The 140,998-nt window shown below is 39.6% G+C and overlaps 12 protein-coding genes, 3 long non-coding RNA genes and 1 pseudogene across 41 annotated transcripts in view; 6 read left to right on the forward strand and 10 right to left on the reverse strand.

The window, feature by feature from the left end:
• Positions 1-7,040: 7,040 nt before the first annotated feature.
• On the forward strand, positions 7,041-14,450 carry mfap2 (microfibril associated protein 2). Its single transcript, XM_048181848.1, has 9 exons — positions 7,041-7,154; positions 8,262-8,303; positions 8,395-8,445; positions 8,523-8,552; positions 8,649-8,705; positions 8,802-8,843; positions 12,816-12,903; positions 12,980-13,053; positions 13,127-14,450. Exons 2-9 carry the CDS (start codon positions 8,267-8,269, stop codon positions 13,228-13,230), a joined length of 483 nt encoding a protein of 160 aa, XP_048037805.1. The 5' UTR covers positions 7,041-7,154; positions 8,262-8,266; the 3' UTR covers positions 13,231-14,450.
• Positions 14,451-15,892: 1,442 nt separating this feature from the next.
• Positions 15,893-42,196, reverse strand: LOC125263017 (rootletin-like). 11 transcript variants are annotated; one of them, XM_048181854.1, is made up of 36 exons: positions 42,133-42,196; positions 40,257-40,383; positions 39,723-39,865; positions 36,895-37,086; positions 36,752-36,811; positions 36,020-36,108; positions 35,776-35,941; positions 35,602-35,708; positions 35,294-35,521; positions 33,866-33,956; positions 33,597-33,683; positions 33,157-33,518; positions 32,903-33,085; positions 32,690-32,834; positions 32,452-32,598; positions 32,142-32,372; positions 31,866-32,059; positions 30,594-30,721; positions 29,506-29,675; positions 29,250-29,429; positions 29,047-29,181; positions 28,751-28,894; positions 28,431-28,669; positions 28,176-28,335; positions 27,923-28,090; positions 27,415-27,850; positions 27,172-27,338; positions 24,514-24,634; positions 24,201-24,364; positions 23,913-24,128; positions 23,463-23,687; positions 23,236-23,385; positions 22,216-22,416; positions 22,013-22,144; positions 16,491-16,532; positions 15,893-16,316 (listed from the first exon to the last, which is right to left on the reverse strand). In XM_048181854.1, the coding sequence occupies exons 1-36, from the start codon at positions 42,187-42,189 to the stop codon at positions 16,077-16,079; spliced, it is 6,027 nt and encodes a 2,008-aa protein (XP_048037811.1). In that variant the 5' UTR covers positions 42,190-42,196; the 3' UTR covers positions 15,893-16,076. The 11 variants fall into 11 exon arrangements, with proteins under 11 accessions (XP_048037811.1, XP_048037815.1, XP_048037807.1 ...); XM_048181858.1 differs by lacking the exon at positions 42,133-42,196 and adding an exon at positions 40,660-41,762 and having other exon boundaries at positions 39,723-39,862; XM_048181850.1 differs by having other exon boundaries at positions 15,893-16,532; positions 39,723-39,862.
• On the forward strand, positions 18,312-19,694 carry LOC125263021. The gene is made up of 2 exons (XR_007183675.1): positions 18,312-18,382; positions 19,613-19,694. It is a non-coding gene; the product is annotated as an uncharacterized LOC125263021 (long non-coding RNA).
• A 129-nt stretch (positions 42,197-42,325) lies between the features above and the next one.
• On the reverse strand, positions 42,326-48,278 carry necap2 (NECAP endocytosis associated 2). The gene is made up of 8 exons (XM_048181861.1): positions 48,116-48,278; positions 47,378-47,478; positions 47,203-47,307; positions 47,038-47,119; positions 46,856-46,964; positions 43,376-43,520; positions 43,214-43,301; positions 42,326-43,142 (listed from the first exon to the last, which is right to left on the reverse strand). The coding sequence occupies exons 1-8, from the start codon at positions 48,214-48,216 to the stop codon at positions 43,103-43,105; spliced, it is 771 nt and encodes a 256-aa protein (XP_048037818.1). The 5' UTR covers positions 48,217-48,278; the 3' UTR covers positions 42,326-43,102.
• Positions 48,279-49,223: 945 nt separating this feature from the next.
• On the reverse strand, positions 49,224-54,015 carry tmem240b (transmembrane protein 240b). 3 transcript variants are annotated; one of them, XM_048181864.1, is made up of 4 exons: positions 53,023-54,015; positions 52,831-52,937; positions 50,473-50,678; positions 49,224-50,397 (listed from the first exon to the last, which is right to left on the reverse strand). In XM_048181864.1, exons 2-4 carry the CDS (start codon positions 52,923-52,925, stop codon positions 50,225-50,227), a joined length of 474 nt encoding a protein of 157 aa, XP_048037821.1. In that variant the 5' UTR covers positions 52,926-52,937; positions 53,023-54,015; the 3' UTR covers positions 49,224-50,224. The 3 variants fall into 3 exon arrangements, with proteins under 3 accessions (XP_048037821.1, XP_048037820.1, XP_048037819.1); XM_048181863.1 differs by having other exon boundaries at positions 52,831-52,953; positions 53,106-54,014; XM_048181862.1 differs by having other exon boundaries at positions 53,106-54,008.
• A 1,849-nt stretch (positions 54,016-55,864) lies between these two features.
• ssu72 (SSU72 homolog, RNA polymerase II CTD phosphatase) lies at positions 55,865-62,746 on the reverse strand. The gene is made up of 5 exons (XM_048181870.1): positions 62,540-62,746; positions 60,986-61,129; positions 58,217-58,356; positions 58,021-58,139; positions 55,865-56,647 (listed from the first exon to the last, which is right to left on the reverse strand). Exons 1-5 carry the CDS (start codon positions 62,617-62,619, stop codon positions 56,546-56,548), a joined length of 585 nt encoding a protein of 194 aa, XP_048037827.1. The 5' UTR covers positions 62,620-62,746; the 3' UTR covers positions 55,865-56,545.
• A 142-nt stretch (positions 62,747-62,888) lies between these two features.
• fndc10 (fibronectin type III domain containing 10) lies at positions 62,889-68,183 on the reverse strand. Of its 3 annotated transcripts, none has more exons than XM_048181869.1 (2): positions 68,049-68,183; positions 62,889-66,368 (listed from the first exon to the last, which is right to left on the reverse strand). In XM_048181869.1, exon 2 carries the CDS (start codon positions 66,272-66,274, stop codon positions 65,513-65,515), a length of 762 nt encoding a protein of 253 aa, XP_048037826.1. In that variant the 5' UTR covers positions 66,275-66,368; positions 68,049-68,183; the 3' UTR covers positions 62,889-65,512. The 3 variants fall into 3 exon arrangements, with proteins under 3 accessions (XP_048037826.1, XP_048037825.1, XP_048037823.1); XM_048181868.1 differs by lacking the exon at positions 68,049-68,183 and adding an exon at positions 67,062-67,312; XM_048181866.1 differs by lacking the exon at positions 68,049-68,183 and adding an exon at positions 66,564-67,018.
• Positions 68,184-68,320: 137 nt separating this feature from the next.
• On the forward strand, positions 68,321-71,834 carry LOC125263022 (olfactory receptor class A-like protein 4). The gene is given in 4 exon segments (XM_048181865.1): positions 68,321-68,880; positions 70,467-70,532; positions 70,534-70,929; positions 70,931-71,834. Coding segments are annotated over 4 exon segments (1,176 nt in total). The 5' UTR covers positions 68,321-68,670; the 3' UTR covers positions 71,435-71,834.
• Positions 71,835-73,375: 1,541 nt separating this feature from the next.
• On the reverse strand, positions 73,376-76,503 carry LOC125263027 (olfactory receptor class A-like protein 4). 2 transcript variants are annotated; one of them, XM_048181879.1, is made up of 4 exons: positions 75,150-76,503; positions 74,340-74,603; positions 74,014-74,268; positions 73,376-73,781 (listed from the first exon to the last, which is right to left on the reverse strand). In XM_048181879.1, exons 1-4 carry the CDS (start codon positions 75,405-75,407, stop codon positions 73,554-73,556), a joined length of 1,005 nt encoding a protein of 334 aa, XP_048037836.1. In that variant the 5' UTR covers positions 75,408-76,503; the 3' UTR covers positions 73,376-73,553. The 2 variants fall into 2 exon arrangements, with proteins under 2 accessions (XP_048037836.1, XP_048037835.1); XM_048181878.1 differs by having other exon boundaries at positions 75,078-76,503.
• Positions 76,504-76,521: 18 nt separating this feature from the next.
• LOC125263028 lies at positions 76,522-79,082 on the forward strand. Its single transcript, XR_007183676.1, has 4 exons — positions 76,522-76,822; positions 77,979-78,025; positions 78,114-78,212; positions 78,437-79,082. It is a non-coding gene; the product is annotated as an uncharacterized LOC125263028 (long non-coding RNA).
• Positions 79,083-81,345: 2,263 nt separating this feature from the next.
• On the reverse strand, positions 81,346-86,721 carry LOC125263026 (cyclin-L1-like). Of its 6 annotated transcripts, none has more exons than XM_048181873.1 (11): positions 86,446-86,720; positions 85,894-85,968; positions 85,712-85,821; positions 85,350-85,470; positions 84,175-84,239; positions 83,998-84,097; positions 82,356-82,611; positions 82,196-82,286; positions 82,057-82,116; positions 81,842-81,974; positions 81,346-81,480 (listed from the first exon to the last, which is right to left on the reverse strand). In XM_048181873.1, the coding sequence occupies exons 1-10, from the start codon at positions 86,668-86,670 to the stop codon at positions 81,851-81,853; spliced, it is 1,227 nt and encodes a 408-aa protein (XP_048037830.1). In that variant the 5' UTR covers positions 86,671-86,720; the 3' UTR covers positions 81,346-81,480; positions 81,842-81,850. The 6 variants fall into 6 exon arrangements, with proteins under 6 accessions (XP_048037830.1, XP_048037829.1, XP_048037834.1 ...); XM_048181872.1 differs by having other exon boundaries at positions 81,357-81,483; XM_048181877.1 differs by lacking the exon at positions 81,346-81,480 and having other exon boundaries at positions 81,712-81,974; positions 82,057-82,113; positions 82,196-82,274; positions 86,446-86,721.
• Positions 86,722-88,892: 2,171 nt separating this feature from the next.
• Positions 88,893-98,335, reverse strand: LOC125263025 (annotated as a pseudogene).
• A 6,277-nt stretch (positions 98,336-104,612) lies between these two features.
• Positions 104,613-107,879, reverse strand: LOC125263029 (transmembrane protein 88B). Of its 2 annotated transcripts, none has more exons than XM_048181881.1 (3): positions 107,775-107,879; positions 105,406-105,685; positions 104,613-105,324 (listed from the first exon to the last, which is right to left on the reverse strand). In XM_048181881.1, exons 2-3 carry the CDS (start codon positions 105,682-105,684, stop codon positions 105,097-105,099), a joined length of 507 nt encoding a protein of 168 aa, XP_048037838.1. In that variant the 5' UTR covers position 105,685; positions 107,775-107,879; the 3' UTR covers positions 104,613-105,096. The 2 variants fall into 2 exon arrangements, with proteins under 2 accessions (XP_048037838.1, XP_048037837.1); XM_048181880.1 differs by lacking the exon at positions 107,775-107,879 and adding an exon at positions 107,293-107,510.
• LOC125263032 lies at positions 107,846-110,114 on the forward strand. The gene is made up of 3 exons (XR_007183677.1): positions 107,846-107,937; positions 109,324-109,409; positions 109,820-110,114. It is a non-coding gene; the product is annotated as an uncharacterized LOC125263032 (long non-coding RNA).
• A 2,826-nt stretch (positions 110,115-112,940) lies between these two features.
• On the reverse strand, positions 112,941-128,664 carry nbl1 (NBL1, DAN family BMP antagonist). 5 transcript variants are annotated; one of them, XM_048181884.1, is made up of 5 exons: positions 128,585-128,600; positions 119,889-119,972; positions 118,816-119,016; positions 118,512-118,623; positions 112,941-113,429 (listed from the first exon to the last, which is right to left on the reverse strand). In XM_048181884.1, exons 2-5 carry the CDS (start codon positions 119,933-119,935, stop codon positions 113,211-113,213), a joined length of 579 nt encoding a protein of 192 aa, XP_048037841.1. In that variant the 5' UTR covers positions 119,936-119,972; positions 128,585-128,600; the 3' UTR covers positions 112,941-113,210. The 5 variants fall into 5 exon arrangements, with proteins under 5 accessions (XP_048037841.1, XP_048037839.1, XP_048037840.1 ...); XM_048181882.1 differs by lacking the exon at positions 128,585-128,600 and adding an exon at positions 120,076-120,165 and having other exon boundaries at positions 119,889-119,969; XM_048181883.1 differs by lacking the exon at positions 128,585-128,600 and adding an exon at positions 120,076-120,099.
• A 706-nt stretch (positions 128,665-129,370) lies between these two features.
• Positions 129,371-140,998, forward strand: part of capzb (capping actin protein of muscle Z-line subunit beta) — a 17,299-nt gene continuing 5,671 nt past the window's right edge. Inside the window, exons 1-8 of one of the 2 annotated variants that reach the window (XM_048181888.1) lie at positions 129,371-129,547; positions 135,334-135,423; positions 137,322-137,443; positions 139,257-139,370; positions 139,446-139,587; positions 139,667-139,783; positions 139,864-139,929; positions 140,032-140,108. In XM_048181888.1, the coding sequence (XP_048037845.1) occupies positions 129,545-129,547; positions 135,334-135,423; positions 137,322-137,443; positions 139,257-139,370; positions 139,446-139,587; positions 139,667-139,783; positions 139,864-139,929; positions 140,032-140,108 (731 nt within the window). In that variant the 5' untranslated portion in view covers positions 129,371-129,544. The remainder of the gene's footprint in view (positions 129,548-135,333; positions 135,424-137,321; positions 137,444-139,256; positions 139,371-139,445; positions 139,588-139,666; positions 139,784-139,863; positions 139,930-140,031; positions 140,109-140,998) is intronic. The other variant, XM_048181889.1, reaches the window with a different exon arrangement.

Raw genomic sequence — 140,998 nt, forward strand, 5'->3', positions numbered from 1 at the left:
CCCACATTAAACACGTCTCTTGTAGACAGATACAGACCTGTTTCTCTCCTACCATTCATAGCAAAAACACTTGAACGAGTTGTTTTCAACCAGGTGTCATCTTTCCCCTCACAGAGCAACCAACTGGACGTCAATCAATCTGGTTTCAAGAGTGGCCACTCGACTGAGACTGCACTGCTGTCGGTCACTGAATCCTTGCGGATTGCAAAGGCTGATTCCAAATCATCAGTTCTCATTCCGCTCGATCTATCTGCTGCCTTTGACACTGTGAATCATCAGATCCTTCTGTCCTCCCTCTCATCACTGGGCATCACAGGTACTCCACTTCTCTGGTTTGAATCCTATCTCTCAGGAAGGTCTTTCAGGGTTGCCTGGAGAGGGGAGGTATCCTAAGCTCATCAGCTGACCACAGGTGTTCCTCAGGGTTCAGTGCTTGGACCCCTCCTCTTCTCCATTTACACTACATCACTTGGTCCCATCATTCAGGCACATGGTTTCTCCTACCATTGCTATGCTGATGACACACAACTCTTCCTTTCATTCCAACCAGATGATCCCACAGTAGCTGCACGAATCTCAAGCTGTCTGGCGGACATCTCGGCATGGATGAAAGAACTTCATGAGTTTGTGTGTCCATATAATCTTAGTGTAAGTGGTAAACAGATTTGGCTTGCTGTCTGCTATAGAGGGGCTCGGAAAGAATATCCTTCTCGAGCTCCGATTGCCCCTGTATAACAGGCAAAATTAGTACAAAAGGAGGAGAAGGGGAGGAGGAGGAATGCCAAAAGAACTAACAACAGGAAGAGGTAAGATGCTGGTTTTATACCTTGGTATTAATTGGAAGATTAGATGGGTGTACTCCTCCCGAAATTACATTTATTAACTTCACATCATCTGCAGCTCAACCTGGCAAAGACTGAGCTTCTCGCCTTCCCTGCCAATCCGACTCTAAGTCACGCCTCTCTTCATCTCTCTGCACTGGCTCCCACTTGCTGCTCGCATCAAAATCAAGGCGTTGATGCTTGCTTACAGATCCACCACAGGCTCAGCACCCTCCTACTTCCACTCACTCTTACGAGTCTACACTCCTACCAGAAGCCTGCGCTCATTAAAGGAGCGAAGGCTTGTGGTACCATCACAGAGAGGCACGAAATCACTCTCCAGAACATGTTCACTGTCCCTTGCTGGTGGAATGATCTTCCTGCCTTCATCCGGAGTGCAGAATCCCTGGCAATATTCAAAAGACAGCTGAAAACTCATCTCTTTCGTCATCCTCATACTAAAAAAAAATCCTATACCTATCCTTTCACTTCCTTTAATCCCTCTCTGTTGTAACTTATGATAATCTGAGCACTGCCTATAACTTTTATTGTGAGCACTTCTTGTGTCTATTTGCCTCGTCATGACGACTCACTTGTTGTATTCCTCCCTTGTAAGTCACTCTGGATAAAAGCGTCTGCCAAATGAATAAATGTAAATGTAAATGTAAATGAAACACTGGGAAGCATATGCTCGGTGCTGCAGGCAGCTCAGGAGCGAAGCGCTGACCAGGCTGCTTGAGAACCTGAGAGACGCACCATCATTGGTTCATTTACATACATCTCCATGAACTAATGGCCATGCAGTTTCACAGCGTGATTGAAAAAGGCTTCAGAAATTGGTGAAAAAGGAGTTTTCCCTGTAGCGTCTTGCCTTATAATAATAAGGCAAATGATGTAGTACGAGTATAATATCGAAAGAGAAAATTTTTTAACTTACCAATGACAGCGAGATAGAAACGAACACTTATATCCTTGGTCTGTACTTCATATTCTCCGCTATGATTCATTGTAATGTTTGTGATGGTCAGAGATCCAGTTTGATTGTCCAGCTTCAGTCTGTCTCTGAATCTCCCATCAAGAATATCATCATATACAGCGATTCTGTTGTCCTGTTTATTGATTTTAGCTATTAAAGTGTTTTTATAATCTCCAGTCCACCACTGAATCCGATCATCATCCTTCATTTCAGTAAGAGTAGAGTCGAGAGTGACTGAATCTCCCTCCTTCACTGACACTGAATCAAACACACACATGGAGAACAAACAGAAACAGGTTCAACACAGATTAAGACACTCACTTACAAAAGGAAATGGTTTTAAACTTAAATTTGAAATTTCATCATTAAACAACAGAATCAAAATTTAGTTTGGATTATTAATTGAATCTTTCTGCTGATTAAAATATAAAACCCGTGAAAATTATATTGAACTCACCAATGACAGTGAGATGGAAATTATCACTCTTATAGTAGGTCTGTAGTTTATAAACTCCAGCGTGTTTCATTGTGATGTTTGTGATGGTCAGAGATCCAGTTTGATTGTCCAGCTTCAGTCTGTCTCTGAATCTCCCATCAAGAACATCATCATATACAGCGATTCTGTTGACCCGTTTATTGATTTCTGCTATTAAAGTGTTTTCATCATTTCCAAACCACCACTTCATCCAAACATTATTCTTCATTTCAGTAGGATCAGAGTTTAGAGTGACTGAATCTCCCTCAAACACTCTCCTCTCTTCACCAAACACTCCTGAAGAACAGAGTTTTTCACAGATTAAAGCTTTAAAATCACTTGATGTTGGTTTGATGAAGCTTCACTGAAATACTTTGAATCATTTAAATGTGACGTGAATAATATTCTGCAGCAGCACAAAGACAAAAGATGATGAATGAAAAGAGAAATAGATTTATATATGGATCAATAACTAAAAAAGACACTTTAATGTTTAATGTCACACTAAAACTAATGCTGTTGAGTATCTGAGCTTCATATTTATATTATTTTATTGAATCAATCCATAATAACTGAGTTTAGAGCTGAATTCAGACTTGATCTGACAGTAAAATCACAGTTCAGTTATTTCTATATGAGACGAACTGTAACGTGTTTGTTCTGTTTAGGTTTAGTTTTCTCTCTGTTTCCATTTGCCTGTGTTCTCTATCATTAGTTCATTAATCCCAGACCTGTTTCTGTTCTTCCAATGATCTCCCTGTTATTTAAAGCCTGAGTTCTGTTCAGTTCATCGTCCGGTATTGTCTACGTTACGTGGTTGTGTTTCTCCTCATGATTCTCCTGTGTATTGTGTGGATTATTAGATTAAAGACTGTTCTTTGAGTTATTTCCTGAGTCCTGCGCTTCACTACAGCCACCGTCGCTGACACTAACAGTGAATGTTAATCTTCTCTAACTAATTTAACCAGTAATTTATCACATGGTACCAGAACAGAAACAACTGAAGCCATAAAAACACATTTAAAACTCACCATCCAGACGCCACAAACAGAGCAAAACTAACTTGAGGAACATTTTCTTCATCGGTTCACTGAAAAGCCCACGATAGTGACTCTTAAAATGTCTGAAAACCCTCAGATTGATCTGAAACACACTGAACTGTGATATTTATCTGGTTGTGTGTGAATCCTCCCCCATCCTCAGTTAGTTTCCGCTCACACATCCGTCTCCTTTACCATCACGAAAATCAACAAGCTTTTGCAGATCTTACATTTTCAAATGAATTCTGGGCCTGAATGAAAACTAATAGCAGAAGAGTGAAATATTGGACTAGATATCTGAATCTACTGGTGTGTTATTTAGTGCTGTGAGCTGTCAATCATATTTGACCTCTGACCTGCGACTCTTATTTGACTGTTGATGGATTCACTTTATTTCAGTGTAAAGATGTTTTGTGTGGAGTGGAAGATTGTGATCTTCTTATTAGCAGGAGAGAAAATGAAGAAACGCCTCAGCCTCAAACTGCTGACATGCGAATCAACCACAAACATCCAGCAGAAGCTGTTTAACCACTGATAGATCAAACCAGACACACTGATGCTTGAACAGATCAAATAAAAGAGAAAAAACATCACAGCGTTCATTTGACGCAAAAGCCAGTAAATCACATGTATAATGTTTGTGTTGTTACAACAAAATCCATGAGTGAACATTAATGCAAACATACAGTTACCTGTAAATGTAATCGTTCATTTAGAGAAATATCATTTGGTTACCAGAAAGTTTTGGTCTTGGGGAAAATTGATGAGAAATGAGTTCATAATCAGATGTTTTGCTTTTGATTGTAGACTTTGGTATTTTGGTGAATTTGAGCAAAATAACTCTTAAAACTCTAGATGAAAAACATGTGAGTTTATCTTGGTCTTTTCATCTGGAGAAACTGAGAAATGTAGATTTGCTACTAAAGTGTAGAAGTGATCTTTGATAGCAATCTTTCTTCTGAAAACCACATTTCTGGCACTTGTAAAACAGTAACTTTATTCCATCTTAAAAATGTCTCTAAATTATGACATGTTAAAAGTTAAAAAAGTTTGTTAATGCGTTCATTATCTCAAGGCTGGATTATTGTAATGCTTTACTGGGCGGTTGACCCGCAGGCCTAATAAACAAACTCCAGCAGCTTGAGTTCTTACCACGCAGCGCCAGTTACATTTTTTCCGTAAGTTGAATAGGGAAGGCGTAGGACACACAGCGCAAGCTTTTTGAAGAATACGAAAGTGCGGTTTTAGCGGAGGCACTTAGAAGGCGAACGTTTGTTTATATAAAGCATATACATTTACATTTTTTTCGAAAATGAGCGATGGTTTGTCTAGATAAGACCCTTATTCCTCGTCTGGTATCGTTTAAGATGAAAGACCACAAGGCTTTTCTGAGTGAATCTGTTTTAAAGATATCCAGGTTCATTAAGGAGTTAAAAAGCAGTGGTTCTTCATTGAGCCAGAGTCTTTGTACACCAGTGAATTCTCCAGAAAACCTAAAAAGTGACCACGCTCTTAACGCTGACCTGTAAAAATTAAATTAAATTCACATTTTCACAATATATATCGTTTCAAAGCAGCTTTACAGAGAATGCATGTCAACATCACAATTTAAAGAATGCAGTTAGTAAATAATATAATAATTTAGGCAATTAATTTACAATCACTGTCAGCAGTTTAACTGAAGGTAGAAGCAATGAGCTCCTGGAAAAATGAATTACATATTAACAATAATTAGGATATATAGACATTTGGGAATGTGCATGTTGATCCAGATCTGAAGTCCTCGCAGGAGTTGGCGCCGTCTCTTCACAGGTGTTGGTCATCTGAGGTGTTCTTAAGAGGCTGGATCCAAACTGAAGCTGATGGACGGGTGTCCCGAGGTAAAACAGAAAAGCAAATGGAGAATAATTAGCGTAGCTGCTGTTCATAACATTAAGCAAAGATAGTCATGTGCAATTGATCTGATATGAGATGCATTATGTGAACGCTTGGCTAAAGAGATGCGTCTTTAATCTAGATTTAAACTGGGTGAGCGAGTCTGAGCCCCGAACATTATCAGGAAGGCTATTCCAGAGTTTCGGAGCCAAATGTGAAAACGCTCTCCCTCCTTTAGTGGACTTAGATATCCTAGGTACAACCAGAAGACAGCCCGTTGACAACACCTTTGCTGGTGCATTCTTTGAGCACTTCAAAATAATCAGGTCCTGATTTAGTCCAACATTTTTTATTTTTTTTAATTCAGAAGACAGTCCGTCTATCCCTGGTGCTCTTCCTGAAGATTGACCCTTCACAGCAGCAGTAACCTCTTCAAACTGAAGATCAGCCTCTAAAAGTTTGTGTGCTTTTGAAGTCTCCGATCACCTGCAGCAAACCGACAGGATCATGGAGTTTCTGGTTTGCCGGACTGTAAATATCTTAAATCAAACCGCTTTTGTGATGTAAATACTTGTGAGACTTTGAGGCTGGCAGCTCTTTCAGTAGAATAAACATTCAGATTTTAGTTTTTCTAAGAAAATGTTTGTTTGTTTATTTATCCATGTCTTTTTAGATAACTGGTATCAATCTCAGACAAAATAAATTGCCAGATCTATGGAAACCCTACTTAGAGGTTGTTCCACATTATTAAGCAAGTCACAGTTCTCATGCAATATGTGGAGGAAGAAAGATCTTTCTGAAGATGAAAAGCATGAAATGGTGCAATGTTGTGCAAAAGGCATGAAAACAACTAATATTGTGTGAAACTGAATGGAGATTATCAAATTATCATAAGATTTGTGAGTGATTTAGAGCACAGCAGAACTCGGTCAGATAAAGGCTTATTGAGGAAAGTTATAGACATTTATATAATATATAATTATAGACATTTAAATATTGTCTTGCGTACTGAAAATGAATCAGTTTATTCAGCCTTTATATATTGTTTTAAAAATCATTTCTTAGTCTAAACCTAAAATACTGACAAACTATATGAGCTAACAAATTGTAGTTTTTATCTGACCTTTGATAGATTTTATTTATTTTTTTTATCTCATCTCTTGCTTTTAACTCAAAATCAATTTGCTTTTAATAATAAATCAAATACGCTGCTGAACAATAACCAATATCTAATATTGTTTCCCTATATTTTCTGACAATTTTATGACTGGTTTATATATTACAAACATTTGTGCATTAAGTCCTCATGGGTTTTATACAATGTAAAAAAAGATCACAGAATAAGGCAGAAAATATCAAAAGTCTGGAAACATTACATTTGTACAATTTACATAAGTGTCTTCTGCTCACCAAGGCTGGATTTATTTAATAAAAAAATGCAGTAAAAACAGTAATATTGTGAAATATTATTCCAATGTAAATCAGCTGTTTTCTATGTGAATATATAGTAAAGTGTAATTTATTCCTGTGATCAAAGCTGAATTTTCAGCATCATTACTCCAGTCTTCAGTGTCACATGATCCTTCAGAAATCATTCTGATATGATGATTTGACGCTCAAGAAATTCTCAAAATAAATCAAAGATCTGGGACACATTATAATTTCGAATTGTATGTGAATTGGGACGCCGCAAATGATTTAAACATGAGCTAACAATCAAAAATAGTTATATGTGAGTTGTATAATGTATATTAGTTTTATGAAGATATATTAGCGTATTATTCACGGCTTTGGATGAGGAAGGATGGAGTTTCGCATTCCTGTCAGCGGTGATCGGCGGGACTCGGGGAGGGAGGAGTCGTGGGCGGAGCTGCGCGCGGTGGGCGGGGCCGGAGGCGGGGCGACGCTGAAACTTCAGACACGCCGAGACTTGAGCATCACTCGAGGAATAAAGGACTGAATTAAAGGTGAGCACATTCGTTCTTAAATATCGTTTTTAGTATATTACATTTAAACATCTGACCTCAGAGAGAGTGTTTTCTATAACTGCGCTTGTCATTTGAGTCATAGTTTAACGTGTGTGAAAATGAAGCTTGTGTACAGAACAGAGTTTACGGTCCTTCATGATCAATACGAGTTAATGAGTGCAGTTATTATCTGAAAGACACGATTTAATAGATAATTTGAGTGTTTAAAGTTTTGAGATGGAGACTGTTGGGGGAGGAAGGGCCGGATTACAGCCAGGGGCGAATGACAAAACAGCCAACATAAACACACACACACACACGCACACAGAGAGAGAGAAAGAGAGAAAGAGAGACATGAAGAGTTTTTAAAAGAGAGCAAGAGTATTTTAAAGAAAAATGGAGACTGTTATGTTTTAATGAAAGAGATGCGAGTTATTGAAGAGAGCAGAACACATGAGTGTGTGTGTGTGTGTGTGTGTGTGTTGGGGGAGGGTCTAAAGGGGGTTTAATGACTCCCAGATGTGAGCTTCAGCATATGCTACAACACACACATGCTGAGGAATGTCTGCACACACACACACACACACACACACACACACACACACACAGACTGTATTTACATTGAGAGTGTGTGTGTGTTCTGCTAAACAGATCAATATCTGTGAGACGATTCATGGTTTGATATTACAAGCTGAAAAAATATGACTTTAATGGGAATGTCTGTCTCTCTCTCCGTCTGTCTCTCTCATTCCATCAGAGTGTCTTTCCTTCTTCGTGACGACCTCATCTCACCGGGGGGTCAGAAGAAATGAGAGAGAGAGAGAGAGGGAGAGAGAGAGGGGAGAAGAAGGGAAATTAATGGTACAGAAAATGGCTTCTAGGAAAAGAGCCGAGAGACAGACAGGAATGTTTGCGGCAGCATGAGGGTCGTTTCTGAGAAAAGGAGAAAAGCAGAAGAAAGACACGAGCACATTCTTCTCTGGGGCCGCAGGAGGACAGACGGACAGACAGATAGAAAGATAGACCGATAGACTGTCATGTAATGGTGAAAATGATCAGGAGTAAATAAACTACAATCATTTTCTGTCTGTGGGTTTGTTTCTACAGACACTATGAAACTCTGTTACCTGCTTCTGCTGTCAGTGCCAGGTGAGACACACACACACACACACACACACACACACACTCACACACACACACTCACACGCACTCTTTGACCTCTGATGGGTTTGTTCTGCAGGTCTGGTTCTGGCTCAGGATCAGAACTATGATGATTATTCAGACATCTTTGGTGAGTCCATCATGGATTCTGACTCTGTTAATGATGCACAAACACTAAACATGGATTATTGTGTTTGATCTCAACAGGTGCTGGCAACAGTTATGATCCATACTTCTGTAAGTGTCCCTCAGAGAGATCCATAGATCATCCTTGAGAAGAAATATCTCTCATATCTGAGCTCATGAAGCTGAAGCTGTTGTTTTTCTCATCAGATCCAGCCGTTTCTCAGCAGGTTTTACAAGCTCAGACGGCAGGACCAGGACAGACCGGTGCGACTCTGCTTCCTTCTCGGACTTTACGGTGTAGTTTTTAATGGTGCTTTATAATTAAAATATGAGACTAATATAAAAGTGTTTTTATTCCAGCGGTGGATTTCCAGACGGAGCCGACTGAACCTGGACCGCTGGGTAAGAGCGCATCACGGGTCAAACTAACCCGCAGTGTTACTATTCATATACTATTAAATAATTTTTTTGTATATACAAAAATATATACAATTTAATACTAAAAATTGCTTTTATTTGTATATTTCAGTTTGCATTTTAACTTTCAAGTTTTAGTCATTTTTTTTTATGTATGGAAGCTAGGGCTGGGCGATATATCGCATGAGATTGTCACGCGCATTTCGTCAGTAAAGCCGGTTCCCTGATTACCGCTAAATCGCCATCACCTGCTTTCAAATGGAGCGGCATTTAATAGACAGAGCCGTAGGTCACTGAAAAGCCACGCAATATCGCGTTTATATCGCAGATGAATCGCCTTCGATAATGAACGCGATATTGCGTAGCTTGTCAGTGATCTACGGCTCTGTCTATTAAATGCCGTTCCATTTGAAAGCAGGTGATGGCGATTTAGCGGTAATCAGGGAACCGGCTTTACTGACGAAATGCGCGTGACAATCTCATGCGATATATCGCCCAGCCCTAATGGAAGCTTGTTTCTGCCACGGAATAAAAAATAGTTTTCTTACTTTATTTCTCGCAATTTTTTTCAGCAAAGTTTTTCTCTCAGTTGCAAGTTTCTTGCAATTCTGACTTTTTTCTTCTTAGTTGCAAGTTTCCCGCAATTCTGACGTTTTTCTCTCAGTTGCAAGTTTCTCGCAATTCTGACGTTTTTCTCAGTTGCAAGTTTCACGCAATTCGGACTTTTTTACTCAGTTGCAAGTTTCACGCAATTCTGACTTTTTTCTTCTTAGTTGCAAGTTTCCCGCAATTCTGACGTTTTTCTCTCAGTTGCAAGTTTCTCGCAATTCTGACTTTTTTACTCAGTTGCAAGTTTCACGCAATTCTGACATTTTTCTCTCAGTTGCAAGTTTCTCGCAATTCTGACATTTTTCTCTCAGTTGCAAGTTTCTCGCAATTCTTACATTTTTCTCTCAGTTGCAAGTTTCTCACAATTCTGACGTTTTTCTCCGTTGTGAGTTTCTCGCAAGTTTTTCTCTCAGTTGCAAGTTTCTCACAATTCTGACGTTTTTCTCCATTGTGAGTTTCTCGCAAGTTTTTCTCTCAGTTGCAAGTTTCTCACAATTCTGACTTTTTTCTTCTTAGTTGCAAGTTTCTCGCAATTCTGACATTTTTCTCTCAGTTGCGAGTTTCTCACAAGTTTTTCGCTCAGTTGCAAGTTTCTCGCAATTCTGACTTTTTTCTTTTCATTGGCAAGTTTCTCGCAATTCTGACATTTTTCTCTCAGTTGCAAGTTTCTCGCAATTCTGACTTTTTTACTCAGTTGCAAGTTTCACGCAATTCTGACTTTTTTCTTTTCATTGGCAAGTTTCTCGAAATTCTGACATTTTTCTCTCAGTTGCGAGTTTCTCACAAGTTTTTCTCTCAGTTGCAAGTTTCACGCAATTCTGACTTTTTTCTTTTCATTGGCAAGTTTCTCGCAATTCTGACATTTTTCTCTCAGTTGAAAATTTCTCGCAATTCTGACATTTTTCTCTCAGTTGCGAGTTTCTCACAAGTTTTTCTCTCAGTTGCAGGTTTCTCGCAATTCTGACGTTTTTCTCAGTTGCAAGTTTCTCGCAATTCTGACTTTTTTACTCAGTTGCAAGTTTCACACAATTCTGACTTTTTTCTTTTCATTGGCAAGTTTCCCGCAATTCTGACATTTTTCTCTCAGTTGCAAGTTTCTCACAATTCTGACGTTTTTCTCAGTTGCGAGTTTCTCACAAGTTTTGCTCTCAGTTGCAAGTTTCTCGCAATTCTCTTTTCTCAGTTGCAAGTTTCACGCAATTCTGACGTTTTTCTTTCCATTTTCAAGTTTCTCGCTATTCTGACGTTTTTCTCAGTTGCAAGTTTCTCGCAAGTTTTTCGCTCAGTTGCAAGTTTCTCGCAATTCTGACTTTTTTACTCAGTTGCAAGTTTCACGCAATTCTGACGTTTTTCTTTCCATTTGCAAGTTTCTCGCTATTCTGACGTTTTTCTCAGTTGCAAGTTTCTCGCAAGTTTTTCTCTCAGTTGCAAGTTTCTCGCAATTCTGACGTTTTTCTCAGTTGCAAGTTTCTCGCAAGTTTTTCGCTCAGTTGCAAGTTTCTCGCAATTCTGACTTTTTTACTCAGTTGCAAGTTTCACGCAATTCTGACTTTTTTCTTTTCATTGGCAAGTTTCTCGCAATTCTGACATTTTTCTCTCAGTTGCGAGTTTCTCACAAGTTTTTCTCTCAGTTGCAAGTTTCTCGCAATTCTGACTTTTTTACTCAGTTGCAAGTTTCACGCAATTCTGACTTTTTTCTTTTCATTGGCAAGTTTCTCGCAATTCTGACATTTTTCTCTCAGTTGCAAGTTTCTCGCAATTCTGACATTTTTCTCTCAGTTGCGAGTTTCTCACAAGTTTTTCTCTCAGTTGCAGGTTTCTCGCAATTCTGACTTTTTTCTTCTTAGTTGCAAGTTTCCCGCAATTCTGACGTTTTTCTCTCAGTTGCACGTTTCTCACAATTCTGACGTTTTTCTCAGTTGCAAGTTTCTCGCAATTCTGACTTTTTTACTCAGTTGCAAGTTTCACGCAATTCTGACTTTTTTCTTTTCATTGGCAAGTTTCCCGCAATTCTGACATTTTTCTCTCAGTTGCAAGTTTCTCACAATTCTGACGTTTTTCTCAGTTGCAAGTTTCACGCAATTCTGACTTTTTTCTTCTTAGTTGCAAGTTTCCCGCAATTCTGACGTTTTTCTTCTTAGTTGCAAGTTTCCCGCAATTCTGACGTTTTTCTCTCAGTTGCAAGTTTCTCACAATTCTGACTTTTTTACTCAGTTGCAAGTTTCACGCAATTCTGACTTTTTTCTTCTTAGTTGCAAGTTTCCCGCAATTCTGACGTTTTTCTCTCAGTTGCAAGTTTCTCGCAATTCTGACGTTTTTCTCAGTTGCAAGTTTCTCGCAATGCTCTTTTCTCAGTTGCAAGTTTCACGCAATTCTGACGTTTTTCTTTCCATTTGCAAGTTTCTCGCTATTCTGACGTTTTTCTCAGTTGCAAGTTTCTCGCAAGTTTTTCTCTCAGTTGCAAGTTTCTCGCAATTCTGTCTTTTTTCTTTTCATTTGCAAGTTTCTCGCAATTCTGACGTTTTTCTCTCAGTTGCAAGTTTCTCGCAATTCTCTCTTTTCTCAGTTGCAAGTTTCTTGCAATTCTGTCTTTTTCTCTCAGTTGCAAGTTTCTCGCAATTCTGACTTTTTTCTTTTCATTTGCAAGTTTCTCGCAATTCTGACATTCTTACTCCCTGAATACAGTAAGAAACGATGGTAACTTTAACCACATTTAACAGTACATTAGCAACATGCTAACGAAACATTTAGAAAGACAATTTACAAATATCACTAATAATATCATGATATCATGGATCATGTCAGTTATTATTGCTCCATCTGCCATTTTTCGCTGTTGTTCTTGCTTGCTTATCTAGTCTGATGATTCAGCTGTGCACAGATCCAGACGTTAATACTGGCTGCCCTTGTCTAATGCCTTGAACATGGGCTGGCATATGCAAATATTGGGGGCGTACATATTAATGATCCCGACTGTTACGTAACAGTCGGTGTTATGTTGAGATTCGCCTGTTCTTCTGAGGTCTTTTAAACAAATGAGATTTATATAAGAAGGAGGAAACAATGGAGTTTGAGACTCACTGTATGTCATTTCCATGTACTGAACTCTTGTTATTCAACTATGCCGAGATAAATTCAATTTTTGATTCTAGGGCACCTTTAAGCCATTATTATTAATTTTTTATATTTCTATTCAGCTTCATTTTGATTAGTTTTAGTAATTTTAGTGCTTATTTTATTTCAGTTAGTTGCCATGGCAGCATTTCTGATTTTCATGAGCAGCACATAAGCAGAAAGTGACAAATAAGACTCGTGGACCTCATTGATGTGTTTGTTGTGTGTTTGCAGACTGTCGTGAGGAACAGTATCCTTGCACTCGTCTCTATTCTGTCCATCAGCCGTGTAAACAGTGTCTCAACAGCATCTGCTTCTACAGGTCAGCAGACACACACTCAAAACACACACACACACACACACACACACACTCAGTCTCTTTGTGCTTTGTTTCTCAGTCTGCGGAGGGTTTACGTGATAAATAAGGAGATCTGCGTGAGGACGGTGTGTGCCCATGAGGAGCTGCTGAGAGGTGAGTGTGTGTTTGTCGTCTTGCTGCACTCGTTCAGTGAACGCAGACTAACTCGTTATCTGTCTCTCTGCAGCGGATCTGTGTCGCGATCAGTTCTCACGCTGCGGTGTAGTTGCACTCAGTGGCCAGTGTGGGGCGATGGGCGGCAGCTGCGCTAAGAGCTGCGGATCCTGTTAAACACACACACACACTAGCCCTGGTACTGCCTATCAGATGCTTTAGGACAAAAATATCTTCTACGCAACTATGCAAACACAATGTGCTAGTGCGCAGCGCCGTTATACATACATAACTATAAACATCTCGATAGTTTAACTAACTTACCCAGATTGTTCTCAGACTGTCACTCCTTGATTGAGCTGAAAAAGAAAAGTGACCATAGAAGAAGACATTTTGTGCTAACGTCCACTATTGCACCCCTTGTGGCAACACATACTTGCGATCTGACCCATTACAGGATGCAACGTTTTTTTTGTGTACTTGCGTAGAGTGTTTCAGACCTAAATCCATCAGACACTTTCCTCTTCTCATATATTCTCCAGCAGCATCTGATGTTTTCTGGACTCATGTAAACTGATATTTACTGTAATAATCTGAATATTTGACCTGTATGTCACCACTGGTGCTGTTGTATCTGTTACACTGGTGCAGGAGGAACAGAGATGTCACGTTTTTTGTATTATTACTGTTTGTCGTCCAGTGCTGTTGTTGTTTACTTGTTTATTTTGTCTTGGGGTGAGTTATACTGAACCCAGACTCAAACCCTCACACCTGATCTCAGGTCAGAGGTCAAAGCCTGTAAGCACTGACCCAGCTAACAGGGAACATTCTCAGAACTTTAGCTAACGTTCTGGCAAGATCTCTCAAAGTTATGAAAAAAAATATATATATATATATTCCAGTAATGTTAATAGAATGTTTGTTCAAAGTTATCTGGTCATTTATAATGTTCTTAAAACATTAACACAAAAACACTATTTATACATATCATTCTTGGAACTTTTTTTCTTCTGAAACATGTTATTTGGATGCTCATTTCATTTTTTTTGTTTTTTTTGTTTTGTTTTTAATGTTACTAGTTTCAGAACGTTCAGAGAACATTGAAAAGTAACGTTCCCACAATGTTTACAAAATGATAAAATGGAATGTTCCTTTAACGTTCACATAACCAAGAAAAAACGTTTAAAAAACTGGATGTTTTGATAATTCAGAAGTGTTTCTATAACTTAATGGGAACGTTAGCATAACGTTTATAGAACATTTTAGTTAGCTGGGGATCGCTACTGAACGTAGACAACTCAGTCTGGGTTCAGCTTTAATATACTCACCATTTACTGTAACATTAGCTGTTCCAAACAAAGTTTTGCAATTTTATTAATAAACATTTTTGTACTGTACATTTAAATAGCATGAGTTTACGTGAAACGTTTTTAAAGAATAGGCTGAAGACATTTCAAGTCATTTTAATGTGTATAAAAACCATTCTAGCAACACAAAAAGGCATTTCACACATAAAAGACTGAGAAGAGTAAACTAAAAAAAATGCCATTTTTCTTAAATGTATTATTATTGAAATTATAGCCGTAGTATCTCACCTCAGTAATTCGCGCCATTCCTGTCAGAGTCCGTTAAAACTCTGTGCGCGCTGCCGATGTCAAGCACGTGACCTAAATCTAACGGACTTTTGACGCGTATAATTTACATTTTCAGAGAATCGCGAATTCTTGGCTTGACAAATTAATCTCAGTGTGAAACTGGACACTCCTAAAATCAACACGACAACTTTCCAGATCAACATTAATCCCGTAAGTAAAATGTATAGGATTCAGAGGCGATTTAATTGAAGGTTTAGTAGATTACATCTGACCTGTCAACAATCAGGTGAGGTAAACATATAGCAATATAAAACTGAATTACAAATGATAAACATGTTCGCGTTACAAAAAATCGGTTCTCAGAGATAACTTCACTGAGTCACATTCACATAAACTATAAATATTACTGTAAAATATTCAAGTATTTGTGTCGGGCGTGTGTCAGTGTTCAGGGAAAGTTTCATTCACTCATTAGACAGTTTTATATTCATACTAAAAATAGTATGCAGTTTTCTGGACATATTCATAAAAAAATGTCCAGAAAACCTTTCTTTTGCATTACAGTAGAGAATAAAATGTGCTTAATAGTCATTATAATAGTGTCGCAATGTAACAAATCTTGGTCCAAAAAATAAGCTTTGTTTTCTTTAAGCAAAATACAATTTTTATAATTTTGGTTTTGGGGTAAATATTACTATTCATTAAATATTAGATTCACCCTTTCAGTATTCTGTAAAAAAAAAAAAAAAAAAAAACTCAATATGGCTAAAGGCCGGTTCACACCAAGAACAATAACTATGAACATAATTAATGTTGTTGCCATCAGCATTCTGAGATTCCAACGATATAGTTCCTCTGTGCCGTTATCATTATAGTTGTGTGAACCCAGCTATTCTTTCACATTTAGAATGATTTTTTTAACTATATCTTTATCGTTATAGTGTATGTCCTTGGTGTGAACAGGCTTTAAAAAGGTCATATATCATTAAAGGATTAGTTCACTTCAGAATTAAAATTTCCTGATAATTTATTCACCCCTATGCGCATCACAGAGCAGTGCAAGACGAGCATTTGTGGTTAAAAAGTATATAATTTTTATTTTTTGTAGTAAATGTCCGATGGTTTCTCTAGATAAGACTCTTATTCCTCGTCTGGGATCATGTAGAGCTCTTTGAAGCTGCACTGAAACTGACATTTGGACCTTCAACCCGTTGAACCCCAGTGAAGTCCACTATATGGAGAAAAATCCTGGAATGTTTTCCTTCATTTCATTTCCACTGAAGAAAGAAAGACATGAACATCTTGGATGACATGGAGGAGAGTAAATTATCAGGAAATTTTAATTGTGAAGTGAACTAATCCTTTAAGGAACAGCCATTAAACCACAGAAAACACTGTTAATGAGTCACAGTCAATCATAGTGTTGGATCAGCTCGGCAGCGACGGCGTTCTGCGGCGTATCTCGTGCTGCAGCTGCTCCTTCAGCGTGGACACCTGCTCCTCCAGACCCTTGACGCGCTGCCGGTGAGCTCTCTCGCGCGCGGCCAACGTTCGCTCGGCCTCTCTCTGACTGACGCGCAGTCTCTCGGCCTCCCGCTGGGCGTCCTCACGCAGACGGGCCGACTGCTCACTGGCGCTGTGACTCTGCTCCAGCTCGGCCAGCTGAGCCTGAAACATGCAACACGCATGAAACACAACACACACTTCACACAGTCCAAAACTACTACCAATGAACACCCACTGTAACCATAGCAACAGCAGAAACCATAGCAACCCCCAACACCATGTCAACTGTGTTTCTACAAAGCGCAAAACACACAAACATGACCGGTTCTTACTCACCAGACACAGCGCAATCTTCGGTTTCACGCCGCACAACTCTTCCTTACAAGCACAGCGATGAAAACATCACACACACACAGTTATCACACACACACACACATACATACTACAACATAGTTATCGCTATAGTTATCGTCGGTGGTCTGGATGCTAATATAGTTATCGTTATAGTTATCGTCTGTTGGTGTGGATGCTAATATAGTTATCGTTATAGTTATCATCGTTGGTGTGGATGCTAATATAGTTATCATTATAGTTATCGTGCGTTGGTGTGGACGCTAATATAGTTATCGTTATAGTTATCGTTGTAGGTGTGGATGCTAATATAGTTATCATTAATAGTTATCGTCATTGGTGTGGACGCTAATATAGTTATCGTTATAGTTATCGTTGGTGTGGATGCTAATATAGTTATCGTTATAGTTATCGTACGTTGGTGTGGATGCTAATATAGTTATCGTTATAGTTATCGTTGTACGTGTGGATGCTAATATAGTTATCGTTATAGTTATCGTGCGTTGGTGTGGATGCTAATATAGTTATCGTTATAGTTATCGTTGTACGTGTGGATGCTAATATAGTTATCGTTATAGTTATCGTGCGTTGGTGTGGATGCTAATATAGTTATCGTTATAGTTATCGTCCGTTGGTGTGGATGCTAATATAGTTATCGTTATAGTTATCGTCCGTTGGTGTGGATGCTAATATAGTTATCGTTATAGTTATCGTCCGTTGGTGTGGATGCTAATATAGTTATCGTTATAGTTATCGTTGTACGTGTGGATGCTAATATAGTTATCGTTATAGTTATCGTTGTACGTGTGGATGCTAATATAGTTATCATTACAGTTATCGTGCGTTGGTGTGGATGCTAATATAGTTATCGTTATAGTTATCGTTGTACGTGTGGATGCTAATATAGTTATCGTTATAGTTATCGTGCGTTGGTGTGGATACTAATATAATTATCGTCCACTGGTGTGGACGCTAATATAGTTATCGTTATAGTTATCGTTGTTGGTGTGGATGCTAATATAGTTATCATTAATAGTTATCGTCATTGGTGTGGATGCTAATATAGTTATCCTTATAGTTATCGTGCGTTGGTGTGGACGTTAATATAGTTATCGTTATCGTTGTAGGTGTGGATGCTAATATAGTTATCATTAATAGTTATCGTCATTGGTGTGGATGCTAACATAGTTATCGTTATAGTTATCGTGCGTGGGTGTGGATGCTAATATAGTTATCATTAATAGTTATCGTCATTGGTGTGGATGCTAATATAGTTATCGTTATAGTTATCGTGCGTTGGTGTGGATGCTAATATAATTATCGTCCATTGGTGTGGACGCTAATATAGTTATCGTTATAGTTATCGTTGTTGGTGTGGATGCTAATATAGTTATCATTAATAGTTATCGTCATTGGTATGGATGCTAATATAGTTATCATTATAGTTATCGTGCGTTGGTGTGGACGTTAATATAGTTATCGTTATCGTTGTAGGTGTGGATGCTAATATAGTTATCATTAATAGTTATCGTCATTGGTGTGGATGCTAACATAGTTATCGTTATAGTTATCGTGCGTTGGTGTGGATGCTAATCATTAATAGTTATCGTCATTGGTGTGGATGCTAATATAGTTATCGTTATAGTTATCGTGCGTTGGTGTGGATGCTAATATAATTATCGTCCATTGGTGTGGACGCTAATATAGTTATCGTTATAGTTATCGTGCGTTGTGTGGATGCTAATATAATTATCGTCCATTGGTGTGGACGCTAATATAGTTATCGTTATAGTTATCGTTGTTGGTGTGGATGCTAATATAATTATCGTTATAGTTATCGTGCGTTGGTGTGGATGCTAATATAGTTATCGTCATTGGTGTGGACTAGGGATGGGAATTGATAAGAATTTAACGATTCCGATTCCATTATCGATGTTGCTTATGGATCCGATTCCTTAACGATTCTCTTATCGATTCTCATTGGGTGAGGTAATAAGTACAAATTTGTTTGTTTGTATTAACTCGCTTTAATATCTGATCAGAAGACACAGAACAGAGTATACGCACATTATGTGTAGCAACCTCAGAACAAACCTAAAATTAGGTGAGCTACTTCTTCAAGTAAATTCCAGGGACATATAGCCTTGTTTCTCAACCAGTATTCACATTCACAGTATATCACATTCATTGGTCCAGACAAAAATAAATAAATAAATAAAACTGCCATTTATGTGCCATAAAAACTAAAACACAGACTGAAAACAGTCAAAGAAGAGCTTGTGCCTTTTGGAATATTAACAGTGCTCATTTGGATAGTAAATATAGCTCATCCGTATAGTAAAAGTTTACACAATGAAATAGTGCTCACATTAACATTAACACATTACCTTCGGCATTAATAACAGATGGCGTCCTGTTAGCTCCGCTGGTGCTTAACTCGCTGGTGGTGTCGTTGTGTAGTAGTGTATCAAACACGCGACAGTCCTGCAAATGAATTGCATGCTGTGTGGCCAAATGTTTCTGCATATTGGAGGTAGTTCCCCCCTTTGACGAAATGTAACTTTTACAAGTGTTGCAAGTGACTGTATTGTCGTCTTTTCGCGTAAAATGTAACCAAACTTTAGATCGCTTCTGCCTCGATGCCATGTTTGCTGCGTTCTAAACCAAAACAACGCAGCGTGTGTGTGACGTCATGACACGTTAGCAACGAGAGGAACCGATAAGCGGAATTGTTAAGCCGGCATGCTAACGGTTCAAAGGAATCGATTCACTTGGCACCGGTTCTTAAGAAGAACGATTCCCATCCCTAGTGTGGACGCTAATATAGTTATCATTATAGTTATCGTTGTAGGTGTGGATGCTAATATAGTTATCGTTGTTGGTGTGGACGCTAATATAGTTATCGTTATAGTTATCGTTGTAGGTGTGAATGCTAATATAGTTATCGTTATAGTTATTGTCCGCTGGTGTGGATGCTAATATAGTTATCGTCATTGGTGTGGACGCTAATATAGTTATTATTATAGTTATCGTAGGTGTGGATGCTAATATAGTTATCGTCGTTGGTGTGGACGCTAATATAGTTATCATTATAGTTATCGTTGTAGGTGTGGATGCTAATATAGTTATCGTTGTTGGTGTGGACGCTAATATAGTTATCCTTATAGTTATCGTTGTAGGTGTGAATGCTAATATAGTTATCGTTATAGTTATCATGCATTGGTGTGGACGCTATTATAGTTATCATTAATAGTTATCGTCATTGGTGTGGATGCTAATATAGTTATCGTTATAGTTATCGTGCGTTGGTGTGGATGCTAATATAGTTATCGTTATAGTTATCGTGCGTTGGTGTGGATGCTAATATAATTATCGTCCATTGGTGTGGACGCTAATATAGTTATCGTTATAGTTATCGTTGTTGGTGTGGATGCTAATATAATTATCGTTATAGTTATTGTGCGTTGGTGTGGACGCTAATATAGTTATCGTTATAGTCATCGTTGTTGGTCTGGATGCTAACATAGTTATCATTATAGTTATCGTGCGTTGGTGTGGACACTAATATAGTTATCGTTATAGTTATCATTGTTGGTGTGGACACTAATATAGTTATCGTTATAGTTGTTGTTGGTGTGGATGCTAATATAGTTATCGTCATTGGTGTGGACGCTAATATAGTTATCATTATAGTTATCGTTGTAGGTGTGGATGCTAATATAGTTATCGTCATTGGTGTGGACGCTAATATAGTTATCATTATAGTTATCGTTGTAGGTGTGGATGCTAATATAGTTATCATTAATAGTTATCGTCATTGGTGTGGATGCTAATATAGTTATCGTTATAGTTATCGTGCGTTGGTGTGGATGCTAATATAATTATCGTCCATTGGTGTGGACGTTAATATAGTTATCGTTATAGTTATCGTTGTTGGTGTGGATGCTAATATAATTATCGTTATAGTTATCGTGCGTTGGTGTGGACGCTAATATAGTTATCGTTATAGTCATCGTTGTTGGTCTGGATGCTAACATAGTTATCATTATAGTTATCGTGCGTTGGTGTGGACACTAATATAGTTATCGTTATAGTTATCATTGTTGGTGTGGACACTAATATAGTTATCGTTATAGTTATTGTTGGTGTGGATGCTAATATAGTTATCGTCCATTGGTGTGGACGCTAATATAGTTATCATTATAGTTATTGTTGTAGGTGTGGATGCTAATATAGTTATCGTCATTGGTGTGGATGCTAATATAGTTATCGTTGTTGGTGTGGACGCTAACATAGTTATCATTATAGTTATCGTTGTTGGTGTGGATGCTAATATAGTTATCGTCGTTGGTGTGGACGCTAATATAGTTATCATTATAGTTATCGTTGTAGGTGTGGATGCTAAAATAGTTATCGTTGTTGGTGTGGACGCTAATATAGTTATCGTTATAGTTATCGTTGTAGGTGTGAATGCTAATATAGTTATCGTTATAGTTATTGTCATTGGTGTGGATGCTAACATAGTTATCATTATAGTTATCGTTGTTGGTGTGGACGCTAACATAGTTATCATTATAGTTATCGTTGTTGGTGTGGATGCTAATATAGTTATCGTCGTTGGTGTGGACGCTAATATAGTTATCATTATAGTTATCGTTGTTGGTGTGGATGCTAATATAGTTATCGTCGTTGGTGTGGACGCTAACATAGTTATCATTATAGTTATCGTTGTTGGTGTGGATGCTAATATAGTTATCGTCGTTGGTGTGGACGCTAATATAGTTATCATTATAGTTATCGTTGTTGGTGTGGATGCTAATATAGTTATCGTCGTTGGTGTGGACGCTAATATAGTTATCATTATAGTTATCGTTGTTGGTGTGGATGCTAATATAGTTATCGTGCGTTGGTGTGGACGCTAACATAGTTATCATTATAGTTATCGTTGTTGGTGTGGATGCTAATATAGTTATCGTCGTTGGTGTGGACGCTAATATAGTTATCATTATAGTTATCGTTGTAGGTGTGGATGCTAAAATAGTTATCGTTGTTGGTGTGGACGCTAATATAGTTATCGTCATAGTTATCGTGCGCTGGTGTGGACGCTATTATAGCTATCGTTATAGTTATCGTGCGCTGGTGTGGACGCTATTATAGCTATCGTTATAGTTATCGTGCGCTGGTGTGGACGCTATTATAGCTATCGTTATAGTTATCATGCGTATAGTTACATTTATCATGGCAATGTGTGGTTTTACCAGTGGTTATCATGATCTACAAATGTATGATAGGGAAGACTAATGGTTCATTTTAATTATTTACATTTGAGGTTGTTTCCATTTTTACAGATGTTACTGCTTTTTTTAATGAAACTGAAGCTATTGTCAAAAGTGCACTTCTGAGAGACAAAACACATAATATTATAAATATGAACAATTACTGATCTGCTGCTGGCACATCAGATCTTATGATGTTAGTCTGGAGCCCTGGTTGTTGTAGAAGTGTACCTGCAGCAGCACGATCTGTCTCTGCGCGTCCTGCAGCTCCTGTTCGACGGTGTTGAGCGAACGATCCAGGCGGCCTTTTTCCGCACACAGACGCATGCTGCTCTCCTCCGTCTTCAGCTTCTGACGCTCCACCTGAGGAATCAAAACAGACCGTCAACAGAAGCTCGTTGCGTCCAATCCTGCCGTCGTCACTCCCGTCTCACCTTATCCAGCGTGTTTCTCAGCGCGGCCTTGTCTTTCTCCAGCCGGACGGCCTGTCTCTCTGCATCTCTCTTCTCGGTCTCCAATAGGGCCACGGCTCGCTGCAGGCTGCGCAGACGCTCCTCTGCAGACGCTCGCTCTGTCTGCGCAGACTGCAAACTGCGCTGGGCCTCGGTCAGACTGTCGGCCCTCTGTCGCAGAGCCTGCGTGAGCATGTTTTCACACGTCTCTTTAAAGGAATCGTCTCAGACCACTTCAAAAAGAGAACTCTTTACGTTCACACTGGCACTGCTATTAAAAGTGAAGTCAGATCTCTTTAGTCCAGGGCAGTTTGGTCTGAGACCAATTTTAATTCACACTGAAGTTGTCAAACCGATGTAACTACTTAACGAGTTCAGAATTTCATATGAGTTTGTACAATTTGATGCAGATGAAAACGCACGATTTTTAGGAATAACTAAGCATGAAGGTCTAACCCTCAGTGGGGCGTAAGATCGAACGAAAATGAATGAGATTGTTTGAAGTCATACGAATAGCAAGGTTAAATACTTTAAATACTTTACTAAATGTTTGCCATTGGAATGTGTTGGTAGTTTTTTGAATATTATAATTATATATATATATATTTTTAAGTTTTTTTTTGTTGATGTTTTTGCTTTTATTATGATAGGACAGTAAGCAAACAGGAAGCAAAGTGGGAGAGAGAGGGGGACAGGGTCGGGAAACTTGTGTCGCCGAAGCTCAACAGTGCTATATGCCAGCGTGCATAAACTGTAGCTTTATTATAATAACACAACATGAGGCTGTTCTCATTGGACATTAGTCAGTTAAGTTGCACTTTATGAGGCTGTTAAGTTCAAATAAAATATGTTCAAGTCAAGTTAAAATACATTAGGGTTACCTAAATTTTTTACATTCTATGTTATATTTTTAACATAAAAATAAGTTGTGTTTGGTACATTGACATTAAAAGCTACATTTCCGCGAAGTGACATGACCCAAGTGTGAAGACGCTCACTCACCTCCTGTGTGTTGTGCAGCTCTGTCTCCATCTCAGATCTGCGCAGCTGACTCTGGCTCAATTCCGACTGCAGCGTCTGCACGCGCTCCGTGAGGGTGGCGATGTTTCGCTTCCCGTCCGACGAGGACGCTCTGAGTCCGTCCACGCGCTCCTGAAAGACACAAGACATCACACAATCATTTCTGCTGAACTCTCTCTCTCTCGGGACATCGATCTCTCTGCGCTTACCTGCAGCTGTCTGCGCTCGCTCTCAGCCTGTCCCAGCGTCTTCTGCAGCGCAGCGAGACGCCCTTGGGTGGCGCTGTGGGCGGCGGTGACTTCCTGCAGGCTCTGGGAGAGAGCGAGCGCTCGCTCTTTCTGAACGCTCTCTCCGTCCTGAGCTTTAGACAGCAATGCCGTCAGTCTGTCCACCTCCCGCTGAAGAGACGAGATGCGAGATTCGCCCTCTGCCACCTGAGACGCGCATCAGAGCGTTAGCGATCATCAACTATCAGCGGTACAGTCAGGTTTATTTGTAAAACAATTATGTTTAACATTATCCATGATGCTGTGCAGAAAATTCCACCATCAAAGAGCTTTTTAGCGCCGCCCACTTCCCTTAGTCACCAGCGCTACTAACGCACTGTATTGTGGAGGAGAGACACTAAGAGTGAGATGGGGCTGATGGGAGTTTGGTACCTGTTTGACGGCGCTCTCGTGACGGTCGTGAGCCGTCTGGATCTCCATCTCTCTCTCGGCCAGACTCAGTCTCAGTCTCTGCAGCTCTCCCTCGAGACTCCGCCTCCCCAGCTCCACCCGTGTGCCCCGCCCCTCGGCCGCCTCCAGAGCCTCACGCAGCCGCCGACGCTCCGCCTCCAAACGCGCCTCGCCAGCGCGCAGCTTACTGCACTGCTCCTGCAGGGGGCGACTGGAGTTACAGCCAGTCCACATTATTTTAGATCAATTAAGACGTGAGCAGCCTCTGACCTCCACGCGCTTGCGCTCAGCCTCGGCGTTCAGTGAAAGTCTCTCCAGCTCTTTGATTCGCTCGTTTAACGCTCGTCGCTCTCTCTCTCCTCTCCGCAGGGACTCATCCTGCTGATGCAGCAGAGCTTGAGCCGACAACAGTTTTCCATCCACAGCACGCTTATCTACACACACAATCAACACACCACTCCAGAAATGAGCTGAATGAATCTGACCAATCGTGAACAAAAACTCAAAACAAGTTTATTTTAAAGTTCGGGTGTCTGTCATCATTACAATGAGCTTTATATGAAAGCAGTTATATGTGCATTACCCTCCTGGCACTCCTGTAGTGTGGTGTGTAGCTGAATGAGGCGCTGGTGGGCGGAGTCTCTCTCTGTGGTCATTTCCTCTAATTCTCTCTGCATTGACCCCAGTTGACCCCGAGCCTCGTCCTACACAAACATGAATCACATGGGACAGTCATAGTTATCGTTCGTGTGTGTGACTGATGCACCTGTAGTGTGTAATAGTTCTAGTGATCGTAATAGTACTAGTTATCGTAATAGTACTAGTTATCGTAACAGTTCTAGTTATTGTAATAGTTCTAGTTATCGTAACAGTTCTAGTTATTGTAATAGTACTAGTGATCGTAACAGTTCTAGTGATCGTAATAGTACTAGTGATCGTAATAGTACTAGTGATCGTAACAGTTCTAGTTATTGTAATAGTCCTAGTGATCATAACAGTCCTAGTGGTCGTAACAGTCCTAGTGATCGTAATAGTTCTAGTTATCGTAATAGTACTAGTGATCGTAATAGTACTAGTGATCGTAACAGTTCTAGTGATCGTAATAGTACTAGTTATCGTAATAGTACTAGTGATCGTAACAGTCCTAGTTATCGTAACAGTTCTAGTTATCGTAACAGTTCTAGTTATTGTAATAGTCCTAGTGATCATAACAGTCCTAGTGATCGTAACAGTCCTAGTGATCGTAATAGTTCTAGTTATCGTAATAGTACTAGTGATCGTAACAGTTCTAGTGATCGTAATAGTACTAGTTATCGTAATAGTACTAGTGATCGTAACAGTCCTAGTTATCGTAACAGTTCTAGTTATCGTAACAGTTCTAGTTATCGTAACAGTCCTAGTTATCGTAACAGTCCTAGTTATCGTAACAGTAATAGTTCTAGTGATCGTAATAGTACTAGTTATCGTAATAGTACTAGTGATCGTAACAGTCCTAGTTATCGTAACAGTTCTAGTTATCGTAATAGTTCTAGTGACAGTAACAGTCCTAGTTATCGTAACAGTTCTAGTTATCGTAACAGTTCTAGTTATCGTAACAGTTCTAGTTATCGTAATAGTTCTAGTGACAGTAACAGTTCTAGTTATCGTAACAGTCCTGTTATCGTAACAGTCCTGGTTATCGTAACAGTTCTGGTTATCGTAACAGTTCTGGTTATCGTGACAGTAACAGTTCTAGTTATCGTAACAGTCCTGTTATCATAACAGTCCTGGTTATCGTAACAGTCCTGGTTATAGTAACAGTTCTAGTTATCGTAACAGTCCTAGTTATCGTAACAGTCCTAGTTATCGTAAAAGTAACAGTCCTAGTTATCGTAACAGTTCTAGTGATCGTAACAGTCCTAGTTATCGTAATAGTACTAGTGATCGTAATAGTACTAGTTATCGTAACAGCCCTGGTTATCGTAACAGTTCTAGTGATCGTAACAGTCCTGTTATCGTAACAGTTCTAGCTATCGTAACAGCCCTGGTTATCGTAACAGAATCTAGTTATCGTAACAGTCCTAGTTATCGCAACAGTTCTAGTGATCGTAACAGTTCTAGTTATCGTAACACTCCTAGTTATCGTAAAAGTAACAGTTTTAGTGATCATAACAATCCTAGTTATCGTAACAGTTCTAGTGATCGTAACAGTCCTGTTATCGTAACAGTTCTAGTTATCGTAACAGTTCTAGTGATCGTAACAGTTCTAGTTATCGTAACACTCCTAGTTATCGTAAAAGTAACAGTTTTAGTGATCATAACAATCCTAGTTATCGTAACAGTTCTAGTTATCGTAACAGTTCTAGTGATCGTAACAGTCCTGTTATCGTAACAGTTCTAGCTATCGTAACAGCCCTGGTTATCGTAACAGTTCTAGTTATCGTAATAGTTCTAGTTATCGCAACAGTTCTAGTGATCGTAACAGTAACAGTTCTAGTTATCGTAACAGTCCTGTTATCGTAACAGTCCTGTTATCGTAACAGTCCTGTTATCGTAACAGTTCTAGCTATCGTAACAGCCCTGGTTATCGTAACAGTTCTAGTTATCGTAATAGTTCTAGTGATCGTAACAGTAACAGTTCTAGTTATCGTAACAGTCCTGTTATCGTAACAGTCCTGTTATCGTAACAGTTCTAGTTATCGTAACAGTTCTAGTGATCGTAACAGTTCTAGTTATCGTAACACTCCTAGTTATCGTAAAAGTAACAGTTTTAGTGATCATAACAATCCTAGTTATCGTAACAGTTCTAGTTATCGTAACACTCCTAGTTATCGTAAAAGTAACAGTTTTAGTGATCATAACAATCCTAGTTATCGTAACAGTTCTAGCTATCGTAACAGCCCTGGTTATCGTAACAGTTCTAGTTATCGTAATAGTTCTAGTTATCACAACAGTTCTAGTGATCGTAACAGTAACAGTTCTAGTTATCGTAACAGTCCTGTTATCGTAACAGTCCTGTTATCGTAACAGTTCTAGCTATCGTAACAGCCCTGGTTATCGTAACAGTTCTAGTTATCGTAACAGTTCTAGTGATCGTAACAGTAACAGTTCTAGTTATCGTAACAGTCCTAGTTATCGTAAAAGTAACAGTTCTAGTGATCGTAACACTCCTAGTTATCGTAATAGTTCTAGTTATCGTAACAGTCCTAGTTATCGTTTGTGTGTGCGACTAAAATATCTGTAGTGTGTGTAGTTGCATTACTCGGCCTCTCTGAGCCTCTCGCAGTTCCTGCAGGAAGTCTCTGAGGCCGCTGCGCAGGGTTTCCGGGTCCAGCTCAGGCAGGGCGACGGGCAGCGGGGCGTCTGTCCTCTCTGGAGACAGCGGCCGCAGCACGATGGTGTTATCTGGCGTGACGTTACCTGCCACATCTGACAGAGAGCAGAGAAAGGATTGAGATAAAGCAGAACTCAAATTCCACAACTTTCTTAAAAAAAAAAAACTAACCTTTGGGTGGCGATAGCGAGCAGTGCAGCGGAGACACGCTCCTATGGCGAGACATCATCCCAGAGGTCAGAGAGGAAGGGGAGGAGCCTACTGGGCTCCGCCCCCTGCTGCTGCTCCGCCCACTGGCCCCAATGCCCAGTGTACGTGTGAGCGCCGACTGCAGGCTGCACAGCCTGAACTCCAGATCCCTGCGCCCCGCCTCCGCACGTGATAACTCTGCCTCCGTCGCAGCCAGACGGCCCTGTGCCTCACTCAGCTCCAGCTGCAACTGCGCAGACGCATCAGAGGTCGACTGAGCACGAACGGAGAGGTTACGCGCCTCGTCTTGAAGCTTCTTCTCACAGCCTCGAGCTTCCTGTAGCTGAGACGTCAACTCTCGCTCACGACTGCGCCAACACAACTCGCTCTCGCTCAGACGCCTCTGTAGAGAAGCCAGCTAGAGACAGACAGAGTGAGTGAGACATCTTTTCAATTTAATTCAAATCTGTGTAATCGTATGAGATCTCACCTCTTTCTGAAGAGAGGTTCTGCTAGTTTCCGTGTCGGCGAGTCTCTGTTTGAGCGAGATCAGTTCTCTCGCTCGCTCCTCATCCTTCTGGTCCTCCGCAGACAGACGCGTCTGCAGTTCAGCCGTCTGCTTGGCCTTCTGCTCACACTCGGCGTCTAGAACTTTCACCTGACGGCACAGAGAGTCACGCACACGTCACACCACAGCTCTTCATCCTCACTCTCTCAACACTCGCGTTCAGCCTCAGTCTGACCTGTCTGCGCAGCTCCTGCAGCTCCCTACGCGCATCCAGTCTGGATCTCTCCACCTCGCGCAGACAGCTGCGCAGATCTGACACCTCCTTCTGAGCAGACGCCAGACTCTCCTCCAGCAGAGACGCTTTCTGCTGCTCCTCCTCACACGCGCGCTTCACGCTGAACACAAAGCACAGTACAGTCCCTCCAATCAGCACTGCAGAAAGAACCTCATCTGATTGCTAATTTGCATACTTAAAGTCTTCGTCCGTCACCTGATTCTCTCACTCTCTGCCGCTTTCAGGGCTTCCCTCAGCTGCGCGTTGGATTGGCTGAGAGCGTCCCTCTCCTTGATGACATCACTGAGAGAGCGCCGTAGCTCCGCCCCATCTCGCCTATGCCCCTCCCCTGCCTCCCGTATCTGACACAAACGCTTGTCCATCTCCAGAAGATCTCTCCTGGCGCTGTCCCGGCTCTCCTCGCTGGACGACAGCAGCGCGCGACACTCCTCCAACTACAGGGGAGGGAGGACATCATTTAATCGCAATAACTCACGTTACTGCCACGTTTTGCAATTCAGGTTTCAAACACAAACCTCTCTGAGCGCTGTGTCTGCTCGCGTCTGCTGGTCAGCGCAGTTCTCCTGCAGTCTGCGCAGCTCACGGCCGTGTGCACTGGCTGCGTCCTGCAGTTGACTGCGCAGTTCCTGCAGTTCAGCGTTTAGAGATGCGACTGCAGCCTAAGAACAAGATAACACTCTCATTTATTAGAGAGCGAAAACTACAACACTTTCATTATAAATCAACAACACATTCACCATGTTTCCATCCATTTGTGCCCAATTTTGGATGGAAACACAGCTAATGTTGTAAAACAGCGTTAAGTTCTGACCCGCTCCTGGTCTCTGAGGAGCGCCGTCTCTCGGCTCAGTCTCTCCAGCTCCAGTGCTGCAGTGCTCAGCTCCGCCTGTAGGGCGCTCACCTTCTCCGACAGAAGCGCCTTCTCGGCCTCCTTCATGGACAGCGCCTGCACGCGACATTAGACAGTTACGACAGAAGCGACAGACGCACGTCAGCTTCCCGTGCGAGTCTCACCTGCTGTTTGTCCGTCTCCGCCTGTAACAGACTCTGGTCTCTGTCGCGCTGCAGGGAACGAAGCTCTTCCTGAAGTTCATCTCGCTCTTTCTCAAGCCGGGTCATCTGCTCCTCCAGGTGTCCGCGGACCCGCCGCAGCGCCCCCTCCTGTTCGGCCTCCAGACTGCAGCGCAGCGCCTCCTACAGGATTCACAGGCTCAGTCAGTATTACCTGTGTCACATGATCTCATAAACAATGATTTCTGATTGGTCAAACCTTCTGATTGGTCAGTCTCTCCAGCTCCTCCTGGTGGTCGGACAGGGCCGTGCGCAGAGCTCGCTGTGCTTCATGTTGAGCGGCCGCGAGCGCGTCTCTCAGCGCATCTTTCTCTTTCTCACTCTGAGACAGAACTGTCTCTCTCTCCGCGCGCAAACGCTTCAGCTCCGCTAAACACACAGACAAACTAAACGTCACAATGAGGCCTATTTTAAATAAAAACAAATGAAAAGGCAGCTCCCCTTACACCGCGTTCCAAATTATTATGCAATTGACATATCAGTAAGATTTCAGTAAAATAAACATTCAGATTTTAGTTTTTCTAAGAAAATGTTTGTTTGTTCGTTTATTTATCCATGTCTTTTTAGATAACTGGTATCAATCTCAGACAAAATAATTTGCCAGGTCTATGGAAAAGAGGTTGTTCCACATTATTAAGCAAGTCACAGTTCTCATGCAATATGGGGAGGAAGAAAGATCTTTCTGAAGATGAAAAGCATGAAATGGTGCAATGTTGTGCAAAAGGCATGAAAACAACTAATATTGTGTGAAAACTGAATGGAGATACACAGAGCACAGCAGAACTCGGTCAGATAAAGACTTATTAATGAAAGTTCCTGTCAAAAAAAGGTGTAAAGCGTCATTTTTTTAAAAAAACGGGTTAGTTTTTTTGGTTTGACGCGCCGCGTTAAAAACTGGCAGACCAATGAGAGTGCCGCTTTTGTTCACGTGCAAGGAGCTGCTGAAGTTACAGTAAAACACAACTTATATATATATATATATATATATATATGCCATTTTATATCTGCATTTTTATCTTCTTTAACTTTTTATTAATATCATAAATATGTTTATTTGCACTACCGTTAAGCACAAGCGCCACATACTGTCATGTCAGGGAGTGAATTTGCACGTTCACTCTGCGCATCGCCAGTGAAAATCGCTTGGGTATGAACACAAAAAACATCTCGAAAAACGCTGGCGATAAACGTGTGCGATATTCGTCCCGGTGTGTACAGGCCTTAACATTCATGTACCTGATACTTCCTTAAATGCGTCTTTCTTTCTCATGAACTGATCTCGTGTACCTGTTGTGCTGTCGGTACGTAATCTCAGGTTCTGGTTCTCCGAGTCCAGCTGTTCACGGCGAGACTCGATTTGATTTATCTGCTGCTGCAGCTCGTAAAGACTCGTCTCCAGAGCCTCCCTCTCCGACCTGCACACACACAGTCAACAATGAAACACACATGCATGTATTAACATTAATATTGTGACTAGACATGTGCCGACATTCGGTAATGCGATATATCACGATAATGAATATGCACAATATTGTTATCTTGGGCACTTCAAAATACCGTTAATAATAATTTATTACCAATTATTAAAATTTTTATAATGCATTTAAGAATACTTTCCCCATCAACCGTATAAAATGCACAACACCGCTGTATTCTGCGTCAAAGGGACACGCGCTCAGATGTAAACGAGAAGCACATATGATGGAACGAGTGAAGGAGACGCGCGTTCACTCTCTGACAGCAGAGGGCGCTGATGGAACAGCAGAAATGCAGCGGTTACCCCGGAAACCCCGCAAACAAACCAACTGCGCTAGTGAAGTTTTTAAAATGCTTCAAACAGACATTTTTTTTTAAAATCTCAATGTTGTTCATCACAGCACCAAATACTGAATACTTAAAGACTTAAAAGGCTATTTATTTTCAGACTTAAACATTTTTATATTTTAATCTGGACTACAGCATGCCCTAATGATTAGAAATGTTCTGATTATTTGTTATTGTTCAGTAAAACTGAGACATACAGCTTCATTAGTTAACATGTTAATTCATTATTACCAAACTGACAATAAAAAAAACTTATAAAGCATTAATTATTCTTAGTTATTGTTTAACAACATTACTAAAATCAACAGAACTTATTTAATGGAGCTGAGATCAAACTAATGATCAGTTGTGTTTCTTAACTAACATTAACAAAAAATAATACTTTCTGTAACAAATGTAGCTGTTGCTCAATCTGAGTTCATGCATTAAATAATGAAACCTTACTGTAAAGTGTTTCCTGTTGTTCTTTATAGCCTAATTCTTTTGCAGTTTTATCTGTTTCAAAATTTTACTCTACATATTTTTGTTTATTGTATTATTATATTTAAACATTCAGATTTATTTTTGTTATTACACAAAGAGTTCTTAAACCTGCTATACTATGACAACATTTTTTTTGCAACTCATTTCAATATCGTGATAATACCGTATACCGTGATAAAAGCTTCAGCAATTAACTGCAACATGAAAATTTGATGCCATCACATGCCTAATCGTAAATGTCTTCGGTCTCACCTGAAGGTGGCGATCTCCTCAGTCAGGGCGGCGTTCTCTCTCTCTGACGCCGTCAGCTGAACCAGAAGCCCCGCCCTCTCTCGCACTAGCTCCGCCCTCCCACGCCCCACCTCCTCCAGAGCGGCGCTCTGCCTGTCGCCTTCACCGCGGATAGAACCAAGCTCCGCCTCCAGAACGCCCATCTCACCAATCAGCTGTTTGATTGACAGCAGCACATCAGAAACTGTTTATGAGGAACTGAGAGACAGACGGCGAGAGAGAGAGAGAGAGAGTCACCTGTGTAATTCTGTCTTGCAGTTTGACTCTGTCTGCCTGCAGTGACTGAAGCTCCGCCTCCAGCCCCGCCCTGGCCAGCTCAGACTCCTGCAGTGATTGGTGGAGAGCGAGACGGACAGAGTCCAGCTCCAGCCGGTCCTGCTCAGAGCGGACGAGCTCGTCTCTGATGGTCAGCTTCTCTTGTTGCGCTTCTCTTCGCTGAGACAGCAGCGCATTCTTTTCCTCCTCCAGCTGTCAATCATTCAATCAATCAATATGATTGGTCCATTGAAGAAACATTTCACAAGTGAGTAATTGTGTGTTTCTGTACCTGAACGATGAGGCTGTTGAGGTCAGATTTGTCCTGCGCGAGACTCTCGTTGATGGCGCTCATCTTAGCGAGAGAATCTCGGAGTGACGACTCCTCCGAGTGAAGCTTCGTGACCGTTAGCGAGAGTTCGGCGCGACTGCTCTCGCTCTGCACATCAAAATACAAATATCTCATTACTAGTTTGTTTTTAATTGACTCAAACTCAGATTATAGTGCATGTGAAAGAACGCAGTCTGACCCGGCCGAGTGCGTCGCTCAGCTGTCGGTTCTCGGCCTCCATCAGCTGTCGGTCTGTCGCCCCCTGCTGGAGAGACTCTCTCAGCGCCGCCAGTTCGGCTCGCAGCGCAGAGGCACGACACTCGGACTCGTCCCACAGCTGCTGACTGACACACACACACACGTCAAGAACACGTCACACACTCGTGGCTCATTTGGGACGCGTCACACTCACATTCTGTCCGTCTCTGCTCGTGCTCGTTCTCTCTCCAGCGCGGCGGCGTCTCTCTCCTCTCGCTCGTGCTCTCGCTCTCTCTGCGCAGACGACGCAGACAGCTGCAGCCTCTCGCACTCCAGCTGCAGCAGCTGCGCCTGCGTCTGCGCCGCCTGCGCCGCTTTACCCGCGCCGTCCTTCTCACTGAACGAGAGAGGCAGGCAGGTCTGATCACTGATCACATGATCACTGAGTTTGATTGACAGGTGTCTTACCTGCTCAGCGCGTCTCTCTCCTGTCGCAGTCGGTCTCTCTCTCTCACAGCGGTCTCTCTCTCTCTCTGAGCCTCGTCTCTCTCTCCCTGCAGCGTCTGCGCACGGAGCTCCGCCTCCCGCCGGCTCGACTCCGCCTCCGTCTGCTGCCTGCGCAGCTGCTGGACCGACGCCTGCGCGGACTGCAGACGCTCACGCAGCTCCTGCAGCTGGATCTGTCTGTTGTTCAGAGTGGAGCGCAGTGCAGACAGACAGCTGTCAGGGATGATGGGTAGTGATGATGAGGATGATGATGAAGAGCGCAGCAGTGGCAGCAGAGACTCTTCAGTGTTTCCGTCCACACCGTCACTGTCAGAGAACACCAGCTACACACACACACACACACACACACATCAGTGAAGCAGTGACTCGTGTGAGTGTGTGTGAGAGTGTGTGTGTCATACCTGTGTGATGTCTCTGAGTGTGTTCTGCAGCGCTGCGGTGTGTGTCCTGAGTGAATGAACTTCAGTTTCCTCAAGGCTCCTCTGATCCTGATAACACACACACACACGTCACATGATTAGTGTTTGTGAGCTTCATCACATCTGACCTGTGATTGGTCGCTTTCACCTGTTGTGGGTGGTTCCTCACGAGAAGATGAGATGATAATGTGGTCCAGCTCATGTCCAGACGAAAAACTCAACAGCTGTATGACAGAGGCGTATGTGCATACCTGCAGTTTCCTGTTGAGTGCTGTGACTTCCTGTTCTCTGTCCTCCACACGCGCTTTGAGACGCTCCAGCTCTCTCACTGCATCCACCAGCCTGACACACACACACACACACACGTTTTAATCTTTATTTACTGAATGATCTTAAACAAGCTCCTATAATTACACACTTCAGTCACTGACTAGTAGGGCTGGATATTGACACAATTTTCACGATTCAATTCGATATCGATTATTTTGGATGTAGTGTTTCAGTTTCAGTTCATGACAAATTTTCTAGAGAATAAAAATCTCCACTAATGCTGTAAACGACACATGAGAGTCAGCTGATACTACTGTAATAATACTGAAGGTTAAATTAACTTATTTATATACAAACACTTAAATTACACTCAATGATGTTTTTATTATAAATAAAGTTTAGAATTACATAATCATATTTCTACTCCAATTCTTTTTTTTTTTTAAATATAAACATTTAAATCGCGGCTGATTTATTCAAACATGCATTAAATATTGAAGAACATTAAAGATTATAATGAATATGTAACAGTGCATAGCTATATTTATCTTTCTAGAGCACTTTTCTAGCTGACTAATGAGTTTATGGTCACTGAATGTGTTTTTCTGAGGTAAATGTGACGTCACGTGACATTGAAGCTGTTTTATTGACGTCTTTCCGAGGTTGAAGCAGTGATTGAGCGATTACACGAGACATGATACGGATTTCAGTAAGTTGTACTGTATATTTTAACATACCTTCAGATGTTCATGTTTATTTCGCTGTAACTGGTATTAAAGCGGAGGAGAGGATGATCACATGCTTCTCTTTAACTGAGGCGCTAAAGCGATCTGTCACGCCACATTAAACAGCGCCAAAACGCTATTTATTTTCTGAATCTCATAATAAGAGATTCATTTGAAATCTGAGACTTTGCTTCATATCAAAAGTAACAAAGATTACTGTGATTTATTGGATGGGAGGAGCTACATATTCTGCTCATTCATCAACTGAAAACAGACTAGACTAATCGATTCTTGGGATTTAAGAACTGATATCGGTTCGTAAAAATGAGAATCGGTTAAAATCGAGAAATCTATATTTTTTACCCATCTAACTAGTGATGGCTGACTAGTCCAATACTGAGTTTACACATTCTTCTATTGGTGGTCATTAAAAGTGCATAAATTAAGATCTTAATCTGCCTCATTATCCCTTTAGACAACTAATTAATTCATTAAACATGTATTAATTTAGTCCAGGAGTTCTCCAGATCCACTTTCCTGCAGAGTTCAGCTCCATCCTTGATCAAACTCACCAATCATGAAGACCTTGATCGGCTCGTTCAGGAGTGTTTGATTAGGGTTGGAGCTGAACTCTGAAAGTGGATCACGAGGGCCAGAGTTAGACGTAAACATGGAGTAACGGACCGTGTGTTGAGCTCGGCCCTCTCCGAGTCACTCTTGGCCTGTAGCGTCATCATCTCCGTCACCGTATCTCTCAACTGCTGCTCCAGCTGCAGCCGCTGGCCCGTCTCTCTCTCCAGCAGCTGCGCAGACCCATCCTCACGGCTGCGCAGAGTCGCGCAGGCGCTCACACACTGCAGCTGCACGCTCTGCGCCGCACACGCCAGCTCGTTACGCGCCTCGGACAGATCCCTGACGGACAGACAGAAAGAGCGTCAGTGTTGAATGCGCTTCGGCTGCGGGTGTGTCCGGCTGCAGTGATGCGGTCTGACCTCTCGGTGGCGCTCTTCAGCTCGCAGACGTGCCTGCGGAAGCCCACCACCTGCCTCCAGAGCGCCAGCAGACGGCTGTGCTCGCTGCTGAAGTAGCTGTGGAAAGACTGAACGAACGCATCGTGTTAAACTCTGGACCATCATGGGTTACAGTGATGTGGCGGCCACACCCACCTCCTCCTCTCTCCTCCAATCAGACTCCCTCTGCTCCAGCTCCTCCCTCGCTTTGGTCCAATCAGCAGTGAGTCTGCGGATGTCCTGGCTGAGCGCTTCATTGGCCAGTCCGGCCTGTTCCAGCTGCTCTCGCAGCATAGCGTTGACCGCCGACAGACCGCTGCTCCTGCGCACACGCAAACACGTTAAGCACACGCTCGCGGCTGCAGGCTAACAGTGCAGATCAGGTGAGTGAGTGCGAGACCTCTGCTGTTCCTCCTCCAGGCGGATGAGGGCGCTCTCCAGCTCGCTGCTGGGCTCGTCGTCGTCGCGCCGGTGGCCGTTACTGCCGCCCTACAACAACGAGAACCATGAGCTACTGCATAACGGTCGGTTCACACAAAAACGTCAGATGCTTCTAACTTTAGCGGTGCGTGTGTAGAACGCAACGGTTAAAGACGTCCGTCTAGAGCGTTTTCATTGAAAAACACTGGAAAAGTAGTGCAGTGGAATTGAAAACACGTTCGGTGTGAACCGGCGCCAAAAACTGACATTGTGAGTTTTCATTCTGTGATATATATTGTGACATGAAAAAATTCAGGAATTTTTGTACTGTAAATAAAAAAAAAAATCATAATAATTATAACTAAACAAAAAAGTTTGTCGACACAAACTTTGAAGTTGGCTTGGGAAAGCCTGACCAGAAAGTTTGAAGTAGTTTTAAAAGCTTAAAGTTTGAAAGTTTTCAGTTTGCAATAGTTTTAGTCTAATGGGCTTTTGGCAGTTTGTGGCTCATTTATACATTTAAAACAAAGTTGTTGCGTTTCCAAATCCACGTTATGAGCGAATCACGAGTTCACTCCGAAACACGAAGAGCTTTTAGACTATTAAATCGCTGTTTTTTGATAATCGCTTTCGATTGTATTCCGATTTCTCGTTCAGCTCATGTACAGTGAGGCATTATGGGATGTATTGAAGCAGGTGTTGTTGAACTGACGTTAGATTTCTCCAGCAGCATCTGCTCCAGATCTCCACACTTCTTCTTATACTGCAGGACCTGCACACACATCAGAAAACCAGTGCTTTTACAGAGGACAAAGGTGTGTTTTAATGATTTAAACCCAGAGTTGAGTGTCGTACCTTGGCCTGTAGTTTCTGTACGAGCTGCGCTTGTCTCTGCTGCCCCTCCTGATACGCCGTGAGCTTGCGCTTATACGCCGCCTGCTCCTCGTCCAGCCGTCTGCGCAGATCCACGTTCTGCTGCGCCAGACTGCGAGAGTCAGGAGAGTCCCGCCCGTCCTCGGCCGTCTCCAGCCGCAGCGCCTGCTCCAGCTGCGCACACAACACCGTCATCATCACGAGCACTGCAGCTCCTGAGCAACCACACACAAGACCCTAGCAACCACACAGATGACCCTAGCAACCACCTAAAAGACCTAGAAACTACACAGAACACCCTAGCAACCACACATAACACCTTAGAAACCACCCTAGCAACTAGGGCTGGACGATTAATCGAAAAGTAATCGAAACCGAAATTCAGAACCTCTAACTGACATAATTTTCCCATGTCGGTTATTTCGGTTTTTTAATCCTGTTAATACTTCCCCCTTAAAAACATTACCGCGTGTGTAGCCACATGACTCCGCCCCATCCAAATCTGTAAGAAATGTTACGAACCATAGATAAAATAACTGCTGATAGTGAGCTATGATGTCAGATCACTCTTTCAATAGGAAAAAAATATCCCACCTTTAATAGTCAATCATATTTACAGTACAAATCTTGTCAGTAAACTATGAGGGCAAAACAAAAACAAAAAACAAAAAATCGTTCATTAATCGTATTCAATGTAAAATGTTCAATTAATTGAGGTTTTGATTGTAGGCCATAATCATCCAGCCCTACTAGCAACCATCAAAAAGACCCTAGAAACCACACAGAAGACCCTAGCAACCACACATAACACCTTAGCAACCACACAGAAAACCCCAGCAACCACCTAAAAGACCCTGGAAACCATGCAGAACACCCTAGCAGCCACTAAAAAGACCCTGGAAACCACACAGAAGACCCTAGCAACCACTAAAAAGACCATAGGAACCACAAAGAATACCCTAGCAACCACCTAAAAGACCCTAGAAACCACACAGAAGACCCTAACAACCACCTAAAAGACCCTAGAAACCTCACAGAAGACCCTAGCAACTACATATAACACCTTAGCAACCACACAGAAGACCCTAGCAACTACTAAAAAGACCCTAAGAACCACCTAAAAGACCCTAGAAACCACACACAAGACCCTAGCAACCACACAGATGACCCTAGCAACCTAACCTAAAAGACCCAAGAGATCACACAGAAGACCCTAGCAACCACCTAAAAGACCCTAGAAACCACACAGAAGACCCTAGCAACTACACACAAGTCCCGAGCAACCACACACAAGACCCTAGGAACCACACAGATGACCCTAGCAACCTAACCTAACCTAAAAGACCCTAGAGACCACACAGAAGACCCTAGCAACCACACACAAGACACTAGCAACCACACAGATGACCTTAGCAACCTAACCTAACGTAACCTAAAAGACCAAAGAGACCACACAGAAGACCCTAGCAACCATCTAAAAGACCCTAGCAACTACACATAACCCCTTAGCAACCACTTAAAAGACCCTAGAAACCACACAGAAGACCCTAGCAGCTACACATAACCTCTTAGCAACCACACAGAAGACCCTAGCAACCATCTAAAAGACCCTAGAAACCACACAGAAGACCCTAGCAACCACATATGACACCTTAGAAACCACACAGAAGACCCTAGCAACCATCTAAAAGACCCTAGAAACCACACAGAAGACCCTAGCAACCACCTAAAAGATCCTAGCAACCATCTAAAAGACCCTAGCAACCACACATAACACCTTAGCAACCACACAGAAAACCCTAGCAACCACCTAAAAGACCCTGGAAACCATGCAGAAGACCTTAGCAACCACTAAAAAGACCCTAGGAATCACAAAGAATACCCTAGCAACCACCTAAAAGACCCTAGAAACCACACAGAAGACCCTAGCAACCACCTAAAAGACCCTAGAAACCTCAGAGAAGACCCTAGCAACTACACATAACACCTTAGCAACCACACAGAAGACCCTAGCAACTACTAAAAAAGACCCTAAGAACCACAAAGAAGACCCTAGCAACCACAAAGAAGACCATCGGATCCACTCATAACTCCTTAGCAACCACACAGAAGACCCTAGCAACCATCTACAACACCCTAGCCACTAGTGCTGCATGATTTGGGGGGAAATGTAATTATGATTTTAAATATAAAATAATAAAGTGTTTTACACGCAGCGCTTTAGACTATTAAATCACAGCCTTTTGAGAATTAATTTCAATTGTATTCCGATTCGATTTTATGCTGGCATATAAAAGAACGCAGTGCCGCGCTTCACTCTGAAGCATACCGCGCGTATATTTATTTAAATAAATTTGATAGCTGCGCTAAAGAACGCTCACATTTACCCTTATTTGGCGAATTCTCACAGGTTTCAACGGGAATCCCAGCGATCAGGAATATATCGTGTGAGGGGCGAAAAATTTTGGTAGATCACCCTAGCAACTCCCTGGCAACCTACACCACAGGTAAACACAGCTCACGTTCAAGCTGTCTGAATAAATCACATTCGTCCTGATGGGCCCCAAAATCACAGAGCCTGTTTACAGTCGCCATGGCAACATACCACTCCACTTCATTCCACTCCCCGTAACCACGGAGACGGGTCAACCTCGTTGAGACGCAGACAAAAGACAGAGCGTGTGTGTTCTCACCACACACACACAGTGTAAAACACAGTAAATATGGCACTGCCTATGATTCATCACACTGGAGAACCAAGATCTCGACCATAAGATGATCTTCGATGTGTGTTAGTGTGCGTTTCTCACTCTCTCGCTGATGGCGCTGTATTTGATGGCCAGTTCATCTCGTTCTGCTCGACTGTGAGCCAGAAGATCCTCCACACGACTCAGTTCTGCCTGCAGAACCCGGTTCTCCTCCTGGACCGACAGACCCGACGACATGCCTCCTGCTGACAGACAGACAGAACAGCCTTTAATCTGTTGAGCTCAATCACAGCTAACAGAGAATGTTCTCAGAACGTTCTGGCAAGGTCCTCTCAAAGTTATGAACACACGTTCTTCCAGTAACGTTAATAGAACGTTCATTCAGAGTTATCTGGTCTTTAAAGTTCTCAAAACGTTATTTATGCATCGTTTATTAAATGTTACTAGTTTCAGAACGTCCAGAGAACATTCAAATGTAACGTTCCCATAATGTTTGAAGAATGATAAAACGGAATGTTCCCTTAACGTTCGCGTAACACTTAAAAACTGCATGTTTAGAATGTTAATTCAGAAATAACGTTATCATAACGTAATGGGAACGTTCTCAGAACGCTAGAGCTGTGGCGAGAATCTCACCGCTGTCGCTCAGGTTTCTGGAGACGATCTCGCGCACGCGGGCCGGTAAACTGGACGCGGGTTCATCTGGAGAAGATCCTCGAACCGTCAGCCGCTTTTCTTCAGACAGAACGCTCTCCTCCAACCTCTGAAACACACAAACGCTATTATGCCACAGTGTGTGTGTGTGTGTGTGTCAGCAGCAGATGGTCTCAGTGGTGACCTGTTGTATATTTAGATCAGATCAGAACACACACCTGCGGCGTCACCGGAACCAACCAGCAAACACATTCACTTACATTTATTAATTTATTATTATGTAATTTATATTATCCAAAGCGACTCACAAATATGGAATATAATAAGCGACTCTTCCGATCAATCGATAATAATTAATAAAGTTAAAAAAGTAAATGAACAACACCTGAATCACCGCCTCAAGTTTGGACTCGTTCGGGTTTTCAGAACCGCTCATGATGAAGTGATCAGATTCATTATCGGACACAAATCAATATTCGAATAGAATAAACCGTTTAAAATCAGAGAATCGCGCCGTTAGAGCGGGAAAAAAGAATCACGTGAACTCTCAGTCAGCGATGCGTTTACGCGCAGAAATCCACTTCATAAACGAATCCGGATGATAATCCAGTTATTCCGACCCTTCCCGAACAGACCCGCGAACACACTGAGGAAAGAGAGACAGAATGAAAGACATGAGAGAGGAGGAGGAGGAGGAGGAGGAGGAGGAGAGAGAGAGACAGCAGGAGGCTTTAATGGGATTGAGGAGATTATACATGCAGGTGCTCGAGCGGATTCAAAAGAGAAACTGAAACAGCGACAATAAACTAATAAAATACACACAATAAACAACTAACTAATAAAACAAAGAGAATAAACGCTGCAGAAATACCAATAACATTTATCATTCCACTCCAACAATATTAAAAAACATCACTATTGAGTAGACCTACTTTATTATGACTTTATTGTTATTATAATTTGTGACGTTTAATAATGTACTGCAATTTAACATGCTTAGTATGCACTAACTACCCCATCACCATGACAACAGCCCATCAACACACACGTCATCAGCAGAAATCCAGTCAGACGTTGATTATTACTGAGGGCCTACTTAATAGGTTTATATATTTAATATACAAGGTGTTAATTATTCTATTTAATAGTTTAAATTGTATTTTTAATATGTTTTAAATACAAAGCGAGATGTGAAAACGCCCCCCTGAGGCGGGTTTAGGAACTACAGCATTTAAATCTCTAACAGGAACTACAAACTTCTTTCACATTCACTGCGCGACATCAAAAATACACACTGCTTTTATAATCAGCAGGTCTTTATATTCTAATCCACCATTTTGAGTGTTTATTTATGTGTGAATGAGCTTCACGATCGATCGATTAAAAATAAACTCAAACCGCCCGGATGCGTAAAGAGGCGCAGTACGTGTACAGTTATTAAATGATTAAACACACGATATTAATTCACTCATGATAAGTGATCGATCACATTGGTTAATATTTCACTCATTCATCCGAAAACGCGTTCAGCACCAATCACGCCCGAACGCGGAGGAAATCACGCGGGATCTTACCGGCAAAACTGCTTCAAATCCGCATTAAATCCGCTTTAAACTCCGAATGAAAGTGTTTGTGTGGTAATGTGTGTGTGTTTATGTGTGTGATGCTCAGTCTGGACTCTTTCCGGGGTCACACTCACTTCCCGCGCATATAAAAGACCCCAAATCACGGCACGAAAGGCGGAATAATCGGGGTTTTACATACAGAAAAGGATGAACACACCGAACGAGAGCGACTGTATACAGATATATCTATTCATATTCATTCATATTTAATAGTGACTGATGTACAAACTCACCTGGCTCTCATTCACACTCCTGAAACTACAACAAAACACAACTATGGAAACCATCATGTTTATTTAGCTATGTAAATGAGCACAAGTTTGATAGTTAATACTATAACTGATCATTTTTACGCTTATTTTGAATTATTCACTTGAATGAAGCAGTACATTCAGTATATCTGCAACAAAATAAGTTGACACTGCATATCAGGAAACGGTTTATTCATATATAAACCATCATTTGTACATTCTACAGGTGTTTCATAAAGGCACTTGAAGGAAAGATTCAGACTTTAATAATTACTGACAATAAAACTGTAGTCACCAGGAAATAAAGCAAATAAAGTCTGGGGTTAGTTAAAAATATATATACTGTGAATAATCATCTGCGTATAAACACATAAAATCAGCTCTTCAAATCCTGATCCGAGTGAAAATAGCAATTTGAGTCAGACAGATCACATGACGCACAGATAAAACACATGAGGGACTCGAGACTAACAGAAATTAAAGAAAATCTCACCGACTCCACAGACCACATCAAAGAGATTTAAAGCTGAAGTGTGTCATTCGTTTGGATCTTCAAATACTTAGTCTGATGTCGAGGAAGTCACTACTTCATGAACTTCCTGCAAACACTGTGACTTCTCTTTATTGTTTTGTTCTGTCAACGTCTGGCTCAGCCAATGGTGTGAGTTTGGGGCGGGGCTACCTGTTTGACGACCAATGGGGGCGAGTAATCGAAAACAGTCATTGTGGCACACTTCAGCTTTAACATCAACAGGTAAACGAGACGACATTCATCACATTAACTGAAGCCGTGTGAGAGTAACTAACGAGAAACGTGTTTCAAACTCGACAGCAGCTGGAATGCAGCAAATATCAGCGACCGCAGGCCGATTGCATAGAAAACATCCGTGGAAAAACAGCGTCCGTGTGTCGTCGCATTCTCACGTTCCCTTTCCAGAAGCACCGCGGGACGCTAGAACTGCACCCACTCCGAGCGCGTGTCCTGCGTGGACCTGTGGAGCACATCAGAGAGTGAGACGCCTGCGGACGGACGGTCAGAGCGACGGACAGACGTCATACTGACCCAGAGCCTGCCGCGGTGAAATCACCCCACAGGTCCTGAGAGGGCGGAGCCGCGGCGGGGACGGAGTCTCCAATGTCCAACAGCGTCCCTAAAGGGGAAGAGCCTTGTATTAGCCACACCCACCAATGACTATTATAAACACGGCGGATGCGAGCGCCTCACCTGTGCTGGGCGGAGCGACGGGTGTCATCTGCTGCACGACGGGTGGAGGAACGAGACCGCCGGCTCTCACACCGGGAGGAGGAGGAAGCAATCCGCCGGCTGCACGAGACTTCGCCGGCCCGCTGGGGTCTTTCTTCTTGATGTTCTGAGAGAGAGAGACAGAAATCACCACCTGTCTGTCTGACAGAGGCGGCCCGTTTCGAAGAAACAGCTGGAGGCTCCACCCCCCCCAAGGAGAAAAAAAGACAACTGCGACTCAAATTTATTTATTTACTATCATTTATTTATTTACTCTTAAAGGTGCCATCGAACGATTTTTACAAGATGTAATATAAGTCTAAGGTGTCCCCTGAATGTGTCTGTGAAGTTTCAGCTCAAAATACCCCATAGATTTTTTTAAATTAATTTTTTTAACTGCCTATTTTGGGGCATCATTAACTATGCACCGATTCAGGCTGCGTCCCCTTTAAATCTCACACTCCCTGCCCCCCCTGAGCTCTCGACTCTATCATTGCATAAACAAAGTTCACACAGCTAATATAACCCTCAAATGGATCTTTACAAGATGTCCGTCATGCATGCTGCATCCATGCGTCGGATCATGTGAGTATAGTATTTATTTGGATGTTTACATTTGATTCTGAATGAGTTTGATAGTGCTCCGTGGCTAAAGCTAACATTACACACTGTTGGAGAGATTTATAAAGAATGAAGTTGTGTTTATGAATTATACAGACTGCAAGTGTTTAAAAATGAAAATAGCGACGGCTCTTGTCTCCGTGAATACAGTAAGAAACGATGGTAACTTTAACCACATTTAACAGTACATTAGCAACATGCTAACGAAACATTTAGAAAGACAATTTACAAATATCACTAAAAATATCATGATATCATGGATCATGTCAGATATTATTGCTCCATCTGCCATTTTTCGCTGTTGTTCTTGCTTGCTTACCTAGTCTGATGATTCAGCTGTGCACAGATCCAGACGTTAATACTGGCTGCCCTTGTCTAATGCCTTGAACATGAACTGGCATATGCAAATATTGGGGGCGTACATATTAATGATCCCGACTGTTACGTAACATTCAGTGTTATGTTGAGATTCACCTGTTCTTCGGAGGTCTTTTAAACAAATGAGATTTATATAAGGAGGAGGAAACAATGGAGTTTGAGACTCACTGTATGTCATTTCCATGTACTGAACTCTTGTTATTCAACTATGCTGAAGTAAATTAAATTTTTTATTCTAGGGCACCTTTAAGGCCCGTTCACACCAATAAACCGTGGCAAATCACTGATGAATGGAGCTTTCACACTGAACGCGCAGCGATGGATCGCCTTCGGCTAATTCACGCCTGCACACTAGGTGGCGTTGACCGGTTCTTTGCCGAGCGACACACTGCACGAAAAAAACAACCTCGCTTTTTGATTGTTCGCGCCCGTTGTGACTAGCTCATGTGAATACATGCATGTGTGTTAGCAAAGTGTGCTAGGCGTTTCTTGTTGTTTTTCTAGCTACGGCATGATCAATCAAACATCAAAGCGGGCTGAAGTGAAAGAAAATGCAGCAACCGGTAAGAATTTTAAACAGCACAACATTTTTCACAGCATCATGTTTTTCTGAGCCTCTTTGCCGGACAAACTACAGCAGCTACATAGAATAGATGCTAGCCTTTTTAAGTGAATTCCCGCCTCGTGGAAGCATAATACGGACATGCCATTATACACGCATTAACAGTATTTTTTGTATTTCTTCAACAATTTTTTGAATGTTGCCACAGACACAAGGTAGCATATCTACATTGTGGGGAATATAATATAGTTGTCACAATTATGTTTAGTTGGTTTTGTCATGCACAGACTTTTAGAATGTTTTTCTTGTTTAATTTCCCAATTCTCATTTGTTTCTATAGTAACTGTCATTAGTTCATGTGTTTGATTAATTAGTATTATTTGTATTTACTACTTAACTTGTGCCTTTGCCTTCATTTTCTGTTCAGTGTTACTCGTGATTATGTTATAGTGTGTTACTCTGCCTGTTTTGTGGATTATCTTGGCAGAATTTATTAAACTTTGTATTGGATTTATATTCATCTGAGTTTCCTTTTGTCTGCCTGACTTGCGTGACTATAATATAATAAAATATAAGTGTTAAAATACATAGTTAGGAAAGTCACAAAGATGAGGAAACATTCAAGGACATACTTTAATGATGAACGCATAGAAAGCTAAATATTTGCTCGCTTTTTAGAAGAATTCTGTAATATTACTGTAATAATAATAAACACAGTAACAAAATATTTACAGTGATTAAATTTGCAGAAAGCATACTGTGGAATAAAACACAGCCAGCAAGTTACCGTACATTTTACAGTGTTCTTTTTACAGTGTAGTCGATTTATAAATGTATTCTATCTACCACTAATTATACACATTATTCTATTTAATTTTAGGGGCTGTTTTTACGACACCGTTTTCAACTAAAAACTTTTTATGCATTCATTTACACGACAACAGCGTTTTGGTGGCCTGAAAATGAAAACTTACATGAAAAGGCGCGTAATTTTTCTTTACAAAGTGACATCGCTAACTACTTGCTTGGCATGCGTAATACAGCGTTTTTAGTCATTTTCGCAAATCCGTGTGAACGGGGATCGTTTTGATAATGTTGTCATCTGTACAAAGAAAAAACTTTGCCATTTTTAGTACATTGTTGTCGTGTAAACGTACCCTTAAATATGAAGCTAAAACCACCAGTAGGTGGCGGCAAATCACTGCCTTAACGAGTAACTGAATCATTCAGTCAAACGATTCATTTAAAACGGCTCATTTATTCAGTGACAAAGCAAGTGACGAGTGATTCGTTGAGTCTCTAGGCTTGTGCGAGATGCATCGGCGCGGCGCAGACCGATCGGCGCATGACGTCAAAGTACCGCGAGAGCGATTTAAAAGCATAAGGAGTCGTCTGCTCTCCAAACGCTCTTGCGCGACTTTGATGTCATGAGCCGATCGGTCTGCGCCGTGCCGACGCATCTCGCACAAGCTTATTCGTTAGTCCGATCCGTTCAAAGCGCAGATCAGTAACGAAACATCGCGGTGTTGCTCGGAGACGTCACAATGGCTCTACTGTGTATTTGTTTAGAACTAAAATAAAGCAAAGCGAAATATTCTCTAAAATGTAAGTCACTGAATATTAACTTCTTGTTTACTGAACTGTTGTATAAAACCGATATCACATTTGCAATCATGCTGATATTCGGGAAAACCGCACTCTTGCTCGTGTGATACTGCGTAACTATCTAAAGCCAAAAGCAAGGACATTTTTGCCCCATTTCTTGAATTTTGGAGGCATTTTTTCTCCAAGCCCCCATTCATTTCTGACCCTGGTGTGTGAGCGGGGCTGTTTCGAGCACAAACTTCAAGTGAAACATGGCAAAGGTGGATCAGAATGTTATGATCTCGACAGCTGCTCACCCCGATGTTGATCTTGATGGTCTGACCCTCTTTGAAGCCCAAGTCCAGCTTCGGCGCCGAATCCTGAGTGGCTTCCTGTCGGGCGAATTCACTTTCCTGTTTCACCCACCTGTGACATGAGCGAGAGAGACCGTCAGAGGTTGTTGCGCGCTGCAGGTCAAAGGTCAGACTGAACGACTCACTTGAAATGATCCTGTAGCGCCACATTGAAATCGAACGAGTCGCCGCGGTCAGCGAAACCGATGCCGATGAACGCGTGACGGCCTGAAAGAACGACAATCACAAAACATATTCATTTCTCATCACATGGAAACTGTATCATCATGTAGACGTTTTCACACACGGACCGTTTCCGTCTTCGATCCTGATGACGAAGTATCGGCTGGAGTCGGTGACGGCCTCCACTGCGCTGCCCGGATACTGATCCACCGGAGCCTGAGCGAACAGCTCACCTGACAAAACACACACATGTTCACATGACCTGATCACACGTGTGTGTGTGTGTGTGTGTGTGTCGCTCACCTGTGTTTTTGTCCTCTAGTTTAATGAAGGCTGCAGTTCCTTTGGCTGTGATTTTCATGCGTCCGGTCCACGCCGGCTCGTCCAGCTTCCAGTCCGCCGCCCTGAGACACAATTAAAGTCACCATGAAATCAACATTAATACTGCAGCGTTTATTATTAATCATCTTCATCGTTTTAAATTCACGTTCCTCGTAATCTTGAATCAGAATAACATCTCTTCTCTTCTCTGATGACGAGGGCGGGGCAACCTGTCACTCACATGAGATCCTCCAATAGCAAACCACAACCATCCAATCAATTCCTTAAAATACAAAATCAAGCCCCGCCCTACATTTGTTCTTGTTTGAGAAGCGATTCGCTCGGATATACGACACAAAGACCAGCGCAACTTCACTTTCATGACGACTTTAAGCACATCGATAAACACACAAACTATATAATAACTCATCTGCACACAAACAGTATTTGATACAGTACTAAATATTCATGTTTCGCTCATTAATATTCATTTGTTATTCATCAGCCCTGTCTTCAACTCTTGAGGAGTTTCTGTTGTTGACAGCAGATGATCTGAATCATTATCGACCTGATCATGTGATCGACGAATAATAGAATCAAATAATCAAACATCAGATTGACAATGCGTGAGTTTATTGAGGAAGGAACTCAGTATCATGTGATCAGTGTTGTGAGTTTAACTCGTGATTAAACTCTAAAGCTGACTGATGCAGATCTCACCGGTATCCGCGGTTGGAGCTTCTGGGCGGAATTCGGTAAACATGAACCTCTGACTTCACACACACCACCGACTCATACTGTGCGCTAGTGTCCGCCATCATCACTGGAACACCACCGACAACACGTCACGGCACTTCCGCTTCCGCCTGCAGGCGGCACAAAATAAAAGACAGTTCCCGCCCCCTCACTCAACAACATCCGTGTCAAACTGTAATATTATGCTTCATATTTCGTGTCGTGAGGTGACAGAATAACAAACACGTCATCATAAGAGCTGATTAAGTAGAAATGTGCGGAATAATAATCGGTGTTTTTCAAAGGGCTTTTGTCTTTTTGTTCATTTCTGGAATGACTGTTAATGGACTGGTGTGGGATACAATTTGGACATTTTAAATAAAATTTCACAAAAAAAAAAACTAAAACAATAAACTAAAGCTAAACAATCTTTAAATATTATCCCAGCATTAGCATCTAACATAAACAGGTTTGACTGTTATATTGATTTATCTTGTGTTATTGTAGATACATTCTCTTATTTTGAGGTTTTTGGTCAAATTTCTGGTCATTTATTCACATCATGACCAGTTTTGACATATATATATATATATATATTTGTGTGTGTTTATATGTACACACATTACGTCGGTATTAAATCAAACATCTCAACTTAAAACTTGAAATATCAACTTGATTAATTTTATACTTTTATATTTAAAGTTAAGTTGTTGTGCTCAGTGGTGAAATTTGGTGACATTTATTATCATTTAATATTAAATTCAAGTAACAAAATTAAGCAAAAATGTAATTTAATAATAAAGAAACAAAATGAACATTACCATTTTCTCATTTTAAGAAAGACAACAAAGATGCACTGCAAAACATCAAAAACAAAAAACAACAACAAAAAAAAACTTTTCTTATTTAGTATTTTTGTCTTTATTCCAGTCAAAATATCTAAAAATTCTTAAATCCAGATTCTTAACATCTTGTTTCTTGTTTTTTGAAATCTTGTTTCTGTCACAGAAACCATTGGCAGATGATTTTGCTTGTTGTAAACATGATTCATGTTATACTTTTATATTTAAAGTTAAGTTGTTGGGCTCAGTGGTGAAATTGGGTGACATTTATTATCATTTAATATTTAATATTAAATTCAAGTAACAAAATTAAGCAAAAATTTAATTTAATAAACAAAATGAACATTACTATTGTCTCATTGCAAGAAAGACAAAGATGCACTGGGAAAAAAACTTTGCTTATATAGTATTTTTGTCTTTTTTTTCAGTCTAAATATCCAAAAATTATAAAATCCAGAGTCTTTTACTAGATATGTAAAATGTTTTATCTTGTTTTATCTGCCAATGGGATAAGAAAAACATCTTGTTTCATTGATTATTACATCTTGATTATTTCTCCCATCCCATTGGCAGATCATTTTGCTTGTTTTAAGCAAAAACTCACTTCGTTTTTATTTTTTTCCCCCCTGAAAACAAGAAAAAAAAATATCTCATGAAAAACCAGTGTGTCAGTAAACCTTAAGCTTCTGTCCAGTCCGACGCCTCACATCCAAGCTCCTCCGTGAGATACGAGACCGGTGTGACACGCAGGCGACGCTCAATATAGTAAAAGCATCTGGATTTAAGAATTTTTAGATATTTCGACTGGAAACAAGACAAAAATACTAAATAAAAAAAGCATTTTTTGCAGTGTGCTGAAGATACGAGAGCATCGAGACTACAAACACAAACTGACACTGATATTTTCATGAGTAAAAAACATGTTGAGGGCTGAAACAGATTTGTGCTCCATCAAACGAGTCACTTTAATGTCACACAAACACTAAATACAGCAGCAGATCGACTCAGAGACTCAGAAGATCTCTGGCCTTCAAACGTCAGCTAAACATCAAACGCCTCCCGTTTTTCTACAGATTACCCAGCATGCCCTGTTTCTAAAACAGACACTGTTACCTGATACACAAAAATTGGTCTAAAAAATGCAAACCCCCCCCGGTGATGTGAAGACCCCTACAAAACGAACACTCACAAAACCTGTGAAAAACACACAGCAAGCAGAAAAACACCGAGGAACATCTGGACGCAAAGTTCGTCAGAGTCTGCGTGGACTCGGGTGGCCGTTGTGGTACAGCTTCTGCTTGACGTGGACCACGTTATTCCCGGCGTCCTCCGGCGTCCGGCGCGGCTGCAGGCGTCTGCGCAGCTCCCTCAGGTTACACACGCGGGACACCCAGCGCCACGAGCGCCACAGCTCGCCGTCCGCACCTGAAACGACACGCAGAACCTCAGTCAGCGCGCAGCGGCGAACCGCACGCGCCTCTGACCGGAGCGAGCTCTCACCGTAGGCTCTGCTGGACCTCCAGAAGCGCAGCGCGCAGTGAAGCGCCCCGTCCAGCCACAGCAGGATCCAGCTGATGCAGAAGCCCATCAGGAGACCCAGGACCAGGTCCAGCTCCTGTTTGCTCACGCTGCTCCCCGTCGCGGAGCCGCCGATGGAGCCGGCCGAGACCGAGCCCTCGTACGGGATCACGTACTCCACGTGATGCCTGTGGGACGGAGGAGAACACGCTTTCAGTAAACCTTCGCAATCATGACGATGTTTCTCCTAAAAAACAGACTCAAACGAGTAAAAAAAAAAACATGGTACACTCTTAAAAATAAAAAGAACCATTTTTGCTCTCCAAAGAACCTTTCAGTGATCATTTCTTAGAAGAACCATTTATGTTCAATGAAAAAACATTTATCAATGTTGCCGTCAATTTACTTTTCCACTGTAAATGACAAGATGACTGTTTCTGTTTCACTTCCATTCAACAACATTTTACTGTAGAATACATGAAATGTCTCCATATATAGAGAACTCACTGTTAGCCAATTAACAGGTTTTTAGTGCAGTTGCTGAAACGGGACGAGGACAGTAAATCTGAGTACAGTTTGAGAAGAAACATCTGAGAAGACTCTCATTCTTTTCACTGCAGATCCACCCCAGTACAGTCACGTCAATGTCACGCTTCGCCGTACGCCAAATATTATCTCATTCTTGAGGTGAAACGCGAGCTGGACGTGTTTTCGCGAGGCGGACAGGTTACGTCCAGTAGGTCAGGTGTCTGACGCTCAACAAGCTCTTTCTCCATCACCTGTTCCTGCCGTCTTTCCCTCCACACTCGTTAGGGCTCAGGTATCCTCACCGCTGACTAACCTACGCCACTGGAAAACTACAGACTGGGGTTCCTCAGGGTTTCCCCACCTCACAAACATACGTTTGGCTAACGTTCCCATTAAGTTATGAAAACGTTATTTCTGAATGTTCTCTGAACTAAAATGTTGGTTATGTGAACGTTAAGGGAACATTCGGAAACAAGTAGTAACATTTAAAAAAACGTTAGATGAACATCAAACTAAAACGTTTCAGTTAAAAACGTTTTATGAACGATGTATAAATAATGTTTTTGTGAGAAAATTAATAACGACCAGATAACTTTGAACGAACGTTCTATTAAAATGCTTGTTTGTAGAACTTCACCAATTAACATCTTGCCTAGAATCAATCGTTAGTTAGCTTCACCTTCCCTCATTAGGGTTAGTTTACACGGTAACAATGTACTAAAAATTTACGTTTTTCCTTTGTGTTTTTCACATACAGATGACAACCTTGTCAAAACGATCCCTTTCAACAATGATCAGCGAAAACGTTTAAAAACGCTGTATTCTGCTGCCAGGCCAGTAGATGGCGATCAAGAAGAACGCTATAGACTGAACATGTAATACGTACGCGCATGACGTCACCGTTTTCACAAATTCACGCTGTAGTAGTTTACACGGAGACACTAACGGCGTCGTTTTTGCGTTTTCAGGCCCCCAAAACACCGTTGTCGTTTAAATGAACGGCCAAAACACAACGAAAGAGATATTGAACTGTAGCATCTGTGCTGTTACGGAAAATTGACCCAAGCATAAAGGTGCAGTCACGTATGATATTTCAGATTAATTTTGCGAGTTTATCAGTCAATAGCGTAGCGATGTATGAAGCGCCGCTCTCAAGTCAATTTAAGCAGTTTTCACGTGGTGAATTCATATAAATGCATATAATAAGCTATATGGGTATTTCAAATTAATATCATTCGTATATATATCGAGAATAATCATTAACTGAGAGTTTGGGGAGACCTGATTTCGAGGGAGGACCCGATTTGTCACGACACAAGCTGCATATTTTTAGACGCTGAAGACAGACGTCACTACCTGAACCGCACTGTGATTGGCTGCCGATCGCGTTTTTCCCTTCATATTTGCATAAAGTCGAGAACTGCCCAACGTTTTGACGCTCTCGAGCGCTTTCTCCAGTCCGCTGTCAATCCCACAATGCACTGCGCAAGCGTGAAGCTCAACTTCCATAGAAATTAATTGAAAACGCTCGCTCCGGACACGAACCGTAACGGATTTCTGCTGTAAATGTGACCGCATCGCATCGTATTTACTATGAATAAAACCAAAAAAACATGGTTATTGTAGTTATTCGTGTAGGTTTTGCGTGGTTATACAAATGGTAATCAATACACAAAACATTACTATAAGTTAATTAGTAAACCAGAAATCTGACATTTAATATTTTAATAATAGCGGGCTAAAGCTGTTCCCTTCATTTGTACCTGGCTATTAATGTGTCTAGAAAGTGAATAAAAATAAAGCGTATCTTACCTGCCGCAGGTGCAGTGACACACGCGCTCGGGTCCGCGCATGCGCGGTAGGATGAAGTTGTGAAATCGGTCCAGCAGCGCGTTCATGTCGGACATACACACGATGGCCTGGAAAACACCAAAACTACTGCCATTTCCCAGCGATTAGCGATTAAAAATGCATTTCAACATGTTTCTCCACAGAAAACCACACAATTATCAATAAAGTTGAGCTGCAGTCATTGTGAGAGAGAGTTATGTAATTCCTCAGCAGAATCTTCACACAGATCTTCTTACCAGCACCAGAACCGCTCCAGCCACCATAAACATCATCTTCATCCACACATCATCTTCATCACAGTCCAGAGATCGTCTTCATCCACACAGTACATAAACATCATCTTCATCACAGTCCACAAACAACACAGATTGAGATATTATTTGACCATCATCTACATCAAATCCTGCTCAGATCTTCATCAGAGTGCGCGGATCCTCATCTTCCTCGCAGGTTCGCGCGGATGGAGGTGTTTAGCGGAGCATCAGATGTCTCACCTGCGGCTCGGATGCGTTTCTACAACATGTCCGCGAACGCGCGAGTGTCGCGGCGCGTCGGCAGAAGCTTCGGGCGCTTCAGCGGGTGTTTATTTCCACCCACAATAGCAGAAAACAGAAAGAGCGCGGAGAATCGCGTCCAGATCTGATCTGTAAGTGATCTGCTGGAGTTTGACTGTATCAGATCTCAGATCAGTCCATTAGCTTAATGAGGAACTCCTGCGTCACGCTCATCTGGAATATCAGACCCGCGCGGGACACGTACAGAAATACCATGGTAATACCATGTTTTACACTGCGGCTTTTTTAATGTATTCGAACATTTCACGCCAACGACTATACTATATTAGCGCCAACGCGCGATATTATTCGTTATAAGCGCGCGCTGAAGTTTTGACGTAAATGCTCGCGCTCTTTAAAGTCGGATGGATTCTGATTGGCTGTTAATTCTTTTATCGCTAATCAGCTGAAATTACCCTGAAATTAATAACACATCTCTGATATTAGCGCAATTATTCAAACTTTATCGTTTTTGGTGTTCGCGGGCCTTTACTATCATAATATTCCGTACCCATTAAAATCCACCTCAGCATTTATGCGCCATTCCTGGTTCAAAGTCGATTGTTTTGTTTTTGTTTTTTTCTCCACAAAATTGTATAATATCCAAGATTCACATTTCTAGTAATTGTGCAGTTAATTCTCATATTGTACACTGTAAAAAATGAATGTGATTTTAACAGTAAAATATTGTAAAAATATTTTGAATAAATTGTAAATAGGTTAGCAGTAAGTTCCCGTATTATATACAGGGAAAAACTGTTTCACATTTCCCTGTGTGACACTCCACATTTGAAAGTATTTTGTTTAAATAATCATGTTTCTTAATAGTTTTTGTTATCAGTCATGTACATTAGGGTTTTATGTTACATCTTCTGTTGTTTAGTGAATGTTTATTGCATTATTTAAGTGTTGTGGGTTACCATGATGGTGTTTTGCGTTTGCGTGAATTACTTTTTGCACTTTCTTTAGATTAGTATATACTCCAGCTTGTGGAAAACTGCTTGTGATGAACTCTGATTCTTCATGTGGCTTCCTCTTTTACATATTATGATGCTTGTCAGTATATGTTAAAGGTACAAAACATATTTTAATAGAAATGTGCATTGTTGACTTTATTGGTTTACATTCAAATTTTCTTAAATTACAGATTTATACTGTAAAATTTACAGTTTGTTCTGTAAATGTTTACACAGTTTTTCTGTATTTTTTACAAAATTATTCTGGCAACCACAGCCACCAAAATTATTTTGTAAAAACTACTGAATTTTTTTTAGTGTATTTTCAGAAAGTTTTTGAATATTTTTCCTCTCCCCAAACGTGTCACTACCGAAACACAATAATAAACAATTTATTAAGAAGGGTCACACTGATCTATTGAGATTTTGTTCTCATCTTCCTTGTAAATATATATTTTTTTGTTATTTTAAAAAAATCTTTTCACAGGTAAATCAATAACAATTACAATTTTAACAATATTTCAAGTGTAATTTATGAGATTTGTTGTATTTTGAATCCAATCTTTCTTTGTAAAAGTCATAAAGTTTATCAAACTGATTTCAAAGTGAAGGATTCATTAGTTTGAATAAACACTGAATCAAACACTATAATAACATCTTAGCTGATCATTCAATATACTTTATTTCTGACAAATCATCCCATGTTTCGGTAGTGACAGTAATGTGTTGGTAGTGACCACATCACATGACACGATTTAACTCACATACTAAAACATATTAAAATACTAATGATTTGCATAACTGTACTAAAATTTAGTTTATTTCCCCTAAATAAATGATTATGTGTTCCCTTTTGTTACTTCCGAAACAACAAACTAAATTTTATGGAATAACAGCCAGAAAAGTTTAATTGCAGAAAAGGTGTTTGTTAGTGACGTTCCTTAAAGCTCCACACAGATTTTCAGGCTTTTGAACTCATTTAACTCAGAATGATGATGATCTGCTGTGAAAGAGAGGCTGTGAGAGGAGGAACACAGGAATATTTCCTGAAGTGTGTTAAAATCAGACTCAGACAATGACTCAAACACACACTGTTCCGGTAGTGACGTGAACATGAGGGACACTTTTTTTTTTTTACATAAAGTTTCATGATTTAAAAATAAAAAGTAAATATTTTTTCAAAACAACTATGGAAAAAATTGCGAAAATTATTTCAATATCATTTTCATAAGTTGAAATGTAGGGGTCAGGGTTCGGGACAGACTCCTCCCAATTGAAATTACCCAATAAATGATGATTTTATATTTATTAATCTTACTGATATTTGAAATATTATTGTATGATTAAACAGATAATAGAAGGATCTTAGTAAACATCTAACATTTGAATAATTAAATGCTTTTTAATGTGTTTTTGGTTGTGGGACAGCAGTTTGCACCAATTCTGTAAAACAGCCCATATACAATAAAAAACAAACACGTTCACTGAGATTCATCGACGCTTTATTCATTCATTCATTCATATATAGCGCAATATTTACAAGAATAATTTCAGGCACTCTGGGCTGCTTCAGGTACAATTACAGAATCATCCTTTCATTTGCAAAATTAAAGGAAAAAAAAAAAAAAAGATCAATGGGTATCAAATCCCATGTTTAAATAACGGTGAAAGAAATTCATGAGAAACTCAAAAGATATCATCCCATCTGCCCATCTGAGTTATTAAACATTACATCCTCTAAATAAAACATCTTTTTAAACGTGATCAGATACGGTCGGGCTGCAACACACCCTTTAAATGCAAGAAAACCCTTATTATTATGATTAACTCTGAGGGTTTTGTCACTAATGGGTTTGTTGGCAGCGCTGCAGGTCAAGAACCGAACGCTCGTGTCTAGAACCTTCTCTCCGTTCAGTTCAGCATTCGGTGTCCGTGAACACGTCAAAACATCACGACCGCGAGTCGAGTCTGCGCGGAGCTGCAGGGCGGTCGCGCTGCTGAGGTTTGTGTTGACAGTAAACAGAATGAGAGAGAGAGTCACGTGACCGCCGGCGCCAGAGTTACAGTCCTGACCGAGCTCTGTGCGCGTCACGTCACGTGAGAGTTTCTGCATGTAAATGAGGGCGCTGCCATGGCAACCAGCCTGACGGCGGCGTTCAGCGCGGGTCAGTAGAAGCAGACGGTGTGAAGGAACGGTCTGTGGCTTTTGTCCTCAAACTCCTGCAGAAGTTCATCGATCTCGTTCTCCATGTCGTCAGTGTGCTGAATCTGAGAGAGAGACGGACGGATCAAAACACACACAAACGCCAGCAAAAATGAAAGAAAAATGAAGCCAGATCAGCGTGTTCTTGGATTATGAAACGAACGATTTGACAAGCAAACATGAAACGCGAGCAGAACGAATTCATCGTAAATTGATGTTAAAACCATTTTTATGTGAACTGAATGTGATCATCTACACAAGAGTTTTATGAAACGCGAGCAGAACGAATGCGTAAAATGTTCGTAAACCGTTCTGACGTAAATTTTCGTATTTATGAAAATGTTCCTATCATAGCAACCGAAGCGTCTCAAAAAGCTGCGCCTCAAGCGCCACCAGCTGGACGTTTTCAGAAGAACACCAGGCATTTTTTTTTTTTTTTTTCAGCTGGCTAAAAACACTTTGGTTTAATAAATTAATTTATTAGTTTAGTAAATTAACGATAATTAAATATATTTATTGTTAGGCAGATATGGCTTATTAGTCTCTTCTGCATTTATGCAACATACTGGCATCAAACCTTACATATGTTGTAAATTATATGCGGGGATTGTGAACGAGTGCCCTATTTACGAATGATTGGAATTCACATTTAACGATCAAATCTGATGTTTACGAAGCGTTTGTGAATCAGCGAAGGTCCGTTTTGTGCGCAAACTACTCCGAATTTACTCACATTTATGAAAGTTTCATGAATGAGGCCCTTAATGTAAGAAAATTACACAAATGTTCATGAAACTCGTATTCTTACAGAAATGTTGTGCTAATTGTGTATGAATTAACATCAGCAATTTTATCGACAATTTACACATTTCATACTGTAATATGCTATTAGTTTTTAATATTTTGGATCAGTTTTTATATAATATTTTGTTTTATTTTAATTAAATTTGTAGTAATTGTGTTGTTTTATTAGTTTTTTCAGTTCTACATCAAGTTAAAATCAATGAAAATGAGAAGTTGCCTTGGCAACTAGCTGAAATAAAAAGTTTCATTTCAGTTAAAGTTAATTTTATTTCAAATGACGAAAACGTTTTTTTTCTTTTAAGTTTACTTAACTATAATAAATCCAAATTTCATGAACAATCATCAAACCATTCATGCAAGAAAGGTTTTATGAAAGTACATGAAATTGTAAAAAGAAAAAAAAAAAGTTTTTTTTCCATGAAAACCGAGCAGAAGGAATTTGTAGAAGGATTTCATTAAGCATTAAGTGAACGAAGCGCACGCGTTTAAAGGCCGCTCACACCTACAACCACTATAACTATATTAACATCCACACCAGCGGACGACAGCGTTCAGTGTTGACCGGCTCTTTAAAGCAGGAAGGACTGTGATTGGCTGTGGACGGTCAGGTGTGAACGGCCTGAGCTCTACTCACACACTGGCACAGTTCACAGATGAGGAAGGCTCCCAGCGTGGCCTCCTCGTGGTTGTCCTGAATGTCCACGTTGATGACGTGCACCGGCTGAAAGGTCTCCTGCTCGCGCGAGTTCAGGTCTGAAAGAGACGCACGGGTTATTCAGGAGCTCACGATGCTGACGTAACTCAACAGATGTGTTCAGACGTCTCCTCACCCTCCAGCACCTGGTCGTACACGCGCTCCTCGCAGGTGATGACCAGGTCAAACTGGTCTTTGCAGCTCTGGAAGCGCTCGGGCCGCGTCTTAATGCGCTTGTTGCGGTCTAACATGTGTAAGATGCCATTCTGTGTGTATCTGAGGAGGAGCAGCGGTCAAGGAAGACAACATACATCAAACTGCCACGATTACAAAGGGTTAAACAGTGGAAACTCGTGCACTAGCGCCATCTGCTGGCCAACCTGTGGAAATCACTTCTGCATGTCAGAGTCCAGACACACTATGCCACTATTTGATCCATTTCATTGCTGAATAAAACAATGTGAGAGACAAAAAGTAAATAAGCATTCATGGGGCGATCACAAACACCAAATAAACCTGCCGTCGTTCATGTTAACTAAAAATAAAAGTTTCTCTTTGCTCTGCTGAAAATGAGACGGGTAAAGATTAAATTATGATGATGTATTTTAAACATCAAATGCTTCAGATTTGAGAAAGAGTTGATTTTCCACTGCAGTTTCAGGAACATTCGTATTTATGCAAGTATGGTTTATTAAAACAAAAACAAACTCACTCATTTTATCATTCATCAGGTGAAAAGTCTAAACAAAAAATGTTGTTTATGTCTAGTTAAAAATATCAACAAACCCTTAAACGTACTCTTAAAGCAACAGTGCGTGAGATATGAAGTCTTGTCTTCTTGAACACTAGTGTGTTTTGACAGACTTTCCCACTTTCAAAATACACCCGTCCAAAGTAAAACGCTTTGCTTCCTCAAATAAAATCTCAAGTTATAGATCTTTTTACTGTAAATTAAAACAAAAATACTAGGATAACAGAATCACTGACGTCTGGAGCACAAACACTAGTAATAAAGATAATAAACTAGACGCTTAAAAATAAGTGTCCTAAACAATTATTTTGTCCGGAGAACTGTGCCTGCATCATCTACAGTGCCGAAATATACTTTATAAGACAGCAAAAGACCAAATAAGATTGAGTTTGTAGTTGTCGGATGCTTACGGCCATGGTTCACATGAATCCTGTGCTTCAGTTTGAGTTGTTCTGGCTAAACCAGTGGACTAGAGATCATCAAACGGCTTACATTCACACGAGCGAATAAATCTGCGTGATCCGCTTTCACGTGAAGCCAATGAATCAGAGTTCTGGAAAAGACCGCTCTGTTTTCATCAAAACATGACAAAACACTGAGTAGAGTGAAACTTACTGGCCATGACACTGTATTACACATCTGTGTTTGACAGATTCTTTCCCTCGTGTTCACAATTAAGGTCATCGAAAGGGGATAGTTCATCAAAAATGAAAAATAAAAGTCACTACTTGCTCACCCTCATGTTGCTCCAAACCTGCATGAGTCTTTCTTCAGTGGAACACAAAAGGAGATATTTTGAAGAACCAAATATTGGACCCCAGTGATGTTCTTCTCTATTAATGTTCCACAGAAGGTTTGGGACGACATGAGGGCGAGTGAATGATAATTTGTGGATGAACTGTACCTTTACCGTCCCTTCAAACGGTAGGAGCGCAGAGGTCATGGGTTCGATTCCCAGGGAAAGCAAGAACTGATCAAACGCAACGAATGTTGCTCTGCGTCTGCCGAGTGTGTAAATGTAATGTGAGGATTACTCCACATGGACAAGAGCTTATTAAAAGACAGAAGCCATGCATTATGTTGCAGATCCTAAGATAAAGGGCTGTTCACAACAAGAACGATAATTATATTAGCGTCCACACCAGCGGACAATATCATTTTAAACGTTGTAGTTGTGACGTGCACTCAATTATTTTACATTCAGAATGATGTTTAAAATCGTTATTGTCCTCGCTGTGAACAGGCCTCGAGTCACTTTAAAGGGTTAGTTCATTCGAAAGTGAGATTTCTGTCATTAATTACTCTCCCTCATGTCGTTCCACACCCGTAAGACCTTCGTTCATCTTCAGAACACAAATTAAGATATTTTTGATGAAATCCGAGAGGTTTATGACTCGTCCATATACTAATCAACACTTTCAAGGTCCAGAAAGGTACTAAAGACATCGTTAAAACAGTCATGTGACTGCAGTGGTTCAACCTTAATGTTATGAAGAGACGAGAATACTTTTTGTGCGCAAAAACAAAACAAAAATAACCACTTTATTCAACAATCTCTTCTGTCATTATCTTACGCAGGTGACGCAGTGAAGCTTCCGTGTTTACGTCTGAACGCCGGCTCAGTATTGGCCGAAGCTGATCACGTGATCAGCTGATGCAGGAGCCGGCCAATAATGAGCCGGCGTTCTGACGATGAACCTGGAAGCGCTGGATGTAAACAACTATGAGAATGACACAGAAGAGATTGTTGAATAAAGTTGTTGTTTTTGCGCACATAAAGTATTCTCGTCTCTTCATAACATTAAAGTTGAAGCGCTGCAGTCACATGACTGTTTTAACGATGTCTTTAGTACCTTTCTGGACCTTGAAAGTGTTGATTATATTGCTGTCTATGGACGAGTCTCTTGGATTTCATCAAAACTATCTTAATTTGTGTTCTGGAGATGAATGAAGGTCTTACGGGTGTGGAACGACATGAGGGAGAGTAATTAATGACTGAAATCTCATTTTCGAATGAACTAACCCTTGCAGCTTCGTCAGTGTTCATGTTTCCTGTCAAATAATCAATGTATTAATCAGGGGTTTCGTCTCTTTTTTGGGGGGTCCTGCAGTGCAGATCTGTCAGGTGTTTTTCTGTGTATGCGCTAGGGATACAGTTCCTTGTCTTTACGGACCAAGTCGTTGTACATCTGCTCATAAGTGGTTTTGAAGTCGTAAATGTTGGGTTTGTCCGGAGCGGGTCCCGGGAGTTTCACATGGGTTCCCGTGCCGAAGGAACGCACATCAAACCCTCGCTTGCTGGAGAAACAACAAGAGAGACAGTGAGAAATCACAACAGATCAGAACAGCAAACGCATGCGGACAGAAGAGACGTGAAGAAAAATCCTGTCCAACCTGTGTCGACTTACCTGAGATCAATTACCTCACCTAGATCAACCTAGATTGTGTCTTAAAGGATTAGTTCACTTCAGAATTCACATTTCCTGATAATTTACTCTCCTCCATGTCATCCAAGATGTTCATGTCTTTCTTTCTTCAGTGGAAAAGAAATGAAGGAAAACATTCCAGGATTTTTCTCCATATAGTGGACTTCACTGGGGTTCAACGGGTTGAAGGTCCAAATGTCAGTTTCAGTGCAGCTTCAAAGAGCTCTACATGATCCCGAGGAATAAGAGTCTTATCTAGAGAAACCATCGGACATTTACTACAAAAAATAAAAAATTATATACTTTTTAACCACAAATGCTCGTCTTGCACTGCTCTGTGATGCTCCACGCATGACGTAATCATGTTGGAAAGCTCACGCGTGACGTAGGCGGAAGTTTTAACCATTTGTGGTTAAAAAGTATATAATTTTTTATTTTTTTTAGTAAATGGCCGATGGTTTCTCTAGATGAGACTCTTATTCCTCGTCTGGGATCATGTAGAGCTCTTTGAAGCTGCACTGAAACTGACATTTGGACCTTCAACCCGTTGAACCCCAGTGAAGTCCACTATATGGAGAAAATCCTGGAATGTTTTCCTAATTTCTTTTCCACTGAAGAAAGAAAGACATGAACATCTTGGATGACATGGAGGAGAGTAAATTATCAGGAAATGTGAATTCTGAAGTGAACTAATAGTTAGACAAAATCTTTTCTAATTAAAATTAGACCAATCTACCTTATTATAACTGACTTGACGAGTCTTGAAGAAAAATGTTATGACTATCTTTTTAAGCAGTTTATGCCACCGGCCACTGAATATAAACTCTAGACTCACCTGAGATTTTCCATACTAATTTTATCTATGGTTAACAAAACGGTACCATGTGCTGGTATTCTCTGAAGTACCATGATACATGAACATGTAATGGATCAGTACCATGGTATTACCATCACTGTACCATAGTACTGCGTTTTAGTAAGGGAACATCATTACCCCTGTATTAAAATACAAGTCTGTTATAATTTCGCTGGTCCGACTAGTTTGTTCCAGAACTTTCTCTCGTTTTGTCTTTTTTCGATTTCACGTTTTTAGAAGATCTTCGTCTGCTTCCGTGTTTCTCGACGCGTTTCTTCAGCGAAAATATAAAATATGTTTATGTAATGATTCGTTTCTCGCGATATGACGACTGCGATCCGCTTTTGGACCATCCGAGAATACAGAACGACGAAATGATCAAGAAACCGGCTGGGCTCGAGTTCGGCTCGTTTTTCTCGTCGTTACCTCAGGATGTTGTGCGCTTCCATGCTGCGGTTCTGGTTGCTGGAGCACACGACCGCGACACGCAGCGGATGGGCCGGCATCGCTAGCTAAAGCCCGGGGAGAGTGGAGCGAGTTTGAGGGGAACGGTTCGGCACGAGAGCTCGGTTCGACAGCTCCTCACAGATCCGCTGAGGGGGAGAAAATGGCGGATGAGCTGCGCAGCTGTCAGTGAGGCGTCACAATAGGGGGAGGGGCGGTGGGCGGAGCCTCACAAAAGCGAATCAAAATGACGTATTATGTGATGTCTTCATCCTACTTCATTTCGCTGTTGGATGGCAGTGTAATTTGTGTATATAAAAAGCAATAAAACTTTATTAAATTCACCCCTCGTTTATTGACACAAAAGGTTTGTATTACAGAGAAAAAGCACAGTATTCAAACGACTGTTCAGCCAGTCAGTGGGTCCTTATTTTGGTGAATATTACAAACTCATATTAATAACTTTGTGTAAAGATAAGGCATACTGTAAATTATTGGGTTTGACACACAGAACATCAGAGTACAAAACTACAGCATCCTTCTAATAAAAGGAAAGCAGCTTTTCTTCCTTAATACTACAGTCAGATCACTTAAAATCTTCATCGTTTCATCATATGCAGTGACCGATTCAATGACTTGCATTTCTAAAACAAATATTTATAGCTATCAGTCTAAATATCAGTGAGTGCACAGTATTTGGTAAATGGGATTATTAAACGAGACTATAGATGAAAATGCACTTAAACACAGGAAAAAAGCTTGTTGGGATATAGTGTATGGCTATGTTCGGAATAGCATACTGCAATATTATTTCTACTATTGCTGCGGTATACTGTGTCCCACAATGCACTGCGTTGAGCGTGATGAAAGTAATCTCATTATTTGAACCGGTAACACTTTAAACTCCACTAAAACAAGTATTTTCTAAGAACCGCCCAGCTAACAGGCAACGTTCCCACAACGTTTTCTGAAGGTTGTGTACATGTTAGGTAAAATGTTCTTCAACATCATGAGTATGCTGAGAGAAAACAATGTTCTTGGAACATCTTGTGATGTTGATTTTACTTGATGAATGTTCTCATGAGACAACAATGTTGACTTTTTAGGTCCTAGTTGTGATATAAAATGTCAAAATTGTTACTTTGTATGTTATAATGCCATAACTTTTAAATCTCATAATTCGCTTTTTATGCCACAATTTTACTTTTTAATGTCACAATTTCAACTCTTCATCTCATAATTATGACTTAGTATGTCCTAATTTTGACTTTCTGTGTTATAATTCATAATTTTACATTCTGTCAATATCTCTGTCAAAATACTTTTGACTGTTATCTCATAATTTTGATATTTTATGTCCTAGTTATATCAAAATTATGACTTTGCATGTCTTAATTATCACTTATATTGCTATAATGCCATAAAAATCTCATAATTATGACATATCTAGTCATAATTTCAAACTTTTATGCCATAATTTTGATTTTTTCTGATCAAATGTTAAAATTGTTATGTCCTAATTACCACTTATATTGCTATAATGCCACAATAACTTCTTAATCTCAGTTTTTATTTTTTTATCACAATTTCAACTTTTCATCTCATAATTTAGATTTAGTATGTCCTAAATTCAATTTATGCTCATAATTTTGACTGTTATCTCATAATTATGACTTAGTATGTCCTAATTTTGTCATAGTTATCACTTAGTATAATTAATAATTTTGACTTTTTATGACCTAGTTATAATACCAAAATTATCTTTGCATGTCCTAATTATCTTTGCATGTCCTAATTATCACTTATATTGCTATGATGCCATAATTTAGAATTTTTAATCTCATAATTCTGATTTAGTGTCATAATTTTTACATATGGTCATAATTTCAACTTTTTATGCCATAATTGACTTTTTGTGTCCTAGTTATGATATAAAGTGTTAATAATGTTACTTTGCATGTCATAATTATCACATATATCGCTATAATGCCTTAACTTTTTAATCTTATAATTATGACTGTCATAATTTTGGCATTTTGTCATAATTTCAAACTTTTATGCCATAATTTTGACCTTTTCTGTCCTAGTTATGATATAAAATGTTAACATTGTTATGTCCTAATTATCAGTTATATTGCTATAATGCCATCATTTTGACTTTTTAATCTCATTTTGATTTTTTTATCACAATTTCAACTTTTCATCTCATAATTTAGACTTAGTATGTCCTAATTTAGAATTTTTTTCACTTAGTATGTTATAATTTTGATCATATATGTCCTAGTTACAATATCAAAATTATGACTGCATGTCCTAATTATCACTTATATTGCTATGATGCCATATTTTTGACTTTTTAATCTCATAATTCTGATTTAGTTTTTACATTTTATCATAATTTCAATTTTTTATGCCATAATTTTGACTATTTGTGTCATAGTTATGATAAAGTGTTAAAAAATGTTACTTTGTATGTCCTAATTATCACTTATATTGCCATAATTTAGTTTTTTTAATTCATAATTTAGATTTTTTTGGTCTCAATTTTGACTTTTATCTCATAATTGACCTCAGAACAATGCTCTTGGAACATCACATTTGTACGTGATGAATGTTATCCTAATGTTGAAAGAAAATGTCCGTAGAAAATGTTATACTTGCGTAACCTTTTAAATAACATTCAAATTACGCCACATTACAAACGTTGCAAATCAGTGTTCCCACAACGTTTTTAGAACACAGTGGACGCCACTCACATGCGACATGATGATATTGTGTACTATTGAGGAATTATCGTACACTATATTCAGTAAAGTATCCCATTCCGAACACAGCCTGTGTGTAGTAGTGTTACTCTCAGGAGCAGCGCAGCATTTCTACACGAATTCTGCATTAGTTTCTGATCCTGAGTTGTAAGGTGTGTGTGTGTCTGCGTGACGATAGCGATGTTTCTTTTCACAGGTGTGTGTGCAGGTGTGATCTGTGCGAGTGCTGCGTCGTCAGCGTCGGGTTCATGATGTTTTCGGTGATGTACGCCACCAGCAGACAAATGATGACCAGCATCACGCAGATGGCTCCGCCCACTGTTGTCATGGCGATGACGATGTCCTGCATCCCGCTGGGCTGGAGGCTGAACTCCACGCAGGCTTCGGCCTGGTCGAGGGCGTAGGGTCGCACGCAGAGGCGGTACGGCACGTTGGCGTGCAGCTCGTTGAGTAAATAATCCCTGCAGCTGCTGCCTAAATGCACGACGGCGCATTCGAACTGCGTGTAGCTGCCGTTCCACCAGCAGCTGAGCCTGAAGCCGCCCGCCTGCCCCGGTGCGGGGCTCTTTGGTGGGGCGTGAGCCGTCCACTGAATAAACACACTTCCGTTGGACAGGATGTTGGCAGTGAGTTGTCCGTCAGGTGAGCTCACCTGTCGACAGGACGCACCGGCGCACCTGAAGTCCGGTAGGGTGTACCGGAAGCACAGACGCCCGGGGTCACCGGCGTCAAGAGTGCGGTAGGCGCACAGCGGCCCGACTTCACCCAGAACACGCCACCGTCTCACAGTAGTGCTGTTGTCCTGTAGCTTTGGTATCCGCTCAGAGTCTAATGTATTGGTGTTATTACTGTATTGCGCATCGCTGCTGGTCCGGTTCGGTAAAGCACTGCTGAGAAGCAGCAGAACAGCGAAGCAGCAGCGGAGGACAACCGATCCCTGATGGCCTGCCATGTCTGATTTATCGCTTATATGTTCACAAACGGCGGACAGATGCGGAGAATACCGGAGCGCGTGCGTTCGCCATCACACCGATGCGCGCGACGACCTGCAAAAAAAAAAAAAAAAAAAAAAACCCAGAATGAACCGAACTCAAAACACCGACTCATGCTGCACACACCGACCTCAAATACACAATAACGGGGCATCTCTGAACACAAGACGAGCTTAACAACCTCGAATATCATTATGAAGCAGACTGATAAGGATTTGATGGAAATAAAGATGGAAATATAAAGATTACCTCAGAGAAAACCTTCCGCTGCAGCCGCCGAACGAGAGCGCGCATGTGTCTGTGCGCGCGACCGCGCGCGTTTAATCACTATCATACTTCCTCTCGCTTTTCATTTATTCTGTCACACACACCAGACAATTTGTTCAACAATTCTACAAAAGACTTATAATTTTTTAATATGTCATTAATCGTTCTAATTAATTTTAAATTAACCAACGATCGAGCTTGGGAATATCTATTGGTAACAAATTTGAGTATTTGCGAAAAGAATCAACTGTTTTACATGTAAGCTTTTGGCTTATTTACAACGTACACGTACAATGGTCATTCTGTGATATTACTGGAGCAGAAGAAGCAAATACACAAACGTTGGTTTGATTTTGTGTGTTTTTCGTGAACTTTGTATCCATTGTTTTACTGAAAATACCTGAAAACATATGATAGGCGGGCCATCACGTGTATTTATAAATTCTTGACTAAAAAATAAAATAATAAAAATAAACCTACCCTGAAAAACATGACATGTCGTCCACGTGGCAGATAAATACCAGAAAGATTCTGTTCTTCTGTGCGAGGAAAGCTTCGCGAACACGCGTTTTGTGTATTTAATTTAGCATTAGTTTAGTGTTTATTCTTTCCTTCTTCACGGTGTGTTTTCAGTTGTTCGCCTGTTTGAATATGACGCCATCTAGTGTTCATCTCAGAGACAACAGAGAGAATGTATTAAAGGGTTAGTTCACCCAGAAATGAAAATAATGTCATTAATTACTCACCCTCATGCCGTTCCACACCCGTAAGACCTTCATTCATCTTCAGAACACAAATTAAGATATATATATATTTTTTTAAATCTGATGGCTCCGTGAGGCCTGCATAGCCAGCAATGACATTTCCTCTCTCAAGATCCATTAATGTACTAAAAACATATTTAAATCAGTTCATGTGAGTACAGTGGTTTCAAAAAACAAAATAACAACTTATATAGTGATGGTCGATTTCAAAACACTGCTTCAGGAAGCTTCGGAGCGTTATCAGCGGTCGAATCAGCGGTTCAGAGCGCCAAAGTCACGTGATTTCAGCAGTTTGGCAGTTTAACACGCGATCCGAATCATGATTCGACACAAAATATTCATGAATCATAACGCTCCAAAGCTTCCTGAAGAATCACCGTTATTTTGTTTTTTTGGTGCAATATTAATATCCACTGTACTCACATGAACTGATTTAAATATGTTTTTAGTACATTAATGGATCTTGAGAGAGGAAATGTCATTGCTGGCTATGCAGGCCTCACGGAGCCATCAGATTTAAAAAAATATATATATATCTTAATTTGTGTTCTGAAGATGAATGAAGGTCTTACGGGTGTGGAACGACATGAGGGTGAGTAATTAATGACAGAATTTTCGTTTTTGGGTGAACTAACCCTTTAAGTAATTTATCAGCACCGTAAAATGAGAGATCTTGAGGTAAATAATAAAGGCGGGAACAAACCTGCGTAAGAATGACGTGCGCGCGGCCAATGAGCGAATGAAATATTCCCCGTCATCACTGTCAAAGTGTTCATCTGAGGATTGAGTCAGCGCTTCGTCTAATGATGGGAACATGCAGAATCAGACAGAGTTTAATCAGACCCATGAGTATAAGAGCCCAATGCATCTTCATCAGCACTTTACACTCACAGAATTTAATAAGACTTTTCCTCCAGTAAATTAGGATGGGTTTATTTATGGAAGTAAATACCCGGATTAGACCAGATAGCCTAATTTAAACTAACTAACGTTCTATTACCGTTACTGGAGGAACGTTTGTTCAACTTTGAAAGAACATTGCCAGAACGTTCCCTGTTAGCGGTGAAATATTAAATGCTAAAAACAACTATGAAACAGAAATCAATTCATAAAACAACGAAAACATAAAAAGACAACACATTAATATATCAAATCATTATTTAAGTAAATAAAAGAATGGTTATTCTATAGTCTCCTCCAGTTCTCACTGGATGTTCAACAATCACATTATCATTAACCTGGGTTTATCGTCACTCAGGCATTTAATAATTGATTAAAGATTAAAATCCCAAAGGCCTCAGAAGCCTGAATAACTGCAAAGTTTAATGGAGCGAGGTTGCGCATCTGAGCGTGCGTTCGCGTTTATATACAGAGCTGATGTGAACGCGCGCGACACAACGACCCGCGGCCTCGCGCACGATGGACAGACGGACGTGAGAGAGACAGACATGTCTGAGGTGCTGACGGTGGACGCCATCCTCTTCGGCCTGCTGGTCTTCTCTGGCATCATAGGGAACATTCTGGTCATCTATGTGGTGAGAGAGAGAGAGAGAGAGGAATCAAACTCAATCAGAAACTCAAGATAAACTTGTCCAGGAACACTAATGATTAGTGTGAATCATACAGAAGAGCGTTTGCCTGTCTTCAATTTAAGAATCAGAAGGAAAAAAATATCTCTTTTTATAATAGATTTTTATATCTCGCATAAAGAACATGAGGCTCATTTTAGGACAAAAGTTTTTTCTACATGATTTCATAATTTTCCATGATAATTAAACAGTTAAATTCTAATTAATGTGATGTGAAAGTCATGGATTTAAATTTCATGGAAGTAATTATGCAGATTTAAATTAAATTTAAAATAAATATTTAATATTAAATCAATATTAATTTAATAACATAATGATTCCATTTTAAATAATTGTTTTAAATTAAATAAAAACATTAAATATTAAATTACTAAGTAAAATAGTGTGTTAAAGTATAGAGAATCTAATGAGAATCACCAAGAAAAAATTGAGATGAGATGAAAAATCAAAATGAGAAAAAGTCAGAATTACAGATATCCAACTTTTCCATTTTGGCCATTTAGGCGTCAGCCATTTTGAATTTTGTCATAAAATGCGGTATTTTATGAACGGATTAGCGTAATTGTTACGAACTCAGTATGTGTCTTCAGCACTATGCCCTGACAGTACTCAAACGTTCCGGGGCAGCGCCACCTTGTGGTCAAAAGTTATAATGAAATTTACAAAAATACTAATAGCTTTTGAGTAAATTAGCCTATTTTAACTGGTCTTAAAGGAACACTCCACTTTTTTTGAAAATAGGCTCATTTTCCAACTCCCCTGTTGAGTTTTACCGTTTTCGAATCCATTCAGCCGATCTCCGGGTCTGGCGGTACCACTTTTAGCATAGCTTAGCATAGTTCATTGAATCTGATTAGACCGTTAGCATCTCGCTCAAAAAAAAAAATGACCAAAGGGTTTCAGTATTTTTCCTATTTAAAACTTGACTCAGGCCTAGAAAATAGCAACTTTTCATTTTCCGTCGGTCTTAGTGCACAATTTAACTACAGAAGAGTCAAGTTTCAAATAGGAAAAATATCGAAACTCTTTGGTCATTTTTGAACGAGATGCTAACGGTCTATCGCCTGGAGATCGGCTGAATGGATTCGAAAATGGTAAAACTCAACTGTTTGACTCTAGGGGAGTTGAAAAATGAGCCTATTTTCAAAAAAAGTGGAGTGTTCCTTTAAGAGATTCATTGGGTCATGCCGAGAACATAGATACCAGTCTTGCCAAACTTCCTGTCCGCCATTTTGATTTTCTTTCAAAACCTACTTTTTCAAACTCCTCCTAGACTGTTTGTCCGATATTCGAAATTCTGACATTACAAAAATGTGAAATTATTTATGACTTTGTATGAAACGCATATGAATAAGAAACGCATGACCTGGGCTGTGTTTCCCAAAAACATCGTAAGCCTAAATTGATCGTAGAAACCATTGGTGGCAACGCTTCTAGGCTTATGATGCCTCTGGGAAACGCAGCCCTGGACGTGTTGACGTGAGATTCTTAGAGTTTTTCCTGCTCTTTTCTCTGTGTTTGTGTGTGTTCAGGTGTTTCAGTGCTCTAAGGAAAGCTCCTCTCGTCACTTGCCGCCGTCCGACACCATCCTGGTCAACCTTGTGCATGGCAAACCTGCTGACGTCAGTCTTCCGGACGGTGCCGATCTTCGTGTCGGATCTGGGTCTGGAGGTGTGGCTGTCGTCCGGCTGGTGCCGCGTCTTCATGCTACTGTGGGTGTGGTGGCGGGCGGTGGGCTGCTGGGTCACGCTGGCCCTCAGCGGCTTCCACTGCGCCACCCTGCGGCGGCAGCACGTCTCCATGGGTCCGCTGGGCCAGCGGCGGGAGCGCCTGCGCGTCTGGGCGCTCCTGGCCGCCGTGTGGACCGTCAACCTGCTCTTCTCCCTCCCGGCGCTGGTCTACACCACTCACGTGCGCGGAAACGCCACGGTGGAGCTGATGGTGATCAGCTGCACGACGCGCCCCCTGCTGGGCTGTGTGTGGGAGTTTCCCACCTGACCAGCAGGGTTACGCCTTCGCCTCCACGTCGCTGGCGCTCAACGAGGTCATGCCGCTGATCCTGATGGTGGGCACCAACCTGGCGACGCTGCACGCGCTGGCCAAACACATCCGGGCGGTGGCCGCTGGTGGCTCGGCCGAGCTGCACGTGTCCAGCGAGAGGAAGGCAGGTCACGTGATCATGGCTCTGGTGGCGCTGTTCGTGGGCTGCTGGGTGCTGCAGGTCGCCGCCGTCACCTACTACAACCACAACCGTGGGAAGCACGCGGAGGGACTGCTGACCGTGGCGCACTTCTCGGCCTCACTCTTCGTGGGCTTCAGTCCGCTGGTGGTGGCGCTCGGACACGGGAAACTGCGGCGGAGGATTGGCGGGATTCTGCAGCGGTGGGCGCGCTGGATCAAACATCCCAAGGAGAAACACTCGGACAACAGCAGACAGACGGCGGAGACGGTCGTGCAAACAGCACAGAGCACAAAAAAAGTGACCCACGCCAACCGGTAAGAGCGAATCGAGCCGAACGCTTCAAACGTATGGACACAGATTCATAGATGCGCTTATATATGGGAGCAAATATGAGGTGATGAGTATGGAAGCCCACATTAGAAAAAAATCATGCTTCGCTAAATCATAATTAAAAATTCATAATGACTTTTTTATCTGTTTAACTATGGATGTCCTAGTTGTGATATAAAAAGTCAAAATTGTTACTTTGTAAGTACTAATTATCACTTATGCCATGACTTTTTAATCTCATAAAAGTTTCACTTTTTATGGCATAATTATGACTTTTTATGTCCTATTTATAATATCAAAATTATGACTTTGTATGTCCTAATTGTCACTTATATTATGCCATAATTTTGACTTTTTAATCTCATAATTTTGATTTTTTTGTCACAATTTTAACTTTTCATCTCATAATTTAGATTTAGTATGTCCTAATTTTGATTTATGCTAATAATTTTGACTTTTATCTCATAAATATAACTTAGTATGTCTTAATTTTGACTTTCTATGTATGTTATAATTCATAATTTTGACATTTTATCAATTTCGCCTTTTATGCCATAATTTCAACTTTTCTCTTTTAATTTTGACTTTTTATGTCTTAGCTATAATCTCAAAATTATGACTTTGTACATTCTAACTATCACTTATATTCCTATGATGCCATTATTTTGACTTTTTAATTATGGCATATGACTTTTTTGTCACAATTTTGACTTTTATCTCATAATTTTGATATTTTCTATCCTAGTTATAATATGTCCTAATTATCACTTATATTGCTATGATGCCATTATTTTAATCTCATAATTATGACAGTGTCATAATTTTAACATTTTGTAATAATTTTAACTTTTTGTCATAATTTTGACTTTTTGTGTCCTAGTTATGAAACAAAGTGTTAAAAAAGTTACTTTGTATGTCCGAATTATCACTTATATTGCATAATGCCATAATTTTGACATTATAAGCTTTATAATTTTTTTTTGTCACAATTTTGACTTTTATCGCAAAATTGAATTAGTATGTCCTAATTTTGACTTTTTGTCATAATTATCACTTAGTATGTTATAATTCATAATTTTGACATTTTGTCAGTTTTGCTTTTTATGCCATAATTTCAACTTTTATCTTTTAATTTTGAATTTTTATGTACTAACTATATCAAAATTATGACTTTGTACATCCTAATTATCACTTATATTCCTATGATGCCATAATTTTGACTTTTTGATCTCATATTTTTGATTCACATTTTTTTATGTATGTCCTAGTTATGATACAAAATGTCAAAATTATCACTTATATTGCTATAATTTCAACTTTTCATCTCATAATTATGAATTAGAACATTATAATTTTGACTTATTCTTAATTATAATTTTCCAAAGCATTATTCTTTTCTTATGTGGCAGAAATGGGCTTCCATAGATAAGATAATTCATGCATTCATGTTATTCATTATTTCAGTTAATAATGAATAAATCTGAGCTTAATAATGTTGTTCAGTTCCAGTGATGATCTACAGTGTTTTATTGTAATAAATCTTGTTTCAAACACAAATCTGGTTTTAAGATTTTTTTACCAAAAAACCTACTTAAGAACGTTCTGATTTCTGCTGTTTCATGTGTGCATTTTTCATTTAGTGTTTAATCATCTGAATATCTGTCGATTTCAAATAAATGATGGTTTTATATGATCCACAGTGTCAGTGGTTTGTTGTTAATCTGTGCAAGTAAAGCAGGATTTGTAGCCTGGAAAATGTAATATGTGTCTCTGTGATGCTTTCAAACACAACAGTGACTGTTCAGAATTTACACACTTCCCTTTAAATAAACGTTCATTTTCTGCCTACTTTCTGTAGCATAATGACCATGACTTCATTTAAATACTGCATACACACACATATAGACTTTGAGAAAGAAATTATTTCACTCACAAGTTTAATCAGTCAAACGGCCGCAAACAACAGACACAAGACAAACAAATCACTGAAAGTCCTGGATTCCAAACAAAATGTCTTCAGGTTTACTGACAAATAAGAAGGTGTGAATTCAAATGCGACAGTTTCATGATGCAGAAAACGGTGCGACATGTCTTTGATGTCTGAAGTCTATCCAAACGGATAGAGATGCGACAGGACTGACTTTATAAACGCTCGGAGCTTCCGGTGTCCCACGGCGAGGACGATGGGCGACAGCGCGATGAAGCTCATGTTCGCGAAGCGAGCGATGATGAGCAGGAACTCTGTGGAAGATCCGCGGTTATAGTTGAAGTAGTTGACCGAGATGACGTTAGTTCCCCAAGAAGAAATGAAGAGGACATTCAGAGCCAGAATCACCTGAGCAAACACAGAGAGAAGGTGTTAGTAGTGTTTCATCTGTTAACTGTCAGTGTCCTGCTACTGCCATTTCTCCCAAGTAATCATCGTCAATTAGGCACCATTCGAAAGCTTAAAAGCTCAAAATTCATCATTTTTTCACTTCTGCAGTAATCTGCTGAGTGTCTCTTTAAAAAGAACCAACTTTAGATCTGTATTACAAAGCATTCATGAACTGACAGTTAACACTCACTTTAGCCGCCCGACGCTCCGCAGGGATCCGAGTGACGACCGGTGCGTCCTGACTCTTGTTGGCGGCGTTCCGCGTGTGTCCGTGAGCGTACAGCGTCAACAGGGAGCCCAGGTTGGTGATGTTCATCAGGCAGATGGGAATGGACTCATGGATCACCATGGAGGAGGTGGCGAAGGCCAGGCCGCTGTAGGCTGACGGGAAGTCCCAGATGCAGCCCATGAGAGGCCGAGTGGTGCTGCTCACCAACATCAGCGTCTGCAGGAAGGGTCAAAGGTTAAACGCAGTTGCACACAAGCTAAATGCTGATCGTAAAGGGGCAGACTGACCTCGGTGGAGTTTTCGTCTCCGTTCTTGGAGAAGATGAACGCTGGGATGGCGTAGATCAGATTGAGGCTCCAGATGAGGCCGAAGCCGAGGATGAGGGATCTGGGGGGCCCGCGGGGGCCGTGCAGGCTGATGACGGGCGGGGCGACCCGACGCAGCGTCTGAAAGTGGAACGCGCTCAGAAAGAACGTCGACCAAACGTTTGCGGAGCGGAGCCAAACCCAGATGCCCATCATAAGGTGACACATGTCTCTAGAGAGGAAAATCTGTGGGGAAACAGACACATGGATGTTTGAAAATTGGTACGGAGCATAAAACAGTCGTCATTAGCAGTTTTGAGAGTGAACACAGTCCACGCAGTTGTCCTATCAAAGGAAACCCAGGTGCAGAGAATCCTAGTGTGTGCATTTCAAACCCAACAAATTCCTGGCTGTCAAATGTTTTGATTGTAAAGCATGTTTCTTCTCACATTAATGACTTTGGTTTAGAGTCCAACTTGTTGGTTTTGATTGTTCTAAACATAATGAATCAAACTCTAACAATGACCGAATTAAACTCTGTTGAACGAATCAATAGATCCGTGAGCCTCTCAAACTCTTCATGTTGAGTGAAGAATCTGACACAATCTACAGCTCAAAGCCTTCACAAAGCTGGACCAAAAAGACACCAGGTTGAGTTCACACTCATTTCAGTGGTTTGGTTGTAAAGAATAAACCCCGACTGCAATCCCATCTCCATACCTCAACATCTATCCATTCATTAACAGTTATCCATCCAACCAAACGTCCTTCCATGTGGAAATTCTGCCGTACCTCCACTCCCAGGTCGGACACCATCACGACCGTGTTTCTCACCAACGACACCATCAGGTTGGAGAAAGCCATGTTGACCAGGATCACGTCAGAGCTCCGGACGACTCCCGTCTCTCGCAGAAGGCTTTCTCCAACCACTCCGATGACCGTGGTGTTTCCCACATTCCCCAGCAGAACCAGAATGACGTAGAGGGCGAAGTAGAAAGGAGATGAAGCGATACTCTGACTGACGCTTGAGGGTTTTCTTTGAGGGGCCATGTTTCTTCTGATCGCCAAGCTTCTTCAGACTTCAATCATAAATGGAGCTTCTCTCAGAACGTCTCAGTGATGTTGTAATATCTCCATCCCAACGTCGCCCTCTCCACCCACCGACCGCAAGCCCCTTTTATGGATCACGGTTGCCAAACAAATATCAACCCAAAACAACATCCGCTCCATCCCGGTCCTGCTGTCATAGGTGAAGATGCCGTGAATGGCAGGTGAGATTCCACCAGAGATATGGATGTTTTGGGATAAATGAGCTGAACTTGCATCTTCATGCATGAGGGATTAACTATCCCCACCAGGTTAATTAAACTCTCACTAGTTAGCAGCCTAATTCATTAGTAAGCCCACCACAATTCCACAGAGTGTGGGTCCAAAAACAGCCATACACTTGGAGTTGTTGGAGCTGTGATTTAACAACTTTAGTTTCGGTCTTTGTACTGTCTAGTAAGAATGATCGATTTATATAAACTACTGATCCTGTGTAGTGTCATATACAGAGTACATTGTGTAAATTGTGTGTTTTTCATAATGTAGCCTATACTTTTACACATTTTCATCTATCTATCACACAATCATGGCAATTATGACACTTCCATTTTACATTACTCTTCCGCACTGTTAGTGTTTGTGCGTCCAGGAGAGGACACGCCATGACCTCTGACCCTTAAAGACATACAGAGAGATCTGAATCTGAGAAAAAAGACATTTATTTTCATACTAAACATCACAAAAATCAGTTATTATTAAATAGACGGAGTTTTGAGTATGCCAATTAGTATTAACTTAAATATATCACGATATATATGCCACAACTATGCCCGTTTCCGGCACATAAGGGGGGAAAAACATGCTTTCATAAATCATAAATATGATATAAATCCAAATTCTGACATTAAATGCCATCATTTTGAATTTTTCATCTAATAACTGTAATAATATAGGCACTTTATCTAATAATTATGATTTACAAAAGCATATTTTTTTACTGAAGGTAAGTGGTTTGGTGAATGGATAATGGATAATACATATTTTATATACAAACATACAGGGGTGCATTGCGATGTAAAGTTGTGTACATAGGGAATATTTTGGTGCGCGCTCCTAATTTAATCAATGAAGCACGCTCCACAGAAAGCGCGCGAAGGTGGCTCGTGAAACGGCGCGCGCCATTTATGAAACGCAAACACAATAGGACGATGTATGATTTTAAAATGTTACAAAAGTTTTCAAAGCAATAAAATAATAAACAAATATTGATTTGTGAGAGAATGTACGTCGTATCAGTCGTTTTAACGCGTCGCGACTGTTAAATTAGTCAAGAGACTGATATTTACCTCAGAGAATCTCCCGCCGATGGACATCATGAAGTAAACACGGTGTTTCGACTGAAACTACAGTTAATCACGGTAAAGTTTAATACAGAATATCCTCTTCCCCTCATGTAAAAATATAATGCATTTCATTCAGACGTGTAAAATGAAATTTGAGTTTAAATATGAAACACTCAGGCATTCTTATATAATTTCAAAGTTCATTCTTCAACATCTCAGTAATCTGGTTAAGGATTATCAGTTAAATCAATCTTGTGGTAAGGTTCAGTGTGATTATGCTGTTTGACGATCGCTAGGTGGCAGTAGAAACACATATCAGACGCTCACATGTGTGAGCAGAGACATCAACACTGTTAATATGACTCACAACACAGATCTGACGCTGGGGCAGAGAAATTTCATAACATAATGTACAAGAAGAGAACTTCTTACATGTTCCTGTTTACGGCATCCATCTTGTGTGGCGCTTCATGTTGTTTGGCTCCATTTTGAAGACTCTGCCATCTAAAAAAACCCAACCCAACCTGGTAAATATAGGATATGCTGGGTTAATCTATCATAATGATTGGGTTGCAGAGTTAACCCAGCAGTTTGGGTCACACATTTAACCCAAAGAAAGGAAAAACAAACAAACTTAAACCTGTTCTTGGAGGAAAGAAGCGAGTGCTGAAATCTGTTGCAAGATAACCATTTTATGGCAAGAAAACAAGATTTAGTTAAAGAATAAAGAAACGCAGGTTTACCTGGTGTCATATCCTCTGCCGGACATTGGCACTCTCCTGTGAAGCGAGTGGTGCGACGTGACGTGACACAGTTAAATCACTCCCATTATAATCAATGAAGCTGCCCTCAGTGCAAACCCTTCGTTGATTATAACAGAAGCGATCTAGTGTATTCGTCCCATGACAGCGCCCTACAGCAGACATATGAAATAAGAAAGGTATAATGTGAGAAATAAGGACACATCAGTGTCATAATATACAATAATAGACTAGAGAAAGACAATACAAACCTTAAAATAATTCAGAAAGATTTCTCTCAGGACAAATTTTTTATTTTTAATATTTTCTTTAATACTTACTCCTCTTACAGCAGTTGCATTATATGATTTGATATGCATTTGGATAAAAGCGTCTGCTGAATGAATGAATGTAAATATAATGCAGTGCATTAATAATTCTGCTTCCTTAAATTCAATGCATCCTGTTTGATTGGTCAATTCAAACTCAAGAATCTGCAACTGGATTTTGAATAGCAACGCTGAGGCTTTGTTCTTGAGTAAGTACATGCAACTTTATTAAAAATAAATAATGTGACACACATAAACACTCTTATAAAGTGATCTGTCTTTGATATCTGTCCACAGAGAGCTGTCTGTCAGACCACACGCGACAGGATTGACTTCATAAACGCTCGGAGTCTCCGGTGTCCCACGGCCAGGACGATGGGCGACAGCGCGATGAAGGTGATGTTCGCGATGCGAGCGACGATGAGCAGGAACTCTGCGGAAGATCCGCGGTTATAGTTGAAGTAGTTGACCGAGATGATGCTGGTGCCCCAAGACGAAATGAAGAGGATATTGAGCGCCAGAATCACCTGAGCAAACAAAAGAAAAGTGTCATTCTGTGATACTGATTTAAAAACCACCTGATCTATTCCTGCCTAACTCCTAACTCCATTTTCTTGTAGAAACACTCACTGGAGAACCAAAAACATGAACCAACTTGCTCTCAGCCAGAGCATGAGCTCCCATGGGACGCTTCCCACAGAATCATGGCCATCCGTGAAGATCATTAGTTCAGGAAATGACATCATCATGGCATAATTAAAGTTTGGGTCTTACATAGTAGGTCTTGTTGGTCCTGAAACAACCAGTCGGATTTGTACACTAGATTTGTGAACATTCAGGTCATCTATATGCTAGTGTCCCAATAAAAGAATTAACTTTATTTTTATTAGATATTTAAAGTCTCTGTCGAGAAAACGAACCACAACTATTAATGACATCATCTTGCACTGGGGGGCGTATCCATTTTTTTTATCCGGTAAGTGCAACAACACAGAAAATGCAATCGTCAAGCCACTTTGTGGATGCAAATGTTGGTTGGTTGGTGTTTTAACACTTCCTTGGCTATTTTTATATAATGTTTATAAAACTTGCTTTAGATAAAAACAGGATTCACTGATTTTGTACTAAAGTGTTTGCAGAGTTATATAATTTCCTAAGAGAACTTAAACCATAATAATTTAAGAGATATTGGACTCTGGCATGAGAAGCACAGCGATGGATCTTTATTTGAAAATAAGAACGTCCTATATGTATACATGATCTGATCCCAACAATCCCAAAAACAAACAGGGTTGATTTCACGGTTTAATCTGTTAGAGTTGGGTTAAGATCATCTCACCTTAGCCGCCCGCCGCTCCGCAGGGATCCGGGTGATGACCGGTGCGTCCTGACTCTTGTTGGCGGCTCTTCTTGTTTGTCCGTGAGCGTACAGCGTCAACAGGGAGCCCAGGTTAGTGACACTCATCAGGAATATGGGAATGGTTTCATGGATCACCATGGAGGAGGTGGCGAAGGCCAGGCCGCTGTAGGCTGACGGAAAGCTCCAGATGCAGCCCAACAGCGGCCGAGTGGTGCTGCTCACTAACATCAGCGACTGGACGAGAGTTCAAAGGGTTAAACGAAACGAGACACACAAGTTAAATTCAGACCAATAAAGACACAGACTGACCTCGGTGGAGTTCTCGTCTCCGTTCTTGGAGAAGATGAACGCTGGGATGGAGTAGATCAGATTGAGGCTCCAGATGAGGCACAGCCCGAATATGAGGGATTTGGGGGGTCCGGGGTGGCCGTGCACGTTTGTGACGGCCGGGGCGACCCGCCGCAGCGTTTGAAAGTGGAACGCGCTCAGAAAGAACGTCGACCAAACATTGGCAGAGCGGAGCCAAACCCAGATGCCCATCATGAAACGACACCAGTTTTTATTGAGGAAAACCTGTGAGGAAGGAAGGGCAGAATCACACCCTCATACGAAAAAAGCTAATTAAAAACCACAACAATATCAAACTAGATAGCAGAATTCGTAGCAATCTTTAGATGCATTTTAGATGTTGTTGCTCCATCCAAACTTATGCAACTGAAAACTAGCTCTCATTTCTGGCTTCATAATGAAACTCAAGTCCAGAAGGTGCCAGTGGAAATGGAAAAAAACATAAGCGTCAAATTTCTGGCCAGTCTCAGCGTTCTCCGTGATGTTGTGGAGAAGGTTCACACAGTGTTTCCAGCATAGTGTCTGCTTTGATACATATTGTGGACCGCTGATCCTAGACATGCCGCTTTATTCCTGCTCGACCTCATTTCTGCCTTCGACACGATCAGCCATCATCTGGAGATTGGGAAACACACTTTTATATCTTCTCACCTGGACCAGCAGGAGTCTCCCAGAACCATCGGAACTGCCTAGAACTTCTGCCAGCCCTCTGAGTGCCTTCTTGGCACCATTGCAGGTCTCTCCACTGGTTTCCACTTCAAGGGTTTACATGGTTCAGCTCCCAAACTCTAGCGTTATATCCCTCTAATACTTGAATCAGATCTTCTCCTACAGTTAAGACTGGATTTTTGGGTGGTTTTTGAGGCAACGGCAATGGTCTTGATGGGCCTTATTGAATGTACCCAGGAAACAAAATATACTCTAAAGACATTTTGGTAATGCTCCCATTAAGTTAAGAAAATGTTATTTCTGAATCTTCTCTTTCAAAAAGTTTTTAAAATGTTTTAAAAACATTTTTCTTGGCAATGCGAACATCAAGGGAACATTCCATTCTTCAAACATTGTTACTTTTGAATGTTCTGAAACAAGTAGTAACATTTACGAAACATTAGATGAACGTCAACTAAACTGTTTCAGGAAAAAATGTTCCATGAACGATGTATAAATAACATGTTTTGAGACCAGATAACTCTGAACAAACACTTTATTACCTTTACTGTAAGAACGTTTGTTCATAACTTTGAGAGAACCTTGCCAGAACGTTAGCTAAAGTTCTGAGTTTTATTAACTTTTATCATGACAATACTTCCAATCCCAACCAGAATCTCATCATTTATTCATGGGTGAACATCATGGACCATGGTTGAGTTTTCTTTCGAATTTGCAAATAGAACAAACGCTGATTAATTACATCTCAACGTTGATTTATACATGTTTTGTTAACACTTTTACAACCATTTAGCATTGAAAGTTGTTTCAGCGTTTTTTCAACATTATTTCAAACACACTCAGTCCATTCGTCCATCATACAGTCAGTCTTCCGTACCTCTATTCCCATGTCGGAGATCACCAGAAGAGAGTTTCTGGCCAACGACACCATCAGGTTGGAGAAAGCCATGTTGACCAGAATGATGTCAGAGCTCCGGACGACTCCCGGATCCCGCAGAAGGCTTTCGCCGACCACTCCGATGACCGTGGTGTTTCCCACGTTCCCCAGCAGCACCAGAATGAGGTACACGGTGATGTAGAGCGTAGACGACGGCGTGCGCTGAGAGGAGCTCGGGGCTTTAGCGGCCATGATTCACCTGATCACTGGACAATCGAGCGATCAAAGCGCTTGAGGTTTTTCCAGCATTTATGAAGCTTCTCTCGGTGACGTCTCGGTGACCTCATTCCCTCATCACCACAGTTACCACATATATATCAACCCAACACAACATCCGCTCCATCTTGGTCCTGCTGGTGAAGGAGAAGATACCGTGAGGGGCCGGCGAGATTCCACCAGAGATACATGTGTATTAGGACACACGAGGGATTAACCGCTCCCACCGGGCCAATTAAACGCTCACTAGTTAGCAGCCTAATTCATTAGTAAGCCCGCCGCGATCCCACAGGGCTTAATATCAAGGGTCCAAACAAACTCTTCACTGTTTAGCAATTTTACAAGCAAAACCAGTCACACAGTTATTACAATTCTCCCATTTTATTTAAAACTAGATTCAAAAATACACAATACAAAATACTTTGGTCAAGGCAGTTTAGATCTATATAAGCGGTTTCATCTGATTGGTCAGTTTCGGGCAACTCCCCCTCACACCTGATGACATCATCTCCTGTGAGATGAACGTCCCTTTCTCTGCTCTCGTTCGCGTTCCCTCTGCCGGTGTCTGTAGGACTTCGAGCGTCCAGGAGAAACAGGCCGCGATGGAGAGGTCACGCTACGACTGCGCCTGAAGACAGACAGACAGACAGACAGGTGAAGCTATTCTGTCAGGTGATATTCAGGTGCGCATGACACAGGTGAGGCGTTACCTGCGTCTGGGGGGCGACGGGATGCTTCGTCTTTCATCACTGCGACTCAGACGATTCCTACTGAGAGAGAAACGTGAAATAATGTCACTTGAAGGTCAAGTCAAGTGCGCTGAAACTCTCGTGAAGACGTCTGGCTCACCCGTCTCGGCTGGTGATCTTTCGACAGACGTTTTTGAGGGCGAGATGAGACAGCGGAGATTCGTGATTCTTCTGGTTTTCTGCAGGAGACGCTGAGAGAGGGCGAGAGAATGAACGCACAGAAACGCATTCTGGTGACATCAGAGTATATATGAACCCACCAGCTTTAGACGCAGGAGAGAAACCGGCTGCCGGATCACGGGTCGGGGTGTCGGTCGCGGACGCCGGCCCTCCTGGTTTACTCGTGTGGTATTGAGCGTCCAATTTTAAACGCGATTCCTCCACCTGCTGCTGCAGTGCCGTCAGCGACTCGCACCGCAGTGTGTACAGCCGCAGGATACAGCAGCTGATCTCAATCAGGTCCTGTTCTGACGTCCCGAACAACGAGAACCAGGGCGGCTGGTCAGGCAGAGGGATCTGACAACAGAGAGAGACCAGCCAGCTAACAGGGAACGTTTTTTAAAGGTTATGTAGGATGGGCCATTCTACAGACTGGTGCAATCTGCTGTCCCACAACCAATAAACACATTAAAAAGTATTCAAATGTTTGATGTTTACTAAGATTCTTCTATTATCTGTTGAATCCTACAATAATATTTAAAATATCAGTAAGATTAATATATATAAAAATCATCATTTATTGGGTACTTTCAGTTGGGAGGAGTCTGTCCCGAACCCTGACCCCTAAATTTATGAAAATGATTTTTAAAATTTTTTTGCATTTTATTCCGTTCTTGTGTTTAAAAATGTTTTTTATATTTTCTTTGTAAATCATGAAACTTTATGTAAAAAAAAAAATGTGTCTCACATTTTTTATGCGCGCTCAAAATTGTCATTACCGAAACGTGGTGAAGTTTCGGTAGTGATGTCATTGTTTTGGTACTGACAAAAGTGAACACATAATCATTTATTTGGGAGAAATAAACTAAATTTTAGTACAGTTATGCAAATCATTAGTATTTTAATATGTTTTAGTGTGTGAGTTAAATCGTGTCATGTGACACATTACTGTCACTACCGAAACATGGGATGTTTTGTCAGAAATAAAGTATATTGAATGATCAACTAAGATGTTATTATAGTGTTTGGTTCAATGTTTATTCAAACTAATGAATCCTTCACTTTGAAATCAGTTTGATAAACTTTATGACTTTTACAAAGAAAGATTGGATTCAAAATACAACAAATCTCATAAATTACACTTGAAATATTGATAAAATTGTAATTGTTATTGATTTACCTGTGAAAACTTTCTTTAAAATATATATTCACAAGGTAGATGTAAACAAAATCTCAATAGGTCAATGTGACCCTTCTTATTAAATTATTTATTATTGTGTTTCGATAGTGACATAATTGGGGAGAGGAAAAATATTCCAAAACTTTCTGAAAATACAGTATGAGAATTAACTGCACAATTAATAGAAATGTGAATCTTGGATATTATACAATTTGCACACATACAAAATGTGTAGAAAAAGGCACATTTTTTCAGGATTTTTAACCAATTCTGTAGAATGGCCCATATACATTCTTGTAATGTTGATAGAAAATGTTAAAATATGTGTGTTTTAAACATTGAGAGAACGTTCAAATGTAACATTCTCATAATGTTTTAACTTGATAAAATGGCACGTTCACATAACGATCTTAATACATAAAAAATGGACATTTTGAACATTTAAAAAACATTCAGAAATAACATTTTCATAACTTAATGTTCTTTAAACTAGTTGTGTTACATGCTATGTGTGTGAATGTCAATGGAGTTAGGGGATAAAACAAAATTATCACATGATTCACCTGTAATACTCTTGCAGAAAGAAAGATACACGCACACGCGACTGTTTCAGCGCTAAATCTCAAAAACACATCAGTCCTCAGGCTGTCGTTCATGTAGTTCCTAGAGAGAGACAGACGGAGCGTTACAGTTAACGCGCTTGAGCGGTTTTCAGCTCAACGTTTGGTTCCGGATCTCACCAGGCTATCTGAAGCAGTCTGGTGTTCTTCTCACACTCCAGAACCTGAAGATACATCACGATCACCTGCACAGGTACACACCGACAACAAGGGTGAGGCCAGAAACATGCGCACGAAATGTGTCACACCACAAATCACTCTATTTATATTTACACAATTTACTTCCTAAACTGTAACACTGATACAAGCATTTTCTGCAAAGCTGCTTTTAAACAATATGTATTGTGATTACCGCTGTACAAAAAAAACCTGAACTGAATTTAACTGAATACCGCGACACAAAAACATTCTCAGCAGTGCTGCGAGAGAAGTGCATTAGCGCAACTATTATAATGGTGGATCAGCGATTTGAAACGAACTGTGGTTAACATTAACAAAACTTCTGACATGTTCGTATCTATCTGAACAAAACACATCTGGTTTAACAATACAGACATTTGAAGGAAACTATCAGCTCTTTCGAGTCGCGAGTTTTGTCACCGCCGCAGTAACGCAATAATGGACGTTAAAGGCGTTTCTCCCGTATTGCGAAAGATGCAAAACACTACTTGGGCCTTTAATGTCTGTTATTGCGTTACTCATCTGCGTAGTCATTGGACGACACTTTGAAAAGGTTTGCGAGAAACACTACAGTAACGCAATAATGGACGTTAAATGTTGGGCTACACCGCGTTTTTTCCGCGTATTGCTCAACTGTGTGAAAGACGCAAAACACCAAGTATACCTGCTCAGACAAGACAGAGCAGGTTACTGATGATATTAAACAAAGTCCCAGCTTTCAAACTGTGTAGGTTTTTAAGAAATTCGAACAATAAAAAACGTTTTGTGGCTCTTTAATGTGTCGTGACAGATCGCTGTAGCGCCTCAGCTCAAGCGGCTCATGAACCGATCATCTCTTCCTACTAGTTCATTTATAGCATCAAGTAAACGTGAATGAACATCAGAAGGAATGTTGTTTCAAACGCGGAAAGGCGTCAGTACACACGATTTTACAAGTTCAAGTCCACCGAGGTTAATCTTCTAACTCCTGACTGCTTTGTCGGACAAAACGCAGATCCGGCATTATGACTGGTTAGATCGCTTGTCAATCAAACTCCCGGCGAAGGGTCAATTTGCATACTTGCGTGAAAAGTGCGTTCCTGGCCTAAAATGCAGCAAATGTGCGTCAGTCTAACCTTGTGTGGGTGTTTGACGTGGACGCAGAAGCCGAGCTCCTTCAGGACGCGTCGCTCCGCTTTGATCACGTGACTCTTGCGGCTGACGTACACCTCGTCCAACAGCAGGGGGCTGACGAGCCTGACGGAGACAGCGCAGCTTCAGAACACACTCCAGACTCGCGCTGTACGGGTGAGCGGCGGCGTTGTGCCAAATCTTGACTCCCTGCCAAATTATTACCCCCCTCGTTGAAGTCGCTAACTGATATACTAATCCAAACCCCACCCCTAATCCAAACCCCTCCCCCACACCTACTCCTAAACCAATACTAGGGGGGTAATAATTTGCCGGGGGTCAGAATGCGGCACAACAGCGGCGTTACCTGTTTCCCGCGGCGTGCTTGAGGTGGTGGAAGACGTTCAGGACGTCCCTCACTCGCCGCGGCTCCTCTTCGATCTTAGACGCGAGCTGAAGACACGCCATGGCGACCGTCTGCGATATGAGAGGGTTAAAGGTCATGCGGTCACGCGTGAGAGGCAGACAGCTAGTTTAGAGACGTCTCACCTCAGCGCAGTGTCTCACGAACGATTTACAGTAGAAGAACCGGTGGAACAGGATCTGGGCCGTTGCCATGGCGACCTGACAAAAGAGTCGTAAAACATCCAACAGCTATGTTTTCATGCTAATGAGGGATGTGTGATCTTAAACTAGCACAGAAATCAGTATTATTTAGAACTCATACTAGTTTAAACATGGTGTAGTTGTTCTGTTCTGGGGCTGGTTACAGTCACTATGTTACTAGTGTACTAGACTGTACTAGTGTGCCTACTAGCAGTTAGTCGAGGTGTAATAAGCCTTACTTTTATGTATTGTTAGACTAGTCAAAGCCGTTTATGTAACTGGCCACTGAGGTGCTTAGCAAAACAACTCTGCTGAGAAACTCTGGTTTGCTGGTCTTGGTCTGGCCAGGGTTGGGTTAATCTGACAAGAACCTAAACCCGAGCCAGACCGCTTTGGCCATACTGAGAGCCAGCTTAACCCGGTTCAAAAGCATTTTATTCACAGAAGGGAATCGGGGTGACAAGTAGTTGCTAGGCAACAGAGAACCGCGCGGACCTGAGGCAGGCGGAGAAGAACTCCCGCGTTCTGGATCATCTCGCACATCCGGATCCGTAGCTGCTCCTCCGTGCGCGCGGACAGTCCGTGAGCGCGCGATGGGCTGCAGTGCACGCTCTCGGGAGGCAGCAGGCAGTTCTCCAGAGTGAGCGCGACACCCGAGTAGAGTTTACCCGCGATCATGATCCCGTCACCGGGCAGGATCAGTCCGGCGGCCGCCGCCATGTTGACGCGGATGTAAACATACAGTTGAACACGGTTCACAGCGCCACCTGCAGTACTGAGGGAGCCAATGCATATAACCACCTGATGATACATTACTCTAATAAATAGGTTTAAATCCCACTCATCTCAAATTTAAGGGTACATAAGTGAGCATTGTATAGTTAATATAGGGGAGAGTGGGGTAAGATGAGCCAGTGAGTAAGTTGACCCACCTCCTGAATCTTGGCAACCGTACCATTTTATTGTCATGTGACCATATATTTTTAAAATCACCCATCACTTCTGCCAGACTGTGAAAAGGAGAAGCACATTGGAGGAGTGGAAGTCGCTTATTTATTTTAAAAACTGTTTTTGGCTTGTCAAAGTAAAATTTTAACAGATGTAATTTCATTAAATCAAATTTGTCCAGGTCTAAAACTATTTATGATGAATATTGGTGATTTGGCAACGTATAAAAGCATGCAAGTCATTTAGCTAAATATTATTCTGAATTGGTAAGCTAGATTGCTTTTCCTAAAATGGCAGCTGTATGGCAAAGTGAGCCAAACTTGGGTAAAGTTGGTTTTATATTCGCACATTCTGACATCCGTATTCAATAGCCTTGTTAATCACACTCATTGAATTCACAAGTAAATATGCCATTAAAACAAACTTGCTATTTTATCGACTGTGAAAAATGTTTAAGTTGACAATCGTTAGTTGTAAATCATGTCGCTGCTTAAAATTCGCAAACATTAATTTATTGCACATTTATTGGAAAGTCGGAATTTATCAGAAGTCCGAATGTGCGAATATAAAACCAACTTTACCCAAGTGTGAGCCAAATGCTGTGGGGTAAATTGAGCCAGCGTTTCAACTTACCCCACCATAAGGCACTGAATTTAAGTTAAATCTGAAGTATAAACTGGTGTCATTTCAATGTAATATTACACAACTGGTTTAGTTTATTTTTGAGTTTATTTGATAGGAACAGTGTTCAAGTACACCAAATCCTTCTCTGATCTTTAATCATTTATATCTTTCCACCTGTAGTCTCTAATGGCCTAACATTGTCAACATTGCAGAAAAACTACCATGTCAAGGACCTTTTGACTAAAACGTTTATTAGTTTCAGTGACATTTATTCATTCTTATTTAGTTTTTATTTAATTCTACTCAACAAACTCTCTGTTTAGGAAGTTTACAATTTTGACGTTCAACATATTGTTTCAGAAATGCAAACAATTAAACATACTGAAATTTCAACTTCATTTGGTTGGTTTTATGTTGTTTAATTTAGCTTTAAAAAAATTGTAAAATATTTTAACAAAGAATATTTGTAAAAGGAAATTTGATTATTAAATTAGCTTTTAAAACAGATACATTATGTTTAAAATTTCACATGGGTTTCGATTCAGATTCAGTTTAGACCTACACCTACTGACACGGCTCAACTTACCCCTAACCTGGGGTAAATTGAGCCAGAGGATCACTTTTTTAATAATAAGTCATATTTTTAGAACCCTTCATCATAGATGTATTCTGATCATTTAAAATTATAGAAAACATCCTGAAATTACTTTAAATACTTTTATTGTACTTCTGCCTCATTTCCACATAAGTAAAAAATGGCTCATCTTACCCCACTCTCCCCTACACAAATGCCATAGTTAAACTATGTTTTTTGAAGCAAATCATGGTTAATAACTTATTATTACTACACCTGATAACTTGGTCTTTCCAATAAAATAAACAAATCAATATTTTTGTGACAGTCTTACAGATTATTCTATTACGGTTTTACAGCAGGAATAATTGTTAAGAGAACTCGAAAACTGAACGTTCCTCTAACGTCCCCGTATGGTTCTCATTTGGGTTTTGTGGAGGAACCAAAAACATTTTGGGAACGTTCTGGGAACCATAAACTAACGTTCCCAGCATGTTTTGGAACCAAACCTTTAATCAGGCAAAACATTATGGGCACCCTGACTGTTCTGCAGCCCCATACATAAGTCACTGGTCATCATGGTATGCCTGTATAGTTGTGTATATAGTCAAAATGTACACAAAATTATAAAAAATAAACATGAACGTGAGTATACTGTTTACATGTGTAGTTTTTTTGGCAGATTACCATTGTAAATGTTTGTAATATTTACAAAAAATTTTTTCCTGTCCTCAAAAAGAGTATTTTATTCAGACGTGAGAAATAAACAGATACAATATGAAGTAATGAAATCAAATGATTTAAAAGGTTCTTTATTTGCAGTTAATTTCAGTCATTTGATATCAGTTAAATCAATCCAGCGGGAAAGTTCAGTTTACGCTCTCTAGGTGGCAGTAAACACACACAAACAGATCTAACACAGAAACTTCAGCTTTCAGGTGTCAGGATGTGATTGCATGAGGTCAATCATGAATTTCTTACACTTATTTGAATTATTATTTTTGTTAGCTGCATAAGGACAGTTCTGGGTTCAGTTTAAGCGTGCGCCGTGCAGCAGAGCCCCTCCCCGCGCGCGCTGCGGTACACCGGCGACACACACACGCGGCTGCCGCGGCCCAGCTCCGTCAGCCGTGTGGACCGCGAGTGTGGCGGCAGGAACAGTGAGGAAGAGCGGGACGAAGGCTGATCTTCTCCCTTCCAACTCACCCAGTAGCCCAGAAGCCCCGCCCCCTGTCCCCGCCAATCAACCTGCACCGAGCCCCGCCCCACCGGGGTCAACTTCAGGTCAGCGAGCGGCGGGAGAACTGAAACACACGATCTCACTAATCAGCATGCTGCTTCATTAGCATAAACAGGAAGTATGAAGTAAGTACCTTCTAGTGTGCAGCCTCGGACGGACAGCGCCCTCTGGTGGCCGGAGGAGTGCAGCGCAGTGACGGTGATCAGGTACTCAGTGTCTGGGAGGAGCTGAGTAAGGAGGGCGGAGCTCTGGTAGGAGGGCAGGGTCACATTCCGGACCGGACCGATGGGAATCTCTCCGTACTCCACGCGGTACTGCTGGACCTGCTCAGGCTGGACCGGACTCCAGCTCACACGCAAGCCATCCGGACCTCGAATCCGACACCATCACGGTCGCCGGACCGAACCGCTCTGGGAGGAGTGAAACTCGGTTTACATTTAAACATTCTCACATTCATAACAGCAGATTACAGCTGATATTCACATCTGTCTCGGTGCAAATGTTTATTTTGGGGATTTTGAGTAGCTATTGAGTAAATACTAGTACGGTCAACTTTTGAACATATATTTTTTAATAATTAATAATATGAAAATAACTAGTAAAAATATTAATTTAATTTCAGCCATTTACTACACAAGATTACGGAAATTTTAAATTTTTTGTATGTCAATTATTTTGATCATTTATATATTAATGTATTGGTATTTCATTTTTAATAATTGTTAAAATTAATTAGGCTTAGGGTTAATTAATAATATTTAACTAATTAAATAATTATAAACATTCTAGTTAAAATTATTTATTAATTTCTAATAATTATAATAAAATTAAAAAATTTAACAATTAATGTATTGTCAAAATTGTTTTGTTTACTAATATTTTTAATAATGTATGAAACAGTTTTTATAAACATTATTGTTAAAATATTTATTAATAATTTGTATCAATTAATCAATTATTATAAACTTTTAATTAATATTTTTATTTTAAATATAAAATAATTACTTTATTATAAACATTATTGTTAAAATGATTTTTAAAATAGTTTTGTAATAAATTAAATAATTTATAAAAAATATTTACTAATAATTTTAATAATGTCATAACAATTGTTTTGTAATTAAATAAATTATTATATAAAATTTTCAAATATTTATTAAACATTTTAATAGTTAAATACTTTGTTATATACATTATTGTTAAAATATTTATTAATAATTGTAAATAAATTAAATTAAATTAATTGTGCATATTAATATTTTTTATTTTTATTATAAACATGAACTGTGCAAATGCTCAGGACACATAATCACTATGCAGAAAAGCGTCCCTTGTGATCAGCTGACCCGAGGCAGATGTGCGTCTCCTCACCAGGCAGGGTCCTGAAGCTCACGCTGAGCGTTTTCATGTAGCGAATGTTGTTCTCGGGAGCGAGCCAGGCCGTGTAGCTGGTGTCGGGCTGCAGGTTGGTGAGTTCGGCCCAGCTCAAGTCCCCTGGAAGAGTGAGTTTACTGCCGGGGCCGATGCTGATGGATGCTGCCGTGCCGTCTGACGGGTCGGGCTTGTAATGAAGGCCGTAGTTTCCCAGACCTCCGCTGAGAACCGGCCGCCACTGCAGAACAGCACTGCTGGAGCGAAGGTCACGCACCTGCAGACGCTCGGCGCGGATCAGCTCTGACACACACAAACACACACTGTGATCAGGGACACACTAGACCTGTCATACTGAAGAAAGGGTTCAAACGCTGTCCCTGCGGTGGTACACTTTCACAAGTACTAATACACACCCTTTAGCTACTATTATGCACCCTTTAGGTACTATTATGCACCCTTTAAGTACTAATATTCACCCTTTAGGTACTATTATTCACCCTTTAGGTACTAATATGCACCCTTTAGGTACTATTATTCACCCTTTAGGTACTATTATGCACCCTTTAGGTACTAATATTAACCCTTTAGGTACTATTATGCACCCTTTAGGTACTATTATTCACCCTTTAGGTACTATTATGCACCCTTTAGGTACTATTATTCACCCTTTAGGTACTATTATGCACCCTTTAGGTACTAATATTCACCCTTTAGGTACTATTATGCACCCTTTAGGTACTATTATGCACCCTTTAGGTACTATTATTCACCCTTTAGGTACTATTATGCACCCTTTAGGTACTAATATACTAGGTATATTCACCCTTTAGGTACTATTATGCACCCTTTAGGTACTAATATTCACCCTTTAGGTACTATTATTCACCCTTTAGGTACTATTATGCACCCTTTAGGTACTAATATACTATTATTCACCCTTTAGGTACTATTACCCTTTAGGTACTAATATTCACCCTTTAGATACTAATAGCACCCTTTAGATACTAATAAGCACCCTTTATATAATAAGCACCCTTTAGGTACTATTATGCACCCTTTAGGTACTATTATGCACCCTTTAGGTACTATTATTCACCCTTTAGGTACTATTATGCACCCTTTAGGTACTATTATTCACCCTTTAGGTACTATTATGCACCCTTTAGGTACTATTATTCACCCTTTAGGTACTATTATGCACCCTTTAGGTACTAATATTCACCCTTTAGGTACTATTATGCACCCTTTAGGTACTATTATTCACCCTTTAGGTACTATTATTCACCCTTTAGGTACTATTATGCACCCTTTAGGTACTAATATTCACCCTTTAGGTACTATTATGCACCCTTTAAGTACTAATATTCACCCTTTAGGTACTATTATGCACCCTTTAGGTACTATTATGCACCCTTTAGGTACTATTATGCACCCTTTAAGTACTAATATTCACCCTTTAGGTACTAATATGCACCCTTTAGGTACTATTATGCACCCTTTAAGTACTACCCTTTTATTAAGCACCCTTTAGGTACTATTATGCACCCTATTATGCACCCTTTAGGTACTAATATGCACCCTTTAGGTACTATTATGCACCCTTTAGGTACTATTATTAAGCACCCTTTAGGTACTAATATGCACCCTTTAGGTACTATTATGCACCCTTTAAGTACTAATATTCACCCTTTAGGTACTATTATGCACCCTTTAGGTACTATTATTCACCCTTTAGGTACTATTATGCACCCTTTAGGTACTATTATGCACCCTTTAGGTACTATTATGCACCCTTTAGGTACTATTATGCACCCTTTAAGTACTAATATTCACCCTTTAGGTACTATTATGCACCCTTTAGGTACTAATATTCACCCTTTAGATACTATTATGCACCCTTTAGGTACTATTATTCACCCTTTAGGTACTATTATGCACCCTTTAGGTACTATTATTCACCCTTTAGGTACTATTATGCACCCTTTAGGTACTAATATGCACCCTTTAGGTACTATTATGCACCCTTTAGGTACTAATATTCACCCTTTAGGTACTATTATGCACCCTTTAGGTACTATTATGCACCCTTTAGGTACTAATATTCACCCTTTAGGTACTATTATGCACCCTTTAGGTACTATTATTCACCCTTTAGGTACTATTATGCACCCTTTAGGTACTAATATGCACCCTTTAGGTACTATTATGCACCCTTTAGGTACTATTATTCACCCTTTAGGTACTATTATGCACCCTTTAGGTACTAATATGCACCCTTTAAGTACTAATATTCACCCTTTAGGTACTATTATGCACCCTTTAGGTACTATTATTCACCCTTTAGGTACTATTATGCACCCTTTAGGTACTATTATTCACCCTTTAGGTACTATTATGCACCCTTTAGGTACTATTATGCACCCTTTACCCTTTAGTACTATTATGCACCCTTTAGGTACTATTATGCACCCTTTAGGTACTATTATTCACCCTTTAGGTACTATTATGCACCCTTTAGGTACTAATATTCACCCTTTAGGTACTATTATGCACCCTTTAGGTACTATTATTCACCCTTTAGGTACTATTATGCACCCTTTAGGTACTATTATGCACCCTTTAGGTGCTAATATGCACCCTTTAGGTACTATTATGCACCCTTTAGGTACTAATATGCACCCTTTAGGTACTATTATGCACCCTTTAGGTACTAATATGCACCCTTTAGGTACTATTATGCACCCTTTAGATACTAATATTCACCCTTTAGGTACTATTATGCACCCTTTAGGTACTATTATGCACCCTTTAGGTACTAATATGCACCCTTTAGGTACTATTATACACCCTTTAGGTACTAATATGCACCCTTTAGGTACTAATATTCACCCTTTATGTACTATTACACACCCTTTAAGTACTAATATTCACCCTTTAAGTACTATTATGCACCCTTTAGCAACTAATATACACCCTTTAGGTATTAATCTGCACCCTTTAGGTACTAATATACACCCTTTAGATACTAATAAGCACCCTTTAGGTACTATTATGCACCCTTTAGGTACTAATATGCACCCTTTAGATACTAATATTCACCCTTTAGGTACTAATATTCACCCTTTATTCACCCTTTAGGTACTAATATTCACCCTTTAGGTACTAATATTCACCCTTTAGGTACTAATATGCACCCTTTAGGTACTAATATTCACCCTTTAGGTACTAATATTCACCCTTTAGGTACTAATATGCACCCTTTAGGTACTAATATTCACCCTTTAGGTACTAATATGCACCCTTTAGGTACTAATATTCACCCTTTAGGTACTAATATGCACCCTTTAGGTACTAATATTCACCCTTTAGGTACTAATATGCACCCTTTAGGTACTAATATTCACCCTTTAGGTACTAATATGCACCCTTTAGGTACTAATATTCACCCTTTAGGTACTAATATGCACCCTTTAGGTACTAATATGCACCCTTTAGGTACTAATATTCACCCTTTAGGTACTAATATGCACCCTTTAGGTACTAATATTCACCCTTTAGGTACTAATATGCACCCTTTAGGTACTAATATTCACCCTTTAGGTACTAATATTCACCCTTTAGGTAATAATATGCACCCTTTAGGTACTAATATGCACCCTTTAGCACCCTTTAGTACTAATATTCACCCTTTAGGTACTAATATGCACCCTTTAGGTACTAATATGCACCCTTTAGGTACTAATATGCACCCTTTAGGTACTAATATTCAGCCTTTAGGTACTATTATTCACCCTTTAGGTACTAATATTCACCCTTTAGGTACTATTATTCACCCTTTAGGTACTAATATTCACCCTTTAGGTACAAATATGCACCCTTTAGGGGTAGATAAGGTACCTTTTGAAAGTGTACCACAGTGTAGGTTTTCTCTCCCAGTGTTAGGGTTACTAATATGCACCCTTTAGGTACTAATATTCACCCTTTAGGTACTAATATGCACCCTTTAGGTACTAATATTCACCCTTTAGATACTAATATTCACCCTTTAGGTACTAATATTCAGCCTTTAGGTACTATTATTCACCCTTTAGGTACTAATATTCACCCTTTAGGTACTAATATGCACCCTTTAGGTACTAATATTCACCCTTTAGGTACTAATATGCACCCTTTAGGTACTAATATTCACCCTTTAGGTACTAATATGCACCCTTTAGGTACTAATATTCACCCTTTAGGTACTAATATTCACCCTTTAGGTACTAATATGCACCCTTTAGGTACTAATATTCACCCTTTAGGTACTAATATGCACCCTTTAGGTACTAATATTCACCCTTTAGGTACTAATATGCACCCTTTAGGTACTAATATTCACCCTTTAGGTACTAATATTCACCCTTTAGGTACTAATATGCACCCTTTAGGTACTAATATGCACCCTTTAGGTACTAATATTCACCCTTTAGGTACTAATATGCACCCTTTAGGTACTAATATTCACCCTTTAGATACTAATATTCACCCTTTAGGTACTAATATTCAGCCTTTAGGTACTATTATTCACCCTTTAGGTACTAATATTCACCCTTTAGGTACTATTATTCACCCTTTAGGTACTAATATTCACCCTTTAGGTACAAATATGCACCCTTTAGGGGTAGATAAGGTACCTTTTGAAAGTGTACCACAGTGTAGGTTTTCTCTCCCAGTGTCTCTCTCACCTATGATGGCCTCCCTCAGGTCCTCAGCGATGAAGTTGATGTCATCTATGTCCACAAAATACAGGTGTGTCTCGATGGGCGGAGTCACCACACGCCTCAGCAGCTGGTAGTTTCCACTTCCCATTGAAAGGGCCAGTACAGACACGCCCATTCGCCGCAGCGCTGCCATTGGTCCGTCCACTGCTCCTGGCCCCACCCCGTCCGTGAGCCAGAGGAGGACTCTGGGCGGGGCTTCGGGCTGAGAATCGTTACTCAGCAAACTCTGGACCAATCGCAGTGCTTGCTCTGTGTTGGTGTCTCCACACAGCTGCTCCATGCCCAACAGCGCCTCCTGCAGGCCGCTCTGGGTGTTGTAGGTGTCCAGGCCGAACTGGAGTCTGGGCTCCGTCCCGACCTGCACGAGCGCCACCCTCACCTGCCCGCGGCCCAGAAGAAACGGCTGCAGAAGCTCCGACAGGAATCTCTGCAGCCGAGAAAACTCGTAGGATCTGATGCTTCCGGAAGCGTCGAGCAGGAGCAGCACGTCTCCCTCGCAGCAGTCCGACTCTTAGAGAGACACAGACAGATACGAGCCCTTAAGCCTGTTTGTTCACTGATGACTTTCTCCATTTCCTCTAAATTAACGGAAGGATTAATTTGCACCGCGCCGCTAATGCAGCATCTCCATCGCAGCAGGTTATTATTATCATCTGACTGAAATATTCAAGCTTCATTTCAACCGTGTTTAGAGAGAGAGAAATGAAAATGTGTCATGCATCTAAATCTCATCAGGACATTTAACAATATTTGTCATTTGTTAAATAATAAAGACAATAAAAAAACAATGAGATTTTTTTATTTATAATAAATTACAAAAAATAAATACTGAAGTTAATACACAGTGCATCGCAGTCCTGCGTCTGTTCTGAGTTTGCTTGAGCAGTCTGGAGCTTGTAGAAAGTATTTCACTGTAATAATGAGTGAAAGACACACAAACATGAGCAGTGATTTCTGTGCGTCCCACACATGTCTGAACACACACAAACACACAGTGAGAATATCAGTGCGATGACATCACTGATTCCACACACACACACACACACACACACACACACACACACACACACACACACAGAGGAAAACATCAGTCTCATCTCTCATACTATGAAAGCCTAATAATAATTCAAGTTAACCCTCAAATTAACCTGTTGACATTATTAGATCTGAAGCAAAACTTTAAAATGTTCTTTTAAATGTAATCACAAGTTTCTTTTTGATGTTTCACTGTATTTGTGAGGACATTTGATCCTCAAAAACAACCAAACATAAAAATTACCATGCATAAAGTCTTCTTTACAGATATCTAAATATTCTTAAACATTTACTGAAGATGCAAAATGACATAACAGGAACAGATATCTGCTATTGTGGTCAGAAACATAAACTTAATTCAAAAAGAAAACAAGATTATTTTTAGATTTTTCAATAATTTTTAGAGCAGAATTTGAATTTGTTGCTATTGTGAAGCTGCTTTGAAACAATATGTACTGTATAAAGTGCTACAGAAATAAAGGTGACTTGACTTGTATGCATATTTATTTACAAAATAAACAGAAATGCAAGGATCAAAAATGTATTTTAAATGATCTAATTATGTATAAGTGTTTTGAAACATGATTGTTGGGTGTAATTAATCGGGAATGAAACACAAGAGCTTGCAAAAACTTTGTTTTACAAATGCAAACTGAGTGTAAAGAATATAATGTGCTTGTGAGATTCAGTACATGAGTGAATGTTTCACTGGTTTCACTAAAACTGTAATGTCATTTTGCTTCCCTAGTTAATTTATCGTGATTTAAGAATGTTTAGATATTTGTACTGGAAAAGAGGACAAAATACATCATTTTTAGCAGTGTTTTATAATGAAATATTGATTAATTCCAATCATGAGAGATTCATATCAGCTCATGAATATTCAAATGCCTTCATTAAAGTAGCATCTGATAATCCCCTGAAGAATTAGACTGTCCGCCACATCACTCATAGTTAACAACAAACCAAAGTAATTAATGATTAGTGAGCTGAAATTGAAATCTGAGAGGCTGTTGATGCATTACTAGATCCAAAACAGATCAAATATACGATTTCTTTCTGAAATCAACATGTTCGTCAAGCATTTTTGACTTTGAACAAAAATACAGCCGCAAAGTATTTGTATAAGTTTCATTAGGCAATTCTGAAACTCATAAAACTTCATTTTGAGGTAGGCTAAATAAAATATATTTTATGGTGAATAAATACACTGTTCACTAAAGTAAAGTTGCTCTTTCTTTATTTTTCCTCACCCACTCAAGAAACCCCAAACACTAAATAAAGAGAAATTCATCACTGTTAATTAAATTAGTCATCAGAGAAACTCGACCATCACGCGCTTCTTACCTGAGCCGCGCGTGCAGGTTGGCCACAGGCACGCGCACAGCGCCAGCAGCCGGACGAACCGGAGCGGGTCCATTTGAGAAAGACTTCAGACTAAAGTAGGTTGACACGATCCTGTTAATAAGCACAGTATTTATTTAACTCAATCCACCCACCACGCGCCATCTACAAATGTTTAACCACATTTCTTGAGTTTGTCGGCGGAAATCTCCTCAGATTTATCAGTCACCCTCCTCAGAAATGAGCGCGTTCCCGCCCTCTCACTGCACTTCTGCCATGTCTAGGCACGACTCCTGACAGCGCGCGTGCGACGCGACACAACGCTCCCTCCCGTTATAATCAATGCAGACTGAAAGCGCGCGCACTTTCACATTTGTCACTGCAGACAGGCGTGACGGAGAAGTAAACATTAAACTGCGTGCCCAGACATTCCCAAAATGATTAAGAAACACTTAAGGTTAAAAACCACACAGTATTACAGAGTGAAAACTGCTTTCTCATCTATCTATCTATCTATCTATCTATCTATCTATCTATCTATCTATCTATCTATCTATCTATCTATCTATCTATCTATCTATCTATCTATCTAAAATTGTAAGTAGGCTATAATGAAAAGTTATAACAGCAATTGTGCAAAATGTTTTGTTCATCAGGAACTGAAAGCAGACAGACAGGTTGTCTTGTGATAAACCTATTTTGGGACTCCATGCAGCTTTACTTTGTGTGTAGATGCAACATCTGCAGTTTAACCAGGCTGTGAATTACACAATATACTATATATATATATATAATACACCTACTAATTATAGTAATGAACGCAACTTTCACACACAATTAACAGATAAACTGCACGCTCCTGTTTCAGTGTTGTTAAGTTGAGGATATTTTCAGCAAACCGTTTTCTTCATACATTCAGTTTAACAGCATTAAGAGGGCAGATGTTATTCAGATGAACTGTGTATTTTAAAGGGGACCTATAATGCTCCTTTCACAAGATGTAATATCTTCTGGTGTCTCCAGAATGTGTGTGTGAAGTTTCAGCTCAAAATCCCCCACAGATCATTTATTATAGCTTGTCAAATTTGCCCCTATTTGGGTGTGAGCAAAAACACGCCGTTTTTGTGTGTGTCCCTTTAAATGCAAATGAGCTCCGCTTTCCAGAAGAGGGCGGAGCTTTAACAGCTCAACAACAACAAAGCTGGAGAATCTCACGCAGCCAAAATGAGGAAAGTGTTCAGCCTTACTTTGTTCAAACCGGAGTCGACACTGATGGAGAGACTCAGGAAGAAGTTACAACTTTTAGACGTTTCTGAATGGTTAGTGGATAAATTGATGTAGTTGCTGTGGAGTTGATTCAACTCATCCACTAGCATGTGCCGTCATGTTCATCTTTTGTGCTAATCCCGTATGGATGCCCACTATAGCATACCTGTTTGTCAAACAGAGTCATACACGCCAGGCTAACGTTTATGATTGCTATCAAATGCTGTGAATAGTGAATAGCTGTGATTTTTTTCCAATATATTGCTCGGAAAGAAAAGCTCCTTTTTTATCACTCGATCTTGCCAGGGTCAGCTTCAGGCTATCCAAGCTAACGAGACTCTGAATAGTGTTCAGCGCTCGTCTGTGCAGCAACGACAGAACAGTTAGCATGCTTTGCTCCAACGTTAGGACTGGTACGAAAAAATGGCGGAATTGTGGGTGGAAACGTGCAGATTAAGGGGTGGGAATATTATAATAAGATCCCCTTCCAACGTCACTAGAGGAGCGAAATCTGAGCGGATCATTTTTTCACATGCGTGCAGAAAAAGGCTTACCAAAACAAAGTTACTGGGTTGGTCTTTTTCATGTTTTCTGGGTTGGTAGATGCACCGAGGACCCTATTATAGCACTTAAACATGGAAAAAGTCAGATTTTCATGATATGTCCCCTTTAAACAGATTATGTGAATATGGTGTGTTTGATGGGTATTTCACACAGCTGAAGTCAAAAGTGCTACTGATCAGAGACAGAGAGAGAGGCAGTCGCTCATGTCCTGTGAACTCCAGTGTGTTTTTGTAGCGGTTCTTTGTGTAGATCCAGCTCTGACTGTTTGTATCGGGATCGGAAAACTCTTTGGAAACCCACGCGGTGAGGCAATGGAAGGAGTTTGAGCAGATACAAAGCTCTGATTGAGACAAAGACAAGCTCTAATTGAGCCGCAGTGAAATGTCAGACACTGATGCTTTTCCACAGCCGGACTCAAACTGCTCACTGCGTCCCACTTCACACGCTCGTTCATATTCTCTATCGCTCCATTTCTATACACTTAAATGTGCCTGATGTTGAAGACGGCGAGTGATGGATTTTCTCACACAATTAATGAGATGAAATTAATCTTGGGTGATGAAGCACAAAGAGAGAAAGATTTCAATGGGAAATGAAAAGATCCTCAGGCGGGAGACGATTGTCAGTCTGTTCTGACGTAAAAAGACCTTTACTGAGACGAGAAAATGGCAGAGTGAAAATACTAGACCAGAAGAAGTGAGGAAAAAATGACATTTCCATTATTACAATTTTCTGCACAGAGAAAGAGAATCAGACAGATAGAGCTGAGATCGCCGAGGTTCAGCCGGGCTTTAATTCTGCGGCGGGCCGCTCGCGCTGACAGCGATTAGCAGCGGCAAAACCAGCAGAATCATTGATTTTCAGTAAGAGACTTGAGTGACAGCGACCATTAGTGAGGTGACGGAGTTTAACTTCATGCAAATCAGCAGCGACTGCAGCCCGGCTCTGCAGTGGAGTCAGTGTTGCTTCTGTCTGCGAGTCCGTGAGACTTCAGCGGGCGTTTTGTGTGTATTTTGTTATGATAAACAACCACTGCAGTGCAGGAGTTTACAAACACACACACACACACATAAATCACACAAATCGGCATCTACACACACCCTGAAACCGTGACAAACGGGCCGACGGCAGCGCGGCGTTAATCACGGCGGAGAGGAGCACATTAAAGAGGTGAAATGTTCGCCTCTAATCAGAATTCTGGCCGTTTCTGAGCCGCAATTTTCCAGCTGAAGAGAGTCGAGCAGCGATAAGAGCTGGCGGCAGGTCGTATGATAAGAGACTGAGAGGTGCATTATGGGAGAAGAGCGGCTGTGGAGGGTCATTTAGCTCATCGACACTCTCAGGCGCTCGCGGTGGGCGGACAGAGGATCATTTGAGCTCGCAGAGCCTGGAGCTTCTGATTAACCACACAGACTGCTCCTGTTTCACTCCTCAGTGTCTGAACTTTCTTAAATCAACATACGCTTACTGGAGAAGCAAAATTACACTTGCTAAGTCTGACCACCTCATTTGCATTTATTTACATATACATACACTCTAAAAAATCTTGGGTTATTTTTTCTACCCAGATCCTGGGTCGGACGTAACAACCCAGCGTTTGGGTAGTTTTTATGTTACCCAGATCCTGGGTCGGACGTAACAACCCAGCGTTTGGGTAGTTTTTATGTTACCCAGATCCTGGGTCGGACGTAACAACCCAGCGTTTGGGTAGTTTTTATGTTACCCAGATCCTGGGTCAGACGTAACAACCCAGCGTTTGGGTAGTTTTTATGTTACCCAGATCCTGGGTCGGACGTAACAACCCAGCGTTTGGGTAGTTTTTATGTTACCCAGATCCTGGGTCGGACGTAACAACCCAGCGTTTGGGTAGTTTTTATGTTACCCAGATCCTGGGTCGGACGTAACAACCCAGCGTTTGGGTAGTTTTTATGTTACCCAGATCCTGGGTCAGACGTAACAACCCAGCGTTTGGGTAGTTTTTATGTTACCCAGATCCTGGGTCGGACGTAACAACCCAGCGTTTGGGTAGTTTTTATGTTACCCAGCTCCTGGGTCGGACGTAACAACCCAGCGTTTGGGTAGTTTTTATGTTACCCAGCTCCTGGGTCGGACGTAACAACCCAGCGTTTGGGTAGTTTTTATGTTACCCAGCTCCTGGGTCGGACGTAACAACCCAGCGTTTGGGTAGTTTTTATGTTACCCAGCTCCTGGGTCGGACGTAACAACCCAGCGTTTGGGTAGTTTTTATGTTACCCAGATCCTGGGTCGGACGTAACAACCCAGCGTTTGGGTAGTTTTTATGTTACCCAGATCCTGGGTCGGACGTAACAACCCAGCGTTTGGGTAGTTTTTATGTTACCCAGATCCTGGGTCGGACGTAACAACCCAGCGTTTGGGTAGTTTTTATGTTACCCAGCTCCTGGGTCGGACGTAACAACCCAGCGTTTGGGTAGTTTTTATGTTACCCAGCTCCTGGGTCGGACGTAACAACCCAGCGTTTGGGTAGTTTTTATGTTACCCAGATCCTGGGTCAGACGTAACAACCCAGCGTTTGGGTAGTTTTTATGTTACCCAGCTCCTGGGTCGGACGTAACAACCCAGCGTTTGGGAAGTTTTTGCGTTACCCAGATCCTGGGTCGGACGTAACAACCCAGCGTTTGGGAAGTTTTTGTGTTACCCAGATCCTGGGTCAGATGTAATAACCCAGTGGTTGAGTTATCGCAGGCTTTTTGTGCCCTCTTCAGGAGAGAGCAGTGCAGCTCTGTCAAATTGGTGCATGTCTTCGGTAAAATACAGGTTTGTGAATGTTTTATTTTATATAAAAATTCGTTATTATTCTGTATATCGTTTAATTTCATTCATATATGAATTAAAAACGAAATAAGCTAGTATTATAGTAAAAATGAATCAACCTGTTATTCTTAGTTAAATAAACAACCCTATTTGCTGGGTAAAATTAACCCAACATGTGTTCTGTCCTATATTTACCCAGCCCTTGTGTTGAAAACAACCCAAAGTGGGTTGATTTTAACCCAGTGTGTTTTATATTTGAACTGCAGGATTATTTCATGGACAACCACTTATTATTTCACTCTGAAATGCGTCACATAATGGAAGTATAATCGATTGTGAACGCTGGTTCATGCTGACACTAGTAAAGAAGGTGTTTGTGTCAGTCTTTAGAGAGGATCAGATGTGTCCCTGTGATGAAGATCAGCTCATCATCATCATTGAATGAGACTCTACAGCTCACAGTAATGAGAGTCACGGCACAACAAAACCCTTGAGTGCTGCTGGAGATTCAGTGCGATCTGCAGAAAGAGGTGAAGAACCCCACAGAGGAGCCTGAGCCACGTCTGCAGACTTTCACTGAAACACACACCCAGCCGCCGCATGGCAATGCTTTGACATCCACACACAAAACTGCCTAGCAACACTCCTAAAACTACCCAGAAACTACTTTTCACATGAATCATAGAGATCGTGATCTTTTTTGTCCTCGTAATAATGTTAAAATATGGCAATGACTACTATGGCTGTGCTGACTGGCCAAATCATATCATGTGACTCTATCATATGACTTTCATGCGCATTTGAAAAACAGTTAGGGCTGTGCGATGAATCAAATGAATCCAACGATTATGAAAACGTGATAATCAAGATAAAATAATTGTGTTGCATGCGTGACAGAAGAGAAGAGATTGTTGAATAAAGTGGTTATTTTTGTTTTGTTTTTGTGCCCAAAAAGTATCTCAACATTAAGGTTGAACCACTGCAGTCACATGACCGTTTTAACGATGTCTTTCTGGAGTACCTTTCTGGACCTTGAAAGTGTTGATTATATTGCTGTCTATGGACGAGTCATACACCTCTCGGATTTCATCAAAAATATCTTAATTTGTGTTCTGGAGATGAACGAAGGTCTTACGGGTGTGGAACGACATGAGGGAGAGTAATTAATGACAGAAATTTCATTTTTGGCTGAACTAACCCTTTAAGAGCTGTTCTGCTGCGCTGAAGACCCTCCAGAGACGGAGATGATTATGACTGTCAACAGGTTTACTGTGTCATAATGATCATAATTGTGCATCATTATTTTATAATATGTCTCTGACAGGCTGCTGTTACACTGAAATTCATTCAGCCGCAGCTGATGTTTCCCCACGGATTTATTCCTCAGTGTTTCTGTCTTGTTTTCCAACATTCTAAAATCAAAGATGCACTTACTGTAGAAGCACAACGCCAGAGCAAAAATGACTTGAGTCACATGAACTAATATCATGAAGCTTTTAATGTGCTTATTTCAGTCTTGTTTGCAATGAACGGGAGGATCTTGGTGAAGATTAGAAGATTGGTTTTGGAACATCATGAGGTGGTTAAATATTGACATGTTGCTTTAAGCTCTGAGTGAAACTCTTTCAGACGTAGAACTTCTGATCTCTCCATACGTTTGTCCATCTGTCTCTCCGCCGACTGTCATTATTTGTCATTACCTCAACCCTCTCTCTTCCCATTATGTTGCCATGGCAAAGGTCCAGCCACTGCCTGTTGTCATGGTGATAAATCACAGTGCATTGGGTGGGGGGTGGGGTGGGGTGTTAAGAGTTTTGCATATGCAAATCACAGGCTGAGTGTGTTCAGGTCAAACTGACCCTGGGTAAGAGTTCATCTGTTAATCTGACCTCAAACATCATCAACTTCACATGGATTAAAAAAAACTCCAACTTCTTCAAGAACAACTTTAAGTCATGAAGTTTATGCAAATGGTTCTTCTGGAGTTTCTTGATGAGTTAACGTCCCTCTCCTGTGCTCTATATAACAGGAATATTTCTGAGCCTCATGAATTTATAATTGCGAGATATTTTTACAGCGCTGCTGGCTTTTGGGACACATCCGATGTAAATGTGCAGTGGAAATGAAGCCCAAACACAGGTTTGATTTCAGCTGGTTTATTCACATTACTGCACAGATGAATCTCACACAACTAACCAACCAATAAAAACATCAACATCAACATCTCAAGACTAGTACACCACTGTAACACCAATTCGGTAACACTTAAATCTGTAACGCATTGGTTATCTTCAGAAAAAAATAAATATTTTTCATAGCGATGCATGTATGAGTGATTGTTTTGCCATATTTTGCACGCAAACAGACTTTTCCGCATGTGCTGAAAGTAAGAAGTAGATGTAACAGTGTAACAGCGTAACAATTTTACTAACTCACGGTAACACTTGAACTTCTTGTTGATTCCTTAATCATGTGAAAAGATTAACTTGGCTGAAACAAGCCTCCACAGAATCCTCGTTTTAGTGGTTCAATATATTGTGTTACGCGTGTTACATGTGTGTAACGCCGTCGCTATCCGTCACTCACCCTTTGACCCTATAACGGTCACCTGAGATTGCTGTCTGTCAAACCCAGGCGTGGAAGTCCCGCCTCCAGCCCAAGCCCCGCCCTTGATACCGGGCTCCTGCGATTGGCTGAAAATACAAAAGTAGGTGGAGCCGCCTGAGAAGAGCGCAGAACGTCGCCGCAGCAACCACGACGAGCGGTGACATCATGACAAAGCCCAGGATGATGAGGGCGGAGCAACTGTTGTCGTCAAGGTATTGGCAGAGAGGGGCTGGCGACGCCACCACCTGTAGGAACCGAACCAGAGCAGATCAGAATATGGTGTGCTCGCGGACGCATGCGTGTGTTGTTTGTGGGCGTGTATCTACCCGCGAGTGGCACAGGAAGCCGGCGTACAGCAGCAGGGCGGCGGGCAGCAGAATCAGGCTGAACACCAGGGCCATCAGCCCCACACACAGCAGCAGCAGCAGGACGTTCCACAGCAGCAGGACCAGCGTCCACAGCACACACCCGCAGCGGCCCCGCCGCGGCCCCCAGACCCCGCCGTCACACTGAGCCGGAGGAGGCGGCAGCATCCGGATCTCGTCGCCCACGTCAAAGTCTTCATCACCTCCGCCGTCATCTAAAAGCACCGCCATACCACACATCCTGAACACACAAACATTATTTTAGAACGCCGATTATTTGCAGCCACGCTATGACAGGTAGCACGAAAGCACTTTTGAATTTTGCAGTAATGCACTGATCGGTTAAATGGGGTTAAATTGTGTTTTGGGGGTGGAGGGGGCACAAATCAGATCTGAGGGGGCAATGCCCTCACCTAACTATGGGTCTATTTACACTTCACATAAATCCAATCTTCAAGACTGAGCATTCACACTACAAAACATAATTTTGCATGTAATGAAATCAGATTTGTTTGTTTAGTCAAAATGCGGTAGGTAGCAGCAGATGCTACTGACTTGAACAATATTATGTAAACATAATTTCCCAAATGATGGAAAAAAAGGATCTGATTGTTCATGTATATACATACACCACAGTGGTGTGCGGCGGTGTTTTAAAATGAGGAGGCAAAGTCTTTATATATAAAATGTAAATTTATTTTTTATTAATTTTCCTGGTTAAATAAACTCTATTAATACAATAAATACAACTCTATTTTGTATTTTTACACTATGTAATGTTCTCTTTATTAAAGTGTAAGTGTACTTCTCATCAAGTTAGTGTTTTTATGCATTTTTAAATTTATTCCAAAATAATAACTAGTAATAATTAGTCAACTTATTTTGTCATCAAGCTAAATAAACACTGGCCACAGACTTCCCCAAGCTGATTGCTCACTAAAAACATGTTTTCAGGCCATTTCAAGTTTGATTTTGAGTTAAGTGGTGATAAGTGGCTGGGTTGTTTACTTTCTTTTTAATTAGTCTTCTCATTAACGCCATCATTGTCTTCATTCAGGCTGATTCGCAAAAGCGCGGAATGCGTATGAAAACAAGAGGCGGGATTTATCGCACGAACCAATCATAACCGATCATATCAAATCATAGCGTGATGGAGGCGTTGCCTCCTCTCACGTGACTTTCCCCCATTCATTCTCAATTACCCCCCACTAAACCCACCGCACGTTGGTCTGTTATAAGTCAATGAGGGGAGAGTAACTTCACCTGCGGGTGTCGCTGTTGGACAGTGTTAAAAATATTTGCGTTGTTATATTTTAGTAACATTGATTATTTTTTCATCCAGATTTTTTGAGGAGACACTGCCTCCCTTGCCTGACATATTAAAGTTGTTTGAATATGTTAACGTTGTTATTTTGCAAACTATGAACAACTAAATGGATTTGAGTCAGAAGTGTCTGCCTGTCTGAAAAAGACATAAAGGAACACAATGTACTGTGATAACAACTATGACAATAGCTGACTAAGTAACAGATCAATGTTTCTGTACACACAGATATTATATATAAAAAAATAAAATATAAGGTCAAGCCCATTAAATTTGTGATTAAGTGATTTTACGTTCACAGAAATTCAAATATTTTAGAACTGAATGTTCTGTTTCTTATTAATGACACACTAATGCAACATAACTCAAATATCATTCAGAAACATTAAATCTAAGCTTTACTTCAGGGCGTTGCCTCACTAAACAACATAAAAGTAAATTTTATTTCACTACTGTAAACTCTATATTGCTCTATAAACATCATATTTCAATATAAACTCAGAGTTCTTGGTTGAAACTAAAACCTGATGTTGTTTATGCACGTGCAACTGTCTCGATTCACTGATTGGTTGACTGATCGATTATCTTCAGCTCCATTCATCTTTTTCCAGACAGTCTGGACACTTCATCAACAAGGACAATTCATTGATCGATTGATTGATTGATTATGTTAAGCTCGATTTATCTTTCTCCGGTCAGAATGGACACTTCAGGGATCATCGCAGAACTGAATAAACACAAATTAAATATCCGACTCCATTTTAAACCTAGTTAGGCAGTCTACATTTTTCGCGCGCTTTACTTATTTTGGCGCGTTCCGAGTTAACGGCATTCCTGGGAATCGGTTGAGCTGATCGGAACGAGCCCGAGATGCTCATAATTGAGACACCTGAACATCCTCTGAGTCCGTGTAGTCGGAGTGAAAGACGAATATGACAAAAACAGTTTGATAACGACAAAAACTCCGATATTACAGGAATACAGGATGAAGTTTTCAGTGTCTTACCTGCTGTAGAGCTGCGGTGATTTTATCCCGTTATCCGGAGGATACAAACATCACGATGAGAGAGAGAGAGAGAGAGAGAGAGAGAGAGAGAGAGAGAGAGAGAGAAAGAGAGAGAGAGAGACGGGCGGTCTATATGAGGACACGGATGGATCACTAAAACAAGGTTCACATTTTCTTTTACAAATTAGTTTCCTCCAAAATACCATATAGTTACTGTTGTTACTAGAGTAAACTCATAACAAATTAATGTTATCTCATCAAACTCTTTCAGAAGCTTAATATCCATTTATTAAGTTTCAAATTTTCATGACAGTGATGACGTTAATATCAAGTTTTACTGTAGTAAGAGTATCTGAAGCCTATTTACTGTGGTACTTCACCATGTGTTTACCATGGTAAAAGTTTGTAAGGATGATGATCATGTTGGTTTCCCAGCAAAAAAAATTGGTTCTAATAACGTTTTACTAATGTTTCCATTAAACTTTGTCAGAATGCTATCTGACCGTTAAAAACATCGTTTGTTTTAATGTTTTAAAAAAAGTTTTTTTCTTGCGAACACTCTGTTTATCGTTCTTCAGACATTATGGGAAATTCACTTTTGAAAGTTCAAGAAACATCAAACTAAAACATTTAAGAAAAAAAATGCTCCATGAACAATGTACAAGTAATGTTTTTGTGCTAACGTTTTGGGAGCGTTATTAAACTTTGAACAAACATTCTATTAAAAGTTCAGCCAAAAATGAAAATAATGTCATTTATTACTCACCCTCATGTCGTTCCACACCCGTAAGACCTTCGTTAATCTTCGGAACACAAATTAAGATATTTTTGATGAAATCCGAGTGGTAGTTGTTGGACAGAAACCTCTCAGACTTCATCAAAAATCTTAATTTGTGTTCGGAAGATGAACGAAGGTCTTACAGATATGGTGAGTAATAAATGACAGAATTTTCGTTTTTGGCTGAACTAACCCTTTGGCATTACTGGAAGAATTTGTTCATTTGTTTTACATTTGACTACATGTCTGTTAATCATTATAATCATTAAGTTCTTTGGAATTTAATAAGGGCTTCAGTTTATTTCAGAGGAAACAAAACAAAATAAACTCTAGAACACAACATGAGATGAAGACTCGCCGCCTTCACACGGACATAATTATCAGTGGGGAAACTCACGATTTTCTTTGAGTCGTGACTTTCTAAGTTGGCTGCGTGGCAGCTAATTGCTTAACAGTGAAAGCTAATTAGTGCTGATCACAATTCACCAAGTACAGTTTATTTTGTAAGCACTTTGTGTGCCAGCGAGGAAAAAGCTTGACAGAAACTGCACCACATTTAGTGAGCAATCTAGCGGCTAATAACAAAAGCAAAAAGGGAAAAATGAGCAAAACAATTTCAAATTTCAAACTACATCTGAAATGTCCCCATATTACTACATTTCGCCACAGAAAACTGAAGCTTAATTTTGGCTCTCTGCAGCATCTTGCTGACTGAAATGATTAATCAAAGATGAGTTGATAATGAAATTGATGAGCTCCATCCCTTCCCAGAGTCCTGTGCTACAGAGATAACGGGACAGATCCGCTCTGCTCATCAGGGATGGACAGATAAAGGAACCCCAAACAAAGCATGATGGGTAATTAAATCATTTTTCATGAGTTTTTTATTTGGCAAAAATGCAGAGCGGATGGAAAAAGACAAAATTAGGTGAAAAGTAATGTTCAAAAACACCCAGAAGCTTAGAAGAAACACACACATGCTCACAGCACCACCTGCTGGTCATCTGAGGCCATGGCGTCATTCAGAAGTACGAGTATGTATTTAATAATAATATAATAATAATGGACAAAATGGACAAATGCCAAAATGTTTGTGTGAGACTGAAAAAAAAGCTCAAAATAAACAACAGAAGTCATAGGAAAGTCGTCACGATCGTGTGTGTGTGTGTTTCTTGGCTTCATAACACACACAAGCTCTTGTTCTTCCTGTAATTTCCTTCTAAATGTGGGTCAGAAAGCGTCCTGTTTCTCTTCTGCTTCCAATCAGACTGTCCCTGACGGTAACCATGGCAAACACTTCACGTCCACATGACCTTTTCATCTGAGAATCACTGTACTGATGACAGAGCGAGGGTCTTCTAGTTGACAGCGCATGGTGACTACATCAGTGCGGTATATAGCCTACATCAATTATTACCCACAAAACCACTTACCGTGCGACAGTCACATTTGTCCTGCTCACTAGGGCTTTAAAGAAGGATTTGTTGACATGTATTGTAAACAGTGCTTCATAAATAACTCTCTCCACAGGCCTAGTGAACTATCTACATGTAGTTAAAATAAAATTGAAACTCGTAAGATTCAGAACACTCTCTGTGTGTGCGCTAATAACTCAAAAATAAACAAATTATATGTATAAAATTAGTCATTATGAAATACATGAAGATACATTAATGATACATTTAAGTACTGAATTAAATATATTCTCATATATTTGCATATAATTATGTGCGAATCCATAAAATGATGCTGCTGTAGACTTAGAATCTCATAATAATGAGAAACTTTCTCATTATAGATAACAATAAAAATCCTTCTTGTAATGACTCAACATCTCATAATAATGACTTTCTCGTAATAATGGCTTAATATCTAATAATAATGAGAAACTTTCTTGTAATAATGACAGTATCTCAATAATGACATTCTCATATTGAGAAAATTTATCATGACTTAATAACTCATAATGAGAATCTTTCTCGTAATAATGACTTAGTATCATAATAACAAGAAACTTTCTAAAAATAATGACTAAGTATCTCATAATAATGAGAAACTTTCTCGTAATAATGACTTAATATCATAATAACGAGAAACTTTCTAAAAAAATGACTAAGTATCTCATAATAATGAGAAACTTTCTCGTAATAATGACTTAGTATCTCATAATGAGAAACTTTCTCGTAATAATGACTTAACATCTCATAATAATGAGAAACCTTCTCGTAATAATGACTTAGTATCTCATAATGAGAATCTTTCTCATAATAATGACTAAGTATCTCATAATAATGAGAAATTATCTCGTAATAATGTCTTAGTATCTCATAATGAGAATCTTTCTCGTAATAATGACTTAGTATCATAATAACAAGAAACTATCTCGTAATAATGTCTTAGTATCTCATAATGAGAATCTTTCTCGTAATAATAACTTAACATCTCATAATAATGAGAAACTTTCTCGTAATAATGACTTAGTATCTCATAATGAGAAACTTTCTCGTAATAATGACTTAACATCTCATAATAATGAGAAACCTTCTCGTAATAATGACTTAGTATCTCATAATGAGAATCTTTCTCATAATAATGACTAAGTATCTCATAATAATGAGAAATTATCTCGTAATAATGTCTTAGTATCTCATAATGAGAATCTTTCTCGTAATAATGACTTAGTATCATAATAACAAGAAACTTTCTCGTAATAATGTCTTAGTATCTCATAATGAGAATCTTTCTCGTAATAATAACTTAACATCTCATAATAATGAGAAACTATCTCGTAATAATGTCTTAGTATCTCATAATGAGAATCTTTCTCGTAATAATGACTTAGTATCATAATAACAAGAAACTATCTCGTAATAATGACTTAACATCTGATAATAATGACTTAGTTTCTCATAATAACGAGAAACTTTCTATAAATAATGACTAAGTATCTCATAATAATGAGAAACGTTCTCGTAATAATGTCTTAGTATCTCATAATGAGAATCTTTCTCGTAATAATGACTTAACATCTCATAATGATGAGAAACTTTCTAAAAATAATGACTAAGTATCTCATAATAACGAGAAACTTTCTCGTAATATTGACTTAACATCTCATAATAATGACTTAGTTTCTCATAATAATGAGAAACTTTCTAAAAATAATGACTAAGTATCTCATAATAATGAGAAACGTTCTCGTAATAATGACTTAACATCTCATAATAATGACTTAATTTCGCATAATAATGAGAAACTTTCTTGTAATTATGACATTATCTCATAATAATGACAAACTTTCTCATATTGAGAAAATTTATCATAACTTAACTCATAATGAGAAACTTTCTCATAATAATGACTTAACATCTAATAATAACGAGAAACTTTCTCGTAATAATGACTTAACATCTTATAATAACGAGTTTCTCGTAATAATGACTTAACATCTGATAATAATGACTTAGTTTTGCATAATGAGAAACGTTCTCGTAATATTGACTTAGTATCTCATAATAACGAGAAACTTTCTTGTAATAATGACATTATCTCATAATAATGACAAACTTTCTCATAATAATGACTTAACATCTCATAATAACGAGAAACTTGTAATGACTTAGTATCTAATAATAACGAGAAACTTTCTTGTAATAATGCCTTAACATCTCATAATAACGAGTTTCTCGTAATAATGACTTAACATCTGATAATAATGACTTAGTTTTGCATAATGAGAAACGTTCTCGTAATATTGACTTAGTATCTCATAATAACGAGAAACTTTCTCGTAATAATGACTTAGTGTCTCAAATGAGAAACATAATACGTAATAATAACTTTAGTGACTTTAGTGTCTTATCATCCCTGTTCTTATCATCCCATCCATTCGGTGTTTCTGCTTGTTCATACACAAATGAATAAAAGACTATATAGTATGGAAGCCCATCTCATATTCTGATAATTCATCATTAATGTTATTTAATGATATTATAGATTACACTAACTTTAACGAAAACAACTGTTTTGCAGATGGTGCCACGCTTGCTGTGTTCTCACATTTACACAGCTTTGACCAGCAGATGTCGCTAGCGTGCCTTGACCTTCTACTCTGCTGCTTTGCAAATGCATACAAGTAATAATTATGAGAAAGTTTCTCATTATTATGAGAAAATAAGTAATTTTTACGATAAAGTTTTCCGTTATTATGAGAAAATAAGTAATTATTATTAGAGATTTTCTCAATATAATGAGATACTAAGTCATAATTATCTGAAAGTTTTATGACTTAAAGAATCATATTGTTTACTCAACTGTGGCAAAAACAGGCTTCCATATTTAAGGGAGACATATCTGCGTATATATATTCAAGAATAATCATTCAGACATGAGGTGATTTCACATTTTATTGTGATTACATAAGTGACACAGTCTGATTGCATGTGTTCCTGTAGGCTATATTACGTATATATATAGATCTGGACGTGTGTAAATGCGTCAGTAATATAAAGTTGTGTGTGTGTGTGTGTGTGTGCGTTTATTCACAGAGCTGACTGAAGCTTCAGTGATTGTGCTAAAGTTAATGTCATGATCTCTACGTGAAAAAGTGCTTCAAAACAGAGCGAGACAGATCGTTCAGTAGGTTCGGTGAGCGCACGTCACCCCGCCTCAGGCGCGTGTATGTCTAGGTGCGCGTGCGTGTGTGTCGCGTCTGACAGCGCCGGCGTCTCCAGCGCTCCCTCTGAAGGGTACAGCTGCAGCAGCGCCCCCTCCTGGCCGCTCTCTTTACTGCACGACTGGCAGCTGCAGTGAAGGATGCGCTCCACTAGCTTATCCACGCGCGGGGCTTCATCGCTGCCGGAGCAGTCTAGAGTCACCTGCAAACACACACACACAGTCAGCTGGATCTGATCTAAACACAGCAACACTGTTCACTGACACTGAGAAATAGTGTTTTTTCTGCGTTAAAACCAGTGATTCGCATCTAAAGAGGCCATACCTGTGCTGCCAATACTGTGACAAAATGCTTGTGATGCGCCTCATTTGGATAAAAGTCTCTGCTAAATGAATAAATGTAATGCAAACGAAGAGAAAAACACGTCTCTTGCACACGGTTGAGTCTTTTTATGTTAACACAAAAAGTGTGCAAATGCATGGCTATACTTTTGAGTGGTCGTCAACAGAAAAACATGCTTTTTGCTTGAAGAATGAGGTCGTTAACTGAGTATGCTAATCTGCTCAACACTGACTGACTACCCTGCTAACAGGGAACGTTCTGGCAATGCACAAAAAAAGTGAGATCGCAATAGTCTAAAATTAAACATCAAACATGTTCTGTTTGGCTCGAAGAACACTGGAAAGTGGACAGTGTAATCTTAGTCTACAGTAAGTGAGAGTGGTACTGCAGGTCAGATCAGGTTGCTGTCACATTACTGCAGATCTTTGTCAACACAAGCCCCAGTCTGTTTTATTTACCGAACAAGAACTGCTCTCTATTAAAGCCAGATTGTATAAAAGAACATAATAAGTAGCAGAGGGCGGCCTCTTTGAGTCGGCGGCTAACGCTAAGAGAGGTCTCACAAACAGAACATGATGTTAGTGCGTAAATATAGCCAAAGCTTTTCAAGTCGAACTGAACCTCAACATTCTTTGTGCGTCACAGCGTTCAGTTAACGTCAATACAGCAATTCTCAGATCTCAACGGGTGAGGAAGAGGGCAAACAACGTGATTATTTTCATATGCTGACATCTCTCACACACACTGCTCCTCTAGCGAAATCGCTGGTGGTCAAACATTCCCGTCTTCTGCCAGGCAAAGCAAAATGATCTCCAACACTAGAGGGCAGAGCTAAAGCCCACCGCCAAATACTGTAAACACACAAAATCCACACACACTCGCGCGTGACGCGCCGTGTTCTCTGCACAAGACTGATGAGTGTGTTTGTTGTCTTTCAACATGCCTCATAAAGAGTCGCTCAGCCTTCGCCGCGAGTCCATCAATCATTGGGTTGGATGTTAAATAGGTGTTGTGGTTTGCTCGCAGCTCTCGGTTGTTACAGCACGCCACACGACAAGACACGCGGCATGCGGCAGGACGCATTTATCACTCCAGCGGAAAGAGAAGCTGCGAGTGACGTGTTCTCCAATATACATCCACATGTTTTGATTTTGAGAATTCACTGCCGTGCCAAAAAACTCACACACAACAACCCACAAATCACTCGAGAAAACAAACGGCAGTACATCTGAAGTGTTTCTGCAGTTTGACTTGTGCAGCACAAATATGACAGTTCGGATGCAGTAATTATGCAGTTCTCACTACTGCAGTATAAATATGATCATTTAGTCACGATATTTATGAAACTTGGCAATTTTGTTATCACTACAAATATAAAATTAGGCGTTTTCACTATTACTACAAATATGAAATTTTGCTTTTTCACTATCACTACAAATATAAAATTAGGTGTTTTCACTATTACTACAAATATGAAATTTTGCTTTTTCACTATTACTACAAATATAAAATTAGGTGTTTTCACTATTACTACAAATATGAAATTTTGCTTTTTCACTATTACTACAAATATAAAATTAGGTGTTTTCACTATTACTACAAATATGAAATTTTGCTTTTTCACTATTACTACAAATATAAAATTAGGTGTTTTCACTATTACTACAAATATGAAATTTTGCTTTTTCACTATCACTACAAATATAAAATTAGGTGTTTTCACTATTACTACAAATATGAAATTTTGCTTTTTCACTATTACTACAAATATAAAATTAGGCGTTTTCACTATTACTACAAATATGAAATTGTTTTCACTATGACTACAAATATAAAATTTGGCGTACTCACTATCACTACAAATATAAAATTTGCCATTTTCGTTATTACTAAAAATATGAAATTTGGTGTTTTCACTATTACTAAAAATATGAAATTTTGCTTTTTCACTATTACTACAAATATAAAATTAGGCGTTTTCACTATTACTACAAATATGAAATTGTTTTCACTATGACTACAAATATAAAATTTGGCGTACTCACTATCACTACAAATATAAAATTTGCCATTTTCGTTATTACTAAAAATATGAAATTTGGTGTTTTCACTATTACTAAAAATATGAAATATGGCGTTTTCACTATTACTGCAATCATGAAATTTGCCATTTTCGTTATTACTAAAAATAAAAAATTTGGCATTTTCACTATTACTACAAATATGAAATTGGGCTGTTTTCACTGTTACTACAAATATAGCATTTGGCATTTTTACTATCACTACAAATATAAAATTTGCCATTTTCGTTATTACTAAAAATTTGAAATTTGGCGTTTTCACTATTACTACAAATATGAAATTTGGCGTTTTCACTATTACTAAAAATATGAAATTGGGCTGTTTTCACTGTTACTACAAATATAAAATTTGGCGTTTTCACAATCACTACAAATATAAAATTTGCCGTTTTCACTATTACTACAAATATGAAATTTGACGTTTTCACTATCGCTACAAATGTAAAATTTGGCGTTTTCACTATTACTACAAATATAAAATTTGGAGTTTTCACTATTGCTACAAATATGAAATTTGGCATTTTCACTATTACTACAAATATAAAATTTGCCATTTTCGTTATTACTAAAAATATGAAATTTGGCATTTTCACTATTACTACAAATATGAAATTTGGTGTTTTCACTATTACTACAAATGTAAAATTTTGCGTTTTCACTATTACTACAAATGTAAAATTTTGCGTTTTCACTATTACTACAAATGTAAAATTTTGTGTTTTCACTATCACTACAAATATGAAATTTGGCGTTTTCACTATTACTACAAATATAAAATTTGCCGTTTTCACTATTGCTACAAATATAAAATTTGTGTTTTCACTATTACTACAAATATAAAATTTGCCGTTTTCAGTATCACTACAAATATAAAACGTGGTGTTCTCACTATTACTAAAAATATGAAATTTGGCATTTTCACTATTACTACAAATATGAAATTTTGCGTTTTCACTATTACTACAAATGTAAAATTTTGCGTTTTCACTATTACTACAAACGTAAAATTTTGTGTTTTCACTATTACTACAAATGTAAAATTTTGTGTTTTCACTATCACTACAAATATGAAATTTGGCGTTTTCACTATTACTACAAATATAAAATTTGCCGTTTTCACTATTGCTACAAATATAAAATTTGTGTTTTCACTATTACTACAAATATAAAATTTGCCGTTTTCAGTATCACTACAAATATAAAACGTGGTGTTCTCACTATTACTAAAAATATGAAATTTGGCATTTTCACTATTACTACAAATGTAAAATTTGGCGTTTTCACTATTACTACAAATGTAAAATTTGGCGTTTTCACTATTACTACAAATGTAAAATTTTGCGTTTTCACTATTACTACAAATGTAAAATTTTGTGTTTTCACTATCACTACAAATATGAAATTTGGCGTTTTCACTATTACTACAAATATAAAATTTGCCGTTTTCACTATTGCTACAAATATAAAATTTGTGTTTTCACTATTACTACAAATATAAAATTTGCCGTTTTCAGTATCACTACAAATATAAAACGTGGTGTTCTCACTATTACTAAAAATATGAAATTTGGCATTTTCACTATTACTACAAATATGAAATTTTGCGTTTTCACTATTACTACAAATGTAAAATTTTGCGTTTTCACTATTACTACAAATGTAAAATTTTGTGTTTTCACTATTACTACAAATGTAAAATTTTGTGTTTTCACTATCACTACAAATATAAAATTTTGTGTTTTCACTATCACTACAAATATGAAATTTGCCGTTTTCACTATTACTACAAATATAAAATTTGCCGTTTTCACTATTGCTACAAATATAAAATTTGTGTTTTCACTATTACTACAAATATAAAATTTGCCGTTTTCAGTATCACTACAAATATAAAACGTGGTGTTCTCACTATTACTAAAAATATGAAATTTGCCATTTTCACTATTACTACAAATATGAAATTTGGCGTTTTCACTATTACTACAAATGTAAAATTTGGCGTTTTCACTATTACTACAAATGTAAAATTTTGCGTTTTCACTATTACTACAAATGTAAAATTTTGTGTTTTCACTATCACTACAAATATGAAATTTGGCGTTTTCACTATTACTACAAATATAAAATTTGCCGTTTTCACTATTGCTACAAATATAAAATTTGTGTTTTCACTATTACTACAAATATAAAATTTGGCGTTTTCAGTATCACTACAAATATAAAACGTGGTGTTCTCACTATTACTAAAAATATGAAATTTGGCATTTTCACTATTACTACAAATATGAAATATGGCGTTTTCACTATTACTACAATCATGAAATTTGCCATTTTCGTTATTACTAAAAATAAAAAATTTGGCATTTTCACTATTACTACAAATATGTAATTGGGCTGTTTTCACTGTTACTACAAATATAGCATTTGGCATTTTTACTATCACTACAAATATAAAAATTTTCATTTTCGTTATTACTAAAAATATGAAATTTGGCATTTTCACTATTACTACAAATATGAAATTTGGCGTTTTCACTATTACTAAAAATATGAAATTTGGCGTTTTCACTATTACTAAAAATATAAAATTTGCCATTTTCGTTATTACTAAAAATATGAAATTTGGCGTTTTCACTATTACTACAAATATGAAATTTGACGTTTTCACTATTGCTACAAATATGGACACAGTATTTCTGCAGTTTTCACTACTGCAGGTTGGGCATGGCAATATGAATGCAGTATTTCTCTAACTCTCACTATTGCAGTGCATGCAGTCCAGTGTTTTGGTGTGCACATTTTAAAGGCCGGCTCATTAAACTGTTTGTAGTTCACTCAGAGTGTTTACTGGTGACACTCACCACCTCCCACTGCGTCTGCGCCGGCATGCAGGAGTCACAGTGGACCAGAGACTCAGTGGATTGTGGGAAGGTGTTGGGCACACTGTAGCTGAAACACTGACCCAGACAGGCCCTGAAAAACACAACACTGTCAGAACCTTCCACAAACCCACAACAGGATGTTTCAAAAAGAACAGATGATAATCTGCTGCTCAAATATCGTAATATTTCATAGTCTAATGTTTATTTTGGTCAAACGAACACAGAGAAATGTTCAAGAATTCCCTAAACTGGACAACAGTGTGTGTGTGTGTGTGTGTCTGACCTGTTTTGGATGGATCGTGGCGTGCAGCCCGTGTGTCCGACGATCTGCGTGATGTTTTTGGCTTCGCACCAGGCGCTCTTGTCAGGGAAGAGTGCGAGGCGGTTGATGTGAGCGTGTGGAGCCGCGCAGCAGAACTCGAGCAGCAAACACGCCAGCAGAACGCGCAGACACATCACGACACCTGGAGCTGCGGCAAATAACCTGAAATCAGGAGAAACTTCATTTAGGAGAGATCTAGTGTTCCCAGCTAGCAAAAATATGTTCTAAGAACGTTTTGCTAATGTTATGAAAATGTTATGTTTTTTTCTTGGTTATGCGAACGTTAAGGGAACATTCCATTTGATCATTCTTCAAACATTATGGGAACATTACTTTTGAATGTTCAGAAACAAGTTGTAACTTTTAAAAAACTAAAATGTTTCAGAAAAACGTTCCATGAACGATGTATAAATGTAAAGACCAGATAACTTTGAACGAACGTTCTATTAACATTACTGGAACAACGTTTGTTCATAACTTTGAGAGAACCTTGTCAGAACGTTCCCTGTTCGCTGGTTTAGTAGTTTTTGTTTGTGCAGCGTCTCTGCTGAATGTTCTGGACTCTCTCTGGCCGGTTTCGCACCGATGGAGAGCAATCAAGCCAGAAACTGGCGCACAATCACAGAACGAGACACGAGAACAATGTAGTTCACTCGGTCCAGAACACCAGAGAGAGAGAGAGAGAGAGAGAGAGAGAGAGAGAGTCTGATACCACCTGACTCTAATAAAGCATGCGTCTTAAATGCCTCCTCTGTTTTATGCCAAACCGAACAGACGCAGTTAAAACAGCACGTCCACAAGAAACCAAACAACCCCGTTTTCATAAATAACATTCCCAACGGATCCGATATTTCAAAGAGAAGCAGAAAGTGAGGCAGAGACAGACGCAGATATCTCATGTAGTTGTGTGACGCTAAAACAACTTCTCAACTTGAACTTGAAGAACAAGCAAAGCTGATGAACAACTTGAGCAATTAAACAGAACTAAAGCAGTCAAACAAACACATCCACAGGCTTCAGTGAGTCAAACTTACGGTTTCTCGAGCGTCTCTGTGTCTGATGTCCCGCTGACGGATCTCATATGGTGATTAACAGACGATTCGCCCTGTTATGACCTGCTGAAGTTAAACAATTACATCACTAACACACACACTCACACACACACACTCACACACACAGTCAGAAGAAACACAGTGTCTGTCCGTCTGCTCTCAAACACACCGTCAGTGGAGCCGTACGCTGCAGTCGCTGCCCAGCACGAGTGTGAGTGTGTGTTTGGGGGCGGGTCAGACGTGAGGTGTGTGTGTGTGTGTGTGTGTGGGCGGGCAGATGATGATGTTGGTGGATTTGGCAGGTCAGAATCTCCTGCAATCCGATCTGAATCTTCTCCAGCATCCAGAACAAACTCAGGCTCTCTGTATGTGATCTTCTGCTTTCAAAGGGATGTGAGACAAAAACCAACATCTGATACCATCACTGCACTTTATCAAGAGGACAATCGTTGAGTTTCAAATGGAATCATAACTCGGAACACAAAACGAGGTGTTTGGTTGAATGTTCACCAGGGTTATTATCATTAAAGTGGTGGTTGATTATGATTTCACTTTTTTAACTTTAGTTAGTGTGTAATGTTGCTGTTTGATCATAAACAACATCTGCAAAGTTACGACGCTCAAAGTTCAATGCAAAGAGAGATATTTTCGTTTACAGAAATTGCTGGTAGGGACTACGAGCTTCTTCCTGGGTTAGTGACATCACAAACCCTAAAATTTACATAAACCCCGCCCCCGAGAACACTCAACAAAGGGGGCGGGGCCATGTTGGGCTGCTTTAGAGAAGAGGAAGAGTTGTTGTAGTCGAGTGTTGTTGTCATGCCGTCATTTTACGCCGGACTGCTTCACAAACGAGGGTCAATTCAACACAAAAGATGAACATGACGGCACATGCTAGTGGATGAGTTGAATCAACTCCACAGCAACTACATCAATTTATCCACTAACCATTCAGAAACGTCTAAAAGTTGTAACGTCTTCCTGAGTCTCTCCATCAGTGTCGACTCCGGTTTGAACAATGTAAGGCTGAACACTTTCCTCATTTTGGCTGCGTGAGATTCTCCAGCTTTGTTGTTGTTGAGCTGTTAAAGCTCCGCCCTCTTCTGGAAAGCAGAGCTCATTTGCATTTAAAGGGACACACACAAAAACGGCGTGTTTTTGCTCACACCCAAATAGGGGCAAATTTGACAAGCTATAATAAATGATCTGTGGGGGATTTTGAGCTGAAACTTCACAGACACATTCTGGAGACACCAGAGACTTATATTACATCTTGTGAAAGGAGAATTATAGGTCTCCTTTAATGTTACTGGAAGAACGTTTGTTCATATTCCCTGTTAGCTGGACTCACTGTTCAATTTCACTATATGTACAAGAGCAGCGTGAACATTCGACTAACTATCTTCTTTTATGTTCCACAAAGGAAAGTCAAAGTGAGTTTGAAATGACATGAGGGTGAATGAACGATGACAGAAGGTTCATGTTTCTCAACATGCAGAGTGTGTGGAGCGGCTGTGATGCATGAAGGATCTGAATTCCTGCGCTGTCATGACGTGTGCGCGGGACGACGCGCTTCAGCAGAATCTGTCCGACAGGCAGCGACACGTTCACCAGGTGAGGCTCTGGCATCGGTAGATGTTGGTGCCGCGCTGCCGTTCTCTCACCTGTTAGTAATAAGTTCTGAGCTCCGACTCTAACTGGCGCTCTAGAACATTCCTCACATTCTGCTGCAGCGGGGGGCTGTGTGAACACACACACACACACACACACACACACACACACTCTCACAGCGGTGGTGGTGTGTTTGCGGTCGTGTCGCAGCGTTAATATCGCTGACTGGCGTTTGATTTCTGTAATCTCTTCATCAGAAGTGTTTTCTCTCTCTCTCCCTGCAGGTGCAGAATCTGGCTCGTGTTCAGAGCCTCATTAGCACACAAACACACACTGTAAGCGCTTCATCATGCCTCTCAGTGCTAATTTTGTTAACAAAAACAATGACGAGAAATGTTTGCTGATGACGTTTTTTCCATGATTCAGATGAGGCGACACCAACATTATTACTCTTTCGCGTCTTCTTGCCCTCGAATGTTTAAATTGGCAAGGGTTTAAAACACGTACAAATGATCAACTTTCATGGCGACGCGGTTCGATCGGGACTGTCAGCGAGAAAGAGAAAGCCACAGAGGGCGCTCTCTACAACTTTTTTTTGTTGCCTCTAACACAATTGTAGGCAACTGAATGTACAGTTTACTAGCCACATTTTTAGTCGCCTCTCGTGAAATTTGGTCGCGACTGATTTACTCAGATTGTAGAGGGACACACTCTCACACTTAGTCACTCGTACACACTTTCACACACACATACTCCAGCATGTTTTAATGACATGGGGTCTAACGCTGACCTTTGACCTCAAACCCTGTAATTGGCACATGTTAGCCATACGCCTTTCGTGAACAGAAAGAGTCCATCAGCAGCAGTGCCCTCACGACACACATAAGAAGGTATTTATTAAGAAAATAAATGCATTCGTTTCATATAAATCACTTTAAAAATGTATTTGCAGCAACGAAAAATCTTTTTGTGGATGGTAATCCCGTTTCTAGTTTGCATTTGAAGTACCTCATTTAGCATGTAAATGTTAATCATGCAGTACTTTGATAAATGTGAAGTAACTTCAGTAAAGATGTCAGCACTACTGAATACCACAACACCAGCACTGATGAAGAGAAGAAGAGCCGCACCCAGAAACTCTCTCTCTGCGCGCCACTAATTGGATTCAGAGACGCTGAGCGCGGGCGTCCCGCTGCTGCGCCGATTACACAACTTACAAATGTCAAACAAAACCGCAAAACACCAAACAACATCCCCCTCGACTTCATTAGCGAGGGAAATACCACAGAACTGAGCCGGATCCAGACGCCCCTCCCGCCATCTGCCGCTCGCGGCTGCGTCTCAGATCAACAAGGACGTACTACTGTACATACTTGCCTTAAAAACAGTACGCAGTGTGATATTCTGTCGTCACGTGACCTCTTCATGTCATTATCATCACAAATATGGAGGCTTGTTTAATTTAAAAAAAAAGTTTTGTCACACAATTCTGACTTTTTTCTCACAATTGTGAGTTTCTATTACGCAAGGTGAAAGTGAGTTTACATTTCACAATTCTGTTTTTTGTTTCTGCCACGGGATAAAGAAACTGTAGTTTGTTTCTTGTAGTTTTAAGTTTATATCTAACAATTCTGACTTTTTTCTCACAATTGTGAGTTTATATTATGCAAGTGAAAGTTGTAAACTGGTAATTGTGAGTTTATATTTCACAATTCTGTTTTTTGTTTCTCCCACAGAATAAAGAAATTGTAGTTTATTTCTTGTAGTTGTGAGTTTATATCTTACAATTTTGACTTTTTTCAAGGAATTGCAAGTTCACATTTTGCAATTCTGACTTTTTTCTCATAATTGTGAGTTTCTATCTCGCAAGTGAAAGTGGTAAACTTGTAATCGTGAGTTTACATTTCGCAATTCTTTTTTGTTTCCACCACAGGATCATTTTTTTTTAGTCTTTTCTTGTAGTTGCGAGTTTATATCTCACATTTTTTACTTTTTTCGAAGAACTGCAAGTTCACATTTCGCAATTTGGACTTTTTTCTCATAATTGTGAGTTTCTATCTCGCAAGTGAAAGTGAGTTTACATTTCACAATTTTGTTTTCTGTTTCTGCCACGGGATATAGAAATTGTATTTTTTTCCTGTAGTTGTGAGTTTATATCTTGCAATTTTGACATTTTTGAAAAAGAACTGCAAGTTTATATCTCGCAAGTGAAAGTCATAAACTTGTAATCGTGAGTTTACATTTCACAATTCTGTTTTTTGTTTCTGCCACGGGATAAAGAAATTTTAGTTTTTTTCTTGTAGTTTTAAGTTTATATCTCACAATTTTGACTTTTTTTTGAAGAATTGCGAGTTTCTATTACGCAATTAAAAGTTATAAACTTGTAATTGCGAGTATACCTTTCACAATTTTGTTTTCTGTTTCTGCCACGGGATATAGAAATTGTATTTTTTTTCCTGTAGTTGTGAGTTTATATCTTGCAATTTTGACATTTTTCAAAAAGAACTGCAAGTTTACATTTCGCAATTCTGTTTTTTTCCCACCACAGGATTTTTTTATTTTTTTGTTTGTTTTTTCTTGTAGTTGCGAGTTTATATCTCATATTTTTTACTTTTTCGAAGAATTTCAAGTTCACATTTTGCAATTTGGACTTTTTTCTCATAACTGTGAGTTCATATCTTGCAAGTGAAAGTTGTAAACTTGTAATCGTGAGTTTACATTTCACAATTCTGTTTTTTGTTTCTGCCATGGGTTAAAGAAATTTAAGCTTTTTTCTTGTAGTTTTAAGTTTATATCTCACAATTTGAATTTTGAGTTTTGAGTTTGAGTTTCTATTACTCAATTAAAAAGTTATAAACTCATAATTGTCGGTATACCTTTCGCAATTTTGTTTTTTGTTTCTTCCACGGGATATAGAAATTTTAGTCTTTTCCTGTAGTTGTGAGTTTATATCTTGCAATTTTGACATTTTTCAAAAAGAACTGCAAGTTTACATTTCGTAATTCTGACTTTTTTCCTCATAATTGCGAGTTTATATCTCGCAAGTGAAAGTCATAAACTCGTAATTGTGAGTTTACATTTCACAATTCTGTTTTTTGTTTTCGCCAGAGAATAAAAATTGTAGTTTTTTCTCGTTGTTGCGAGTTTATATCTCACAATTTTGAATTTTTTTTAAAAATTGCAAGTTTTCGCAATTCTGACTTTTTTCTCACAATTGCAAGTTTATATCTTGTAACTGGAAGGTATAAACTCGTACTTGCGATTTACATTTCACAATTGTTTTCTTTCGTAGTTATGAGCTGCACAAAACAGTCCCAACTGTGAGATAGTTGGCTGAAACAAGCTTCCTTACATTAATAAATATATTATTTTTTATCTAATTTTGTTGATCAAATAAAGATGATGTTACCTGTATGAATCAATTAATCGCACTGGGAATAAAGGATCACATCAAGCGCAGTGCATTGTGGGAAACATTATTTCTCACAGTGTGCACAGTTCGTCAGAACAGGCGATGCAATAAAACAATGCTAACCACGATTTTAACAGGTATGCTGTAGATTCGCCAAGCGATTTGCCCAGTTTCAGCGTCGCCGGAGTGTCTCTGGAGCCACAGCTCAGAGCGTAAGAGCTTCAAGATTTCAGTTTGGCACAATGTGAGTCTAAACACACACACACACACATGCGAGCAGCGGCCCTGAGGGTAAAACTGCTCTCTAATCCTTCATTTCTCCGTCCGTCCAGCTCACATTATCAGTCTGCCATCTTTTTTCACTTTTTGCTCGAGATGTTTTACGATTCAATCTTGTACAGGACAGAGAAGTTAAATCAAACACATTAAAAACACGTGTGGATCTGACCCCGACACGCCAACACACGCCAAACGCACAGCAAGGCTACATGAACGCAAAGCTTGTGGTCCAAAATGAGCGCAATTCATAACGCGCTGCTTTCTTAGCGTTGTCGCATCATTCGCCGCAACTCAAGGAAACTTTATCGCCCCCTTGAGGACTGTGGTTTACTGCACACTAAGTATGTACAACGGGACAGAGCCAAACCTGCGTCGAGTCTGTTTCTGGCCTGAAGGTGAAGCTGCGGAGTTTGTTTGTTTGAAAAGCAGCAGTTTGACTGACACGCACATTCATAACAAGCCGTCAGTGCCAGAAACGAGATAAAACCCGATGTCATGAGACGTCAACTTTACAGAGTTACTGAAGAGAAAAGTGGAATTCAGGGATTTAATTACAGCAGACGTGCCTGAACGGGCCGCACCAACCCAAACGGGCCTGGATTAATCACTCAGTCACATTTTTACTGGAAAATATTCATGTTTATCATCACCTGAAATGGCCAGGAAGCATTTCTGGTTCAATATATTAATATCACATCATAGTTTCAGTTTTACAGAGTTACTGAAGAGAAAAGAATTCAGGGGATTTATTTCAGGGTTTCTACAGGTTTCATCAAATCTAATTTAATGCTTTTTAATGCCTTTTTAATGGCAATTTTTTATTTTTTTAATGCCATATATATATGCCGCTAAATGTCGATAGATGACGACATACGGCAATTAGAAACTTCATCATGTCATTGTTGCATTCGCATTCTGCCAAGTGTCAGCCCTTTACATTTGTTTGCTTCTCTGCTGCTACACTTTTGCTCACTTAATATATTTTAAGCCAAACTCCCAATAAAATTGTTTCATCTATATATTTTGTCTTGTACGAGCAAAACAGTAGTTTGTCCGGAATTTTTTTTTTTGTTTTTGGTAGAAACAAATTTGTTCTGAAGCAATATCCTTTCAGAATATTGCAGCTTTGACGTATGTAAATCTGCATATTTTTGATTGATTACAACTGCATTAAATAATGTTATGGAATTTTTTAAAATATTTTTTGAAAATACAAATAAGAAATGTTAGAGGGGAAATTATATTTTAAAAATGAAACTAAACCACCACTAGGTGGCGTCAAGTAACCATCTTAATAAGTGAGTGTCACTGATTCATTCATTCAAATGATTCATTCCAATGGCTGATTCATTCAAGAATGAATGGGTCATTTAATCTTTGACTCAACCGATTCGTTCAAAACGCTGAATCAGTAATGAAAACAAGGCTGAGAGTTGCGCTTTGGTAGTACTGCTGTGAACTTTGTTTGAAACGATTTTTGGTGCTAAAATAGAACAAAAACAGTCAATGTTCCTTCTAAAATGTAAGTGGCTTAATATTAATTATTTGTTAACTGAACTGTTGTATGAAATCAGTGTCACATTTTTAATCGTGATGGTAGCCTATTTAGCAAAACAGGTCGTGTGATATTACTTACCAGTAAACTCCACATTTTGAATTTTTACTGCAGTATGTTTAACCAAGTTTCTTTTTGTGTGCTTTGCTCATGTTTCCATTTCTCCTCGAGATGCTGCGCGAGCCTCAACAGCGCAACACTGTTATCGTCAGTACATTATACAGCCTATTATTATCCACTATGGATCGCCACTAACACTAAATGAAATAAAATATTTCATACTCCCGTTTTGGTGATTACCAAGTTTGTTTTGTTTGTTTGTTTGTTTGTTTTTTTGGTATTGACTTTTTAATAAGGTCCTTGTCCGGTCGGGAGAGTAAAGTTCGAGCCCTGACGTGTTAAACCAGCACTAAAATCCTGATTTATAGCCTAATCGAGATGTTGTCTGACAAAATCACCATACACATAAAATAGACATTTGCAGTGATTTTAGCTATATGTACACGTAAAATGATCACTCAGGTTAGAAGCAATAGTAGGCCTATCTATTTTATTTGTTCTCTGACTGAGCGCACATCCTCAATGCTGAACCAGAAAGGCGGAACGAATTCCTGCGCCTGCGGCAGAAAAGCAATCTCGTGCTCGTGCGGTTGTACCAGGGGGTCTCGGACGCTAGATCAGGTTAACAAGTCGCTGTATTTGTCACAACACGCTTTCTTAGGAAAAAAAGTCGCAAAAGGGGCCTGAAAAGTCGCTAAGTTGGCAACACTGATGCAGCCTTCTGTCTACAGTTCCCAGCCCGCCGCTGTCTAAACCGGCGTTATGGCAATTTCGCACCGGCCGGAGGCAATTACCAAACTGGTTCCGTGTGCGTATCACACCAATGTACATATTTTGCAACAGCAAATCATTAATTATTTAGGCTTTATTCAAAATAAACTGGTAGTTTTTTTTCAAAACTATCTAAAAAATGTAATGCCTGTATAAATGAAATTTAATGCTTTTCAATGCCATTCAAGGCCTTGATTTTCACAAAATCCATTTAATGACTTTTAATGCTTTTCAATGCCCCGCGGATACCCTGAATTTTAGATTCGACACAAAAGATTCATAACGCTCCGAAGCTTCCTGAAGCAGTGTTTTGAAATCGGCCATCACTAAATAAGTCGTTATTTTGTTTTTTTTGGCGCACTAAAAATATTCTCGTGGCTTTATAATATTAATATTGAACCACTGTACTCACATGAACTGATTTAAATATGTTTTTAGTACATTAATGGATCTTGAGAGAGGAAATGTCATTGCTGGCTATGCAGGCCTCACTGAGCCATCGGATTTCATCAAAAATATCTTAATTTGTGTTCTGAAGATGAACGAAGGTCTTACGGGTGTGGAACGACATGAGGGAGAGTAATTAATGACATTATTTTCGTTTTTGGGTGAACTAACACATTAATATTGGTGATGATTAATTCATTAAATCAATATCTTTATATTATCACAATATTTTTATTTAATATTTTTTTTTTTTATAGAGACGTTATAGAAGTTTAAATTTGAGTGTTTTTAAGCTTTTGAATGATACCCAATGTATGATAATTACTAAAGGTGAGCAAAACGTCGAGCTACTGACATTTATTAGGTTATTATATTGATTAATATATATTTATGTAAATAAATTACCACATTCATATTTATTTGAGATGAGTCATTTGCAGCTCCAACAATATTAGTATTTCACAGACACGTCTCGTCAGCTTTTTGCCGTTGTTTATATAATATGTAGTTTATAATAAATGTAAGTGTTTAGTGGACCGTTACCAGTCGTGACCGCGCTTTCCGCGAGCCCGCGGTCCCACGGATCATCCGCCATCTTGCCGCTCTGCGGATATCGCGAGAGTTTCGCGTCCTGGTCTGTGTACAGCTGGGACTTCTACAGATCACGCGAGAATGTAGAGCGGCACTCTGACTGGGATCTCACGTCATATTTTGCTCTTGATAAAACTATAAAATATGAAGAATTAATGAAATATTAATAATATGTATTTTAATTCCGTTATCACTGTTAAAATATAGTACTAAAATGATGCCTTTTCTAGCATCTTTTCTGCATGTGCCCTGTTTAACACAGTAAAATCTGAATCCTGATCCTTAAAGAATAAAATGTAAATAAATAATAAAATATCCCAGCTGAATATGTCATACCTGCACTTAAAAACATACCAGTAATTATAAATAATTGATTAAACATTTAATGTTCATAAGAGTTAAAAATGATATGCTAATGCATGCAAAATGTTATATTTCATTTATATTTCTCAGTGATTTTATTTTTAACTTGATCTATCTATCTATCTATCTATCTATCTATCTATCTATCTATCTATCTATCTATCTATCTATCCATTTTAAGAGAGAATAAAATGTTATATTGTAAAGTCAGATTTTCAATGCGCTGCTCTCTGACGCCCCCTACCGCCCTTACACGCGCCCCGCCCTCCCAGTTTCCGCCACGCCCCTGTTCTTCTATATTTGGCCATGCCTTACTAAATCGCCTGTGATTGGTCCTGCGCTGTATCGGAGCGGAATGACCCGGATATGCATCGCGCCCCTCCCCCGCAGGAGCCCGGATGAGGAAGTGAAGCGCTGACAGGGCTGGGTTCCGTCTGAGAGTCGAAGCCGAACCGCGTCCAGACAGACTGAAACAAACCCGCGCAGCGAACCGAACCCGCCGCCGCCGCAGCCTTCAGCCCCGCAGAGACGCGACCGAGCGCCGCAGACATGGTGAGAGCCGCCCGCGACGCGCTTTGGGTCGATGCCCGTTTTAGGAAGAGACGCGCTGCGCCTCCAGAATCTGAGCCGAACACACACACACACACACACACACACACACACACACACACACACACACACACACACACACACAGTGTTGATGAATCTGATGTTTATCTGACAGAATGATTCGGTTTTGTTGTGTTTTGGGGTTGTTTGAGTGTGTAGTGTTTATGTTTATGATGTTTTTAACTCTCAGAGGGTTTTAGTGTTTGAATTTAGTATTTGAGGTTTAGTTTTTGGTATTTTTGAGGGTTTAATATTTGTTGTTTTAGTGTTTGAGGGATTTATTTTTAGGCTTTTGTTAGTTTTTAGGGTTGTGTCTGAGTTTAGTGTCTGTTGTTTGTTTGGGTTTAATTCTGGAGTTTTGGAGTAAAGTGTTGCAGGTTTTAGTCTGATTTTTAGGTAATTTTGGGATTTATTTTGTAGGGTTAAGATACTTTTTAGGGGCTCAGTATTTATTTAGTATTATCTGTCTGATGGGCTTTTAAAGGATTAGTTCACTTTCAAATTAAAATTTCCTGTTAATTTTCTCACCTCCATGTCATCCAAGATGTTCATGTCTTTCTCTGTTCAGTCAAAAAGAAATTAAAGGGTTAGTTCACCCAGAAATTAAAATAATGTCATTAATTACTCTCCCTCATGTCGTTCCACACCCGTAAGACCTTCGTTCATCTTCAGAACACAAATTAAGATATTTTTGATGAAATCCGATGGCTCAGTGAGGCCTGAGCAATGACATTTCCTCTCTCAAGATCCATTAATGTACTAAAAACATATTTAAATCAGGTTCATGTGAGTACAGTGGTTCAATATTAATATTATAAAGCCACGAGAATATTTTTGGTGCGCCAAAAAAACTAAATAACGACTTATATAGTGATGGCCGATTTCAAAACACTGCTTCAGGAAGATTCGGAGCGTTATGAATCAGCGTGTCGAATCAGCGGTTCGGAGCGCCAAAGTCACGTGATTTCAGCAGTTTGACACGCGATCCGAATCATGATTCGACACAAAAGATTCATAACGCTCCGAAGCATGTGTGAACAGGAATCTGATCTTTTCAATTCCGATTTGTGTCACTTCCATATGAGCTGCTAAATCCGACACAGGTCAGATGTTTTGTAATGCGAACGCAGTGTGAACGGTCATATCGGGATTCATGTGATTTTTACGTCACTCGAGATCAACGTTCGTCTGCGCTCATGGGAGTCTATTCAAAGATCTTACACACCCAACGTTATCAAGAAAGGTAATGATGTCAGATCTCGACAGCTCTATAATACAAGAAAACATGAGGTTCGTATCATAAACGTGTCACATCATTGTCTTTATTTTTCATATTGCCTGAATATAATTTCACTAACTTCCGCGGCAGATCACACTATAAATAAACGGGTAATCACTTACTTTCTGTGTGTGTTGCCAAGTCCATGATTTCCATTCTTCACTGTTTCCGCGGGTTGTTTTGCAACTCCGTGGGTTGAAGCGAACGCATTAATGCCATATTTAACCCCCGGTGCCCGATTTTTACTGGGATACCCCCGCGGAACGTGATTAGAAGAGCTGGGTAAAAAATATCGATTTCTCGATTTTAATTGATTCTCATTTTAACGACTCGATATTGATTCTTAAATCCCAAGAATCGATTAGTCTAGTCTGTTTTCAGTTGATGAATGAGCAGAATATGTAGCTCCTCCCATCCAATAAATCACAATAATCTTTGTTACTTTTGATATGAAGCAAAGTCTCAGATTTCAAATGACGTCCATCTTATTATGAGATTCAGAAAATAAATACCGTTTTGGCGCTGTTTAATGTGGCGTGACAGATCGCTTTAGCGCCTCAGTTAAAGAGAAGCATGTGATCATCCTCTCCTCCGCTTTAATACCAGTTACAGCGAAATAAACATGAACATCTGAAGGTATGTTAAAATATTAGGGATGCACCGATCCGCCTTTTTCACTTCCGATACCGATCCCGATACCTGGGATTCAGTATCGGCCGATACCGATCCGATCCGATCTTCAAGTAATAAGAAAAGCGCTAAATTACCTAATAAACTGTATGCCTCACTTAGGGCTGTGACGGTCGGCATGACAACCGCGCGTGGAGTGTCACCGGCGGTAGTGTGGCGTGTATATAATATATAATCTCAAAGGTCGGGTTAACCGAGAATTTTCCGTCATTGATGGAATTTTTTTTAGCAGTGACGGAAAAAATCTGCAGCCTGTCCGTCATTTTGACAGATTACTGAGGCTGATGTAACTTAACTGTAATTCCCACCCCTGTCCAGTAGGTGGTGAGCGTGCTCCAGTGTGGCAGCAGAGCGCGAGTTCAGTCTCCAGAATAAATGAAAACGATGCCTTTGATTACACACACCCAGTTTGTCCATTTTATTATATATTATATTATAATACTTATGCTTACATAAAGTTTCTATTCCGTTTTGTTTTAAATAGTTTTTATTTTTGTTGTTGCTGACTAAGTTTATGGTCAATGAATGGCTTTTCCTACGTGACATTGTTTACAACACTGATTGAACTGACGTGATACAGATTTCGGTAAGCTACTACAACTTTCAACATATTTTTTGATTTTCATTCATGTTTATTTCCTTCTGTAAAGTAGTAAAGAAGAAGAGATGATCACGTTCACTCACGATCCTCAAAAAGTGTTGAGATGAGATGTAAGATGAAAACTGAAAAGTGACGCAGACTTTAACTTTTCATAACACTTTCTTTTCATAATATAAATAATTGCATAGCCTATGCCTATTTGTTTATCTTATACGTTTGTGAATACATATGAAAATGTGGACGAAATCAGAAGCTATTAAATGTCTTATAAAAATATAAAAATTAAAATGATGCAGCAACATATGATAGATAGGACAGAACAAAAAAAATGCTATTAAACAATCTTTCATTGCGCAAAAATATATAATATGAACGGCTCCCATGAGCGGCACAAAGCGCTTTTATGCGTATCCCGTGTGCAGAATGATGTGCTTGAAGCACCATGGAATCAGCGCGCAGCGGCAGCGCTCCGCAGTGAAAAGTTCAATGCACAAAGTGAAGAAATATTGATGCGTATTGTATTACCGGTATCTTGATTAAGTATAATAATAGAAACATTGATTCATCTTGGAGAGAGTTTCATTGTGTTGACTGTCGTAACTGAACGCGACACGCAGTCTGAATGCTGAATGGAGAGTGACTGACAGCCGCAGCGGAGGGAGGTCTTTACGTGAACTTTAATTTAACAACTAAAATATTCATCTGTACCTCAAATTAAACTATGGAATGGCTTCAGAGCACTTGGAATATAGTGCACAGAAACTTTATGGTGCTTTTTAATGTGTTTGTGCCTTTTGTAGAGCTTAACAACAACAGAATAGTACACGCACAATATCGGATTTTGGATCGGTCCCGTCCGGCCGATACCCGATCCGGCAAAAATGGCAGTATCGGCGCCGATACCGATCTGAATATCGGATCGGTGCATCCCTATAAAATATACAGTACAACTTACTGAAATCCGTATCATGTCTCGTGTAATCGCTCAATCAGTGCTTCAACCTCGGAAAGACGTCAATAAAACAGCTTCAATGTCACGTGATGTCACATTTACCTCAGAAAAACACATTCAGTGACCATAAACTCATTAGTCAGCTAGAAAAGTGACTCTAGAAAGATAAATATAGCTATGCACCGTTACATATTCATTATAATCTTTAATGTTCTTCAATATTTAATGCATGTTTGAATAAATCAGGCCGCGATTTAAATGTTTATATTTCAAAAAAACGAATTGGAGTAGAAATATGATTATGTAATTCTAAACTTTATTTATAATAAAAACATCATTGAGTGTAATTTAAGTGTTTGTATATAAATAAGTTAATTTAACCTTCAGTATTATTACAGTAGCACCAGCTGACTCTCATGTGTAGTTTACAGCATTAGTGAGAGATTTTTCCTCTAGAAAATTTGCCATGAACTGAAACTGAAACACTACATCCAAAATAATCGATACCGAATCGAATCGTGAAAATTGTCAATACCCAGCCCTAGTGATTAGGCTAGTTTTTAGAAGCAATAGAGTGGATTTTGTTTTACAAACCCCATTTGCGTGCGGGTCAGTTCAGAACCGTGATCTGTTCACTCTGGACATCTGATATTGGCCACATTTAAAACAAGCCAAACAAATGGATCATAGTTGAGCAGAATTAAGGTTTGAGAGTTTGGTGTCAGTATTTGATGGTTTAGTATTTGTGTATCTGCTTTTAGTGTTTGATTTGGGTTTTGTTGGGGGACAGAAGTCATGACAGTGCCATGTAAATTAAGTGTTTATTTCACGTCAGCATTTTCCCCCGGGTCACATTTGCTGCCATTAAAGGGATATTTCACCCGTAAATGAAAATACTATTGAAGTCAATGGCTACATTCTTCAAAATCCCTTCATCTGTGTTGAGCTGAACTGTGCCTTTAAATTGTCAGTATTTAATGGGCAGTGTTCAGGGCTTGTTGGCTCTGAGGGTTTGAGGTTGTGTATATAAACGAGAGAGAGACCAGGTTCTTCTGGTTGAAGTGAAGATCTGTCTATCTCAGGAACAGAGTAAACCACAGCCCTTCACCAGACGAGTGTTTATCTCTGGTCGTTCAGTGGAGCAGACGCTCTTCACATCAGCCACATTTAGGCCCGGAGCAGGTGGTGGTCCGTGCCCTTTGACCCCTCACATGTAAACTCGGCGTCAGGAGCAGGAGGTGTCGCTGAAGCTGTTTGGACGGCCCCCGAGAGCCGCTGCGGCCCCTCAGCTTGTTCTCAGGAGTTTTTACATGTTTACGCTCAGATTGGAAACCAGAAATGTCACGTTAATGTTCTCCAGATGACAGGCCGGACGCTTGAGGACATTTGCTATTCTTGGCCTAAATCAGGGTTCGTGAAGATGAGTGAACTCAAACATCGGGAGTAACTGTTGAATGCTGGGAAATGAGATCATTTGACGTTAAAGCTAGTTTTGTAATTGTGTGAAGTGGTATTTTACATTCAAATCCTGCCGACGTTATTGGATTTAATTGATGATAACGGATAACGAATAATCTTTTTTTTCATTTGTTTTGAAGGATTTCGTGAACAAGTGTTCATTTAATTTCAGTAATGTCTCATTTGTAATTGTTGTATTGTTAGTATTGTTAAAATATAATTTTAAGTTATTAAAGTTTTATTATTATGATTATTTTAATTTCTACTATGAGTTTGTCATGAAATATGGCTATGACATTTCATAATAAGCCAGAATTGTTTCATTGTATTACGCACATTACCCGTTCTAAAGGTGTTTCTGAGTCACTAAAGCTGCATTTATTTGATCAAAAATACAGTACAAATTCTGAAATATTATTCCAATGTAAATCAGCTGTTTTCTATGTGAATATATAGTAAAGTGTAATTTATTCCTGTGATCAAAGCTGAATTTTCAGCATCATTACTCCAGTCTTCAGTGTCACATGATCCTTCAGAAATCATTCTGATATGCTGCTCAAGAAACATTTATGATTATTATCAGTGTTGAAAACAGCTTCTTTACTGAATAAAGTCTTTTGAAACATTATAAATATCTTTACTGTCACTTTTGATCAATGCGTCCTTGATGAATTAATGCATTCCTTTCTTTCAGAAACTCTTACTGACCCCAGACCTGTGACGATAATATCTGACTGTTGTTGTTTCAGAACGAGCAGCAGTTGGACTGTGCGCTGGACCTGATGAGGCGTTTGCCTCCGCAGCAGATCGAGAAGAACCTCAGCGACCTCATCGACCTGGTCAGTGATTTCAGCGCCTCTCTGAGATCCTCGTTGTGACTTTCCTTCATTCCCACAGTGCAGTGTGAACTGAGAAGAGTCATGTTATCTTCAGAGGAGCACAGCTCCAAAACACCATGAGGGGCCGTTCACACAGAACGCGTTTTCCGTTACAGCGCGCTACTTTTCCATCGTTTTTCTATGTAAACGCGCTAGATTGACATGCTAAACCGCTGTGGCGCTCAACGAGAGAATCGTAACAGACTCCAGCGTTATATTTTTAACTTTTCTGAAGTCACATGATGCTTTGTGTGAGGAACAGAGAGACTTATATACGCTCACAGCACTTATTAATATGGTAACACTGTACAATAAGGTTCATTAGTTAACAGGAACTAATAATGAACTGCACTTCTACAGCATTGATTAATCTTTATGTTAATTTCAGCATTTACTAATACATTATTAACATCTTGTTAACATTAATGCACTGTGAACTAACATGAACAAACTATAAACAACTGGATTTACATTAAGTAACGTTAACAAAAGTTAGTAAATACAGTAACAAATGTACTGCTCATGTTTAGTTAATTAATTAATGTTTAACTAATGAACCTTATTATAAAGTGTTACCATTAATATTTAGAATTAGATTTTATTTTTTGTCTTGCTTTCATTTTAATTTTAGTAATTTTGTATTGTGCTTGTCATTTTTTACTTTTTAAAGTTTTTTAGCTTTACTTTTATATTTTAGTTTTAACAATTCATTCATTCAAATTCATTTGTGTTTGTTTTTAGTTTTTTATATTTCTATTTAGCTTTAATTTATATTTCAGTTTTAGTATATATATATATATATATACACACACAATTGTATCTGCTTTTGTCAGTTTTATTTTGTTTTTTTAGAAAATTAATGTTTAATTTAAATTTATTTAGGTTTTAATCATTTTAGTTTTATTTTAATGAGTTTGCAACATTTCTATTTTTTATACTTATATATATTCATCAATTGAAATATAGATGAAATAAAATACAAGAAATATTAGATGAAAAACTTAAACTTGAAAAACTTGAATTGTTTCATCTTAAAAATATTTTTCATATTAAATGAAAAGTTAAACCGTTTTTAATCTAATATTTCTTGTATTTTATTTCTTTTTTTTATTTAATTTAAGGAACAATTTGAATAGTTTTTTTATAACAAAACACTGATGATCGTCCTTGAAGTGCTCGAATATCATTGACCAAGTCTTAAATTTGACTTTAATCATGTGACTTCAGAAGACAAAAAAATTTGCATAGCATTGAAATGTTTCACTCAGAAATCTCTAGTAAATTATGCAAATAATTACAAAGAAAGTAACACACTGAATTTAACGACAGACTGAAATAGTATTTTCTTGAAAAACGTCCGACAATCTTTGAGTTACATTTTGAACAGTATGTTTTCAGTACAGCGCAGAAGTCATGTGAACAACAGTTATGACACTTTTATTTGTTTTTGGTCATTTTTGGAGTTTGATCACGTCTGTTTTCATTATAAGAGCATCATGAACATTCTGCTAAATATCTGCTTTTGTGAGTAAATGCTTCATTTTTGTCTGAGTGAACGTTTGAAACACTCGTTTCCTCTCGTTGCGTTCACATCTCCTCGCTGTGCTGCTCTCCCGCCCGTCTGAGCGTTGTTAGCCGTTATTAGCGCTGGTGTCAGTCACGCCGCAGGAGCAGCGGCTCTCTGGGTTCGGTCACATGTTTCTCATCGCTGCTCCAGTGTGATTTTCACCTTCAGGAAGTGAGCGTGTGTGACGGCTGATGGTTCAATAATGAGTGTCTGACAGGCTGCTGAAGGAATCCACTTCCTCTCCGGCAGGGTAAATCATTTATTGTGTGTGTGTGTGTGTGTGTGTGTGTAGGTGCCCAGCCTGTGTGAAGATCTGCTGTCGTCCGTGGATCAGCCGCTGAAGATCGCTCGCGATAAAGTCGTGGGCAAAGACTATCTGCTGTGCGACTACAACCGTGACGGCGACTCCTACAGGTGCAGTCCTTCCCTCTCGCTCAAGATGAGACGTTCAGACGGATGTTCACGCTGCTCGCTTACATACTCGCTTTGTTTGCTACAAAACACATTTTATTTGGTTTAAATTTGAAAAGATTAATTTAACTGCTAATGTTGTTTGGTTGCTGCTATTTGAATCCAGAAACATTAAAAACACAACACAGTTTCTGAAAAAATAAAACCTTTAATGGGGTCCTATTAGTGTAAAAAATAAATAAATAAATGAAGTTGTTAAAGTATTTTTGAATTCAGTTGATTAAACATGACTTTTGGTTATTCAAGTTTAATTAAACCATAGAAAAATTAAATGAATTTGGGAAAATAAGATGTATTTCATAGGTTAATTTTAATACATGTTAATACTTGCGTGTTAAATTGCATGTTTCATAGTTTTATTAATTAAACATGCTTTTTATTCTTAAAATTTAATTTAACTATTAAAACCTTATCCAGAAGAATTATGATGAAAAAAATGTAATTCAGGAAAAATAGAAAAGCATAAAAATAAAATCCAGAAAAATTAAAACGGAAAAAATGTAATCCAAGAAATTAGAACAGGAAATAAATATAAATAAAATATATATATATATTTCAGAAATGTAATCCAGAAAAATTAAAATGGAATAAAATAAGAAAATAAAGAAAAGGAATGCAGGAAAACTAAAAAGTAATTTGGGTTTTAATTTAACCATTAAAACATAATCTAGAAGAATTATGATGAAAAAATGTAATTCAGAAAAATAAAAATTGAGGAAAAAATGAAATTTAGGAAAATTAAAACAGAAAAAAAATGTAATTCGGGAAAATTAAACAGGGAAAAAAAAAGGAATTCAGGAAAAATAAAAATTGAGGAAAAAATGAAATTTAGGAAAATTAAAACAGAAAAAAAATGTAATTCAGGAAAAATAGAAAAGCATAAAAATAAAATCCAGAAAAATTAAAACGGAAAAAATTTAATCCAAGAAACAGAAACAGGAAATGTAGGAATCCAGGAAAACTAAAAAGTAATTTGGGTTTTAATTTAACCATTAAAACCTAATCCAGAAGAATTAAGATGAAATAATGTAATTCAGAAAAATAAAAATTGAGGAAAAAATGAAATTTAGGAAAATTAAAACAGAAAAAAAATGTAATTCTGGAAAATTAAACGGGAAAAAAAATGTAATTCAGGAAAAATAGAAAAGCATAAAAATAAAATCCAGAAAAATTAAAACGGAAAAAATGTAATCCAAGAAATTAGAACAGGAAATAAATATAAATAAAATATATATATATATTTCAGAAATGTAATCCAGAAAAATTAAAATGGAATAAAATAAGAAAATAAAGAAAAGGAATCCAGGAAAACTAAAAAGTAATTTGGGTTTTAATTTAACCATTAAAACCTAATCCAGAAGAATTAAGATGAAAAAATGTAATTCAGAAAAATAAAAATTGCGGAAAAAAGGAAATTTAAGAAAATTAGAAAAGAATAAAAATAAAATCAGAACAGGAAAAAAAAAAATCCAGGAAAATAAAAACAAAACAGAACAAAACATGTATTTCAGAAATGTAATCCAGGAAAAATAAAAATGAATAAAAAAAGCAAAGGAATCCAGGAAAACTAAGTAATTTGGGAAAATAAAATGTATTTCATAGTGGCCTAAAAATGTTATTTTTGTTAAACTCTTTATAAATTGTACAAGTTTCTTGATTTAAATTAATTAGACATGCTTTTTGATTACTAACATTTGCTTAAAATGTAGTGTAAAATGTCAGGTGTGTGAGTGTCATGTGATCTCGTGTGCGTCAGATCCCCCTGGAGTAATAAATACGAGCCTCCGATCGACGACGGCGCCATGCCGTCCGCCCGTCTGCGCAAGCTGGAGGTGGAGGCCAACAACGCCTTCGACCAGTACAGAGACCTGTGAGTACACGCCCCCTCAGCTGCCGCGCCGCCATTGGTCAGCGGCCCGACTGACGTGCTCTGCTCCTCCCGCAGGTATTTCGAGGGCGGGGTTTCCTCCGTCTACCTGTGGGATCTGGATCACGGCTTCGCCGGCGTCATCCTCATCAAGAAAGCCGGCGACGGCTCCAAGAAGATCAAGGGCTGCTGGGACTCCATCCACGTGGTGGAGGTGCAGGTGAGGGACACACGTCCAGGAAGTGACATCATTTGTGCTGTGATTGTGGTGTGATGGATGCAGTGTGAATGTGTTCCAGGAGAAGTCCAGCGGCCGCACGGCTCATTACAAACTCACGTCCACCGTCATGCTGTGGCTGCAGACCACCAAAACGGGCTCTGGAACCATGAACCTGGGCGGCAGCCTCACCCGACAGGTAACGCCCTCACTCTCGCTCTGCTTATAGCCGCGGTGTGCGGTTACTGCGCGCTGCTGACCTCTGTGTGTGTCTCTCAGATGGAGAAAGATGAGACGGTCGGTGAATCTTCCCCTCACATCGCCAACATCGGCCGCCTGGTGGAGGTGATTCTCACGCTTCAGAGCTGCTTTAGGTTACACGTGTCGTCATACATGCTGAAACTGTGTGTGTGTGTGTGTGTGTGTGTGTGTGTGTGTGTGTGTCAGGACATGGAGAACAAGATCCGCTCCACTCTCAACGAGATTTACTTCGGCAAGACCAAGGACATCGTCAACGGCCTGAGGTACGTGTGCTGTAGACTGGATGATGTTCACTTCCTTCTGGATCTTCTGCATTCTTTCACTCATGTGTTTACTGTGGCGTACGGGAATACTGTTTCCTCAAGCGTCACAACAATAGAGTCAACTCATCGCTCTGTTGCGCTAGAGTCACCGATTGAGAATTCATCTGATGACTCACTGAACTGGAGACAGTTCTTGATTCACTTGTGTTCAAACTCAAAATGAACCATCAACTAAAGTGATCCGATTCATGAATGAGTGATTCTTTTAATGAACCGACTCACCGATTGAGAATTCATCTGATGACTCACTGAACCAGAGACAGTTCTTGATTCACTTGTGTTCAAACTCAAAATGAACCAACAACTAAAGTGATCCGATTCATGAATGAGTGATTCTTTTAATGAACCGACTCACTGATTGAGAATTCATCTGATGACTCACTGAACTGGAGACAGTTCTTGATTCACTTGTGTTCAAACTCAAAATGAACCATCAACTAAAGTGATCCGATTCATGAATGAGTGATTCTTTTAATGAACCGACTCACCGATTGAGAATTCCATCTGATGACTCACTGAACCAGAGACAGTTCTTGATTCACTTGTGTTCAAACTCAAAATGAACCAACAACTAAAGTGATCCGATTCATGAATGAGTGATTCTTTTAATGAACCGACTCACTGATTGAGAATTCATCTGATGACTCACTGAACTGGAGACAGTTCTTGATTCACTTGTGTTCAAACTCAAAATGAACCAACAACTAAAGTGATCCGATTCATGAATGAGTGATTCTTTTAATGAACCGACTCACCGATTGAGAATTCATCTGATGACTCACTGAACCAGAGACAGTTCTTGATTCACTTGTGTTCAAACTCAAAATGAA

Source organism: Megalobrama amblycephala, linkage group LG2 (genome assembly GCF_018812025.1).
Source record: "Megalobrama amblycephala isolate DHTTF-2021 linkage group LG2, ASM1881202v1, whole genome shotgun sequence".
Taxonomy (NCBI): domain Eukaryota; kingdom Metazoa; phylum Chordata; class Actinopteri; order Cypriniformes; family Xenocyprididae; genus Megalobrama; species Megalobrama amblycephala.

What these genes read in the sequence shown, in the direction of transcription:
- necap2 (XM_048181861.1), bottom strand. Translation starts at nt 48,216, where the DNA reads ATGATGGCGGACACTAGCGCACAGTATGAGTCGGTGGTGTGTGTGAAG. An exon ending in AGCTCCAACCGCGGATACCG is followed by an intron (nt 47,479 to 48,115) that starts GTGAGATCTGCA and finishes ATTGTGTCTCAG; the next exon opens with GGCGGCGGACTGGAAGCTGG. An exon ending in CGTCGCTCCGCCCAGCACAG is followed by an intron (nt 43,302 to 43,375) that starts GTGAGGCGCTCG and finishes CTTCCCCTTTAG; the next exon opens with GGACGCTGTTGGACATTGGA.
- LOC125263026 (XM_048181873.1), bottom strand. Translation starts at nt 86,670, where the DNA reads ATGGCGGCGGCCGCCGGACTGATCCTGCCCGGTGACGGGATCATGATC. An exon ending in ACGTCAAACACCCACACAAG is followed by an intron (nt 84,240 to 85,349) that starts GTTAGACTGACG and finishes GTACCTGTGCAG; the next exon opens with GTGATCGTGATGTATCTTCA. An exon ending in TTTCTGCAAGAGTATTACAG is followed by an intron (nt 82,612 to 83,997) that starts GTGAATCATGTG and finishes CTCTGTTGTCAG; the next exon opens with ATCCCTCTGCCTGACCAGCC.
- LOC125263027 (XM_048181878.1), bottom strand. Translation starts at nt 75,407, where the DNA reads ATGGCCCCTCAAAGAAAACCCTCAAGCGTCAGTCAGAGTATCGCTTCA. An exon ending in ATGAATGGATAGATGTTGAG is followed by an intron (nt 74,604 to 75,077) that starts GTATGGAGATGG and finishes GTTTCCCCACAG; the next exon opens with ATTTTCCTCTCTAGAGACAT. An exon ending in GAGACGAAAACTCCACCGAG is followed by an intron (nt 74,269 to 74,339) that starts GTCAGTCTGCCC and finishes CCCTTCCTGCAG; the next exon opens with ACGCTGATGTTGGTGAGCAG.
- mfap2 (XM_048181848.1), top strand. Translation starts at nt 8,267, where the DNA reads ATGAAACTCTGTTACCTGCTTCTGCTGTCAGTGCCAG. An exon ending in TGATTATTCAGACATCTTTG is followed by an intron (nt 8,446 to 8,522) that starts GTGAGTCCATCA and finishes TGATCTCAACAG; the next exon opens with GTGCTGGCAACAGTTATGAT. An exon ending in GACTGAACCTGGACCGCTGG is followed by an intron (nt 8,844 to 12,815) that starts GTAAGAGCGCAT and finishes GTGTGTTTGCAG; the next exon opens with ACTGTCGTGAGGAACAGTAT.
- LOC125263029 (XM_048181880.1), bottom strand. Translation starts at nt 107,369, where the DNA reads ATGAATGGAGCTGAAGATAATCGATCAGTCAACCAATCAGTGAATCGA. An exon ending in ACGTGCATAAACAACATCAG is followed by an intron (nt 105,686 to 107,292) that starts GTTTTAGTTTCA and finishes TTGTGTGTTCAG; the next exon opens with GATGTGTGGTATGGCGGTGC. An exon ending in GCTTCCTGTGCCACTCGCGG is followed by an intron (nt 105,325 to 105,405) that starts GTAGATACACGC and finishes CGGTTCCTACAG; the next exon opens with GTGGTGGCGTCGCCAGCCCC.
- fndc10 (XM_048181869.1), bottom strand. Translation starts at nt 66,274, where the DNA reads ATGGCAGGCCATCAGGGATCGGTTGTCCTCCGCTGCTGCTTCGCTGTT.
- LOC125263017 (XM_048181849.1), bottom strand. Translation starts at nt 42,189, where the DNA reads ATGATGGTTTCCATAGTTGTGTTTTGTTGTAGTTTCAGGAGTGTGAAT. An exon ending in CACTCAGAGACATCACACAG is followed by an intron (nt 33,519 to 33,596) that starts GTATGACACACA and finishes GTGTGTGTGTAG; the next exon opens with CTGGTGTTCTCTGACAGTGA. An exon ending in CTGAGCGCAAGCGCGTGGAG is followed by an intron (nt 24,129 to 24,200) that starts GTCAGAGGCTGC and finishes CGCCCCCTGCAG; the next exon opens with GAGCAGTGCAGTAAGCTGCG.
- ssu72 (XM_048181870.1), bottom strand. Translation starts at nt 62,619, where the DNA reads ATGCCGGCCCATCCGCTGCGTGTCGCGGTCGTGTGCTCCAGCAACCAG. An exon ending in GAAGCGCACAACATCCTGAG is followed by an intron (nt 61,130 to 62,539) that starts GTAACGACGAGA and finishes TTGTTTCTCCAG; the next exon opens with CAAGCGAGGGTTTGATGTGC. An exon ending in TCTGTGAACTGTGCCAGTGT is followed by an intron (nt 56,648 to 58,020) that starts GTGAGTAGAGCT and finishes TCTCTCTCTCAG; the next exon opens with ATTCAGCACACTGACGACAT.
- tmem240b (XM_048181862.1), bottom strand. Translation starts at nt 53,147, where the DNA reads ATGAAGATGATGTTTATGGTGGCTGGAGCGGTTCTGGTGCTG. An exon ending in CTGGAGCGGTTCTGGTGCTG is followed by an intron (nt 52,938 to 53,105) that starts GTAAGAAGATCT and finishes GGTGTTTTCCAG; the next exon opens with GCCATCGTGTGTATGTCCGA. An exon ending in GAGGTCCAGCAGAGCCTACG is followed by an intron (nt 50,398 to 50,472) that starts GTGAGAGCTCGC and finishes GTGTCGTTTCAG; the next exon opens with GTGCGGACGGCGAGCTGTGG.
- nbl1 (XM_048181884.1), bottom strand. Translation starts at nt 119,935, where the DNA reads ATGAGATCCGTCAGCGGGACATCAGACACAGAGACGCTCGAGAAACC. An exon ending in CCACGATCCATCCAAAACAG is followed by an intron (nt 118,624 to 118,815) that starts GTCAGACACACA and finishes TGTGTTTTTCAG; the next exon opens with GGCCTGTCTGGGTCAGTGTT. An exon ending in CGCAGACGCAGTGGGAGGTG is followed by an intron (nt 113,430 to 118,511) that starts GTGAGTGTCACC and finishes GTGTGTTTGCAG; the next exon opens with GTGACTCTAGACTGCTCCGG.